The sequence below is a fragment of the Phascolarctos cinereus genome, unplaced genomic scaffold (assembly GCF_003287225.1).
Source record: "Phascolarctos cinereus isolate Bilbo 61053 unplaced genomic scaffold, phaCin_HiC Scaffold_1;HRSCAF=81, whole genome shotgun sequence".
NCBI lineage: Eukaryota > Metazoa > Chordata > Mammalia > Diprotodontia > Phascolarctidae > Phascolarctos > Phascolarctos cinereus.
In genome coordinates this window covers 262309716-262453894 of record NW_027555514.1, presented here as the reverse complement: position 1 = coordinate 262453894, position 144179 = coordinate 262309716, and the positions used below count along the sequence as shown (strand labels likewise).

The 144179-nt window shown below is 40.3% G+C and overlaps 2 protein-coding genes and 1 long non-coding RNA gene across 5 annotated transcripts; 1 reads left to right on the top strand and 2 right to left on the bottom strand.

Annotated features, from left to right (window-relative positions):
* Positions 1 to 29706: 29706 nt before the first annotated feature.
* On the bottom strand, positions 29707 to 41572 carry LOC110221752 (uncharacterized). 2 transcript variants are annotated; one of them, XR_013482901.1, is made up of 4 exons: positions 41402 to 41572; positions 35111 to 35214; positions 34891 to 34985; positions 29707 to 30855 (listed from the first exon to the last, which is right to left on the bottom strand). It is a non-coding gene; the product is annotated as an uncharacterized LOC110221752 (long non-coding RNA). The 2 variants fall into 2 exon arrangements; XR_002328227.2 differs by lacking the exon at positions 35111 to 35214.
* Positions 41573 to 41736: 164 nt separating this feature from the next.
* UBE2N (ubiquitin conjugating enzyme E2 N) lies at positions 41737 to 84186 on the top strand. Its single transcript, XM_021006431.2, has 4 exons — positions 41737 to 41855; positions 82410 to 82656; positions 82836 to 82976; positions 83497 to 84186. Exons 1-4 carry the CDS (start codon positions 41826 to 41828, stop codon positions 83535 to 83537), a joined length of 459 nt encoding a protein of 152 aa, XP_020862090.1. The 5' UTR covers positions 41737 to 41825; the 3' UTR covers positions 83538 to 84186.
* Positions 84187 to 99851: 15665 nt separating this feature from the next.
* On the bottom strand, positions 99852 to 127856 carry NUDT4 (nudix hydrolase 4). Of its 2 annotated transcripts, none has more exons than XM_021006427.2 (5): positions 127668 to 127856; positions 108932 to 109042; positions 107755 to 107799; positions 103937 to 104024; positions 99852 to 102899 (listed from the first exon to the last, which is right to left on the bottom strand). In XM_021006427.2, the coding sequence occupies exons 1-5, from the start codon at positions 127764 to 127766 to the stop codon at positions 102697 to 102699; spliced, it is 546 nt and encodes a 181-aa protein (XP_020862086.1). In that variant the 5' UTR covers positions 127767 to 127856; the 3' UTR covers positions 99852 to 102696. The 2 variants fall into 2 exon arrangements, with proteins under 2 accessions (XP_020862086.1, XP_020862087.1); XM_021006428.2 differs by having other exon boundaries at positions 103937 to 104021.
* Positions 127857 to 144179: the final 16323 nt, after the last annotated feature.

The window sequence follows — 144179 nt, the reverse complement described above, 5'->3', positions numbered from 1 at the left end:
CCTCAGTTCCTCATCTGTGAAATGAACTGGAGAAGGAAATGGCAGTACCTCTGCCAACCCCAAAATGGAATCACAAAGAGTCAGATGTGACTGAAACACAGAAAAAGGACTGAAATGAAACATAGAAAGGGTTCACTCACTACCCTGTTTCAGCCTCCCTTAACAAGAGGCTCTCTTTAGCCTCCAGGTCATCTAGCTGCAGCATTTAGGGCAGGGGTGGGGAACCCGCCTCTAGCACATAGCAGGTGCTGAATAAATACTTGACTGATTGACTGTCTTTGGATCTAGGAAGGGGTAGGTTCCAATGCTGCTTCTGACACGTGGTGGTGGTGTAACCTTAGGTAAGGTAGTAACTAGCTGAATTAGAACTGGAATCTAGCTCTTCTGACCCCAAATCCAGGGTTCTTGCCACCAGGGATCCTTGACCTGGGATCTATCAAACCAGTTTTTAAAACATTTTTGTAACTATTTCAATATTATCAATTCCACTTGTAATGCCATGTATTTTCTTTTATATATCTAAAAATCTTAAAGCGGCTAGATGGCTCAGTGGATACAGTGCAGGGCCTAGAGTCAGAAAGACCTGAGTTCAAATCCAGCCTCAGACACTTACTAGCTGTGTGACCCTGAGCAAATCATTTAACCTCTTTTTGCTTTAATCCATTGGAGAAGGAAATGGTAAACCACTCCAAGATCTTTGCCAAGAGACAGTATGGCATGCTATGGTCCATGGGGTCACAAAGAGTCAGACACAACTGAATGACTCAACAAAAAGTCTGATTTTGAGAAGGGGTCCATAGCCTCCCCCAGACCGCCCAAGGGGTCTAGAGACACGAGAAAATTTCAGACCCCCCCTGTACTGTCCCATAAGAATCTAGTCCAGGATGGGGAACCTGAGGCTCTCTAGGTCTTCAAGTGCAGTCCTTTGACTGAATCCAAACTTCACAGAACAAATCCCCTCAAGAAAAGGATTGGTTCTGTAAAACTTGAACTCAGTCAAAAGGCCACACCCAAGGACCTAGAGGGCCGCTTATGGCCTCCACCCCTGTAAATCTACTGATAGTATCTTGACAAGTAGCTTTACAGTCCCTGACAGAAGATCTCCAGTGATGGGGAGCCCACTACTTCCACCCCTTCACAGGCAGAGGCACACCGCCATTTTGAGAAAAGCTTCATTTGCCTTATATGGAGACGAGCTAGGACCCCCTATCATTTTATACTCAATGATCCTAATTCTACCCCCCAAAGCCAAGCAAAAAAGTCAAACCCTTCTCTTATCTGACGCCCCTTCAAACATTTGATCGCCACCCTCCTCTCTTCCTGGAGCAGTGTCTCATTCACATGAAACCTCTGGAATGTTTTCAGCTGCACAGCTGTTTCTATCCCAAGTCCCCACCTCCAGCCAGACCCCGGCTCGTCCGTGTCCCTTCTTGACATCGTGACTCCTTAAGCTGTATCCGCTAGACTGGCTGTGGTCTGAACAGAACTGAGACCCAAAGTGCTACCTCCTCCCTCCCTTTGGGCACAAGACTTCTCCCGTCAGCTTCTTTGGCCTCTACCTCACACTGCTGATTCATATTGAGCTGGCAACTTGGGAAAACCTTTTTCCCATAAACTACTTTCCAGCTCTGCTTCCCACATCCTGTACGTGTTCAATCAAAACTCAAATGCGGTTTATTTCTCCTATGTGCCATATTGTTACCTTCATTAAATAGCTCCAAGGAATATTCGGGGGTCTCAGTTCTGCCATCCAATACATTAGGTATCATTTCATGATAAATATGCTCTGTATTTTTTCCTCTATGGCATTGATAAGAATGCTGAAAAAAATCCCACCAAGGACGGAGCTCCGTGGCATTCCACTGGAGACCTCTTTTCCAGGCTGACACAATCCCATTAACCAATACTAGGAATCAGAGCTGGAAGGGACCCTAGAGGTCACCCAAACTCCCATTTTTATTGTTGTTGTTCAGTCATGTCTGACTCTTCATGATCCCACTTTGGGGTTTTCTTGGCAAAGATACTGGAGTGGTTTGCCATTTCCTGCTCTAGATCATTTTACAGATGAGGAAACTGAGGCAAACAGGGTGAAGTGACTTGCCCAGGGTCACTCAGCTAGTAAGTGTTGCCATTTCCTTCTCCAGCTCATTTTACAGATGAGGAAACTGAGGCAAACAGCGTGAGGTGACTACTGAGACCTAAGTACACTGAGCTCCCAAGGTCACAGGGGTAGTTAGTCAGTCATGATTTAAAACTTATTTTTCCAACCCAGTCCTTTTTCTACTACAACTGGTTACCACTCTTTGAGTCCAGCTGGGCAGCCATTCCAAACATACCTTAACTGCACTAACACCTAGTCTATACCTTCCCCCTTTCACCCACAAACATATATTGAAATAGTCAAATGCCTGGCTGAAGTCCAGATATAACACATCCATGACCTTCTCCCTTCTTGGGGAGAAAATCAACTCATCTGACTAAAAATAGCTAGAAGTTGACCCTGGGGCTTGAGGTTGAGGCAGAGAATTTTTAAAAACACAAGGGACTTAAAAGACATGGCAGACATAAAAAGTCTGTTGAGCTGAAACAGGGGGGTCTGTTGGGATGCCCTGGAAATGCCTGCATGAGGAATCTCGCTTTGCTTCTAGAGGCAATGTGGAGGCATCACAGCTGGAACTAATTCAAGATGACCAGGGCTTGGACTCAGGTGCTGAACATCTGTGGAGGACGGGGCACATTTCCTGCCTGCCCAGGACATCTTTGTGTGTCAGCAGGCCGGCTTCCTAGGTCACATTTGTGCCGGGCACCTAATCCCGTGTTACCTGCTCCCCCACAGCACCCTAGGGCTCCAAGGCTTTCACACGTCTTTTTTGGAGTCATTCTCCCACTGAGGTGGACTGCCTAAGTCCAGCTGCTTGGCCTGGATGCCCGTGAGATGTACGGGATGCCTGGGATCTATTTGGGGTCACTGGATTGGGAGGTGAGGAGGATGAACTCCCTCCTCCCCCCATAGTAGAACAAGGTCTCACGCCTCTCTCTTCACCTCCCTAGCAAAGGGCACTCACTGTCATACAAAGAGTACACACTCCATGTGCATCAGCGATAATGGTGGTCGCTGAGAGGCATTGTGGGACAGGGCAGAGAGACCCTGTCTCAGAATTGGGAAGACCTGGGTTGGAGTCCCACTCTGACTCTTCCTGGCTATGTGACCCTGGACAAGTAGAGGCAGCTAGATGGTGAAATGGATAGAGCAGCAGGCCTGAAGTCAAAAAGACCCGAGTTCAAAATGTTACCCTGAGCAATCTCAGCCTCTGTTTGCCTCAGTTTCCTCATGTGGAAAACGGGGATAATAACAGCCTTCCAGGGTTGTGAAATGATACAATGCCTGGCCCATGGTAGGCACCACTATACAAATGTTAGCTAATATTATTATTTCATCTCTCAGTACCCGGAGGCAACTCTCCTAGAAGCCAAATTGCAGAGCAAGTATTGATCTTTGTGAGAAAACGGTGAGTTGCTTAGACAGAGCTCCCTGTTCTGGTGAAACCAAAGGTCTGCTCGAAAACAAAATAAAGATTAAATAAATGATAGTGATTGATACATGGCCTGTCAAACAAAGCAATCACACACACACACACACACACACACACACACACACCCCCGCCCCGCACACACACCCTCTAGAAATCAACAGAGGGGATCCCTCCAGAATCAGGACCAACGGAAGCCCTTTCATTCTTTCTAATTCGAAAGTTGGAAGCATTTGGGCCCCTCAGTACTTGGTACTCCCCGTGGAGGGTGACTAAGTGATTCCTCCTGCTGCTCTAACCCTGTGATTCAGAACTGCTGCCTGCCTGGGCCAAGGCCCTTCCCTCTGCTGTCTTCCCAGCCTCATTCCTCCCCGTCCCAGCCCCATTCGTCTGGCTCCTACCCCCTTCCTGCAGTCCCTGTATCCCTCCGCCTTCCCTCACCGAGGTGCCCTCTGCAAACCCTTCTCTATTGTTAATAGGCTGATCTTTACCCTCTTCCTCTTGTGTTTCTTTTCATCTTCTGGTATTTGCTGAAACCTGGCTTTGGCCTAGAGAGACAACTTCTCTCAGCACCTTCCCCAAGTCTGGCTGCTCCTCTCTACCCCACCTGCCCCAAAAAGCCAGGAGGAGGAGGAGGCGACTCCTTGCTCCCTATGACCAATGTCCAGCCCTCCCTCCACACTCACCTCTCTTCCTTTAAGTTCCCTCTGGCTCACCCAGATCTTTACTGCTCTCATTTATGGACCTCCAGGTTACTTTCTCATCAAAAAGTTCACTACTTGTCTCACAGCCTTCTCACCTCAAACTCCCATGACCCCTGCCTCCAGGCAGGTCATGTACAGTTCAGTTCATTTGTTTCAATTATGTCCAACTCTTCATGACCCCATTTGGGGTTTTCTTGGCAAAAATACTGCAGCGGTTTGTCATTTCCTTCTCCAGCTCATTTTACAGATGAGGAAACTGAGGCAAGCAGGGTTAAGTGACTTGCCCAGGGTCACACAGCTAGTATCTCACACATAATTGTCGCCACCCCACAATCGTCACACCCTGTGTTGTTTTTTTTCCAGTCCAAAAATTGGTTTATAACCTTTCATCATTATAACCTAATCATCACACGATATAATTCTGTTCATCACGCCGCTTACAAGGTAAACAGAGCAGCAATACATTCACCAGTGGCATATGGATATGCATTTATCTCTCTAGCATTGTGAGCCAGGAGCCTAGAATTCTCAGTGTAGGGGCATTGTCAGTGTTTAGTTTTAACATATATTCATGAGTATTCTGTGCATCCTAATTTTGTACCAAAGATAGTTTAGTAATGAATGATTTTAAAGCAATACCAGCATCATTTTTAAAGCTTCATATAATGGTTGCACCTCATTTTTTGACACAAAAAAAAACTGGCATAAAATCTGTAACAATTATGTGGTGAAATTTGGTCTGAGGCCACATGTGAACTCAGACCTTCCTGACTCCAGGCCCAGGGCTCTACCCCCTGAGCCACTTAGCTGCTCATATATAATAGTGGTATTAAACTCAAATAGAAACTGAGCCATGAAACCAACCATACATAACATAAGGAACTTTGTAGGCCATATATCAACTAAGAAAACTGCATACTAACATTACCTATGTTCTATTGTATTTTTATTTATTTTGTTAAATATTTTCCAATTACATTTAAATTTTGTTCTAGCTGTTTACTCAGGAGTAGAGTGGGCCACAGTGCAGCCCACAGGTCATGTGTTTGATACCTCTGATGTGCAGGAGTGAAATTAGGACACACAACACACACACACTCACACAAACACACAAACCTGATCAAATTAATCCATCCCAAATGCTAAAATTCACAGTTACAGCCCCAGGGACACATAGGTTTCCAAGCATGGACAGCACAATAAAAGGGCAGTTTCAGGAAGACAAGGTTCAGTAGGGGCGACAGAATACTACTGAGAAAGGATAAACCTGGACTTGGGGGACCTGGGTTCAGATCTCAGCTGTGCCACCTTCATGACCTTAGATAAGGTCATGAGACAAGTCATAGCCTCTCTAGGCTCAGATCTGAAAGAGGAGGGAGCTGGACCAGATGAGCTCTTGGAATCTAAAATCTCCAATTCTATGATCCTATGACTAGTTCAATCAATGACCAGTAAACCTTTATTAAGCACCTACTATGTGCCATTGGATACAAAGCCAATGAATAAAACAATCCCTATTCACAAGCTGCTCGGGGGAAGGAGGGGGGAAGAGCAGAAGGAGAGACAAATGTGTATATACATATACATACACATACATATATATAAGTAAATATACATATGTATGTGTGTGCATATATATATATATATATTGCTTATATATGTCTATATCTTGTTTGCACAGACATATACAAACATATTGGAGCTGCTAAATGGGGCAGTGGATAGAGTGCTAGAGTCAGGAAGACCTGAATTCAAATCCAGCCTCAGACACTCACTAGCTGTATGACTGTGGGCAAGTCACTTCACCTTTGTCTAACTTAATCTACTGGAGAAAGAAATAGCAAACCACTCACGTATCTTTGCCAAGAAAACCCCATGAACGGTATTGGCATGCCATGGTCCATGGAGTCACAAAGAGTCGAATGTGACTAAATCACGGAACAATAACATACAAGTATTTTTGTATCCGTGTGCAGATACATTTGCATATGTATATACAGATTTGCCATATATACAGATAACTATAAAGAGGAGACATACAAAATAGTTTAACACAATGTCATTTAGGAGGGAGACACTAACAGCTGGGGACATCTGGAAAATACTTCACATAGAAGGTAGTGTTTGAGCTGAATCTTTATGGAAGAGAGGGATTCTCTGGCAGGAGAGACTGCACTCCAGGCAGGAGGGGTGGATAGTGCAAAGGCACTGAGGTGGGAGATGGGGTGGAACAGAGAGAAGACCAGTCTGGCAAAGTGTAGGAGAGCCTGGGATATATAATGAGGGTAGAAAGATAGATAGAGCCAGATTGTGGAGAACTTTAAAATCTAAACAGTCTATAATTTTTTCTATTTTTTTATATAATTTTTTCTAGAGGCAATATGGGGCCACTGCAGTTTACTAAGTATGGGAGTGAGATGGTCAGACGGGCACTTAAGGAAAGTCACTTTGATAGCAGCATGGAGGATAGACTGGAGTAGGGAGAGACTTGAGGCAGGAAGACCAATTATAATAATCTAACAGAGAGAGATGATGAGGGCCTGGAGGTACCTATGAGGTCACTTCTAGCTCTAGAGATCTATGACCCTAAGCATACTTAGGGTATACTTACACAGAAGTGTCCATAGGATGGATTGAAGGCTTGGAGAGACTGTGCCAAAGGACTGTCTGGCATAGAAGGCTATTCTGCTAATTTGAGAGATGTGAGTCATGAATACTTGAATTGTTGATGGAGGTACCGTACAAAGTAAAGGAGTTAATATTAGAAACATTTGGAGTGAGCCTCAATAGAATTTGGTGGCACTACATGTAAGAAACAAAGAAGAGTAAGGGATAAGTAAGTCAAAGATAACTCCAAGACTTCTGGGGCATGAGTGGCGCCATTGCTGAACCTGTTCTAGACTGAAAGAATGTCCCCCACGGCACTAGGTAAGAATGGCTTGCATTTTCTGGTTCACTACTGTTTGCTAGTGCTTTTCCTTTGTGTGTTATATGTCCCATCCGAGGCACCATGAAGCATAATGGGTAGAAAGCTGGCCTTTTGGTTAGGAAAACACAAGTTCATATCCTGCTTCTAACATGTTCTGGCTTTCTGACCCTGGGCAAGTCATTCCATTAGACTGTAAATGCCTTGAGGGCAAGGACTGTCTTTTGCCTCTCTTTGTATACCCAGGGCTTAGCACAGTGCCTAGCGCATAGCAGTCATTTATTAATGACTGCTTATTGAAAGAACGATTGAATTAATTTCACCTTCTAGTGCCCCAGAACATCTCTTTAAGACTATAAGTCACAGAAGAGTGGAGAAACCTTCTTGAGTGGAAGGGATTTCCACACTTGGAGGTCCCTACCTGGAACTCTTTCCCCTTTAATCTTACTGCATAGCTTCCCTGGCTTCTAACAACTAAAGTCCTAACTTCTGCAAGAAGCCTTTCCCTGGGGCAGCTAGGTGGCATAGTAGATAGAGCTACTGGGTAGATAGAGTCAGGAGGACCTGAGTTCAAATGTGGCATCAGACACCTGACACTAGCTGTGTGACCCCGGGCAAGTCACTTAATCCCGACAGCCTCACTAAAAAGCACCCCTTTAAAAAAAAACCCTTTCCCAGTCGTTAATGTTTGTGCCTTCCCTATCTGATTATCTATAATTTATGCTGTCTATATCTTGTATGTACATAGTTACTCATGTGTTGTCTCCCCAATTAGACTATGAGCCCCTTGAGAGCAGGGACTATACATATATATGTGTGTGTGTGCATCTATACATGTATGTAAGTGTATATATACATATATGTATATACACTTACATACATGTATATATTTCTTTGAATCTATATATCTGTATCTACCGCATTTCTGTGTACCCCTAGCACTTTTACATTGTACCTGGTGCACAGCAAATGCTTAATAAATGCTTGTTGACTTGACTATATCAATGAAATCATGTCTGAAACAAAAACATTTGCCATAATTTCAGAATTCCAGCTCTAGTTAAGCACCTAAAACTATTTTAGTTTTAAGTACATTTTATTTCATGTCTTTATGAATTCTCAGACTAATATTTTAAAGTCTCCTATAATTTAAAAGCAGTGAAAATAAAAAAAAAAGACCCACCATCTCCTTTATTATAAGTGAATAAAATGGTCGATCCAATGTGTCTGGCACTTGGGAAATGATCTCAAGTGACCTCACTGGAAATTGGCATTGGTGTCCTAAGTGTCCATTATAGCTTATTTTGAGCCATTTCTAAGGCAAATTAGAAATCAAAAGATTCCAGAGCCAGCTGGAATCCAGGGAGGAGTATATGATAAAACCAATACAAAATCTGGACTTCACTGAGTCCATTCATAGACCGTAAACTCCATCAATCATTTACATTAGTTAAGCGATAATCACAAAGACATTTAGTCCACCTTGTGCCTCAGCAGGAATCCATCTAGACCATGCCTGCCAAATGGCTGTCCAGCTGGTGTTTATTATAGGCTTCTAGTAAGGGGAGGCCTACTTCCTCTGGAACCAGCCCATTTCACTTTTGTACGGTTCTAGAGGCAGCTAGGTGGCTTGATGGATAGAGCACTGGGTCTGGTGTGAGGAAAATCTGAGTTCAAATCTAGTTCCAACACTTACTAGCTATGTGACCCTGGGCAAGTCACTTAAAATCTATTTGCCTCAGTTTCCTTATCAGTAATGTAAGGATAATTATACCACCTAGCTCCCAGGGTTGTTGTAAGGCCCAATAATTATAAAGTGCTTACCATAGTGCCTAGCAGAATAGTAGGTGATATATAAATGCTTGTCCCCTTCACTCTCCTTGCTCCTCATACACACCTGTGATTGACCTTTTCTTTTGCCATCTCCTTGTGTCTCTGTTCACAGCACGGGGGCATGGAACAACGTTGGGAGCCATCAGGTAGAAAGTGACCTTTCAGACAGACCTGTGATCCCTGGGATCTCCAGAGCATTGTCAGAAAGTCTCTCTCTTACTGGGAGCATAATCTCGAGCCCTTTGCCTGTTTCATGACTATGCTTCCAAGGGCAGATTTACTATAAACCTAAGCGTTCCGATCTGCTCCATCAGACCATGAGCCTAATCTGTTGACCCCCAGAGTTACACAGATGACAGTCTGTCACATTGCAATAGTGCCAGAAGAAAAATTGGGAGCCCATCCTCCAGAACGGTGGCTCCAAAAGGGGGTGCCATGCTGTATGCTACACACCATGTGTCCCAACCTTTCTCGCCAAGTGTGCCACAAATTGTGCCTGGGCCTCCTGACTCTCCTGCAGAGTGCCCTGATTCTTTGAGATAAGCAAAGATGTTGACAATCCTGGCCCCAGAGAATCTAGGCCTAGTTCCCCATGATATGAACAACTCCTGGGTCCTTGATACTCTAGTCTCCAGGACGGGGGAGTATGATGGGGGGGCAGGAAGTGCTTTCAAAAAAGGTGACTCTTCACCCCAAGAAATAATAATAAAGTTAGCTCCCTTCTAAGATACTCAATTCCATTTTCCTGATAGCAACCAAGGACTAAGGTTAGCATTTTAAACAAAAACATTTTTATTATATCCCCCCCCCAAAAGGCAAAGAAATACATGGGGGCTGATGCAAAGTGAAATGTATGGTGTACAAAGTAACAGCAATATTGTGAGAGGATCAGCTGTGAATGACTTAGTTATTCTCAGCAATACAATGATCCAAGATAATTCTGAAGGACTTATGATGAAAAATGCTATCCATCCCCAGAGAAAGAACTGATGGTGTCTGAATACAGATGGAAGCATATTTTTTTTAACTTTATTTTTCTTGAGGGTTTTTTGTTTTGGTCTTCTTTCACAACATGACTATTATGGAAATGTTTTGCATGACTACATTTGTATAACCTATATCAAATTGCTTGTCTTATCAATGAGGAGGGGGAGGGAGGAAGGGAGAGAATTTGCAACTCAAAGTTTTAAAAACAAATGTTAAAAATTGTTTTTATGTGTAACTGGGGAAAAATAAAATACTAAATAAATACAAGAAAGAAAGAAAGAAAGAAAGAAAGAAAGAAAGAAAGAAAGAAAGAAAGAAAGAAAGAAAGAAAGAAAGAAAGAAAGAAATACATGGGACTTAGATCTTTCCCAGAAATTACAAAGTTCCTGCAGTGTGACTGGGATTTGGAGTTGTACTAGAGACAGCTGGCAATAGACAGCTAATTGTTAAATTTTCTATGTGAGCATTTACACCTCAGAAATTAGCAAACTACAAATCAGGGCTTAATTTATTGTTTTGTCTAGACTTGAGAAAGTAATGGGGAAATGTTAGTAATGCAGGTTAAATTTAAAAGTGTGTCTGCATACATTCCCCCCCTCACCCACAGTGCCAGTTGTTAAACATTTACTAGCATGTCCCTGGCAGGTTTGAAGTTTTTAGGTGAAGCCTACAGCAGCAGCCCTTCTTGGCCCTGGTTCTCCCTGTTTCTTCTGGTTTCCCTTTGCAGTCTTACTTGGCTCAGTCTAAGATCTTAGAGAAATCAAGTAATTCCTCATCTTGTTCACTGGCTTATGTTCCCTTTCAGATAAATCTGGGAACACCAGAAATTAGATCCCTCAAAAAAAAATAGTAATAAAGTTCTTGTATAAATAAAACCAATGTGGCCAAGAATAGAAGGAATGCAGAAAAGTGGTGGTGGGGTGGGAAATTTTCATAGACAATATCTCAGATAGCATGTGATTGTATTGGAATATTACTGTAGTATAGGAAACCATGAGCTGGCTGATTTAGAAAAGCATGGAAGAACTTGGACTTATAAAGGAAGATGCTATCCACCTTCAGAGAAGGAGAAGACAGGTAGAAATATGCATAGTATGATCTTACATATATGTAATGAGTGTATGTGTGTATGTACATGTACGTTTATAAATATCTACATGTATGTACACATCTGTATCTACCTATATCTCCGCATTTAATTGTAACTTTCGGGGAGGGGGGGATAAAGCAAAGAGTGCACAGGAGAGAACAGAGGAAAACTTACAAGGAAGCAAAGAAAAGCTGGGTAGCTTTGAAAACAATGTGTATTTATTATATAGGTTTTCTTGAAATGGAAATGTATTGTTTTATACTGAATTCTATCATGTTCTGCTTTGTATGTGGCAATGTTTTTTCTTTTCTTGTTTTGTACTTAAATTTAAAATTAATGAAAATTTTTAAAAAATAATTTTTAAAAAAAGGTGAATCTTGACAGAGGCAGGACACTGTGATGTCACATGGTATTGGGACAGCAGAGCACTGGAAAGAACAGAGACTGGGCTAAAGGCCTGTTGAGGAGTGGAAGCATGAACACCAGTATCAACACCCCAGTTACAATTCTACTTATCTCCAGAAGATTGGCCACCAAGTGATGGATTATTTTTGGCTATAACAACTTATAATGACTATTTTGTAATGTGGAAGGAAGGAGAGAAGGAAGTGAGGGAGGGAGGGAAGGAAGGAAGGAAGAAAGGAAAGGAAAGGACAGGAAGGAAGGAAGGAAGGAAGGAAGGAAGGAAGGAAGGAAGGAAGGAAGGAAGGAAGTGAGTGGGATTGAGACCACTTACCCAAATAAAAATTCAGAGGTTTCTCTCAGTAGAAACAGAAGTTTTATTCTAGCAAGTCTCATGCGAGAATTGGGCATCACTTACCCAGGGTAGACTGGAGTAGGGAGGCAGGGTACAAGCAGCAAGCAAGCAGTTATATACCCCTAGACAAACAAATTCTAAGAAAACCCCACCCACCTTTTAACCTGAATCTCTTTATCCCCATTGGTTGAGGTAAGAGACCTTATAGTTTAGCTAGAAACTAAGACATACATTCTACCCAAAACAAGCTTGGTAGCTAGAAGATTGCCTTATATGGCAAAGATAAGGCTGGCGTGGTGGTTACAAAACAAGGGAGGGGGTGGGCAGCAGTGTATGACCAGATCACATGATTTACAGGAAAACAAAACTTAGGCCTGGCTAATGCTAAAGCCTTAACTAAATTTTGGGGGCATAGCTTCCATTTCACATAAGAAACTTTCACTTCTCCCACATGGTCCCCCCTCTCATTTCATAGTTGAAAGTTTCTCATGCCAAAACTGGTAAATTTCTGCAGCCTCCCTGTTTGCTATTTCATCAGGGTTTAACCTTCCCTCTTCTTCCTGACTGCCTGCCATTCATCCTTGATTCCCCGATGTCATTAGTCTTATGGACTCACTGACAGGCTCTCTTAATGTAATCATTCTAGAGAGTGTCCTTTGTACAGTGGTGGTAATTAACTGCACCATGCAAGGGACACACACTGGGAGTAGTATGACTCCACTCACTGCTATTAATAAGAACCATAAAACCTGCTTCCACCAAGTTCCCCCAAACCAGGACCACACCTTTAAGTAAATATGGGAAGGATTAATATAAGCATTGACAAATCAAAGGGGCAGCCTCTTCATAAATGTAGATACAGAGACTCAAAAGAAAACAATAATGCAATTGTCCCTTTAAGATTCAAAAACTCTTTTCTTATACAGCTGTCTGGCAGGGAACCCCATCAATGAAGTCCTCTGGTCCTTGGTATTTGTTCCCGCCATCTCTAGCATAGCATCTCAGCATCTTCTTCCTCTTGTCTTCTTGTAGGAACCAGCTTTCTGTCCATTTTCCTACAAAAGTGACCTTAGCACAATTTTAAATTACTATTTCTAGTCCTTATCACCCTGATCATTTTTACAAACTCAAAATTGGAACTATGGCCAATTGTCATGTTTAAGAAATTCACATCAGAACCCAGTGTCTTATACTTTACATTAATCTATTATGAGACTTCACTATGGAATTAATCACAGGCTTCAGTACATACATATCATTTTTTAACACAGTACATATAAAATCTTAAAATTTTAGTCATGCCTTGTTTCTTTGCTGGCATTTATGACATAAACCACAAGCCATTCTTCTTTTGACTTTATTAATCAATGGTAACAAAACTTTAGACAAGTATGATATTATCCAAATAACAAAATAACATTCCCACAAGCTCCTGATTATCTCCATACCATTACCAAGAATTAAAAGACCCCAACTCATACCAGAACACAGTCCCAGTTCTATAATAACCTTAGATGTTCCATAATCAATTATTTTAGTAACTTTGTTACTGTACTTATAAAACCGTCTGATTATAGAAATTAGCCACTAAGAGATTAGAATAAGGGAACAATATTTCCCTCAACTTCCTGTCAACTCCAGACAGAGTATTATATCAAATTGCAAACTGCATTGAGCCAGACTTAAAAGTCCGCCAGGTTTCAGTTAAGGACACCTGGAGTTAGACTCAGAAATAGTCAGTCATTAGTCCCGGCAAGTTCCAACAATCAGCTTAAGATATGACTATAATCTAATCCTTTTCTTATGTCTCATGCTGACTACCTGCTCGGATCATAGAAACTTACTATAGAAGGAAAAAGAGCAGGGACAGGTGATGTATCAAATATGACAGGATAAAACATCCTTAGTTTTGTTTAAATTCAGATAGAGTCGCAGTTCTCCAATAATGCAGTATCTGTTTCTCCTCAGTGCCAAACTCAGAATAGTCAGGTGGGAAACATTCCTTTCCAAAGGAACATAATAGGGAAACTGAGCCAGGAGGATCCCATCCCAGATTGAGACTAAGATTGTCCCCTCGGCTTTTTCCTAAATGAATTATGGTTCCACTAAATAGACCTCTACCTGTTCTTGTGGCATTTCTCTCAGATACTGATTTAATGCAGACAACTATACCCAAATTTAAACTCAAAATAAAATTAGTTATAGTCCCAAGAGCCTTTTGCCTCAAACAGCAAGTCTCGCTAATCACAGCTTAAAGCCAGATGCAGTTACTTTCACTCTCATGGAGTTGCAATAAGCAATATAGATTTACCAGGACTCATACCAAGAAATCTCACTTTACATCTTTCCTTCTCAAATTTAAACTTGCCCTGGTGTAAAAGCCAATCATCAGAAATTATTTCTATCTACTGTACATAAACTTGCAACTTCTCAGCAAGTCAAGTTCATTGTCTAGGAACTGCATAATCCTAACAAGTTCTTTTCTCAGGGCAGATGACCTTGCCCACACAGATGGTTTCCAGGGATCTTGGCAAGTTTACAAAATAAGGAGTAATTAGTTAATCCTTTTAGGTTTTAGCATTAAAACAGTAACCCCAAATAACTTAGTTAACAATCTCACAAATTTTCATAAATTATAACAAAACAATTTTAACTGAAAACTCCCTTTAAACACAGACAAAATTTGGAAATTCTATGCTTTCTTAAATTGCAATACTTAGAAGGAAATGTTACAAAACAGGATCATATAGAGTGCCCTAACATCCAGATTCATTCCTTTTTCTCTTTTCTCTGAAGGCACAATTAATTAAACATTCTAGATTATAAAAGAAATTGCCCTTCCAACAACATAACTAATACAATTGAAAATAGACCCGATAAAAAAATCTTTCTTTCTGGACCCCTTCATCAGTCTTTTGGGGGCCACTCCCACCCCTACAGACTGGCTTCTTTTTATCTATGCTAGCCCATCATTGTCTTTTACTGGCCTTAAATATAATTGCTTCATATTCGTTAACTTTATGTGGATTTTCTTTGATATGAAGCTTATGACAATGGTGATGAGATGAATGATTCTCTGTCATAAGGCAATTTGGGAACACATCTGATTAAAGTAAAGCCACCAGAGTGGTAATTAATTGGTTTTGGATTTAAAAGTTTAAATAGATAATAGTTGTTTATGGTATTGTTCTATTTTTAAAATTTTCTTTATTGTATAATTTGGTAAGCAACTGTATCATCTGTGTTGTCAGAAAAGCAATTTTTCTTATAATCTAAATGTTATTAGGTTCATTCTTCAGGCTAACAACTGGGTTTGTTGGGGGATGGGCAGTATGAGCCAGGCTCTTAAGTCAGGGACTAGTGGTCCTGGGGAAGTCTAGGTTTTGAAATACCTTGATTGGGAGTGGCATTGAGGTTAACTTATATCTTTTCCATAGCCAGTATCCATATTAGATCTAATAGAACCCACCCATGGATCTAGCCTGAAAGGTGGGTGGACATAATTCCTTCCATCTCTCCATAACTTCATCTATTGGTTTTTAAATTAGGCAAAAAAAAAAAAATTTTTTTCCCATCTTTCTACTTCAAACAGACCACTTCCTCACACCTTCTGAACTTACTTAAACTATCTAAAGCTATTCAGCTTTCTTTTTGCAAATCTAAAGGGAGATAATTGCTCTCCCTCCCCTTCTCTCTTCCCAAACTGCTTTTACAACTTTGCTGTGCACTCTAAACAATTCACTCGTCTTACACTATTTCCCCACTGTTCTTTAGTTTCTTTCAATTTACTTTAATAACGTTCAAATTATGAAAAGCCACTTGACATAACAATACAAAAGTTTACCAATTTGAAACAATACTAGATGTTTAAAACTTGAAATAAACACATTACCAACCAAGTGGCTCCAGTCCTGTTAAATGCATTTCCAACTGGTCACATCTAATTAAAGAATAGTTGTTAGCATTTTTAGCGTCTGCCCTCTGCTAGGCATTGTGTTAGGCACCTTCCAATCATGTGAAATAAACTGAGGTAACAAATATCAGATCCTTACATTTTCCCAATTTACCTTAGTGCCAAACAGTGTAACAAGCTCTGAAATTAAAAAACATTACATTTTTACCAATTTGAATGGGTTGGGGCTCGTGGAGAAACCTCATGGTCTTGGCAGCAGTCAAACCCAGTCATCCCCAACAAGCCGCAGCCCTCAGCACAGACCCCGGCTGCCCATAAATTACCTTTTGTTTATGTTCTGGTACACAAAAACTTTTCTCTTTTATGTAAGGCAGGGAATAGTTAAAAGCTTATTTAGCCTGCCTCCCTTTGATCTGACTTTTCTCTCTTTCTCTCTCCCATCCACCCACCCCTCTGAAGCTGTTGTTACCAGGGAGGAGGAGGGGGAAAGAAAGAAAGCGACATTCCAGAGTCCAGCTGCTGCCTTTTACTGTCTGGCTGCAAAAGATACACACGGACACTCACTCATACCACGCACAGACACAAACACACACACACAAAAAAGACATACAACAACCCTCCGCCCTGTAGCATCCTCAAATCATCTAATCACATTTAATCATTTTCTCTTTATCCTTTCCTTTATATTTTGATAGTTCATTCCAACTCTGCAATCGATTGCCTACAAGACTGTCTATAGGTACCTCACATTTGCGCTCCAACTGTGCAGATTTAGATTGTTCCTTTCCCATTCCTAGGGAATTTACGGGAGCTGTCACCAAACTCCCCGAGTCTAAAGATTCAGCCAAATCACCGAGGAGGGTTGCCCACTCCTCACTCATGAAGCTTTCTCAGCAGCATCCTTTTCATGAGGTATCTATTATGCACTTTGATTAGGCCCGGACTCTACCTAAACTACAGTCTGTCCTAAAGGGCCCTCACCCTATGCCAATTACCTCCAGACCCCTGAGTGCTTGCCTCCGGGTTGCACATGTACAACTTATCCAACTGCTCTCGCTCACCGGCTGTCCGGAATTTCTTAGTTTTGTTTTTAATCGTCGGAGCCCTAACAACCTTCTGTTTCTCCGAGTCCCCCTCTTCGGGTTTATTTCAATGACTGGGTGGTAATCTCCCTCCAGGACTCAAGACCTCTGAGAAATCCCAGATGCGAGCTCGGTCTTGAAATCGGTAGGGAAGCCCCCTCCTCAATCAAAGAAAATTCCAGACGATCCCCCAACTGAGTGGGATTAAGACCACTTACCCAAATAAAAATTCAGAGTTTCTCTCAGTAGAAACAGAAGTTTTATTCTAGCAAGTCTCATGCGAGAATTGGGCATCACCTACCCAGGGTAGACTGGAGTAGGGAGGCAGGGTACAAGCAGCAAGCAAGCAGTTATATACCCCTAGACAAACAAATTCTAAGAAAACCCCACCCTCCCACCTTTTAACCTGAATCTCTTCATCCCCATTGTTGAGGTAAGAGACCTTACATTTTACCTAGAAACTAAGAGATACATTTTACCCAAAACAAGCTTGGAAGCTAGAAGATTGCCTTATTTGGCAAAGATAAGGCTGGGGTGGTGGTTACAAAACAAGGGAGGGGGTGAGCAATAGATGTATCACCCGATCACATGATCTACAGGAAAATGAGACTTAGGCCTGGCTAATGCTAAAACCTCTAACTAAATTTTCGGAGTATAGCTTCCATTTCACATGAGAAACTTTCAGTTATCCCACACGGAAGGAAGGAAGGAAAGGAAAAGAATGAGAGGAAGGAAGGAAGGAAGGAAGGAAGGAAGGAAGGAAGGAAGGAAGGAAGGAAGGAAGGAAGGAAGGAAGGAAAGAAAAGAAACGAAGGAAGGGAAGAAGGGAGGGAGGAAGGAAGAGAAGAAGAAGGGACAAAAGAAGGAAGGAGGGAGGAAAAATGCTATTTGCCTCTAGAGGGAGAAGTGATGAACTCTGAGTGAAGATTAAAACATACTTTTTTTGCTTTCTTTATTTTTCTTGGGGTGTGTGTGTGTGTGTGTGTGTGTGTGTGTGTTTCTTTTGCAACATAGTCTAATAGGAAAATGTGTTTTGCATGACTTCACATGTATAACTGATATATTGTTTGCCTTCTCAAGGGCTGGGGGAGGGACAGGAAGGAGGGAGAGAATTTGGAGCTCAAATTTTCAAAAATGAATCTTAAAATTTCTTTTACATGCAATTGGGAAATATTTAATGAAATAAATAAAAATTAAAAATAATTTTTAAAAAAAGTCTAGCTCTTTAGGGAGTAGCTAGGTGGCACAGTGGATAGAGCTCTGGCCTTAGGAAGACCTAAGTTCAAATCTGGCCTCAGACACTCAACTAGCTGTGTGGCCCTGGGCAAGTCACTTAACTCCAATTGCCTCACGAAAAAGCAAAAAATAAAAGTCTAGCTCTTTAGGCATTTCATTGTTAGAAACTAGGTTCTTCTCTGAGACCTGTAGAAAGCTAGGGATTAGGAAAAGAATAAAAATTAAAATATCAAATCATGTTTTAATAGTTTCATATGCCAAACATATATCAGTGTATATATTCATATATATCTATCAGATGTATACATCTATATCTATCTATATCTATATACAAGGAGGCAACCACTTGTATTTGAAAGTCACTTGATAGAAAAACTTTTTTTTTTGGAACTTTGGGTGTTCTCTTTTAAAGGTGTTCAATGCACCTTATTAGCAGAAATATGCACTTAACCACAGTTGTAATTACATCAAAAGAAACTGGATGGAGACAGTGGATGGCAGCCAACCACAGTGATGCAAATTGCTAACAGTTCCAGGAAGGGAAGCTTCTCAGCTAAGTCTTTGAAGGATTCTCTTCCATTAAAATATACTGAGTGCCTCGAGCTTACAAACACTGTACTTTTCCTTCTAAGCCTTATTAAATGTCTCTGGGGGCCTACAAGCCCCCTTAGTGGTGGTGACAAATCCTGCACAGTGAGGCTGACTAGGTTAGGTGTGGGTGTAGGGAATTTGTCTACTCACTTAATATTTCTATGGGAGATGTGAAATTTTTAAAAAATGTATGAGAAATCAGGGAAGTGAGAGTCAGCTCAAACGGGAGCCAAACAATCCAAATGCATTTCAAGGTAGCTGATGGAGGGGGCTCACACTGGGGATTACTCAACTGATAAAATCAGCTGCTATTTATAGCTGTGGTATCCGGCCCATTGAGAGTGATGAGCCCAAGCCGTGCACAAACACAGCAGCCTATATTTAAACTGCGCATTCTTTCCTTTTCATTTCTCCTTTTCTATCTATCTCCACCAGACCCAAGTAAAGGCAAATTCTGGATTAGTTTATCGTTGGTATTGGATTCCTTGGCTTCAGCATATTTCAAGAATCAATGAACTCATCAGTGTGGGTTGTCCTGACACTGATGCAGTTTTCCATTCTCCTTTCCACCTTCAGGTCCCTGTATGAGGTGTCATTCCCTGTTAGAATCTCAGCTCTTTGAAGTGTCTTTGTAACCCTGATGTTTAACACAGTGCTTGACACAGAGGAAACACTTAAGATGCATTTACTGACCCCCTCCAGGATGGGATTGATGGTTTTTTAGAGTAGCTAGAGTCAAAACTTCTGTCAGTCAGGCAACAAACATTTATTTATTTATTTATTTATTCATTCGTTTATTTTTTTATTTATGTTTTTGGCGAGGCTATTGGGATTAAATGACTTGCCTAGGGTCACACAGCTAGTAAGTGTCAAGTGTCTAGTTTGAGACCAGGTTTGAACTCAGGTCCTCCTGACTCTAGGGCCAGTGTTCTATCTACTGCACCACCTAGCTGTCCCAACAAACATTTATTAATCACCCACAACATGCCAAGAATGATGGTCATGGAGTCAGGAAGACCTGAGTTCACACTTACTAGGTGTGTGACCTTGGGCAAGTCACTTATCCCTGTTTGCCTCAGTTTCTTCATCTATAAAATGAGCCGGAGAAGGAAATGGCAAATCACTCCAAGACAATCCCAAACAGGATCTTGAAGAGTTGAACGTAAATGAAATGACACCACCACCACCACCACCACCACCACCACCATCATCACCACCATCACCCCCATCATTACCACAACACTATGTGCCAGGCATGGTTCTAAGTACTGGGAACACAAATAAAGGCAAAGAATAGTTGCTGTTCTAAAGAACTCAGTCTAATGGGAAATAACATGTAAACAACTATGTAAAAAAAACTCAAAACACAGACGAAGTTGGAGATGATGGGGGCCAACCTGGTGATAAGCTCTCTGAATTTAGGCTGGCCCTTGGCAATAAGCTCAAAGTTCATCACCAGACCTATGCTTGAAGCCCTGTAGGCTTGGTAGGACCTTCCAGAACTTATCTTTCACTGGCCTAACCTTTACAAACTCAAGGTCATTTTGAGGATGTCTCTTCTACTCCCCAGACCTTAGTTTCCTCATCTGTAAAATGAGGGGTAGACCAGATGGCTTCTGAGCTCCCCCCAGTCCTCGGGCCAGGAGTCTATGGTTTCTCCATCTTGATGAAGTATTAACGGAGGATTTTGTTATTTTTAATGCTTTTTATTTCCATGTCATATTCATTTCCAAATATATCCTCCCCCACCCACTCCATCATTATACCTTCCCTTAATAGGTAATGGCTAATATTTACGTAGTGCTTTACTATCTGCAAAGTGTTTTCCACATATTACCTCCTTTAATAACGAGCAGGGAAAAGGATTGGGGTGTGGGTTACGAGGGAACATAACATCTGGGAGGAAAGTCACCAGCAGAACAGACATTCTGACTCAGAAGGGGGATAGAAAAGAAAAAAAAAAGAGCAGGGATCTGAAGCTGGCGGGTATTGGAGCTGGCCTCTTGGACCAAGAGTGGCTCGACAAATTGTAGCACGTGAACATAATGGAATATTATTGCACCGTTGTTGGTGTTTTAGGCGCATGTGACCCCGTGACCCTATTTGGGATTTTCTTAGCCGAGATACTAGAGCAGTTTGCCATTTCCTGCTTCAGCTCATTTTAGACGTGAGAAAACTAAGGCAAACAGGGTTAAGTGATTTGCCCAGGGTCAACACAGCTAGTAAGTATCTAAAGCCGGATTTGAAATCAGGTCTTCGTGACTCCAGGACCCAGACTCATCCACTGTACCATCTAGCTGCCAGTATTATACTGTAAGAAATGGCAAAAGACTTTTTTCTTCTTCTTCTTTTTTTTTTGGCTAGGCAATGGGGTTAAGTGACTTGCCCAGGGTCACACAGCTAGTAAGTGTTATGTGTCTGAGGCTGGATTTGAACTCAGGTCCTCCTGAATCCACTGCGCCACCTAGCTGCCCCAAGACGTGGCAAAAGAAACCATTTTAGAGAATCTTGGATAGTATGAACTGATGCAGAGTAAAGAGAGCAGAACCAGGAGAACAATTTATATAAAGATAGCAAAGAGAAATAATTTTGAATGCCTTAAGAACTCCTTGATCAATGCAATGACCGACCATCCTTTCAGGGGACCTATGATTAATCAAACATTGATTAAGCGCCTACTATGTGCCAGGCACTGTGCTAAGCTCTGGGGATATCAAAAGAGGCAAAAGATAACCCCTGCCTCCGAGGAGCTTACAGTCTAATGGGAGCTACAATAGGCAAACAACCATAGACAAACAAGACATATAGAGAATAAAGAGAAAAGAATTAATAGAGGTAAGGCATTAAAATTAAGACAGGTCAGGAGGGTGAATCCATTCCAATCCAATAAATATTTATTAAGGGCCTACTATGTGTTGGGTGCTGTGTTTAGCACTGGGGGTAACAATGAATAAACAGTCTTCATGGAGTTTACAACTGAATGGGGGGACAGATGGCATGCAGAAGGAGTCATGGGAAGGAGGTGGGATGGGGTGGAAAGGTGAGAGATGGGAACTGGACCCTGGGGGTGTGTGGTGTTGAAACCAGGCAGAACAGCAGATTCACAATGGAGTCCAGGTCTTTAAATGCCAGATTAGTTTAAATGCAATAACATGGCCATGGTGCGGTTGGACTCTGCTTATTTGTTACAAGGCTATGTTTTCCCCTCTTTTTATCTAACTATTTTTAATTGGAGAAGGGAGGTTGTGTGTTGTTAGAGTGTTAGGGATTGTGAAATAAAAAAAAAAGAGGTCTACTGCAAAGTTGTACGTTTGGTTTTTTAAAAATGTATAGGAAATAGCAGAAGGAAGGTTGGAAGGAAGCACAGACAAGCAGGACAGTTTAGAAAATAAGGGGTAGAATTTACTATATATGTATATATATATATATACACACACATATACATATATGTCTTTTTAAAATCAGAGTTTCACAGAGTATCCTCTTTTTGTATCTGCTACCTGTATTGAAATACTCTTTGAATAGTTAAGATCTTTTAAAATTTTAATTTTAAAAAAAAAGCATAAACACAAGACTTTTAAGTTAGAAGCCCGATGTTCCAGTCCCAGCATCACTACTTACTGGCTGTGGGACCTTGGGCCAGTCTTTTCACCTATCTGGGCCTCAGTGCCCTCATCTGTCAAATGAGGGAATTAGTCTCTATGGCCTCTAAAGTCTATGATCCTTTGACCCTCTCTGATGGTCACCTTCTCCATGGTTACAAAGAGGATAATGATATAAGCCCTACCTGTTTCACAAGATAGGTGAAGATCAAACGAGATCTGGCATGTAATATGTGCTTAATAAATAGATGTTGAAATCTATCCTGTCCTAAGGAAAATAGAAGAGGAAGGAGATAAGAGAAGGGTGGGGAAAGAGAAGGGAGGCAGTTAGGGGAAAGGGTATTCAGAATGCACATTGTCTTGGCGTTGGGGGAAGGACGAGATGGGGAGAAAATGTGGAACTCAGAATCTTGTGGATGTGAATGTTGAAAACTAAAAATAAATAAATTCATGAGAAAAAAAATTAAAATAAAATCCTTTTTGAGCTCTTCCAAAAAAAATTATATGTTTATTATTAGATAAGGTGCATGAAAGAGCTTTTTAAACTATAAGTCACTATACAAACCCGAGGTTATTATTACAATACTCTCTGCCAAATAGTTAAGGCACCCTAGAGCGTACTTTAAAAGTCCAAAAGGCCTAGAAGAAAAGTGCCATATCATATCAGAACCTGAGTATCTTTCACTCAGAAAGGCACAAAAGCAGAGCCATCCTTCCACTCAATCTTTCTCCAATAATATTTTGTTCTGCACCAGACAGAAGACAATCTGATCCATCTCATTCTGTAACATTCCTATTTCTGTCTCTGGGTTCTGAAGTAGGCCTGTGTGCTTAACTTCCAATGCATATTTATCCAAACATACCAATGAGGAATGCATGGCATTTCACAAAAGGCTTGGCTGGAAGAACTGGACCCAAGTGGGGCAGAAGGCAGGGGATGATGACAGAAGTGTATACTGTGGATCACCTGTCCACCCGGCCTTTTTTTTTTTTTTGGACCCTCTGCTTCCCCATGACCCATTTACCTCTGCATTCCCATTTAGTTTGAAATACAATAATAGAAGCCAGCATTTATATTGCACTTTAAGGTTTACAAGGCACTTTATGGCTATCATTTCATTTAATACTTACAACATTCCCTGAGGGGGTGCTATTATTATGCCCTTTTTACAGATGGGGAAACTGCAGCTGAGAGCATTTAAGTGACATGTTCAGGGCCACACAGCTAGTGAGTATCTGAGACAGGATTATAAAATCAGGTCTCTCCTTCTCCAAGGCCAATACTTTATCCACTGTGCCACCTAGAAGCTAGGTACTGTTGTAAGTAGAGATGCTGCTGTATCTGGGAGTCAGGTTAGTAGCAGTAATATGAGGGGGGTTGTGAAATGGTTCTAAGGGCCAGGATAGAACCAGGTTGCATTGTTCTAAGAACCTTTCACTATTTTGTTATGTTTCATGTACACATTTTATCTTCAATATGAGAGGCCATGCAGCATAATAAAAAGAGGTAGGATGATCTTCGTTTAAGGCCCACAATATTTGTAGTACTCCGAGGAAGTCGCTTATCTTCTCAATGTCCCAAACATCTGTCTAAGGGTCTGAATTGCAGAGACATGAGTTGTCAAATCTGCATTAGTGGAGGGAATTTTCACACAGGGAATTCCCTAAACCAGGGGTGGGGAACACGTGGCCTTCTAGATCCTCAAATGAGGCCCTTTGATTGAATCCAAACTTCACAGAACAAATGCCCTTCATAAAAGGATTTGTTCTGTAAAACTCAGTCGAAAGGCCACACCCGAGGACCTAAAAGGCCACATGAGGCCTCAAGGCCACCGGTTCCCCACCCCTGCAAACCTATTAAATCACAGATCTGGATGAAAAAATGCCATAAATTCCAAATAAATTCCAAGTTCTAACTCTGGGCAATGGGCTTACAATGATAATTTCCCAAATGCCACCTTGTAATCTCAGATATTTTACGATCCCCTATGAATTAGAAACAACTAAAATTATGCTGGAGAAAGAAATGGCGAACCACTCCAGTATGTTTGCCAAGAAAGCCCCAAATGGAGTCACAAAGTGTGGGACATGCCTGAAATGACTGAACAACAACAAAAGTTATGTTGCTGTTGCTGTTTTAATCTTACAACCCCCTTTATTCATAATAACAAATCAGATGCTGTATTAAGTGTTGGAAATGGTCAGGGCAGTTCTCACATTTCCAGATTCCAGCTTGTCCTCTCATCAAAAAAACAGCTTTAGAATCCATACAACAAGGACTCGGGTAGGAATTTCTTTCACTGGCACAGAAGGCCTACTCTGAGGCCTCATCATGGTATGGAGATGACCCTGGGTTCTTAGAGATCCAGCCCTCATGCTCTGACAGCTGAAAAGGCTTTTACATGTCAGTCTGGGAGCTAACTCTGTCTGCTGGTTCATGAGCCAGGGCAGAACAGCTTATCAGCTGATTGGCTAGGGATGAATTTTTCAACCACAGCAACTCTCTAAAATCATTTCACAGGTCGCTGACAGTGGGTCATGGGTCACAACTTGCACTGGCAAAGGGAGTACCCACAATGATAATTTTGCAGCTCTTTGAAGATGGTGTCCTAAAGAGGTTATATGAAATAGGAAAAACATAAAATAAAGACTCACGTTTTTCTAGCACCTCACGATGTACAAAGCACATTCCTCACGATAACCATAGGAAGTAAGTCAGAGGATCATAAGATTAAAAAATGAGAAGACCCTTAAAGATCAGGTAGTCCAACCTTTTCCTTTTTAGAAATAAGGAAACTGAGGCCCAAAGAGGGGAAATGTATATGGTGCTTAGCACAGAGTACGGCATGTAGTAAGTGCTTGGTACATGTTTATTGACTTACTGGTTGTGAATAACAAGATCTGGGAATCAAACATAGATCTTTTGAATTCATATCAAGCATTCTTCCCACTACACTTCACTCAGAATTGTCATTATTGCCAATTTTTCAAATGAAGAAATTTGTTTATTTTTTAAAAAAATTTATTTAGTATTACATTTTCCCCCAGGTGCATGTAAAAACAATTTTTAATATTCTTTTTTAAAACTTGGAGTTTCAAATTCTCTCCCTTCCTCTCTGCCTACCCCATCCCTCCTCACTGGGAAGGCAAGCAATCTGATATAGGTTATACACGTGTAGTCATGAAAAACATTTCCATAATAGTCATGTGTTGAAAGAAAACATGGACCAAAAAAAAAACCCCTCAAGAAAAATAAAGTAAAAGCAGTATGCCTCAATCTGTATTCAGACACCATCAGTTCTTTTTCGGGGGATGGAGAACACCAAATGAAGAATCTTGAGGCTCAGTAACTTGCCTACTGCCACACAGCTAGGAAGCATTGCATCTAAAACCCGAACTCCGATCTCCTGGCACCATGTTGGTGACACTCATCCCACCACGTTCCAGGGTGCTATAGCACAGAAGCAGGAAACAAATGGGCTGCAGTCTTGATTTCACAGAGCGGGTGAGTCTTTACCTGGGTCCTGAAGAATCTTCCTTGGGAACGCTCTGCCTCCATCACCTCAACCTCTTGGAATTTCCAGCTCCCTTTAAGACAGCTCAGATGGTGCCCCAGCCACAGTTTCTCTGATTTCCCCCAACTGCTAGTGCCATCTCCCAGAAACTGCTTTCTAGTCACTTAACCTCTGTCAGCCTCGGTCCCTCATCTGTGAAATAAAAGATACTAATAGCACCTCCCTTCCAGGTTTGGGGAGAGGATAACAATAGCCAGCATTTAGATGGCATTTGACATAGGTAATCTCATTTGATTCTTGGGACCACCTTAGGAGCTAGGTCAGAGTATCACCCCCATTTCAGACGGGAGGAAACTGAGGCGGAGTGACGTTTAAGTACAAAACAATACAATAAACACTTACTAAGTTATTAAGCCTGCTAAGCCCCAGGAATACTACTACTACTACTACTACTACTATTACTCCTCCTCTTTCTCCTCCTATCATACTATTACTACTATATTACTCCTATTCCTAGTATTATTATACTATTACTACTACTACTACTATTACTACTACTATTATTACCACTACTACTACTACTAACTAATAATAATACTCCTCCTCCTCCTCCTATTATTATACTACTACAACTATTACTCCTACTCCTATTATTACTATTATTACCACTACTATTACTACTACTACTACTTACTACTATTACTCTTCTTCCTCTTATTATGCTATCATTATTACTACTATTACTATTACTACTACAACTATTACTCCTACTCCTCCTACTATTATTACTATTATACTGTTACTACTACTACTATGACTACTGCAACTATTACTACTACTACTACCACCACTACTACAGCTCCTACTACTACAATTAACATTTATAAAGCATTTACTATGTGGGGACATAAATAAGAAAAAGAAAGACAGTCCCAGGCCTCAAGGAGCTTACAATCTAAGAGGGGAAAGCAATACACAAAAAGGAAGCTGAAAAGTGGAGGGGCGGGGGAAGGTATCTTATACATGGATATACTGATAATGGGGTTTAATGGAAGGAGCGAAGCTGGGGGAAATGAAGGGTTGGCTGGGTTTCTGGGGTGTTTATAGAGGACCGCTCCCCTGCTCCTGCCCTCCACTCCCTGGGGCAGAAACAACTGAGGGTACTGATGAAGGATGACTGTGACTTGGGGTTGTTACCACATGGTGATGGGCATGTTGATGGGGGAGTCAAAGCCAAGGACCGGCTGGTGGGAAATGAAGGTGACTACCATAATAAGTGACCCCAGACAGTAAATTCTAGGGGAGGGCACCAGGAAAGTCTTGGTGCGAGGTGATGTTCAAGCTGAGTTTTAAATAGAGTGAGGAATTTCAGGCGGCAGAGATGAAGAGGCCACACATGCCAGACACGGGAGATGGCCGGTCCAGGAGTGTAGCAACAGGCGGTGGCATGCACCGCCCAGAGAAGAGCTGAAAAGTCAGTTGGGCGGGAATGTATAGGGTGCACAAACATGAAATGAGCCTGGAAGGATGGGTGGGAGGCCGACTGAGAAGGCCTCTAAGTTTGTGCTTAGAGATGACAGGCAGCTTCCTGAGTAGGGCAGCCACACGTCCACGTTTCTGCTTCAGAGCTATTCATGAGGGCGCTGATGGATCAGGGAGGGCAGGGATTGGGAGGCCAAGGCAATAGCAGGCAGGAGGCGATGAGGGCCTGAAATAGGGTGGTGGCTGAGCTAACAGGGGTGCCAAGAAAAGTATCTAACAGAAGCAGCCTGGCAAAGCAGAGGGCTGCCCTAGATTTGGGAAAGACCTGGAGTTGTTCCTAAAAGCAAACCAACTTTATGATGTAAATCCAAAGGTAACCAGGGATATGTGTTATTTCTTCTTTGTCCTTTCATCCTTTCAGTTCGGTGTCGTGTAAAATGGGGCTAATAATAGCATCTACTTCCCAATGTGGTGGTGAGGATCAAAGGAGGTAATATTTACAAAATGCTTCGCGAAACCTTAAGGCACCATATACATGCTACCGATTATTATTATTACTTAGTTGGCATATAAGCTTTAATTTTATGGAGAAATTCTACTAAGAACTTGGGGCAGCTGGGTGGTGCAGAGGATAGAGCACTGGCCCTGGAGTTGGGAGGTCTTATCTTCAAGTCCAGCCTCATCCACTTACTAATTTTGTGACCCTGGGCGAGTCACTTAACCCTGTTTGCCTCAGTTTCCTCACCTGTCAAATGAGCTGGAGAAGGAAATGGCAAACCACTCCAGTGTCTTCACCAAGAAAACTCCTAGTAGGGTCACAGAGAATTGGTCACAACTGAAAAGCAACTGAACAACAACAACTAAGAACTGAACCTAAATTAAATTGATGTCTTTTGATACTTGGTGAATTCACTGCAGATGTGGACCTAGGTCCTTAGGATCACAACAAATGTTGGAAAACGTGTCAGCAAAAAATGAGATCAGTCAAAAGTCTATACACTGTATAAAAGATATAAACCTATCAATTATTAATACTCACTGCAGATGTGGACCTAGGTCCTTAGGATCACAACAAATGTTGGAAAACGTGTCAGCAAAAAATGAGATCAGTCAAAAGTCTATACACTGTATAAAAGATATAAACCTATCAATTATTAATACTCACTGCAGATGTGGACCTAGGTCCTTAGGATCACAACAAATGTTGGAAAACGTGTCACAAAAAATGAGATCAGTCAAAAGTCTATACACTGTATAAAAGATATAAACCTATCAATTATTAATACTTTGATAATCAGTTATCAATTATTAATACTCCCTTTAAGGAATGAATCAAGAGTTTATGACTATGTCAAGTACAAAATAACCTCACCAAAAATTAAATTGTTTATATTTTGACAGAAAAGAATCAATTGGTTACTAATCGAGGAATCACTTCTGAATAATCATTCTGGATACAATCAGAGCAACAATGAAGATCAAAACCCTAAATAAACTAGAAGGATAAGTTAAATTTGAAATATTTAAATAAGCAGTTGATGATAAAAAATGGGAAATGGATAAAGGAACTCACATTGACACAGATTCCTTTCATTTCTTAAGGAAGTCTAAGTGATATAAATCCATCTTCACAGTGGGAAGCCCAGAAGCCCAGAAGCTGCCTTAGCCAGAAAACCCTGAGTCTCTTTGCAAAACATCTCAGAGCAGCATTCTGATTTAGGATGTAGAGAGGTTTGTAAAATCTTATGGAGGAAATTGGTGGAAGAGTATGGGCATTATCATCTCACAAAACAGTAAGAAGCAAATAAGGGGAAAGCAATTTACAGAAAGCTTGGCAAGAGACCTAAGTAAGCAAAGTCATCTCACAAGCATTTTGGAATGAGACTAAAAGGAAGAGGACAGACAGAAATGGAAAAGATTAGTGAAGATTTTAATAACAAATTCTTTTCCCCATTGACTGTGGAATCATTACAGTTGGCCTCTGACATAACAGTTCCAGATGGGTTTCCAGACGCAGTGTAAATGACATTGCGAAAAACAGACACAGGAAGAAGAGCTGGACTGGACCGATCTTAAAAAGAGGAGGTTTGAGCTGGGCGAAGGTGGCACAATCTTAAGGCACTAAGGGATCATTGCTCAAGGTATTCTGAGAGAAGCGAGGATACTAACAGCTTAAAAAAAAAACAGCCAAACAACTCTATTCTTATTGTTCTCCCCAAAAGGCAGTCAGGAGAATTGTAATAACTAGCAACTATATTTCTATTTCCTTTCTCTCATGAATATGACAAAAACATACAAAATTGGGGCAGCTAGGTGGCACAGTGGATAGAGCACTGGCCCTGAAGTCAGGGGGACCTGAGTTCAAATCTGACCTCAGACCAAAACACTTACTAGCTGTGTGACCCTGGGCAAGTCACTTAACCCCAATTGCCTAAAAAAAAAAAGCATTCGAAATTCCTTGAAAGTTGTAACAACAAATAATTTTGTTTAATGAGCATATGATTATTAATATCAAATAAGCACGAAATAGGGAGGTAGATGTTCAAAGGTGTCGGTGTGACCATGGACAAGGTGAGCAGATACTGTCCTTAATGTAGTTCCAATGGAAGAGGGGTTCCCCATCAACGGTGAGATCATTCAAGTGTTCCTGTTTCTGGTGGCATTGTGTTGATTCTGTCAAGCCCCGGAACATTGCGGGGGCTCCTACATCAGATCCAGCATCCCTCCAAAAAGTTAGACCTAACTATTGCTGCAAGTAAAATTCAACAAAGGTAAACTGAAGCATGCTTTGTCCGAGCAAGTTAACATTTTATTAACAGGGATGCTACCTGCCAACAGAATGGGTCAATGGCTTTCCTCAATGTAGCCAAAGACCCCAGGATAAAGACTACTCATTTTTGTAAGGTTAGAACAGAACAGGTGACGTCATGAGTTTGAGAGCAACATAACTGGATATAGCTGAGGTCTTGGGAACAATATGACTGGCTGGAAGCTGGGAATGAAGGGCTAGCAACAACTCCCTCCTTCCCTCCTGTAACTAAGGAATGTTCATTGTTTAAGCCAACCTGCGAGATCAGATTTCTTTGGACGGCAAACCAGACATCCTCAAAGAATAGCTTGGTGGTGTAAAGACACTAGACCAGACACTCTGTTGTCTACCCTCATCCCCCAAGGATAACAGAATTCCTTGAGGCAAGAATAGAACAGTGGGGTAGCTAGGTGGCGCAGTGCATAGAGCACCAGCCCTGAAATCAGGAGGACCTGAGTTCAAATCCAGCCTCAGACCAAACACTTGACACTTACTAGCTGTGTGACCCTGGGCAAGTCACTTAACCCCAATTGCCTAGTTAAAAAAAAAAAGACTAGAACAGTGATAAACAGGAAAACTGCGTGTCTACATTTAACTCATTACAGACCAGCTGAATTTCTGCACTAAGCTCAGAGACAATGAACTATAACCTAGGCCGCTACAGAAACAATTTTAATTTTCTCACTATCCATGCAGGAAAATCCAAGCTGATGAATCGTCCAAGCTATCATTCAATGCAGTTGGATGGATGGCCCGTAGAAGCTCTTCTTGGGCAGACATTGTGAAAATGAGCTGGGCCTGGGATTGAACAAGAAGGAAGAACAGGCTGAATTGTTTTGGGGAAATTTCACAGTGCCTTTAATGGTCACAGCTTCTTCTTGGATAAAAGATCCAGATTTTTAACAACAATAATCCTCTGGAGATGCTGTATGACTACAAGTCACAGAAAGCCATAGTTTCCAAAGAATTCAAATTGAAGGTCACCAAAAGGTGCCAGTGAAGAACTGAGTATGAAAAGAGGCATAAAGGATAGCGTCAGAGAGGTGTACAACTAGAAAAGATGGTGGACTAGTGATGTGGTGAGAGGAAGGGAAAACAAACTGATGGACAGCCCATGTGGTGTCCATGCAACATCAAGAAATCTAAAGCATGGGTTCTTAATTTTTTTTTTGTATATTAAATCCCTTTGGCAGTCTGGTGAAGTTTATTGGTTTTTCTCAGAACACTTTTTAAATGTATAAAATAAAATACATGGGATTACAAAACAAAATAATTATTAAAATAAAAATGTAAATTTTTTCCCTGTTTAAGATCAGGGACCCCCTGAAAACTAAACATAGACCCCCTTGGGAGTGATGGACCTCATGTTAAGAACCTCTGGTCTACAGGAAGGTCCCCAGCATGTTTAGTGGACCCCTTTGGAAGACTTATGGAAAGACAAAAATGAGAGTCACATGGGAGGGGTGGGTTGTGATTTGCATGTCTGAGATCCCAGACCCATCAAAATATTAATAGAGCACTTGAACACAAGGAGGTGACAAAGCCTGGCTGCTGAATGAGGACAGGAAAGCAACAAAGGTATGGTTAAGGTACAAAGTTAAAAGTGGTCCCTCTTCTTCCTATTTTTGGACTGACCAAAAAGCACAGAATAACTCCTGTCACAGAGTATTTTGCAAGGAGTGAAAGCCCAGGCTGCCCAAGATTGCATGCTGTTTTTTTTACTTGTGAGAGAACCCCATACTGGGAGGACACATGATGACTAACTGAAGGACAATTCTTCAGTGTGAGAAACTGGTGTGAATTGAGAAACACTGACTTATGTGGGTGCAGACAGTGAAGATGGGAATGTCCAGATAAGGAGCTGAGGTGGAACATGTGAAGTGGGAGGGAAGGGAAGGACAGATCTGAGTGGGTAGACTATGTCCCTAATCACAAGGGAGGGAGGGAGGGGGGATAAATGGACAGGATGGACCTCAGGAAGTGAAATGTAAACAATAGGCCCCCTCTTCCCACTTTGAGCCTAGACGTAAGAACCTGACAGAAGGGAAAGAATCCCCTTCCCAGATTTCCTGTTATAGTTAGCCACATGGCCAGATGTCTTGAATCATCACCATCTCAGTCAATAAGTATTTATCAAGCACCTACTATGTGCCAGGCACAATGCTGGATATAAAGAAAGGCAAAAACAATCCACTCCCTGCTCTCAAGAAGCTCATGGTCTGATGGGGAAGACAACATGCAAATGAGCGTGCAGGAACAAGACAGACACAGGATAAACTGGAGAGAATCAATCAGAGAGAAGAGACTAGTTAGGCAGGGTGGAGAAAGGCTTCCCATAGATGGTACAATCTAAGCTGGAACTTGAAGGAAGCCAGGACGTGGAGAGGAGGAGGAAGCCACATTCTCACAAGTGTTGTTTGTCCTTTGTTCTCCAAGAGGACCATGACATCAGGGAAGTGATGCCATGACATGCAATTGACTCTGATGCGAGGGAGGGAGGGCTGTGCAAAGTCACCAGTCTCATTCTCTCCTCTGGAGCCTTCTGAGTCCAGGGGCCAGATATCAATCAGGATGACTGGAGATGGCCCTAGATACAGAGGTCTTACTATTGGCAAGGGAAGAAGGGGAAAAATGTGGGCACATATGCACCAAAGTGACTCCCAGAGAAAAGTGATACAACTAAGTGAAGTACAGTAATGATAAATGACTTTACAAAGCAGTTTCTGTATATGATCTCATTGGAGCTTTCCACAGTGGATAGGTAACTGGCTTCAATAGGAAGGGCTAGGTTCAACTCCTGTCTCTGACACACATTGGCTAAGTGGCTCTGGGAAAATCTTAATCACTCAGTGCTTCAGGCACCAGGAGCCAGGACAAGTCATACTCACAGGTTCCTGTTGCTTTAGTAACAGCAGGCAGGTTACACTATGATTGTGGATATATGGGGGCCTTGGATGTTTCTAAAAATATTATTCAGAATATTGGCCAGTGCTACTACCTCTGACAGTTGTAATGAAGAATGCTTTCGCTCAGAGTAAGATGTTTAGTTTGGGTGGCACCAGTTGATAGATGATGGTGGTGCTATGTGTGATAGCCTGGTAGATGGCTTCAATGAGCTGAGTCTGAAGGGCCCTGACCCCACCTGAGTGGATCGCTTAATGCTCTTAGGTGATCAAGAAGCCACATCAACATGGCCAGAGCCCATGAGGACATGAGCAGCTTGAGCCATGGCGCCCTAAGCCAATCAAGACTCTGGGGCTTTGTCATCTTTTAGGGAAAAACTAGGCTAACCCATGTTGTGGGGGAAAGGGAAAACCCTAGCAGATATTGTTTCTATCTCAAAAGAGATCGTGGGAGCATAACTGCAGAGCTGGAAAGAACCTTAAAGGCTATCCAGTCTAACTCCTTCATGCTACAGATGTGGAAACTGAGGACCAATAAGGTAAACTGACTTGCTCATGGCAATGTTAAAGGTACCAAACACATCAGTGAATCTTGGGAAATGCTGCTGCATGGAATCTGGCACCTAGGTCCGCTCTCCTTCACCTAGGATTGTTTTGTTTAATCCAGAGCACATTGGGAGTCTTGTGTTCAGGTCCAGGGGCCATATTTTTCTTTTCTTCAGCTTCTTAATCTATCATTTTTTTTTAAATCAATAAGAATCCTTCTTCTTGCCATCTCCCCAAATGAGAATGAAGGAAAAACAAAACCCATTACAAACATGTGGAGTCAATCAAAACAAATGTTCACATTTGGCCCAGGAACCATATTGTGAGAAGGACAATGATAAGCTGACAAGTGTCCAGAGGGAGGGTGGCCGGGATGACCCTCAAGAACATGGCATGTGAGGATTATTTAAAGGGACTGGGAATGTTCTGACTGGTCAAGAGAAGACTTGGTGGGGACATGATGGGTGTCTTCATCTATTTGTCATGAATGGGGAAAAGAAGGAGCTGTTTTGCTTAAAGCAATGGAACCCTGGAGAAAGGCTGTATTAGGCTTGACATATTGGGAAAAGCTTCTAACAACTGAGCTACCCCCAAATGGAATGAGATCCCTCTCAATGGAAGTTATTGGCCTGAGCAAGGATTGAGACCTAAAAGGAGCCTCAGAGGCCATATGTGCTGTTTTACTCATCTTCCTGAGTTCAAATCCAGCCTCAGACACTTACTCCCTATGTCACCCTGGGCAAGTCGCTTCCCCCTGTTTGCCTCAGTTTCCTGATCTGTAAAATGAGCGGGAGAAGGACATGACAAACCACATCCAGTATCACCACCAAGAAAATCTTAAACAGGGTCACGATGAAAAAAAACATTCAGGTAATAAGTGGCAGAGGTGGAATTTGAACCCAGCTCCTCTTGACTCCAGACTCAGGGCTCTCTCCACTGTGCCACATTTGTTGATCATCAAACAGAGATGGGATGAGCACTTTTGGCATCCACTGTAGAGGAGATTCTCTGGCAAATGGGACTGGAAGGCCTCTGAGTTCCCGGTCGCTTCACAGAGTCTGTGACTCTACAATCTGGTGCCCCTATAGCTTGTATTGTTATTATCGATTCATGCCATTGATTTCTTTCCACTGAGGTTGAGGAAAGAATGATACATACCACTGGAGGTGATACCTTTATACATAATCTAAGTTCTAGGGGCAGTTAGGTGGTTCAGTGGATAGAGCACCTGCCAAGGACTCAGGAGGACCTGAGTTCAAATCTGGTCTCGGATATTTGAAACTTACTGTGTGACCCTGGCCAAGTCATTTAACCCCATTGCCTAGCCAAAAAAGAAAAAAATTCCAAGTTCTAGAGTATCTAAGGTACTATGGATGTCACTTACCTTGGGATGGAAACTTTCCATTCAATGTTTTGGGTGAGTAGGACACTCAGGCACATTTCTAAGTTGGGACTCAGCTTCGTGCCAACTCTGGTATTCTGGTAAACAGAACATATCCTGTTTAGCAGGATTTACATCAATCATCATTGCAAATTGTTTTTCAGTGACTGTGCTTAAAAGATACAGGGGAGACTCAGTACAGAGTGACAGATGGAAAACTAACCTTAGTGCTGGGAAGACCCAGGGTCAGTCCCTCCTCTAACATGGGTTGTATGACTGTAAGCATGTCCTTTAACCTCTCAGTTCTCTGCTCCATCTCTCCTCTCTCTGTAGATATAGGTGTACAATTACATATATACATGGGTGAGTGTATATGAAGGCTACCCCACAATTCTTAGATCAGCTTTAAGCATTAATAACTTAAAACTAAATTAAGACTTTTGGGACACTGTATGTATGTGTGTGTGTGTGTGTGTGTGTGTGTGTGTGTGTGTGTGTGTGTGAGAGAGAGAGAGAGAGAGAGAGAGAGAGAGAGAGACAGAAAGACAGAGACAGAAAAATTTACATTTATGTCTATATATCTATACACATATGTATATTCAAATGCTAAATATACAATATATTATATATTTACACACATGTATTATTATTTGTATATGTATAGATATATATATATGTCTATTTATACACATACACATATATACATACACACATATCTATCTCTATCTCTCTCTCTATCCATTGTAATTTACCAGCACAGATTCATTGAACTTTACTGGAAGAAACAGCAGTAAGGGATCTAAAAACCAAACATGCAGCACTTCTGTCTGCCTTCTATATTTAAGAACAAGAGTTCAACTTTTTTTTTTGGGGGGGGCAAGGCAATTAGGGTTGAGTGGCTTGCCCACACAGCTAGTATCATGTGTCTGAGGTAAGATTTGAACTCAGGTCCTCCTGACTCCAGGGCCGGTGTGCTATCCACTGTGCCAACTAGCTGCCCCAAGAGTTCAAATTTCTATAGTATTTTAAGGTTTCTAAAGTACCTTCCTACCAACAACTCCCTGAAATATGTAGGGCACATGAGCATCCCCATTTTATACAAGAGGACTCTGCTCTTGGCATTATGGTATAGTGCACAGCATGCTGGGTTTAGATCCAGGAAAGTTTTTCGAATATTAGCTGTGTGACCATGGATAAGTCACATAACTTCTCTGGGGCTCAGTTTCCTCATCTGAAAAATGGGGGTGAGGGGTTGGACTGAATGGCTTTTAAGTTCAAGATGGATGACTATTTTTGTTGGGTGTAAGAGGCAGATAGATGGCTGAGCGGATAGAGTGCCCAGTCTGGAGTTAGGAAGACTCATCTTCCTGAGTTCAAATCTGGCCTCAGACACTTCCTAGCTGTGTGACCCTGGGCAAGTCACTTCACCCTGTTTGCCCCAGTTTCCTCATCTGTAAAACGAACTGGAGAAAGAAATGGCAAATCATTCTACTCTCTTTGCCAAGAAAACCCCAAAGGGGGGTCATGAAGAGTTGGACATGACTGAACAACAAAATTCGTGAGAGGATTCTCAGTAGTGTTGGGTTATATAATCTCTGAGGTCTATTCTGGTTTGGAGATTCTGTAATATACTTACAGGCTAGGGTCAATCAGTCAACAAGCATTTATTAAGCACCTACTGTATAGCATAAGCCAGGCACTGTGCTAAGTGCCCAGAATACAAAGAAAGTTAAAAGAGAGTCCCTGTTCTCCAGAAGTTCAGTCTAACAGGGGAGACAACGTGCAAAACAACTCTGTAGGTCAAACAAGGTACAGACAGCTAGGAAGCATAAGATGTGAGTTTTGAACTCAGCTCCTTTGACTCCAGAGCTAGTGTTCTTCCCACTGTACCAGGCTGCATATTACACTTGGTACTGTTAGTATTAAACCAGAAAATCTGTTTCTTCCCACTGTAGAATGGCCAATTCTGTGCACATTCTCTCCAACCTTAAAAGTGTTATCCACAATAGCCAACCTTCATATATCACTTTAGGGGTTGCAAAGCATTTTGCAAAGTACATCTATTATCTTATTTGATGCTCACAACAACCAAGTAAGGTAGATGCCATTCTTGCCCCCATTTGACAGATATGGAAATATCTGTATAGAAACATCTCCACATCTGCAAAGTGACTGAGAAGGGTTCAGTGACCAGCCTAGGGTCTCACAGCTAGTAACAGTCTGAGGCAGGATTCAAACATCAGGCCTTCCTAATCCCAAAGTCCAGCAGCCTATCCACAATGTGGTTTCTAAACGAAACCTTCCTGCCGGGGTGTTGCTATAGGAAGCTTTTCACTGATCTCGTTGGATAACTTTGGGAAGATGAAGTAACACTGCTCCACCGAGCTACTCTCTGAAGAGTAGTAATTCCTTGCTGTTAGGGAAGCATCTCTCCACTAATCTTTTCAGGTAGCCAGCCCCATAATCCTCTTTGAGTGACCAGCTCTCTTTTGGTAATTCCCCTTTTAATGATTACAGTTAGCTCTGAAATCTCCTTCCCTTTACTGATTTAGGCAGGTTATCCATGTAAAACTTTAGAATCCTCTCTAATTTAATTATAGCATTCCTTTTCCAGAGAAGCAGCATAATGTAGTGTATATAGAGCTAGCCTCAAAGCCAGGAGGACCTGAGTTCAAGATCTGCCTCTGATATGTACTGGCCCCCAAAAAGTCATTTTACCTCTTAGTACCCTAGGCAATTCATGAATGAACGAATGCAACATTTATTAAGTATGCAAAGGAATGTGCAGAGAACTGATGATAGAAAAAAAGAAAGACATTCTCTGTTTTCAAGGGGTTCATATTCTAAGGGGGGAGGGTAAGACAAAACATTTGGAAGGTTGCAGCTGCAAGTCAGATGTAAAAATCCACTAGTTTTTGGGGTGTGATGGCCAAACAGATGGTAATACTTTTTTTTTTTTTGATGAGCAATCAGGGTTAAGTGACTTGCCCAGGGTCACACAGCTAGTGAGCATCATGTATCTGAGGCCGGATTTGAACTTAGGTCCTCCTGATTCCAAGGCCAGAGCTCTATCCACTGCACCACCTAGCTGCCTCAATACCTTTTCTTTAATGTTATTTCCACTAATAAAATCACGCCAGTTTCTAGGGTCAGCAAGGTAGCATAATGGATAGAGCACTAGTCCTGGAGTCAGGAGGACCCGAGTTCAAATCTAGCTTCAGACTAGCTGGGCAACCCTAGACAAGTCACTTAACTCTGACTGCCTCAAAAAAAAAATCACCATTCTAGGCCAGCTATGGAATATGTCCTGGGACAAACTACAAAATTCTCCTGTCAGGCTTTCTTTTGAATGACCACAATAGAGAAGCGTATCTCGGCTTTCTAATTGAGTAGAGAAACACCTACTTCATATAAGTCAATGACAGTGATGATGGTGGCGATTTACATAGTTTTAAGGTTTGCAAAATCGAGTCAACAAGCCTTTATTAAGTGTGCCAGGCACTGTGCTGAGCACTGGGGATTCAAAGAAAGGCAAAAGACAGTCCCTGCCCTCAAGGAGCTCCCAGTCTAATGGAGAAGTCAACATGTAAACAACTGTATACAAACTGGATCTATCCAAGATAAACTGGAGATAACGTGCAAAATGCTTTACATATGAATTTCTCAATTCTCAACACTCACTGGCACTCCTATTTTTATAGATGAGGAAATTGAAGGTAGGTGACTTTCTGGGTCATTCAGCTTCTAAGAATCAGTAGAATATAAAGATACAGTTATCCATAGGCCCTACCCTGCAAAAGCTTGAAAATCACTGGGGGAAATAAGTCATGAATATAGTTAGCCACAGTAATACTAAGAAATCATTTTATCTCCTCTACTAGACCATAACCTTCTTGTATCTTAACCTATCTGATCCCATTTCCATCTCCTTAAGATGTGAGAGGGTTGGGATAGAGACAGACCATGGGTTCTATCTTTGAGATGCAGACCCCTTAGGCAGTGTCTGTAAAGCTTTTGGACCCTTGCTCTGAATAATGTTTTCAGATGCAGAAAATAAAATATATAAGAGAAAGGAAACCAATTATATTGAAATATCGTTATCAAAAATATATTTTAAAACAAGTTCACTGATGCCCAGGTTATGAACTCCTATAATAGATGGTCTGTAAGATACCCTCTATTCCTGTGAAATCTTAGTTCTTGTCTATTTTCTGGCTTAACGAAACATTTCCCTAAAGAGGGGTTCAAAACTAGAACTGGTTATCTTGGGAACAGTAATTATTACTCATCATTGCGGGGTCTTTTTTATGATGGGTCCCCAGTAGAACATAAACTTGAATCAAGGGAGCTTTTCATTTTGTTTTCTGTTACTCCAGTACTAACACATGGTGCCTGGCATACACAGTAAGATGTAGCCAGGTGGCAAAGTGGATAGAGCCCTGGGCCTGGAGTCAGGAAGATCTGAGCTCAGATCCTGCCTCAGACCTTTCTTAGCTATCTGGCAAATCACTTAATCTCTGTTGGCCTCAGTTTCCTCATCTACAAAATGGGGATCATAATGGCACCTACCTCCCAGGGTTGTTGTGAGGATCAAGTAAGATAATTTTAAAGTGCTTAGGACCATGCTTGGCAATATCTATGTGTGTGTGCGTATATATATATATATCTACATCTATCTATATATCTATCTATCTATATATATATATATATATCTACATCTATCTATATATCTATCTATCTATCTATATATATATATATATCTACATCTATCTATATATCTATCTATACAGTTATATAAATGTTAGCTGCTGTTATTCTTTTCTCTGCTGCTGTGCCTCCCTCACCCCAAATTACCTTACATTTACCATCTATGTATTTAGTATTTACTTATCTGTACACGTATTGCTTCCTCTACAGAATATAAGTCAAGGTAAGGCATTCTTTTTTTTTCTCTCCATGTGGTCAGTGCTACTGAGCAGGGGTTAATGGTTTTTTTTGCTTGACTTTTGGATTCCAGTGTTTAGCATAGTACCTGGCACACAGTAAGTGCTTAATAAATGCTTATCAATTGATTGGATTCATTTAGCTAAATGAGCACTTGTGAGAGATATTGCAGACAGAATTCACCATGTGGATTGGGGTTGGACTAGATGATCATTGTATAATGGAATGATCCCTGGATTTGCGATTGGAGGTCCTGGGTTCAAGTTCAGATGACAGGTGGACACTGGAAAGAGTGCTGAACATGGAGTTAGAGGACCCAAGTTCTAATCCTGCCTCCACCATTTATCATCAATATGGCCTAAAGCAAGTCACCTTTCCTGCCTCATCTGGACAAATGGAGTCAGACTAGATGATATTTAATGTCCCTTTCAGATCTAAACCCATGATCCTACGTTACTTAACTTCTATGGAACCTCGGTTTCCCCATCTATCAAATGAGGGGGTTGGATTAAGTGACCTCTAAGGTCCCTTCCAATTCTCTCAATATATGTTAACCAGATGCTGGTCCTCCAACCCTAACTACCTGTGTAACCTGGATCAGTCACTTCCGCCTCTCTAAGCTTATCTCCTCATCTGCAAAATGAGGAAACTGGACCCTATGACCCCCAGGGTCACTTCTAGCTCTAGATCTGTGATCTTGGCTTTCTCTTCTCTGGGCCTTAGTTTCCTCATCTATAAAATGAGAGGGTTGAACTAGGTGGCCTGTGAACCCACATGACTTTATAAATGAATGAATGAATGGAGGGATGGATGGATGGGTGAATGAAGGGAGGAAGGGAGGGATAGAGGGAAGAGGGATGGGTGAATGGATGGATGGATGGTGGAAGGGATGAACAGATGAACCAATGGAAGGAGAGAGGAAAGGACAGATGGAGGGAGGGAGAGAAAGAATGATGGATAAATGCATGGATGGAAGGATGGATGAATAGATGGAGAGATGATTGGATGATGGATGAATGGAGGGAAAGATGAATGGGAAATATGGGCTAATGGATGGATGGAGGGAGAGATGAATGGATGGATAGATTGATGGAGGGTCAGGGGAAGGATGAATGAATAGATGAGTAGAGGGAAGAAGGGATGCATGAATGAATAGAGGAAGAAATGATGGATAAATGGACAGATGGAAGGATGGATGAATAAATGAATGAACGACTGGATGGATGGATGATGGAGGTAAGGATGAATGGATGGATGGATGAGGAGATGGATAGACTGCTGTAGGGATCGTGGGAAAGATGGATGAATAGACATGGAGGGAGGGAGGGAATGATAGATAACTGGATGGATGGAAGGATGAATGAATAGACGAATGAATGGATGGATAGATAGATGAATGGAGGGAGGGAAGGATGAATGGATGGATGGATTGATGGATAGATCGATGGAGGTATAGAGGGAAAGATGGACGAATAGAGATGGATGGATGGAAGGAATGATGGATAACTGGATGGATGAAAAGATGAATGAATGGATGCAAGGAAAGATGAATGGAGGGAGGGAGGGATACCTGAATGAGTGGACGGCTGCTACGGCCGTCCTCCCCTCCAGCCATCCCACGGAACAGGGTTGGGGGCAGCCAGTTCCCAAAGGTCGGACCCACCTCGCTGTCACCAGGGCGGGGTCTGGAAAGACGGGGGAGAGGAGAGGAGGGAGACGACGGGCCCCCCCTCTCCTTCCCGTCCCGCCAGGCTTGCGTCATTTCCGCCTCCTTCTCTTGGCCGGGAGGCGGAGGGAGGGGCGGGGGCTAAGGGAAGGGGCCTTCGCCTACAGCTCGGGCCGGCCGGGACTACATTTCCCGTGGGGCCCGGCGGCAGCGGCGGTGACGGCGTCGCAGTGGCGTCGCCCGGAAGTGAAGCCCGGGACTTCCACTCGTGCGTGAGGCGAGCGGAGCCGGAGACGAGACCCCGAGGCTGAATTCCGGATCAGACAAGATGGCCGGGCTGCCCCGCAGGATTATTAAGGTAACTGCCGCGGCCGTCCCCCTCCGCCCCCCTGCAGGATCTCCGTCTCCGCCGCGGCTCCTCCCCTCAGCCCCGCGGGGCCGGCGGCGGCAGCCCGAGCCCGGGGCCTGGCCGGAGCCGGGAGGGGTTTGGCCAGAGCCCGTCGGGGCAGCGCGCGGGAGGCGCCGGAGACTTCCGGCGGGGTGCGGCGGGCCGAGCGGTGGGGTCGGGCCCCGGCTCGGGCTCCTCGAGGGGGGCCGCATCGGGCCTGCACGCGCGCGCCCGCGTCCGCGTGCCCCCGCCGCCTCGCCTGCGCGCCCCCGGCGGGCCCCGGGCTGGCGGGCGGGAGGGAGCACGCTGCTGGCGGCGGCCGTGGCGGCGAATGAATGGGCGCGGGTGGGGCGTCCGCGCGGGGCCTCCCGCTCACCCGCCGAGATCGGCCCGGCCCCGGCGCCCTCGTGGCGCGGGCGGGGAAACTGAGGCCCGAGGCGGGGACTAGCAAAGGTCCGAGGGCGAATTCGAACCCAGCTCCCTCCAGGCGCCCGCACTCTGCCGCCGGGGTGTTTAACGCCCCGACGAATGGGAGGGGTCCAGCTCCTCCCCTCCCACCCCCCACTTCCTCCCCGGTACTTCGTGGACAGACACGCGAGTCCCTCGTCCGCTCGATTTGATGGTTCCCGCCAAGCAGCCCGCCGCGGCCGTTTCTGTAGACACGAAATCTCGGGAAGAGCCTGGGCTTGGGCCTCTCCCCGCGCCCAGCCGGGCCTGGCACCCAGTAGGCGCTTTATGCGCGCCGATTGTCCTGCATTGATGGAATCACATCCCCAGCGCGAGGGTGGGAGAGGTCGGGGCTGGGGTCTAACGGCCTGCCTTAATGGTGGAAACCCTTGCTGGATGCAAGGCACTGGCAAAGCTCAGGGGTGCAGCACAAGGAGGCCAGAGACGGCCCCTGCCTTCCAGGAGCTTGCACTCTAACGGGGGAGGCAAGGCGCAGACATAGACAAGGAAAGCTGTGCGCGCAGAAATAGAAAATAGTGGAAAGATATCGCCAAAGATCAGGGAGGGGCAGTGGAAAGAGCTGAAGCTGAAACTCCACCACCCACTGATGCTGTCCCTCCACTGGCTAGGTGGTCCGATGGTTAGGGCACAGAACTTGTCCTGGGAAACCTCAGACACATCTTAGCTGCCTGGCTGGGACGCTTCCGTTCTCTCTGCCTTAGTTTCCTCCTTTGTAAAATGGGGGGGTTGAACTCCTTGGCCTCTGAAGTCCCTTCCAGCTCTATCTCTGCGATCCTTTGCTCTCACAATTACTTGAACTCTGGGATGAGTCAGCAAGCATTTATTAAGCGCTTACCGTGTGCTAGGTGCCAGGTGAGGTGATGGAGGAAGCCCAGGATCCCCTTGCTACTTGGCTGTAGAGCGGTCTTTTGGTGGAAATAGAATAGTATTAAAACTTTTAAAATTTAGCACATGGGGTTTTAGTACACCAATTCTATTAGAAATGCAGTTTTTCTTCTTGATGGATGTATTAAAATAAGACATTTCTTTCCGTCCAAAGTTTCTGCCGTTTTCAATGATTGCCATTTGTTTCCATTACTGTCACTCCTGACCACTTTTTTTAGGACCTTGTTGCTTTTCTTTGTATCCTCAGCGCCTAGTACAGTGCCTGGTGCATAGTAAGGGCTTTACTGAGCTCAGAGTTCATCTAGTCATGTATAGGTGTGGAGTCAGAAGGGCAGTAGAGACTATAGAGTCCAGCTCCCTTCCTTTACAGAATCAAGACCCAGAGAGGGGAAAGGACTTGCCCACAGTCAGCTAGTAAGACGCTTGGTCTGAGACAGAATATGAAGGTTTGTTCATATTTAGGACTCCCAAAACCAGTGCCCTCTTTAGATTTTTAAAAAAAGATCTTTTTAATATTACGTTTTATCATATAAATTTGCAATTTCCCCCGTTGACCTCATAAAATAAAAATTGACCTTTTAGCTCTGAATATCACCATCTTGATGCCATTTGAGCTGGCTCCAAATGTGATCCAAGGCAAAATTATTTCGCTCCCTTCTCAGCTTATTTCACTTGTAGGAGTGAGGTATGTGAAAGGTATGATCTCAGAGACTGCTTTACTCATCAGTAATGTGACTAAATCAGGAGTGTTTCCTTTGATTGGACCTGGTGAATGAATGCTTGTAATCTGATCAGTAATAGGCCTTTTGATTTATAGGAACTGGGAACAAATTACAAAATAAAAGCCAATTAGGGATAACTAAATATTAGCTAATAGCAAGTACTTAATGAGGGCCTTAATGTATTTGTCCCCTGATTTTATACACAGGCACACATAGGTAATGCTGTTTTATATTTAATCAACACTGAGAATGTATCAGGTGCTAATTCAGTTATTTAAAACCAAAATGTTAAGGTCACAGTTTTGACACTTATCAAGGGCACAAAATTTATTGTAATATAAATTTGTCTTGGGTCTAGTCCAGGGCCATTTAGTTGCCAGAAACCCGGAGAGGTTTTTGTACTGTGGTCTCACCTGTAAAGCTGTCACATAGCATGGACCTAAATGAACATCTTACGTTTGATTTCAGTTAGATTGGAAACCAAATGAGGGGGAAATGACAGGTGAGAGAACGGCGTACCTCATCCTCTAGAATTCTCATTTACTCTTACTACGGCGCTTTACTACAGATGGAAGACAATTCTGAAAAATGCAACTAATTGGTTTAAGATTATACATAAATTACGTCTGCCCAAGTTGTGGTTTCTAAAGCTGTACTGTGAGTGATATGAAGGCATCTGAGGGAAAGATTTCATGCTTTAAAGTGTAGATAAAATGAAGCTGTAGACTTTTTTATTGGGGGAGAGAGGGAGATTTGTCCTTTTTATTATATTGCCGTGGCCTACCCATGAGCAACTGATATTTCTCCAATTGCTTGTTTCTTATTTATTTTTAGTTGTCAGTATTGACTTTAATAAGATTTTGAGTTCCAAATCCCCCCCCCCCAAGTCGGCATGCAATCTGATAAAGGCTATACATGTATACATATTAAACATATTTCCACATTAGTGTAGACCTTTAATTATAAATTGATGTTTACGGGTTTAAGTCCTTGTAGTTTTAATGGACCTTGGATACTCTTATTTAATTTTACAGTAAATATTTACACTTTTTGCATAAACTTGGATGGTAACCCATTGGAACTGTAGAATTTGAAAATATTAAATGTCCCTCAGCTTTCCTTTGTCATAAAAAATGCCATTCTGTTTTGTCTGTTCTTTGAAAAAGATGACTTGGTGCTTATATTAAACCAGTATAGTTTAGGGGAGGAATTTTAGTATTGCAGACCTGCTAGCAATATAATTTTTCTCCTTGTGGGTATGTATTAAAATAAGATGATGTCATTGTTTGATTTTGACTATTATTAACATAATGTTGCCTATCTCACAATTTCTGTTAGGATCAAAAGCTCGTGAAAAGTTTTAACTGTAACATGCTATGGGAACAAGTATTGTTTATTCAAGTGAGTTGAGCCCTTCAGAAGAAAAGTTATGATGGAATGATTGGGCGTAGTGTGTAAGTAACATTAGACATTATCTAGTGGACTTAAAAATTTGAATCTCAATTAGGTTAGAGTAATTGGAAGTTTATAAGTAAATTTATCTCTCTTATTGGACCCCTCCCTCCAAAATAAAATTCCTTCTTGATGGGCCTGAGTAACCTTGAGTTGGTCACTTAAGATCCGTAGGCCTCAGTTTTCTGATTTGTAAAATGAGTGGGTTGGACTATATTGCCTCTGAGGTCCTTTTGGCTGTAGATCAATAATCTCATGTTCTCTATTTTCTGGAATTTTTCAGCTTTATACCTGCTTCCATCTAAAACTTTGTTGCAGGCCCATTTTGCCTCGGGCCCTAGTTTTCTCATACGGTACTTGACAAGAACAGGTGGAGTGAGCAGTATAATGTTACATGCACACTAGCCTGCAGTTTCTCTGCATTTTATCTAGCTGATGGGGCCATTTGCAGATTGACATGCTTTATTTGCCAAATGCATGCACCAGATTGTGAACTGATTTTAGTGGCCTCAAAGGAGTGAGTGACCAGGCAGCCATACGTTTTTTAGAGTTCTGATGAAACTCAGTTTTGCAAAGACTTCACTAATTTAGATGTTGCAGCTTTTTAAAAAGAGTTTTGTGGCCCAGTCCTTTTTATGCAACAAATATGAGGAAGGGCCAGGTGTTCTGACTGCTGCTTAACCGTACTTTAAATAAATGAAATTATACATTACTAAGAAGAATCAAAAAAAATTCCTTTAAGTTGGAATTGTTTCATTGGCATAGCAAAATGACTCGTCTTCCCCAAAGTAGTCTTAGTTAAAACAACATCCAGTTGTGATCATTGACAGAAGCAGCACTACTGCTGGAGAGAAGTGATTTTTGTGATGTGGTAGGGAAAATTTGAGAGAGCAGCCAGCCCACCACAGTTACGGTTTCATGTTTATTCAAAAAGTGAGCCCCTCTTTAGCTTCTAGAGCAGTAGTTCATCCTCCCCCCGCCCCCCATTTGACAGATGAGGAGGCCTGGAGACCTTTGGGCAGTGCCTAAGGTCACCTAAATAAGTGGCAAAGCAGGGATTCAAACTTTGTCTAGTACTTTTTCCACTGCAGGCTGTCTCATTTAGTGTATTGGTTCTAGTTTCAGGCCCTTTTATGATGTTTTTGATTTGATTAACTTTTGCATTAATTGGGTTTGGGTTTGCTTTTTATTTTGATTGTAAGGAACTCTTTAGGAAATAAGTTTTAAGTTTTTGCTTGTGAGGATGAAGGAGCTATTCTTGCTATTAAAAATTCTGTCTACTTAATTTAATTGGTTTGCTTAGTGAGAAGAAAGCTATTTGTAAAGATTCAGCTGAAAGCCTTTCTGGCTTATTTTTAAATTGTTACTATTTTTTTTAAAAAAAAGGTGTGAAAAGAATGACTAATATAGTAATTGGAGCTAATACTCTTACTAGAGTTTGACATTATTTTTAAACCAATTTATTCTTTTCTCATAGGCATCCTCTTTTTGGTATTTTCTATCTTAAAGGATTCGATTATCTGTTTAGTAGATATTTACCTATAATAATAGCTAGCATTTACATAGTACTTTAAGGTTTGCAAAGTGCTCTGTCTGTATTATTTAATTTTATCCTTAATAACCTTAGAAGGCAGGTGCTGTCAATACCCCGTCTTACACAAGGCATTCAGGTCAAATGACTTACCCAAAGTAACATAAGCTAGTATGTCTGTGTCTGAGGCAAGATTTGAACTCAGATCTTCTCGACCCCATCCTATATACACTGTGCTTAGCTGTCCTACTCAGGAGTATACTGCTGTGTGACCCTGGACAAGTCACTCAACTTTTGTTTGCCTCTTTTACCTCATCTGTAAAATGGGGATCTTAATAGCGCTGACCTCCAGAAGTTGATGTGAGAATCAAATGAAATAATAATTGTAAAGTGCTTAGCACAGTGCCTGGCACATAGTAAGCACTATGTAAATATATTAACTATTATTGTTGTTATTATTATTGAGTAGTATTAACCTTTTGAGGGGGGCAGGCAATGGGGTTAAGTGACTTGCCCAAGGTCACACAGCTAGTGTCAAGTGTCTGAGGTCATATTTGAACTCAGGTCTTCCTAACTTCAGGTCCAGTGCTCTATCCACTGCGCCATCTAGCTGCCCCGAGAGTAATATTTATTGAGGGCATCAAGGAAGGCTTGTGGAAGAGATAGTATTTGAGTTGGGCTTTGAACAATAAATGGTAGCTGACAACAATATGGGTTTTTTTAAGTCTTATAAATATACAGTAGTCTTGTTATCTTCCTGAACTATTTTTTTTCATGCCCTTAAACTGGGACTAGTTTGTTTCCTAAAAACGATAGTCAAAGTTTCTGCACAGTGCTGTTTGTCACTCCCCAAATTGCATGTACAGGGCTTGCAGAAGCGAAGAATAATTTTGAGTTGCTTTACACAAGTTTGCATACTATGCTAACATTATTAATTCTCTTCCTCCAAGGATGTACAGAAGAAATTTTAGTTTTGGGGGTTTTTTTAATAGCAGATTAACATGCTACTCTAAGTGCTTTGACAGTGGATTATAAGGGCAAGAGTGGACATAGGTGATCTTTCAGAGAGGCTCTTGAGTAGCCTAGGCAGGGGATGAGGCTCTGCACTGGGCTGGTGGCAGTTGGAATCGAGAGGAAGGCATGAATGAGAGTAACTGATGATATGGAATGAACAGGACCTGGTAACTGATGGAGCGTCTTCTCTTCTCAGCTCACATCCCACAGTGTCCCCCAAGTTTCAAGCCTGGGAGCCTGGATAAATAGTGATAGCACCAATAGAAATGATGCCAGCAGCATGATGAGCCAGTTCGGTGGAAAAGATAACCAACGTCCATTTTGGACAAGTGTTTGCGTTTGAGGTGCCTGTAGATTTCCCAGTTGTTAGTAATGCTTCCTGTGTGCCAGGGGACTAGCTAAGTACTGGGGATGTAAAGAAAGGCAAAAAGAGGCTGCCCTCAAGGAGCTCACAGTCTGAAGGAGGAGACAGGCATGAAAGTAACTGTACATACCAGATGTATGGAGGAAGGGGAGCGAATCAGTGTTTATATAGCCCCTGCTATGTGCCAGGCACTGTGCTAAGTACTTGACAAATATTATCTCATCTGATCTTCACAACAAGCTGTAAGTGCTATTGTTATCATTCCCATTTTACAGATGAAGAAACTGGGGTAGATGGAATGAAGTGACTTGTTTAGGGTCACATAGCTAATAAGTAAGTGTCTGAGGCCAGATTTGCACTCAGGTCTTCCTTGGCTGTCGGCCCAGTGTACTCTATCCACTGTACTGAGAGTCGTCTTCGTATACACTTATATTAAGTGGATAGAAAGTGATCGCTTAAGGGTAGGTATTAACAGTTGGGAAGGCTGAGAGCGGCCCCTGGTAGATGATGAGATTTGAGTTGCATCTTAAAGGAAGTCAGGGAAACTGAGAGGCGGAGGTAAGAGAGCAGAGCATTCGAGGCATTGAGAGACAGCCAACGCGAAGACATGGAGATGGGCGATGTAGTGCCACTTTAAGGGACACGTTAGTCAGTATTGCTGAAGCTTCAGCTCTGAAGTAGAGGAACGTGTAAGAAGACTGGGAAGGTGGGAAGGACCCAGATGCTGAGCTTTACAAACCTCACCAAGGACTTTCTGTTGTATCCTTCGGAGATGAGGGAACCACTGGCACCAGTTGAGAAGGGAGGATGAAGGTCAGAGCTCTGCTCTGGAGAAATCACCGTGGTAGCTGAGTGGAGGGTAGACTGGAGGCAGGGAGCCCAGCTAGAAGAAGGCAGCGGTCCAGGGGAGAGTTGGTGAGGATCACAACTAGAGCTGTTGCTGTGTTGGGTTGTAGAGGAGTCAAATAGGAGGGATGTAGTTGAGGCAGCGAGTGAGAGACGTGGAAGCTGACACCAAAGGTGGCAGGATGGCAATGCCCTCAGCAGGCTGTGGATGTGTGGAGTCATTATAGGCCTGCTATTGCGCCAGGAGCTGTGCTAAATATGAGACATACAAAAAAGACAGGCAGAAGACAGGCCCTGTGCTTAGTGGAGGAGAGAGACAACGTGCAAACAGCTGTGGACTGGATGATTAGCAGACAGGTGACTAGCAGGAAAGGGGATTGGGAAAGGCTTCGTTGTAGAAGGTGGGAGGCAGAGGTGCGGAGGCAGAACATTGCATGCATGGGGGACGGCCGCTGAAGTGTCTGGAGTTAGTAGATGGACCTTCTTGCTTAAGGGATGGCAAGGACAGTTGTACTGAACTGAAGAGTGTGAAGTGGGGAGGGAAAGGGCATCAGGCACAAGAAGACTGGGAAGGTGGGAGAGGGGCCGCTTTATAAGCTAAACAGAGGATTTCATGTTTGATTCTGGAGTTTTGTATAAGAAGGTGACGTGGTCAGGACTGAACTTTAGAAAGATCGCTCTGACACCTGAGTGCAGGGTGGACCTTATTGGGGGAAAACGCGAGGCAAAGACACCTGCAATAATACGGGCGTGAAGTGATGAACGCCCGTACCAGAGGGGCGGCAATGTCGGAGGAGAGAGTTTTTACAAAGCCAGAACTGATAGGATTTGGCAACTAGTTGGATGTGGTAGATGAGAGAGAGTTGAGGGTGATACCTAGGTTGTGATCCTAGGAGGACGATGAGGACCTTGATAGTATTAGGGAAGTTGGGAAGAGGGGAGGCATTGAAGTGAAAAATGGTGAGTTTAGGGTATGGGATATGTAGTTCCAAGTATCTAATAGGGAGTAGATGAAGTTTAATTCATGGAAGCTGATGGGATCACCAAATGAAGTAGGGTAAAAGAAGAAGAGGGCCCAGGACAGAACCTTGGGGGACATTCATGTTTAGGCCTGACCTGGATGGAGATCCAGCAGAGGAGACTGAGAAGGAGTGGTTAGAGAGGTAGAAGGAGAACCAGAAGAGAAACCCTGCAGAGAAGAGAGAGTATCAAGGAGAAGAAGGTGACGGACAGTTTCCAAGGCTGTTGACAGGTCAAGAACGATGAGGGTTGAAAAGAGGACATTAGCTTTAGCAATTAAGAGATTGTTGGTAACTTTTAGAGAAAGTAGTTTCAATTGAATGAAGGGATCAGAGTTAGGAGAGCGTGAGGAGACTTGAGTCAGCCCTGTTTTGAGAAGTAAATTCTTGTGTGACTTCTCCTAGTTATATACCTGTTTTTTTCTTTTTGTTTATTCGTAAAAGTCAATCTGTTTCATAGCTAGAGAAGATGATTTATAATGTTAAAGTATTTTAGATATTGCCAAGCTCTCCTCTTATGGAATATCTCTTCTCAACACACCCTCCCCCCATGGGCTTTTTCTTAACCAAGACAGAGGATCGAATTAAAGAAATAACAAGTAACCCCTAGCTGCTGGATGAAAGGAAGATGGGGTCGAACCCTCTCTCCCTTCCACTGTGTAGAAAGTAGAAAAGTAGAGTAGTTGCTGTAGCTGAGCATCTGACACACTACTGCGTCTCTAGCTGTGACAAATGGAAGGGTCAAAGACGATCAAATACCGTCACAGTTCTGACCATAAAGGATGTCAACCAGCGATCCCTCAGATCCAGCTTCTCATGACTGGCCAGTTAGCTTCTTCCCAGAAGAACCTAAGTCTTTGATTCACGAGAGAAAGCCAAATGACCATCTTTTTATTAATTATTTGCTACTCATAATTAATAAAGTGATTACCAAAGAAGCTATGTCTCTTGAACCATTCATATATCACACAGCCCTATGAAAGATTCTGGAGTTGGGCTTAACATAAGCTTACCAGCCTTGAATGGAAGAAATGCTTAAATGTAAATACTGTATTTCAATCATTTCACAAATTACTTCTTGTTCTACTCTCTTCCTTTTCACAGCCAAACTCTTAGAAAAAGCTGTTTATACTCATTGCTTACATTTTCTCGACTCCCACTCACTCCTAAACCCCTTTCAGTCTGCCTCCCATCTCTTACTACTTGTCTGAAACTGCTCCCCAAGGTTACCAGTGATTTTTGCTGATTAAATCAAATGGCCCTCTCTGTCCTTATCCTTGTTGACCTTTTTAAGACATTTGATTGTGATGACTAACCTTACTCCTTTTTATTTTTATTTATTTATTTTTGCTTTTTGGTGAGGCATTTGGGGTTAAATAACTTGCCCGTGGTCACACAGCTAGCAACCTTACTCCTTCTGAGTATTCTTTCCGCCTTGAATTTCATTACTCTGCTTTCAGTTGTTTTCCTTCCCATTAGGTTAATCTTTCCCCTCTATCTCTTTTGCAGATTCTCTAACCTGCTTCTGTGTACAGATGTTTCCCACAGGTCTGCCCTGTGCCCGCTCTTTCTATACTCTATCTCTGATCTCATCTATTTGTAGATTCAGTTATGCAGATGACTCCCATATCTATGTGTTTTATGTCCAGCCCTCCTTCTGCTGAACTCTCACTCCCGCATCTCTGGTTGCCTGCCTGACATCTCCATCTGGATGTCCCAGTAAACATTCAGAGTCAATATATCCTGTAACAGAACTCATCTTTCACTCCAAATTCAGCTGTCCTATTTCTGTTTCTGTTGAGGGCAACATTTTGGTTTTCCAGGTTCACAGCCTGGCAATGATTTTCTACTGTTTAGCCTCACACTACATTTTTTTCATCTGTTCCTTGTCACACACCACAAATGCCTTAGGCCAGGACCTGGACTATTGATAGTAGCTTCCTAATTGGTCCGTTGTATCCAGTATATCTCATGCTCAAGATGGAGCTTCATTGGCTCCTCTTGGCTTTTAGGATAAAATACAAACTCTTCTTTTTAGTCTGGATCCAGACAGTGAAGAGATTTAAATGCTAAACCAGTCCGGTTGCTGTCTTCTGTGTCTGGAGTGTTCTTTTTCTTCATTTCTGGCCCTTGGACCCTCTTGCCTCCTGAAGAGCTCTTATCTAATACCTGAGTTAGTGTAGTGCCCGCCCCCCCCAGTCACCTCGTATTTATTTTGTATGTTGCTTGTATTATTTGTAAACATAATTTCTCCCCCTTCTTCCCCACCTCCACCCTTTCCCATTAGGATGTAAGGTCCTTAAACTGGTTTTCATTATATTTTTCTCAGTTGCCTGAGTTAATGAATTGCTTGTAAGCCGTTGTAATCTTCTGATCTTCCCTCCCTTATCTCACTCCTATCTAACTGACTGACTTGTCTTAAGTGGGATCCTCTTTGTAACTATTCACTTTTAAAATTCTGAGCAGTGAACTTTATTATTTTTTTTAAGGAATGAGAGGAATTACTGAAGCAAGAGAGAATTTTAGGAGATAATCAAATGTGGTTATGAGGAATAAAATAGACTCTTTTTTTAATCCATTAGAATTATGTGGCTAATAGAGCTTTGTCTTTATCAAAGTAGTCACCTCATGCAATTGTGTACTTTAGGATCTTCTTCCCCCTCCAAGGGACTGAATCTCCTCTCTCCTTTCTACCTTGCTGCCAGTTTGCAAATTCTGTGTTTGGAACTGCCTTTAGAGCTTTTGGCACTTTCACCTAAATAGCTTTTGATGTTTGGAAATGACAGTCATTTATAACCAGGTCTGTGGAATATATTGGGGGGAGGGGGAGCTAGGAGACAAGATCTGATCTCAGGCATTAGGAAGCTACACCTGTATGGTCATCAGCAAGCATTTATTAAGTTCCTACTATAGGAAACCATTGCTAGTCACCAGGGGTTCACATTTTTAATGGGTAGAGAAGTACATACATAAATATACACACAAATATGAAGTGAATAAATAACCAACACAAACTAGTTAATATCAGCAGTTGGGATGTGCTTGATCTGTGTCGTCAAGGAAGAGAAGGACTTTGAGGATATAGGAAGGAGGAAGCTAATTCCAGTCCAAGTACATGGGTACACGGAAAGTGTAAAGGCGTGGTGGTGGGAAGTAGAGATCACATATGAGGAGCAGCGAAGACTAGGCGTATGCTTCATTTCCTCTGTGTGTATTTTGTAGTCTCAGAGGGCAGTCAACCAGTCTGTCAGTAAACAGTTATTAAGTGTCTGTTGTGTGCTAAACACTGTACTAAGTGCTGGGAAAGCACTAACAGCTAGGATTACCTGGAAGACCTGCAGAAGGGAAGTGGAGCATAGACTTGAAGCCAGGGAGCAAGTCACTTATCTTTGGGCCTTAGTTAATCTCGTGCGTGCCCCCCCCCCCCCCCCCCCCCCCCCGCCCCTGCCTTCTAGCTCAAAAATTCCAGGAGTCAGTGCATTTGTGACTGAGCTGGGTTTTGGTCAACAGCCTCCAAACCTCACTGACAATAAGATATTAAGTCTGATTTTCTTGAATGGCTTATAAACTACCTTTGACCCTTTTAAAAAAAGGACCTTCAAAAATGCTTTGAGGGATGGCATCATGGAATGAGAATACCTGTATGGAAAGCGAACTTTGCTGGCTACTTTAGAGGATATATCTAACACCAGAATTTGTTTAGGTGGGTGTCTAAAAGCAGTACCATTGTTTTATTGTCACATATGGCAGGTTTCAATCAACCTTCATATTGATTACTATCTACCTTTGGATGGGTTGCTTTTATTTAGTAAATGGTTAGTGAGAATCCAAAAGTTTGTTCTTTATGGCTATTGACCAAGACTCAGTATATTCATAAACAGCTTGATGGTACTTTACCACAGCAGAGCATAAGCTCTTTTACTCTTTAGAGTGAAAATATTAGGATGACAGGCAAAATTATATAAAAAGTAAATAAAACTTCACTCTGAAGAATATGCTTATTTTTAAAAAGACATCGATAGGACTACTGAAGAAACATTGTCATTTTGTATTTAATATTGTTATAAATATTCCCTGGAGATTGAATGTGTTAATTAGTCTTTTCCTCTACAGGTTAAAGAGAGAAATAAGAGTCTAAATATTATCTCGTTTATCCGTAAGTGTCATTATCAGCCCTAAGCATGTTGGGTACAGTTATTTGGTTATAGCAGAAAGTACATTTGGACACTGCCAAGAGACATTGGTTTGATTCATACCATTTTCTGCTTGTGATCTTGTGCATACCCCTGAACAAATCTGACAAAACTGTCTACACTTTGAGGGGGTTGGGTTAGATGAGCTCTGAGGTCCCTTATAGTTCTTCAGTTAATGATTGTTAGTTGTCAGGCATAGGATGAAAGAGGGAGGAGGGAAAAACAGAGGACCCAGTGGGGAAGAGATTAAGAAAAGAGGAAGGAGAAAAGTAAAGTTATAGAATAGACAGTGGTTGCAGTCTGACAGCTATAACAGTTTTTTTTAAAAAATGTATTAGTTCTCTAGAATGTGTCTAAGATATATATTTTTCCAAAGATTTGAACTACCACCTCTTAATCTTGGTCAGTTTCTATAAACATTGGAGGACAAATAATTTTTAAGAACTGTGCCAAGCCAATGAAGCTTTACTACTTGTCATACAAACCAGTGATGTCAGACTCAAATAGAAATTGGGCCCCTAGACTGTACCTAGAGATCCCTGTAGCTGCATATTGACTTAGAAAATCATATTATTATTATCTGTGTTTTATTGTATCTTTACTTATTTTGTCAGATATTTTCCCATCGTACTTTAATCTGGTTGGGCAGCACTCATGGGTAGGACTGCATGTTTTGCCATACCTGATATAGCTGTCTTTTGACCAAATTCTCTCCTTCCAGATTTTTTCTTACTGTTTAAGATAAAAAGAATATTTTGGGTAAGTAGCTAGTCGGAGATATAGATCAAAGCTGAGATAGTTTTTCTGTCTCATTAATTGTTGCTGGTGATGGGGACACAATGCAGGATAGGCTTTTTCTGCCTTAGGATGCAACCTTTTGCCTGTTGTCTGTGGTAGCAGATATCCCCATTCTTAAGGTCAGTGGATATGCCCTCAGCTTCCCTTTAGGTGTGCCATTTCATTTAGAAGTTAACCAATATGTCCTTAAATGAAAAGAGTAGGAAACTGAGCACTAGCTTATCTTTACCACTGCTGTCTGTGATGTGGAATCTTGAATATTTTTTTTTAAGGCAGTAGGGGTTAAGTGACTTGCCCAGGGTCACACAGCTAGTAAGTGTCAAGTGTTTGGTCTGAGATCAGATTTGAACTCAGGTCCTCCTGACTTCAGGCCCAGTGCTCCATCCACTGCACCACCTAGCTGTCCCCGCCTGAATTTTTTTTAATAGTATGGTAACTCATACTTTATTGTTTCATAGTGATGCATAAAAATATCACCACAGTGTCATAGTTTGACATTTTCAAAGTGCTTTTATTTAATGTTTTTTCTTTTGATCCTTAATTATCCTGTAAGATTAGACAGTTGAGGTATTATCTGTATTTTAGGGATGAAAATCAGGTCCATAGTGATTGTCTGGCCTTGCTCAAGGTTATGAGACTGATAAGGGGCACTAAAACCCAAGTCTTCTCTTAGTTCTCTCTACTACCAGCCTCATTATTTTTTTTTAAATTTTAAATTGCATTACATTTTAATAATTTATAGGTTGGAGAAGCAAGGCAAGGCCAAATCTTGGAAGGTTTGAAAAGGTAGAAGAGTGAGAGCTATTGAAGGTTTAAGATTAGGAGAGTGACATGAAAGAATATTTACCTGTCTGAGGTAAGCAGATTCCTGGAGTTCAGAAGAATTGTAGTTAGGATAGTCTCAGTGAGGAAGATAGTAATGGGAACAGAGAAGGAATAGATATGAGAAACAGTTCAAAGGAAAAATTAAACTCTGTGATGTGATAACTACTTGGACACAGAACGTGAAGGAAAAAGATGAGTTGGATATTTGCCAAAGTTTCAAGCCTGGGAGATTAAAAACACTAGGATTTTTTTTAAATTTTCTTTTAAATATTTATTTATTTTTAGTTTTCAGCATTCACTCTTATAAGATTTTGAGTTCTAAATATCTCCCCCCTCCCCAAGACAACAAGGAATCTGGTATAGGCTATACAGGTATGATCATATAAACGTATTTTCACATTAGTCATGTTGTGAAAGAAAAATCAGAACAAAAGGGAAAAACCATGAGAAAGCAGAAATAAAAACAACAACAAAAAAGAGAAAACAGTATGCTTCGATCTGCATTAGACTGCATAGTTGTTTCTTTGGATGTGGATAGTATTTTCCATCATAAGTCTTTTGGGATTGTCTTAGATCATTGCATTGCTCAGCAGAGCTAAGTCTAATGAAGTCAGTCATCACACAGTTTCACTGTTACTGTGTACAGTGTTCTGGTTCTGCTCACTTTACTTAGTATAAGTTCATGCAGGTTTTCCAGGTTTTTCTGAAGTCTACCTGCTCACCATTTCTTACGGAAGAGTAATATTCTGTTACATTAATATACCACAACTTGTTCAGCCATTCCCCAATTGATGGGGTATCCCCTCAATTTCCAGTTCTTTGCTGCCGCAAAAAGAGCTATCAGCTTCATTCTAGTTTAACTTTATCAGGCCAAGAAAATTGTAACTAAAATTGTTGATAGAAGACAAAGTCAACCTTAGATTTTTTTTAAATGTTGTAATTTTTATTCTTCATGTGTAACATAAAATCGTCTCATAATTGGAAGAGACCTTGAGGTGGCATCTCGTCAAACCAATACTTTTGATCTGTAATACCTTACTAACAAAGCCTCGCTCAAACAGTTTCAGTGACAAAGGCAGCCCATTCTATTTTTTTGTCAGTTCTAATTATTAAGGAGTTCTTCCTTATTTTGAAATGAAATTTGCTTCCTTATAACATCTCCCCATTAGTCCTAGCTTTGGCCTCCAGTCCTACACTAAATAAATCTTACCTTTTCATTGAATAGCCTTTCAGATAGCTAATATTTAGGGATGGGGACTGGTCGTCTGATTTAATTGGATTTGGAAACTCACTGGTGTGAGGAAATCACTTCTTCTATTGCAGGTTTACACCTTTGCCACTTAGAGTCTTAGAGAAATGGCTGGAATTGTGTGGACACTGGGACATTTAAGTGCCCCCAGAGCCATTGGTCATACTGTCCACTATGCTTCAGAGGCAGGACTTGAACTCTTTGAAAATGGCTCTCTGACCACTATGTCATGTTGCTTCTCTATTAATATTTATGTATATTAATGCAGTATTTCCTTAATGTCTCTTGTGTTTAAAAAACAACAACAACAGAATATCGTCTTTTCTGTGAATGAGCCATCCATAGCAAAATCTAAAGTCTCGGGCCTTTTCTCCTTCCTGTCAGAATTATCCTGGAATTCATCGCGCACTGCCATTAGTAGTTGTGGTTAGGGAACAGTTTAATTTAGAGTATTCAAAGTATTAGGGAGGAAGGGTTGGGGGCATTTACAGATTACTTCGGTATTCATCTAAGTAAAACAGGAGTTTAGGGGAGTAAAAGTCATCCATTAATATATTCAAAAGGTAAAAATGTATGTATATATTTAGTTATCTCGTTGTTAATTATCCATTTCAGAGTAAGAGATAATGGAGTTAACAAAATAGTGCCCAGTATCTGAAATGGTGGATGACATGTATCTTAACAATGACTTAGGAGCATTGAGTGTCATATATACTGCTCAATATTAATGAAGTCTTCTAATTCTGATACATTTCAGTTAAAAGTGTGTGAGGAGATAAAGATTTGAGATAATTTTATATTTCCAATAAATACACATAATGAGAGTATCTCCTTTCATGCCCTTCTCAACCTTTAGATTTTGCAGATTAGCTTCTCTCCTCCATTTAAAACACTTAAAGATGTAAATTGTTATTAGCACAGGTAAATCTAAGGTTAAGTAGTGATTTTTTATGCATTTGCCTAATTGCTTTCATATGCACTTGAAACCTGCAGTGAAATATGTAGTCCTGTGTCTCTAAATCTGGGGACTTTGGGGGACACCAGAGGTAGGTTGGTTGGCTAAGGTAAGATGACTGTAGTAGAGACCTGTGAAGTGTGAAACATGCTGACTTTTCTCTTAAAGCCTGAATTCAGCGTGAAGAGATCCAGTAATTATCTCATCTTTGCTTGAAGATTTACACTGAAGAGGAACCTGCTACCTCCTGGGGCAGCCCATTCCACTTTTGGATAGCTCTTAAGAAGTTTATCCTTAAATCAAGCCTAAGCTTATCTCTTTGCTACTTCCATCCATTGTTCCATATTATTTGCCTCAGTTGTCCAGAAGAATGGGATATTTGATTGGGAAGATTGATAATTTTGTGGGGTTTAGCTAGATTTTTCCTATTTTAAAATTTCTTTAAAATTTTTTTTATTGCTATTTTTTTGCCAGCAAAAATCCACCTTGTCTTTCTCCTACTTCAGTTTCCTCAATTGAGAATCAAAGAAAAACAAAAGCTCTTTTATAAATATGTGCAGTCAAGCAGTTTCATCATTGGACATTAAAACACTATGTCTCATTGTCCACTCTGATCCTTCACCTCTCTGTCAGGAGGTGGGTAGCATTGTTCATCATTTAGAACTGTACTTGGTCATTACACTGATCAGATTTGTTGGTCTTTACCATGTCATTGTCACTGTCTGAATGGTTCTCCCAGACCTGGTTCCCTTCACTTTGCATCAGTTCACATAAGTCTTCCCAGGTTTTTGTGAAACTGTCCCCATCATCATTTCTTACAGCACAAATAGTATTCTCTCACATACATGTACCATAATTTGTTCAGCCATTCCCCAGCTGATGGGTATCCCCCATCCCCCCCCTTTTCTGTGGATATGGGGAATTAGAATACTTCAGAAGCAAGTTGCTGTTCACTTATTTCAGTCGTGTCTGACTCTTCTGTGGTGCCATTTGAGGTTTTTCTGGCAGAGATAGAGTGGTTTGCCATTTTCTTCTCCAATTCATTTTACAGATAAGAAAATTGAGGCAAACAGTTAAATGACTTGCCTAGTAAGTATCTGAGGCCAGATTTGAACTCAGGAAGATAAGTCTTCTTGACTCCAGGCCTGCTACTATCAGCAGAGCCACCCAGATTCCCTCAGAAGCAAATAATAATAATATAATAGCTAACATTTATATAGCACTTACTCTGTGCCAGTCATTGTGCTAAGTATTTTACAATTATTACCTCATTTGATCCTCACAGTATCCCTGGGGGATAGGTGCTATTATTATTATTCCTATTTTAGCTGAGGAAACAAGAGGCGACAGAGGTTAAGTGACTTGCTTACTTAACAGAGCTAGAAAGAGTCTGAGGCTGGATTTGAACTCTAGTCTTTCTAACTCCAGGTCTAGCACTCTATCTACTGCACCACCTGACTGCCCCAGCTTGCTTTAAAAAGGAAGTTTTTAAAAGTCATATTGTTGACTTTTTCGGTTATAACTAAAGTTCTATAATGTTGTTAGATGTTTATTTAGCTCATGTTAACGTGGAATAAAACTTAGTTATACAGTAAATCTCAGATATATTCCTGAGAAATTTTGTCCAAAATGGATTTCTTAAGATGAATACTTCAAATAAATTCCACTCATATAATTATATACAATCAGCATGAGCAGAAAAGAAGGTGGGTTGTTCATGTGATAATTGCAAGGCAACTAAAAGCCCATGTCCTCTCTTGATTTCCACGAAACATTAAAATAACTAAAGAATGGCCCTTAGTGTGTTGGGTGGACTCTCTGAAGAATTTATAGGAGTATACAGACACTTTTTGCGTGTTTAGCTGTTAAATATGAATTCACAGTAGTGTTTGTGTTGCTGTAGGAAGTAGCCATATTAGTGAGGTAAATCTGGAGTTTTAAAAGTACCTGCTATTATTTGCTAGGCATTAGGATTTACAAAGACAAAAATGAAACTGTCCCTAATCTCAGCATGCTTGCATGCTGTTGGGAAGACAACATATGTATATAAAGAATTAGTACAGTCTAGTTTAGTAGAGGGGACAGTAACAGTTGAGGGAATCCTAGATCTGGGAAAATGTATAGTTCAGTTGAGTAAATGGTTGCTTAGTAACTTCAGGGGCGTGGGGGAGGCTATGAGAGAATAAATTGGTGGGCTGTTGATTAAAGCCTTTTGTGAATGTGTAGTGACAACACTTTCAGTCATTCTGCAAGTATGGATTAAGTGATGAGGATACAAAGAAGCAAAACCAGTCTTTTCCCCCCAAGGAGCCCACATTCTAAGAAGGGAGACAAACAAAAGTAATTAGGTGCAAGATATATAGCAAGCACCTGGATGGCAGTCTCAGAAGGGAAGGCATTGGTAGCTGGGGAGGACCAAGAAGAACTCCTTACAGAAGGTGGATTGGATTTGAGTCTGGATTGAAGCCAGGGAAGCTAAAAAGGCCAAGGGGACTATTTGAGACCTGAGGGAAAGCCAGTGCAAAAGTATGGCGATGGGAACTGGAGTGTCATCTGTTTCTGGATCTGAGAGTCTGTGGGGTATGGTAAAGTGTAAGGAGATCAGAAAGGGGCCAGCATGTGAAGAGCTTTTAGTACCAGAGAACCAGAGCCGCTCTGGTTTATTGAATAAGAGGAGGGTGACAGACCTCTACTGCAGGAAAATCCCTTTGGCCCCTGAGTGGAGGCTGAACAGAGAAGGCTGTTGGGATAGTTCAGGCAAGAGCTGATGAGGGGCTTGAGCCAGGGATGTGGCTGTGTGAGTGGACAGAAGGTTAGGTGAGAGATGTTAAGGTAGAGGTGACATTTGGCAGTGAGTTGATTGACTAGGTCCTGAGGACTTGAGGATAACACCAAGGTAGCAGTCTTGTTCATGGCTTTTCATCTGTTGTTCATGGAAAAGTGAGGGGCTCCAGGAAGGAGATGGTTCAAAATTAGTATAAACTTGAAGGGAAATGGTATAGTTTAAAATTTTTTAATTCTAGTGGATTCTGTCGTGGAAACCAAAACTTTGTGAATATCTTACAACCCAGAGCCTTCCTTTTCAGAATCACTGTTTTGGGGGATCAGTGTTTCAAAATGAAATAGTTGGTAAATCCTTTCCTAGTTGATTTGTTTTACAGGACTCAAGGAATTTTAGTTTTTTCAAGTTTAAAAAGCTTAGGAGGGATGTGACCGCTGAAGGTAGCAGTAGCCACTGAAGTTCTTTCCCCATTCACCTCTTTCGCTAGTGCATTTTCACTAGATAGCCAATCAAAGATAGCTGTTTCCATCTTGGTTCAAATATCTGGACTGTTGTTTCCTCTAACCATATTTTTGGTTTCTGCCCCCACAGAGTTGGGGCTTGTTTGTTCTTGGATTATCAGTCTGTTGGGGTCATGCATTGGCTTTTCAGGTGATAGGCTGCCTCCAATACTCCTGAAGTTCCTGACCATCTAAGACAGGTTTTCTTATCCTGTGTCTACAAACCCCTTAGTTTCAGTGGATAGATTTCAGGGAGTCCATGAAGTTGGATGGGACACACAGAGGCCAGCAGACAACAAAGAAAAAGTTTAGAAACTCGGAAATGAATAAAATCTATGTATAGTATTGTATAATATCAACGTATTTTAACTTTTGGTGCCATAATAGTTCAGACTTCACTGGCTTGAAGGGAAGGCCAAAACATTTTACAGTGACTTTTCTGTATTGCAGGGGTGCTGTGCTGCAGCCCCTGCCCCTGACCCCAAGATGTGGAAGGGTTTCATATTTCCTTAGATAGTAGTGAAACCTACGGGTAATTGCTGCTCATCTTCAGTTGGGGAGGAGGGCAAGAGGAGCTAATTTAGAGAGAGGAAACGTTGACGAAACTAATGAGGAGGGAGCCTGATTTATAGCCCTGGAGCCCTCCTCTTGTTTGTTGTATTGGGTTGGAACATGTTTTAGTTTTCATTTCTGCAGTTACTAGAGTTGTTCTTTTTCAAGTTTCCTTTTATGTCCTTCACTTTTTTCTGAGTGGAGGACATCAGCAGCTATTTTAGTGAGTTCCCTTTTCATTTTAGTTCAGGGAAAGAATTTCCGTTACTGTGCTACAGTTTGAGCATCTTGAGCATTAAAGGAGGTGGCTTAGTTGTTATCAGCTCTTTTAAATAAATGGTGTCTAAGTTTTAAGAATTTGTTTTCTTTTATTGAGGCAAGATAACTTGTTAATAGGATTGTTTATTTTCCTGAATGTTAATATTGAAATACCTTGGTGTGAAATAGGGAATCTGTGTCCAGATTTCCTAAGGTCATAACATTCATGTGATCCTGAAGAAACATGTATATTCTCCTTCACTTATATAGCTCTGGATAGTCTGATACCTTATATCTACATAGTATTGGGCACATAGTCATCTTTTAGTGATTGGTTTAGATTGCTTAAAGCATGTGTAGTATTTTCCTCATTCTTTAGGGACCTTGGCTACCTACCTTTATGAAGTAGGTGGTATTATTTTTATTTAATCTTTTTTTTATTCTTGAATGTAAAAAAGACCAATAAAATGGGTGTTTCCATGTAATTGGTAGAACAGGAAAAAAGATTATAAATAAAACTCTAGATCTGCTGTGTTTGGCTGCATATATATACGTGGCTACACACATACACATATATTCCAACATGTAACTTTCACAGTTGTTCTGCCTATCTGTATTTCTGGACCTCTTTTCTATACATTTCTTAAACAGGCTTCTGTGGACCTCTTTTGGGGGGGGGGAGTAAGGGGAGGGTTTCCTACCTCTACCCTGCCCCTTGCATATTGACAAGAAAATGAAAAATAAAGCTCTTGTAGTGAATATGCGTAGTCAGGAAAGATGAATTCTCATAATATCTGTACCTGAAAATGTATGTCCTGTTCTGCAGCTTGAGCAATAGATCTTATTAAGCAGATTAAGCAGTTAGATGTGATACAGTATGAGAGACAGCATGAGGTAGTAGTGGGTAGACAGCTTGCTTTCATCAGGAAGATCTGAGTCCACATTCTACATGGATTCATACTGACTGTGTGATAATGGGCAAGTTACTTATCCCTTCCATACCTAAGGTAATTAACTCTTACACTTGAAGGTACCAATATGTGTTGATGGAGAAAGTTCCTTACTGGGAGCTTTAGACATGGAGAATATGAAAAGCCTGGCCTTTTTTTTTAAGGGCAGTTATATGTGTTCTAGTATTTTGTGTGGGTCAGATTTTTATTTAAGGCACTGGTCTACAACAAATAGGTCACATGTACTAGGAAACTACTTAAATTTAATGTATAATACATTTTCAGTATCTGGATTGTTGGGGCCAAGTGTGCTCAAATTTTATAAAAATATGGAGTTGTGAGATAGCAAATTTTGTAGACTATATAACAGTACCATGCCTGCTTCTTAGAGTTATTCTGATTCAGTACTGTTGCTTATATATAAACACACTTATTGTGGGAAGGGGGTCGAGAGCTATGCGAAATATTCAAAATAGTTTTGAGGGAAAAATCACAAATCTAGATAGGCAGTCACAGTAATTGAGTTTGTCCTGACTTAGTATTTCCAAATTCATAATATATTACTTTTTGATATTTGGGAAGAAGAAATCTAAATTCCTGAGGAATTCCTGGAATCTTAAGTTATTCTGTATTTTTCATAATGCTTTATTTACATGTTTCTAAACAATGAGTGTTCATAATAATAAAAAGCAAATCATTTTTTTCTGTAATAGGATTATATTAAAAGTTTCTGAAGTTTTTCTCGTTAAAATATAATAATAAAGTCCTGATTTATTATTATTATGACCCAACATATTATAATGTTTTGAAATATCTGGCAATGAGCTGTTACTGATTCCTTTGTTTTTCTTAAAATACTTCTAATATTCTTCACATTCTTTACTCATTGTTATGGATATGTTCAGAAATTTTATTTAATAAATAAAAAATGTTAAGTATAATAGGTTTTACCAAGAACTATACCGTATAGGGAATATTCAAACCCTGGAAAACTTGCCCACAACCATTGCTGGTGTAGTATTTGAATTATGCAACAAGTAGGTTAACAGCGCTACGTGGAGTCATGTTTTGATTCCAAAACATGAATTTAAGGACTTATTTTACTTCTAAAAACTTGTTATTTCTTGAAACATCATTCATAGGATATAACCTTAGTAATATTTATTTTATTTGCAAGAATGACTTAGCAGCAGACAGAGCTGTGAACATACTTCTGGCAATAGTTATGTGTAAGACTTGACTGCTTTATGACAGCTTATCTCCTTCTACCTTCTCCTGTCCAGGTTCTGGAGATATTAACCTTCAGTCCTGTGTCATCACTTTCTGCTCTTACTTTTGACTTGTCATCATCAGTAGATTCTTTCAAATCAGTAACATCCCTGTGTTTGATTGTTAACCTTTAATTCCCAAAGGAAAATCATGATACTTTTCTCCCTAACTTCTCAACGGATTTTTCTCAGTATTGAGAAAAATGTAAAAATTTTCTGAGAAATTCTGGGAAGGAATTCCTTCATTTAAGCACTACCCTAACAAATGTTTGCCTTCTGAACATCTCAGAGACCTAGATTTTCTCTCTCAGGCTCAGGGCACAGCATAGCATGTCCTCTGGAGCCATAGAATGGAGAAAATCTAGGTGGGTTCCTTATACTGGCAAGGGTTATTGGTTCAGTTAGACAAATCAAGAAAATTTGAACCTTACTTTGGCAGGCTGACCAAGTATAGTATCATTCCCTCACCACATTCCCCCCAACAAAAATGCTCCTCTTTCCCTTCAGACGAACAGAGGAGTCTCATTAGGAGAGCCATTCTTGAGTCCAGGTAAATATGGAAGTGCAGTGGTATAGGATGTCACTCTAGGAAAACCAGCCTACATTCTGGTAGCCAGCTGGTAGCCAGTGGATGTGAGAAGAGGGGAAAAAGCACAGATTCCTCTTGTAAAGGGACTTTTGAAGCCTGCCATTGCTATAAATACTGGTGTTGCAGACCATCACCTATTCCTATGATATGATATGAAGCCAGATCTGGGCTCTGGTCTTCAAAAAACAAGGTGAGGGAGGAGTGGCTGGGGGGAAGCAGAGAGGCAGAAGCAAACTCAAAAGGTTGTGCACAGGGAAGTAAGGCCTGACTGTAAAAACATAACCAACTCTGGATTGAGGAGTTGTCTGAAAAAGGAGGAAGAGACTAGCTGAGGCCTGAACCTGCAGTGGGTCTCCCAGGACTGGGACAGAATCGTTTGTGTGGCAAAAGGTGGTACGTAGTCCCAACCATCCTATCTGGATAGACAAGGGAGACTTGAATAGTTCATAGGACCAAACAGGCCTGATTCTTCCAGGAGGGCCAGAAGGGCCTGTTCCAAGCACCCAATTCCAAACCAAAAACAGACTGAAAATGTATACACAGAAGAAAACATTTAACACAGTTAAATACATAAGAGTAACTGCTTAACAATTATAGTCAGAGCTGCGTGGAAAGAAAATGGCTTAGCCACAAGGACTGACTACAAGAGTGAGTGGAAGAAATGAAGAGATTTTGGGAGGAAAAAATAAAAGAAATATCTTAGAACAGAATATGGAAAGGCTTACCCAAGGGGTGGACTTTATGAAAAAAACGAAATGGAGCAAACAATTCATTGTTTCCTTGGAACAACAGGACATATTGGGATAAAGTCAGGAGACGAGAATAAAAATAGTGGATCTGGAAAATAAGGCAAGGAGAGATAGTATAAGAACCATTGGATTCCATTAAAACCATGACTAAACAAACCTGTACAGCGTTTTTCAAGAAATCATTAAAAGAGGACTGCCTGTGTTTACTAGAAACAGACCAAGTAAAAATAAAAGGAACTTTCTTACCATGTGTTGAAAGAAACACCAAACTGAAAGTACCCAGGAATGTTAAAGAAAAAAAAAATTTCCTAATTCTTCAAGTACCTAGGAACCATAGTTAGAATCATAGAAGACGACTTCTCTACAGAAGAAGAAATCTTGGAATATGGTAATCCAAAAGGTAAAAAATAATGACATAAAACCAACAATAACTTAGCAGAAAAACTGAATATAATTCTAAAGGGAGGAAAATGGGCTTCAGTAGAATAGAAGACTTTAAAGCATTCCTGATAAAAAGACCAGAACTGAGCAGAAATTTTAAAATGCAGGCAAAGGAGTCAAAGGTAATCTACAAAGGTAAATTCACCCAAGTGAATGATAACGAAGTGCTTATATCCTAATGGGGAGAAGAAACAAGTGTCCCTTAAGAATCTTAATGTGATTTTTCAAGTAACCAAAAAAAAATCTGTCCTTTCCATTTGCCTTTTCTCTCATTGAGCAAATCAACACACACTCACACCTGCCCCCACATATCTACATAGACTAGCAAAATAAATTCGCATATTAGTCATATCAGAAGATGTCTCTCTACATTTTGAGTTCATCACCTCTGTCAGGAAGTGAGTGGAACATTGCATTTTCATTCTTTTGGACTTGTGTTTTATAATTATGCTAATTCAGGTTTTAAATTCTTCCAAAATTTTTCATTATCATCACTGTGTGAATTGTTTTCCTAGTTTTCTTTGCTTTACATCAGTTCATAAAGGTCTTCCCAGTTTCATCTGTGATTGTCTGTTTCATCATTTCTTATGGCACAGTATTCCATTACATTCATATAACACAATTTGTTTAGCCATTCCCCAATGGGATAGCATACGTATGCTTTCAGTTCTCAGAAAAGTTCTTTAGTCTCAGTAGTGGCGTAACTGGGTCAGAAGATATGTCCAGTGTGGTAACTTTCTGGGCATACTTCCAAATAACTTTCAAGAATGGTTGGACCATAGACAATATAAAATACTTATAAGTCTACCTGCCAAGAAAAACCCAGGAACTATATGAACACATTATAAAAACACTTTTCACACAAATAAAGTCAGATTGCCCCTGAGTAGGCTAAGCCAATATAATAAAAATGACAATTCTGCCTAAATTGATTTACTTATTCAGTGCCATACAATTGAATTACCAAAAAATTATTTATAGAGCTAGAAAAAATAATAGCAAGGTTCATCTGGAAGAACAAAGGTCAAGAATATCAAGGGGATTAATGAAAAACAAAGATGGAAGAAGATAACCTAGCTGTTGGCATGTCGGTTTTCGGCCATGCCCAACTTTTCATGACCCCAGTTGTGGTTTTCTTGGCAAAGATACTGAAGTGATTTGCCATTTCCTTCTCTAGCTCATTTTACAGATAAGAATATTGAGGCCAACAAGGTTAAGTGACTTGCCCAGGATCACACAGCTAGTAAGTGTCTGAGGCCAAATTTGAACTCTGGAAGATGAACCTTCCTGACTTCAGGCCACCCACTCAAACCATTGTACCGCCTAGCTGCTAGTGGTACCCGATCGTAAACTGTATTATATTATATTTTTATTTTTTTAGGCAGTTGGGGTTAAGTGACTTGCCCAGGGTCACACAGCTAGTAAGTGTCAAGTGGTCGGAGGCCAGATTTGAACTCAGATCCTCCTGACTTCAGGGCTGGTACTCTGTCCACTGCACCACCTAGCTGCCCATAAACTGTATTATATAAAGCCATAATCATCAACACTATCTGATACTGGCTAAGAAATAGAGTGGAGGCTCAGTGGAATAGATTAGGTACACAATACACAGTAGTAAATGACCATAGTAATCTAGTGTTTGATAAACCCAAAGATCCAAACTTTTGGGACAGGAATTTACTACCTGACAAAAACTGTTGGGAAAACTTGAAAACAATTTAGGTAGAAATTAGGTATAGACATCTCATGTATACTAAGGTCAGGTCAAAACGAGTCTATGATTCAGACATAAAGGGTGATACAATAAGCAAATTAGAGGAGCATGGAATAGTCTACTTGTCAGATCAATGGCTAAGGGAAGAATGTATGACCAAACAAGATATAGAGAACATTATGAAATGTAAAATAGGTGATTTTTATTACATTGAAATAAAAAGATTTACACAACAAAACCAGTGCAGCCAAATTAGAAGGAAAGCAGAAAACGGGGGACACTTTACAGCAAGTCTCTGATGAAGCTCTCATTTTTCCAATATATGGAGAACTGAGTCATATTTATAAGAATACAGATCATTCCCCAATTGATAAGTGGTCAGAGGATGTGAACGGGCAGTTTTCAGAAGAAGAAATCAAAGCTATCTGTAGTCATATGAAAAAAAATGCTCCAAATCACTATTGATTAGAGAAATGCAAATAACTCTGAGGTACCACCTCACACCTATCAGATTGGCTAGTATGGCAGAAAAGGGAAATGACAAATGCTGGAGGGGATGTGGGGAAATTGGGACACTGATGCACTGTTGGTGGAATTGTGAACTGATCTAACCATTTTGGAGAGCAGTTTGGAAGTGTGTCCAAATCTGTATATACCCTTTGACCCAGCAAGTACCAGTACTAGGTCTGTATCCCAAAGAGATTTTTTTTTTAGTGAAAAGGACCTGTTTTTAGAATATTTATGACAGCTCTTTTTGTGGTGGCAAAGAATTGGAAATTGAGGGGTTGTCGATCAATTGAGGAATAGCTGAACAAGTTGTGGTATATGATTATAATGGAATACTGTTATGTTTTAAGAAATCATGAGTAGGATGCTTTCAGAAAAACCTGGAGAGAGAACATTGTACACAGTGACAGCAATATTATATGGTGATCAACTATGAATGATTTAGCTATTTTCAACCATACGAAGATCCAAGACAGTTCCAAGGTACTCATGAAAAATGCTATCTACTTCCAGAGAAAGAACTGATGTAATTTGAATGCAGATAGGACCATACTGTTTTTCACATTAATTTTTTTCAAGTTTTTTTTTGTCTGTTTTCCTTCACAACATGACTAATATGGAAATATGTTTTTCATGAGTACACATATATAACCTGTATCAAATTGCTTGTCATCTCAGGGACGAGGGAGAGAGGAGGAAAGGAATGCGAGAATTCAGAACTCAAAATTTTTAAAAAATGTTAAAAATTGTTTTTACATGTAATTGGGGGAGAAACGTCATTCAGTAATAAAAAAAAAATGGTGGGACTAGTTGTACCTGTTTTTCCCATAGCCCCTCCAACATTTGTTATTTTCCTCATTTGTCTTTTTTGCCAGTCTGATAGGTATGAGGCAGAACCTCAGATTTGCTTTAACTTGCATCTCTTTAATTACTATTGATTTAGAGCATTTCCCTCCTGATTACTGATAGGTGGCATTTCCTTTAACCATTCATCTATTGTGGCAGAATCTTAAATGTCTTTTAAAGGTTCACAGAGGGAGTTAAATAAGACAGATATTGAGTCTGGGTGCAATTTTTATTCTGTTTTGTTGGTTTTAAAAGATGCAAGAAGAGTGAGGAGAAAGGAATATGCTGGAGAAGAAATGAGGATGCAGGGAGAGGAATTTACTGTTTTTTCACAAATGAGGTTCATGAGAAGATTCTATAAACATTGATGAAGGAGTCAAGGAAATAATCATCTCATGACCATGCTTTTATCTGAACTCAATAGAAAAGGATTGAACACTTCCTACTCCTTCCCTGTGTCCACCTCCACCTTCTACAAAGAATTTGATGCAGAAATACATTTCATCCAGTAGGGATACTGGTAGTGACAGGAAAGGAGAGACAGCATGAGTGCACTAGAGTTGGGGAGAAATGTCACAACTAAACAACTTCCACCTTCAGAGAGTTGATCATAAAGGGTGAGTAAAAAGAGAAAGAAAATGTAAGAAACAAATCATGGTCTGGACTTGGTGAAAAAAAAGGAGGGGCAGAAGAATAGGAATGGACCATTTCAATTATAGAATACTAGTCTTATCAGATTCCTCCATTCTTCAACTCTTGTAGAAATGGGGCTGAAAAGATAAAAATAAAAAGTATAAGAAGATCTAGTAGAGAGAAATGTACAATTAATTCATAAAAGTGAACGTGAATGGGATGAACTCACCCATAGCACAGAGGAGAAAGGCAGAACAGATTAGAAAGTAGAATCTAACAGTGTGATGGTTTTAAAGAAACACATATAGCAAAGATTCCCATAACAATGGAGAAGGATTTACAATGCTTCCAGCAGATTCAGAAAATCCAGAGGAATAATGTGATCTCACACAAGGTGTCAGTAAAAGTGGACTTGTTAAAGCAGAAGCCTAGGACCCCAGGGGGGGAGTTGAAAGTGTTAGGAGGGGAAGACTGGAGTAGAGGAGTAGAACAGCATGAAGATGGGATGCCTCTGGGCCCAGGCTACCTATGACAAATACTTACCAAGCAATCAGAAACTCAGGGTCCCAGGTCTCAGCCATTGGAGTGGTATGAAAAGAAAATGCTTCAATAAAAGAAAAAAATAAGATACAGTGATGGATGCTGTCAGCTGTGTCTGGTCCATCAACAAGTATCTGTGAAGCACCTGGTAGATGCCAGGTATTGTAGATGCTGAGGCTACAAAGAGAAAAGTCAAACAGTCCTCTCAAGATGCTTATGTTCTGGAAAAATATGTACAATCAAACAGGTCTAAGTTATTCCATCTTATTTCAAGCTAAGCATTGAGGGTTTTAGGGGGAAGTATTGTATGTTTGCATTGTGCAGTTCATAAATTGCTACACTTCATGTGTACTATCAAATATATTATAAACAAATAATTTGACGATATGGTATAGTGAGAAGAATACTTAGTTAAGAGTCAGGAGGCCTGGATTTGGATCATGAGTGCCATTTATTGTTGCCTGTTCAGGCTTGTGGAAGTAACTTGACCTTTTTGAGCTGGAGTTTCTTCATATGTGAAACTAAAGGGATTGAATTAGGTAATATATAATATTCCCCTCTCAACTCTTAAGTTCAGTGATCCTTCTTCAGAATTCTTAATTCTTAAATGGATCTGTCAACTAACTAATTTGGGAGTTCCTTCCAATGAAGCATTTCTCAACCCATCCACGTCTGCCTGTTTTGTGCAACTCTCCTGCATGTGGCCACGGAGAGTCCCCCCCCAGTCTGTTGGAGGCTTTCTTGATTTCTTCTGTCATTGAGAAAGGTACTTAGTGGAGCACTTTGGTTGTCCACTTGTTATCCATCATTCTTGCCAAGGGGTCAGCTTTTCTTCCTATCATGTCATTCTTTCAATAATTCCTTTTATTCTTATTTGAAGTTGTTCTTTGTTTATGTGTTGAAGCCTACTCGCATTCACACCTTTCCATTGTCCTTTGTGTGATAACTCATTTCTAGGGCTTTGGAGGTAGTTGTAGTCCACGTCTTGCTGCCATATAGCAACTCTGTCAGAATGTAAGTATTGAAAAGTTGGGGGTTTTTGCTTTTATGGTAAGATTGAGTAGGTAAAAGGGCTTTATCTGCTTGGTCTTGTTCTCTGTGGATGGACAGACTCAGTGCCTTGATGGTCATGGGTTGTTTTTTTTTTTTTTTTGGTGAGGCAGTTAAGTGACTTGCCTAGGGTCACATAGCTAGTAAGTGTCAAGTGTCTGAGGTTGCATTTGAACTCAGGTCCTCCTGACTCCAGGCCCAGTGCTGTATCCACTGCACCACATAGCTGCCCCTTGATCACGGATTTCTTTCTGGAGGCTCTGCAATGTTGTGGGGCTTGATGCGATCAGCACAGTATGACCCACGAACTAGAGCCTCAGGAGGACGTCACCATTTAGAGGGAATACCTCTTGAACTTGGACCCTGCTCTGGCGTTCCTTCATCATAGTGGCAAATGTGTCTTCCTTTTCTAACACCTGGTCTGATGTTTGTTATCACAGAAGATCATTGAACCGGCCTACTTCTTGTCGATCTTCTAGAGAATCCTGAATGATCTTGATGTGGGGGAGACACCTTGTAAAACAGCCTGTGTAGTGGTGTTACTGTCTCATCAAGTGCTTTTTTTGTAATCAACAGACGAGCACAGTGGGAATGTATATTCTCTGTATCTTTTAGCTAATTGTGAAATTGTAAAGATGTGGTCTTTTGTAGAAAATGGCTTGAGAAAACCTGTGTTGTTCAGTCGATTTTCAGTTGTGTCTGACTCTTCATGGCCCCATTTGGGGTTTTCTTAGCAAAGATACTGGAGTAGTTTGCCATTTCCTTCCCCAGCTCATTTTACAGTTGAGGAAACTGAAGCAAACTGGAGGGTTGAATGACTTGCCCAGGGTCACATAGCTAGTGAGTCTCTGAGGCTAGATTTGAATTCAGGTGTTCCGGACTCCAGGCCTGGCACTCCATCCACTGCATCAGCTAGCTGCCTTTATGAAAACTTAGTTCCCTACTACTACTACCTATTTGAAGGATCTTCTATTGATAATAGGGGGGTATAGATGGGTAGTTAGTGTTTTCTTGGTTCTTTGAGGCCCCTTAATCCCCACCTCACCCCCACCTACCTTTTATATTGGCCTTTTAACACCTTTACAACTGTGTCACCACCAGCATAGATCTCTGCTGCATTATACATTTAGTTCAATTTGGCTTCATAAAATTGTTGGTAGTAGAACGTCCGTAAGATATTCAGAGCCTATGATGAGCAGCCTCTCGGTAGCGAATTTTTTCTCTTTTCTCTTGGTTACTGATGGGAATGATGTAGTAGAACCTCATTGGCTGGAGGATTTTGAAAGCTGGTAGCTGAAGAAAGAATCTAGTGTGTTGATATGCCAGGCTTTGTATAATTAGCTAGCTGAATAAATTTGGCCAAGTGGTTTTTGTTTCAATGAACTACATGTCTAATGAGTAATTTTTTTTCCTCTCTGAGACAGCTTTGCAGAAGCTGTGAAAAGGTTGTATAAGACTTTGTAAGGATTTCTTTATGTTGTCCTCATTTCTATTGTTATGAATCTCTTATCAAAATACATTTTATTTCATAACTTATATAGATTCAGGGAGGAGTGTGTAACTCAGGGAGGGAAGAGGATTTACTGCATTCATTCTGAATGAAAAGTGGGAAAATAAGAAAACAGAGAGTGCCTGTTTGTGTATGGTGAGCACTGACATCTTGAGCACAGAAAGAACTGGCAAGGACATGTGCACTTTCAAAAAGTCTCTTAATTTTTTTATTTTGTGAAATATTTGGGTCCAGATCTATTTGGAGTTCACTTTTTTGTCTGTAGTTTTAACTGATCATTTAGACTTAAATTCATTTTAAAGGTTTTTTTTTTCTTTTTTTACATTTTATCTTAATCATTTTCAGAATTCTCTTTGGTCTTATAAGTAAAAAGACTTATTGACCTGGGTTAAATATCCCATGTGTTTATACTTATGTTCAAGGAATAGTAGGGACTTATCCATTTATGAGATATATTAGTTCACATTTGATTATTCAGGGTCTTGAATTTCAGGAGGCACATAAGTACTGGTAACTTCAGGCATTTATTAAATGATTATTACTCTGTGCCAGGCAGTCACTGTGCTAGGTGCTGGAAATATAAACATAAGCAGCTAGAGAGAGTCCTTGCCCCCAAGGAGCTCACATTCTTACGGGAAAACAACATATTAAAGGAAGCTGGAGAGGGTGAGAGTGGGTGGGACACAAAGGTGGGGAAAAGTCTGAGTTAGAATGTGAACTGACTGGCTTGGGTACCCGCCTTAAATAGAGGTTCTGGGCAGAGTCATCCAGTCAGAGGAAGAGGCTGTGGGGGCAGAGGCTACTTAGAATCTGTGAGTGCCAGTGCAAGAGTGAGCTTCCAGGATGAAGAGGTTTCTGGGACACGGTGGAGGAATTCTGGAGGGCAGCCTGGAAAGGAACCAAGGAGGAAACATCAACTGAACCTCACTGCTGAGGCCCTTCACATCCTTTTACATCTCCCTAATCCACCCACTGTCCCACTCACAACCTTGGTTTTTCCAAACCTTTTCATTCCCCCTGAAATCTCCCATGGCTCCTCCTTCCTCCACCCTCTAGTCTGAGATTTTTGCTTCATATTTCACTGAAAAAAAAAATGAAGCCATACACAAGAGCTTCCTCCTCTTCCCTCCTCCTCAATTCATGTCTCCCAGATGACTGCCACTATCTCCACTTTCCTTGGCAAACCCCTCTATATGCACAAGTAGTCCCATTCCATCCCATTTCCAGCAGATTGCCCTTTCCATTATCCATCCCCCCTCTTACTTCAGTCTCTCCTTGTCTACTGGGTACAAACTACTGCCTACAAACATTTGTATGTCTCTCCCATCCTCAAAAAACCTCTCATTTTATCCATCCATCCTCATTAGCTACTGTCTCCATATCATTCCTTTGTTTTGTAGCTAAACTCTTGAGAAGGCCATTTACAGTAGGTGCTTCCAGTTACTTTCTTCTTGCTCTCTTAACTTTCTACAGTCTAGCTTTGGACCTCATCATTTAACCAAAAATGTGTCTCCAAAAGTACTCACAGTCTCCTAAATCTAATGGCTTTTTCTCAGTCTGCGTCTTTTTTGATGTCTCTGCGGTATTTGACATGATTGATCACCCTTTTCTCCTTAATATTCCCTTTTGTAGGTTTGTAGAACATTTTTTTCTCCTGGTTTTTAGTCTTCTTTCCAAGATGTGAATCCAGTTCTTGACCGATAACCTTGGGTATCCCTGAAGGCTCTTCTCCATCCACATATACACTTTTTTTTTTTGTAATTGGGGTTAAGTGACTTGCCCAAGGTCACACAGCTAGTACATGTCAGGTGTTTGCTCTAAGGTCAGATTTGAATTCAGGTCCTCCTGACTTCAGGGCTGGTGCTCTGTCCTGCGCGACCTAGCTGCCCTTGGCCATCCACACTATTTTATTGACCTCATCAGCTCTTCAGTTAGTTAGCTCTGTGCAGATCTCTTTGCCCCACCCTAACTTTTCAGCTGATCTTCTGGTCTTGCATCTCCAACTGCCTGTTGGACATTTAAAACTGGATATCCCCAAAGACATCTTAAATCCAAATGTCCAAAAATGAACTTATTATATTACCCCCAAAACCCTTTTCCTGACTTCCCTATTATCCTTGAAGGCCCTACCTCCCAATCACCCAGGCCAAAATCTAGGTGTTACCCTCCTCTCTTTACTCCCTCCCAATCTAATCATTGCCAAATCCTGTCATTTCTACTTTTGTAACAGTCAGTAAACATTTATTCCCATCATTTCTTTATGCCCTCTTCTGACCTCTGACACCACCACTGCCCTGGTTCAGGCCTTCACCTTCTCACACTTGGACTTTTTCAGTAGCCTGTTGATTGGTCTGCCTGCCACAAGCCTGTGCCTGTCCATCTTCCACTCAGCTAAACAAGTGTTCTTCCAAAGTGCAGGTCTGACCATATCATCTCTTACTCAGTAAACTCCGGTGGTCTTCCCTCGTTTCAGGGATCAAATAAATATAAAAACTTTCTTGAGCATTCAAAGCCATTCATAACCTGTATGCCTCTCCCCCCAGATTTTCCAGCCTTCTTACACCTTACATTCATTCCTCTTCCCCACCCTCAAGGGCTTTTGAATGTAATATTCTCCAGTAGATTATGTATCATCACACATGGAGGTGATGGAGAGAGGACAAAAAAAAAATACAAGATCCCATTGCATTTATTACTTGCTGGCTATTTTTAAAAAAGCATTTGCTTGGTTAAAGCAAGATGCTACTACAGGTTTTCTTCCATTTTCTTCCAACAAGGTATCTTCCATCTATACTTCAAAATTATTTGAGTGTTTAAAAGATAACATAGCAATAATCTTCTGATGATAAATACACCAGGTAAGATGTGAAATGGGTTTTCACTACCTTGATGGAAGGAGGCTCTTAAGCGCAGAGTCCAAAGATTTTGTGTTAGATTGTGATGACTCTCCAGAAGCTGTTGTTTGTGAAAGACATTGGCCGATTGCCTCAAGCTCTGCAACATTGTAGACCCTCCTGGCTATCCATATGGGTGATGAATATCAGTTCATATTATGACATACGTAAGTAGATGGACAGCAGATTGGGCCCATGGTTAAATAGGAGAATCGCAAGCTGGATTGTCTTCTGTAAAAGCCCGTGTTGTCAGTGCCAAAATTCTTCAACTATTATGTGGCTGTGAGTCATAGAAGACTTCAGACTGCAAAAAATTCAAAATGCTAACACAAAGGAGGGGTAGGTGGGAGCAGGTTGCAGCTTATGAAAAATAAGGAAATTAAAAAGCAAATAGGTTGTCACATTGCAAGAATAGAGTATAGCTGGTAGACAGCCCTGTGTTCTCTACAGGCATCTTTGGGATGTCAGGAAAGTACAGAAGACTCCATCCCCCATGAGGGCACTTGGACAAGACTTGTACAGGATGAGTAGGCATGAATGGGTTGATATCTACATTGTTGGAAGGAACATCTAAATTTGTGTGTGTGTGTGTGTGTATCAGGTATATTTGAGCATTTTTCAGTATATTCCATCTTTTTTCTTTCAATAGATTTCGTTTTGGGAGTTGCAGTCTGCATTTGGAGCAGCCAACTGATATGCAAGTTTCACTGGGAAACTGCATGGTACAATGGAAGAATACTAGACTGAATTAAAATTTCTATTTGTTATCTTTAGCTTTATCCCCCTGGACACACATTTTACTTTTTAGCCTCAGTTTCATTTTCTCTAAAATGAAATGCTTAGACTATGTAATAACTTTGTCTTCCCCACTTATACTAATGCCCTGGTCCACCAGAGTTGATATGATTTTTTAATAGTCATTACTCATATGAAAGTTAAAATTTTACTCTTGTTTGATGTTTATTCATAATATCTAATCATTCCCACCATTAAATCACACTATTTTCTGATTTTGATGTTTGCATAATGTCCACTAGGGGGTAGTGTGAAAATACGAAAATGAAATTAGTCCCTAGTAAAAAAAGTAAACTTCCTTAGATTTACTGTTAAACCTAGTTTGAATTCTGAATTGTGTCCCAGTTACTCATTTCCTAAAGTTTTCTTTCCCATCAAGTTCAGCTGTTTTATGTTCTAAATTGTGCTCACTGCTAACTGTAGGAGGTTTGAAAAGTTACACAAGGTCTGTTAAGTCCTCAGATTAGAACGCTTGCTACTTCTGTAACTGTTGGATTCGTTTTCACTCCTGTGGTACTTCTTGACGCACTTCTCCAATTTTACTTCTCTCCTGGTACTCTCACCCTTTTGTCTGTACCTAGTATTTAGGTATCTGCTTAATCCAGATGCTCAGGGTCATTGCACCAGCTACTGTTTGGTATATCATAGAGAGAGTATAAAATTGGATCATTTTGGAGCCCTGAGGTGGTTTCATAGTTAAACCAAAACCAGAAAAACAAATATAAGGACTTCCAAGTGCCACACAGGTATAGTGAGGATGATAGACGTCTTATTTATAGCAAACATACAGGTTCTGAAGAGCGAAATTTTCCAAGCAGATGAGATTTTAGCTTTTATAATGGGAAAGTTCCTGAAATGTTATGTACTTTATAGCTGTCTTAAATAGAGTATATACTAAATATGATTTGTAGTCGTTTCTTGGCAGCACAGTCGTGATGAACAAGTCATTTTGTTGTGCTGTGTCATATAATGGGCCCCATGGGCCTACAAGGTAACTATGACTGTGCTTTTTGAACGCTTGGTCTGATTTTTAACAGATTTTTCTGTGTCTTTGGCTCCTTGTTGTTACTTGTCATTTTCTGTTGCTGGCTTCTAAGCCTTTCTTCTTTCTCCTTTCTTCCCTCCTCTTCCACATTTCAGCCGAACTGGATTTCATAGTGTCCTTCATATACAGCATGTTGTTTTCTATCACTGTGCCTTTGCAGGGCTGCATCCCATGTGCTCTCTCCCTACCTTTGCTTCTGGGAAGTCTTGGCTTTCTTCCAGTTTCTGTTTATGTGTCACTTTCTATAAGGCTTTTCCTGATTTTTTTCCCTTGGTTGTTAGTACCAGCTGTCTCCCTCACGTCCCCCCCATTACCTTGAATTCACTTTGCATTTCCTCATGTTGTTCCCCCATGCTTCATGGGATGTAATGACTCATTTTTTGTCTTCCTATAGCAGTTTCTGGTACAAAGTAGGTACTTAATAGTTGTTAACTAGAGGTAGCACCATGTTAGAATTGGGTTTGGACCTCACTGACGTTATCCTTGGAAACACAGACAATTGACTTAACTTGTAGCCATTTCTTCTTCTGTAAAAAGGGGACGGTAGATAGCTCCTTCAAAATTTTCTTGACAATAATCTTTTGTTAAGAGCTTACTATGAAAAAAAAAATGAAAAAAAGCTTACTGTGTACTAAGAGTAGCACCAGTAAGGAAGATCGATTGTGAAAGACATAGCTACTCTGATCAAGACACTCTTAAACACATTCCCTCCTGACTTCTCTTACAAAATGTCTTCACTTCCATCTCCATTCTCTCTCATCTTCACATCTTCAATTTCTCCCTGTCTGCTCACTGTATGTGTGACCCTGGGCAAGTCACTTAACCTCAGTCTGCCTAAACTGTAAAATGTGGATAATAACAGCACCTGCTGCCAAAGGTGATTGTATCAAATGATGTGATATTTGTAAAGCACTCAGCACAGAGCCTGCAGCATTAATAAGTGCTTAATACTCATTCGTTCCCTTCCAGTTGGCTTCTTCCCTGATGCCTGCAAACCTGCCCACATCCCCCCATCTGTAAAATATCCATCCCTCAAATATGGTGCCCATTCTTGCCCTTTGTTTTGTCCAAACTCCTAAAGATATCTGCATTTAGTGCTTGCACTCTGTTTTCTTACTCTCTTCCACACCCTCTTAAATCTGACTTAGAACCTTAACATTCAACCAAAACAGTCCTCTTCTAAGTTTCTAATTATCTATTATTCCAAATCTAATGATCTTTTTCCCCCTTCTCAGTTCAATTTTTTTTAATCTCTTTGTAGCCCCGAGTTCAGCACATAGTGAAGCCCTTAACTCATTGCTCACTAACTACCCTCTCTTCTTTACTCTCATGCCTCTTAAAGAGGAAGACTATAGTGAAAGGAAGTATGATATTGGCTATGCTACACCACCCTTCTTTTTCCTCTTGCCCAAATCCCATTTACTAGTTCTTAACCTTTGTTTTTTCCCTTATTCATCCATACTTTACAGTTGAGATTTGTTTTGAGTCTGTTCCTCACTTTTAAAACTCCTGTCCCTGCCTGTTTTCGTGAAATCAGTCATCAGTTACTTAAGTGCCTTCTGTGTAACTGGCACTGTGTTCAGTGCGGAGATTACAAGTACAAAGGATGAAATGATCTGAACTCAAAATGGGCAACTGTTTTCAGTTCTCCTTTGCTTCATGCAGATTATAGTGAGGTGTTCAATACTTTTCTTTTCTCATCTTCTGGGTTTGTATATTCTCATAGTCTGATTCTGAGAAATAGTAAGTTATGTGCCCCTTCATTTTCTTCTGTAATGTGTCTTCTTCCCTTTCCTTCCTTATAGCCATCAAAATACAATAGATCTAAGGCCACGTCCTTCGTTTGTCTTGTTTAATTCCTTCTGTGACCCTTGAAGACATTAGGGTTCTGCACAAAGGCTATCTCCTGCCCCCCATTTATCTAGTTCTAGTTCTCTACAGCACCTTATTTTGCAAAGATAACAAATATTATTGGTAAATATTGAGCCCTGAGATGGATGTGACTAGCCATTGTGACCCATTGTTACCCAATATCCTTCTTCTTTTTTTTTTTTGGTTTCATTTTGTTTCCTATGTTGCTTTAGTATGACAGTAGAATCTGAGTGTTTTCCTAGTTAAGTGATTCCTGCCCCCAAAAGATGTTTAACCTTACCTGCATGATGGTAGAAAGAAAAATAAACTTGTAAACCTGCTACTCCTTTTCTTCAGCTTTCTTCTTTCAAAGGAAGAAATAGTTGGCCAGTAGTGAAAGGAAGCAGGAAGGTGGCACGGTGGATAGAGTGCTGGGCCTGGAGTAAGGAAGACTTTCCTTCCACAGTTCAAATTGGGCCTCAGACACTTATTAGCTGTGTGACCAAGTCACTTAACCCTGTTTGTCTCATCTGACCAGTGAGCTGGAGAAAAGAAATAGCAAACCACTCCAGGATCTTTGTAACAGAGAAAACCCCGAATGAGGACATGAAGGTTTGGACAAGACTGAAAAATGATTGAATAACAATAGGCAGAGGAAGGAGGAGAAACGTCTAGTGGCAGGAGCCCGGTTCCCTATTCACTTTGTATATGCTCTTTCTTCCCATCTCCCCTTTTAGTGTGGGTTCCTTATGGGAAGTAGTAGCAGTAAATGTTGCCCCCACTGTCTGCATTATGCGGATTCTAGAGCTGTATAGCAGCTAAAATATCTAATCTAAAGTGACAGAGTCCTTGACTACTGAAAGCTTATGATTGACTGGCCCAGGGGATTCCTTCAGTGAATCAACAAACATCTAGTTTGTTGTGCAAAGCACTGTGTAAATGAAAAAGTATAGCACTGTCCTAGACACTGGGGGGAGAAAAAGATTAAAATGAGAAGCCATCCTAGCTGTCTGCCAGTCTGATGGGCAACATGACACATACAGGATGAGGACACGGGGGCAGGGGAAGCTGTGTTATATGAGGAGGCCTTTATGGAAGAGGCCTCATTTGAACGAAGTTTCAGAGGGTAAGCAGCATTGTAGAATGGTCTGTGTCAGGGTAGGACACTTGGAGTCTAAAGGAGCAATTTGAACAAAATGCACAAAGGCATATGGTATGGTTAGAGTCCAGTTTGCATCGAGGAAGTGGGAGCTTGGAAGGCTAGAAAAGAGTCAGAACCCTCATATAGTAAGGTCGTAGGAAGTAATTGAAGGGGTTTTGAGCAGAGAAATGAAAAGAACTGATCTTTGTATAAACTTAATTTGGTCACTTTGTAAAGGATGGATTGGAACATAGTGAAGTGGGAAGACTTCTGATAAAAGAGCTCGACATCCCTCAATATCAACTGTGCACACTAACTGTTTGACCTTGGGCAAGTCACTTCTCTGGGTGTTGGTTTTCCTAATCTATAAAATGGGGGAAATGGTATTTATTAGGGAATTGGAGAACTAATTGTAATACAGGAATGTAATGGATTATTATTGTACTTTAAAATGACAAACATTATGAATTATGAGAAATATGAGTGGGTGGGAAAGCTTGCATGAATTGATGAAGAACCAAGATAACAATAAAATCTTAGTCTCAGAAAGCAGATAAATGGACCACATTTCCCTAGGTAGACAGGTGAGCAACTGCAGGTATAGAATGTAACATTTACAAACTCTTTTCATATTTTTTGTGTTTCAGATTCTTTCCTTCCCCACCCACTGAGAAACCTTTTATATGTTATATATGTGAAATCATGCAAAACATTCCCATATTAGCCATGTTGTTGAAAAGAAAAATAAAGCAATAAAATTATACTACAATTTGTACTTAGAGTTCATCCGTTCCCTCTCTGGAGGTAGATGGCATTTTTCATCGTGCATTCTTTGGAACTGTCTTGGAGCATTGTCTTGATCAGAGTGGCTAAGGCTTTCACAGGCCATCATTACAGTATTGCTATTACTGTGTACAGTGTTCTCCTGGTTCTTTGAATCTGTTCATATAGTTCTTCCCAGGTTTTTCTGACCACCCCCCCATTTCTTATAGCACAACAATATTCCATCATAATCATATACCATATCTTGTTCAGTTCACAACTGTCATATTAGCCAATCTGATAGGTGTGAGGTGGTACCTCAGAGTTGTAATCAGTATTGATTGAGAGCATTTTTTCACATGACTATAGATCTTTGATTTCTTTTTCAGCTTTGTTTTTAAGGGAAACTGTGAACTGCTTTTTAAAACAAAAATACTTGCTCTGTCAGTGTATTGGTTTTGGTGTGGCCAAGCTCCTTTGGACATTCAACAATCATTCCTGTACGGTGGCCTTTGTGACTTATTTTCCTATTGACTATTAGCTTTTTGCATATGTGTGTTAAGTTTAGCTGGTATAATTTTTTCAAACAGGTTAAGACATCTCTGTGGTCCCATCCAGAGTCTCTTACAATATAGCTGTTTAATTTTGTTGTTGCATTCCAATATTTAGGAAATCCAACTTGTGAACTTTATGTTTTGTACCTAGATAACAGCACTTTTCCTAAATTGCCTTCACATGATATTCTGTAGAAAAGAATTTGATTATTTTTTTGAGCCTGATGAAATGACATTTATTACACATTTTTTGTGTGTTTTTTCTTTCTTAGGAAACCCAGCGCTTGCTGGCAGAACCAGTTCCTGGGATAAAAGCAGAACCAGATGAAAGCAACGCACGTTATTTTCATGTGGTCATTGCAGGCCCACAGGATTCCCCCTTTGAGGGAGGGACTTTTAAACTTGAACTATTTCTTCCAGAAGAATACCCAATGGCAGCTCCTAAAGTACGTTTCATGACCAAAATTTATCACCCTAATGTAGACAAGTTGGGAAGAATATGTTTAGATATTTTGAAAGGTAAGTGCCATCCTTATCCTAGTATTGACTTCCTCCTTTCCTCTTCAGTGTGGCATATTTAGAACCCTCTTGAACAATTTTAGCTTGATTTCATTTATGTTAGATCTGTGAGAGGAAAGCACATGAACTCTTGGGGTGGCTCTGGCGTTCTATAATAGTCTGAACTGCTGTCTCCTTAGATAAATGGTCTCCAGCGTTGCAGATCCGTACAGTGCTACTCTCAATCCAAGCTTTGTTAAGTGCTCCCAATCCAGACGATCCATTAGCAAATGATGTAGCCGAGCAGTGGAAGACCAATGAAGCCCAAGCCATAGAAACAGGTAATGGCTGTGGGATGTTGTATTAGGGCAGATGTTCTGGCGTCCCTTGAGCATGGATCAGATCTCATCGCACCAAAAGAGACAATCCAGCAACCTCCTAACCAGATTTGTCGGCCTGCTTCTTTCACACATTTGGCGCAGAAACACTCTAAAACAACTAAATAATTGTTTCCTTAAAGAAAGCTTACTTTCAAATGCATTTGGCCTCTAGATTCAGTGCAATTCAACAAGCAGCCTGAGTGCCGACCATTTATGTAGTGTGGTAAGTGGAACAGAATTTGGCATTTTGTAGCCATCGTGGTTGTAGAATTTCATTGAAGTTTTTAGGACCGAGACATGCCAATCTTAAGACCCTGTTCAGCCTATGGAAAATATTCATGTATTTCTGAAATGTTGCTTGTGTTTAAATATTGATTTCAGATTTTTTATTTTGTTAAATTACCTCTGCTATTTAATATGTTTGGAAAAGAATCTGTTGAACTAAGTAATCTATGATTGCGTGTTTGTTCTTTCTTCACAGCCAGAGCATGGACTAGGCTGTACGCCATGAATAACGTTTAAATTCAATCTCAACATCAAGTGTGCGTCACTTCTCCTGTTCTGCGAAGACCTCTTCCTTTTTTGTTTGCATTTAATGGACACAGTCTTAGAAACATTGCAGAATAAAAACCCAGACCATCTCCAGTCCTTCGGTGATTAAATGCACATTAGCAAATCTCTGTCTTGTCCTGATTCACTGTTGTAACGCATGAGCAGAGGCTAGAAGTACCATCTGGACTGTTGTGAAATTGTTTAAAAGCAGTGGCCCAGCTCTGCTTTTATTCATTTCTCCCATCATGGTTTAAGTATCAGCACTGTGAATGAAAGTAGTTGTCGGTCAGCTGCGGGGGTGTGTCTTTTTTTTCTTCCAGTTTTGTGGGCTCCTTTTCCCTTTTTATGGTGATGCTAATTACATTGGTTAAAGCAGCTAACCAGTTGTACTTTAGAATATGCCCTCTAGCCAAGTCTAACTCCTTAGACGCTGTAGATGGACAAGCTTGCTTGTTTGAACAAAAATGGGAACATTAAACATCACAGCCCTCACTAATGTTGTGATTCTGCTGTCAAGGGTAGAAACCTCCCTTCGAGAAAAGCTTGTGACCATTTTGTATGGCTTGTCTGGAAACTTCTGTAAATCTTATGTTTTAGTAAAATATTTTTTGTTATTCTACTTTGCCTTTGTACAGTTTATTTTGCTGTGTTTATTTCGTTTCCCTAATGTGACAATCATATTTGAAGATTAAAACTAGTCTAGAACATTTTATGTTTTGGGTCTTCGCCATCTGACATTTAATAGTAAGACGTGGACTTTGCCAATTTCTTTTCATTGATGCAGATATGCGATAAAATGCTGCTAAATGAATACTCATAAATTGATCCCAAGAATACAGCAGTCCCTTCAGTGACTGACATGTTAATTGAAATAAACTTAAAGTGTACAGATTTATCACTGTCTGATCAGTTAGGTGACGATTGCTATCTGGACCTAGAATGTTAGATGATTACTGTCCAGGGAAAGACTGACAGCAAGCAGCAGTTGTGATTGGCAAATGTGTAAAACTTCTTTTGTACCACATCATGTCTGGCATTGATATGGACATTATAATTTTGTTTCTTCCCAGTTTGTCTGAATTTAATACATGACCTTTTGTATTTTATAGGACAATAATAGATTTGCTAATTATTCAGTATTTGCTAAGCCATTTATTACAATCTTATCTACAGACCAGATGAACAAATTTTGACCAGCTAAATTGAATTATTAGAAAGCTTTCTTCATTTGAAAGTCCCCAATTTTTAGTGTAATATAATCAGTCTTTAAAGTTCCTGCATAATCATTTCTTGGTGATCCCTCTAGGTATTCCTTAAAGGAGCCCCCCTCCTGCCTTTTTTTTTCCTTCTTTAATTTTATTTCCCATGATTTCTTTCAGTTGTCCTTTTTTTCTCTGCTCTTTTCTCACTCTGCATATTTGATTTCTTTTTTTTTTTTTAAGCCAATCATATGGCCAGTCAGTCTGAGTTATGTTCGTGTTAATTTGCAGGTGGAACCTTTGTCTCTTGCAGTTCAAGGTGATGGTTATGTAGCCCATCCAAATTTTCCCCACTTTTATCTCGTATCATCTGGAGTTTCTTCAGAATGTGGTGTATTTTATTGTGCTCCTATGTAAGATGAAGAATTATCAATTAAAATTACATTTTCAACATAACCAATGCTTTTGATGACTGGTAACTGCTATACCTCACAATGCCTTGCATGCTGACAAGTGTTAGAACTCTACTCCATATTTAGTTTCTGTGACCCTTCTATAAACAAATATTGGAATTAGGACAACCTGTGCCAGCTAGAACTGGCAATTATCCAAGAGAAAACAGGTACGTACCACACAGGCATATGATCGTATTTCACATTTGTAGTCTTTACGGAGCCAGGTAACTTTCAGAGTATTACAATTTAAATGGATCTACAGAAGACCTGTCTCAAGGAATTGCCACCTTTACAATGCCAGAAATGATCAGATAAGTGAAGTCACAACTCAGCAAGCTCAGTGGGGCGTTAATTTTTCCATTGTTATTTGAATAGCATTTTCTACAGTAAATGGGAATGAAACAGCAGGTGTTGTATATCTCCCAAGGAGCCACGGGTTGATGGGTAAACTCAGGTCTAGAATAAAGGGAAATCAATTTATAGCACTAAAGTAGAGTTTTCACCTGGCAGGTTTTTAGTTTTTGAGCAAAGATGGGGCATGTAAACCCTTCTGCTTTTTGCCAGCCCTGAGGCAGGTCATCTGGCGCATAATTCCTGGCATCCTGTACAACTCACATCTGAGCTCATTCCAAGGATTAGTTTGGCTAGAAACAAGTTCAGTCCAGAATTTCAAAATAAATGGCAGGTTAAATTGGATCAATTATGTATACATCTGAAAAAGTGATTTTGTACTTTTCATTGTCTAAGATGGAGGGGAAAGAAAATGCGCTACTTTGGGTTGTTCAGAAACCTGCTGTAGATTTGCATTTGGCTTCCACTTCTCACTGCTCCATTTTGAAAACAACGTGGATTGAGCTCTAGATTTTGGACTGTGCTCACCACGGGGCTTCTTCCATTTTAGCTTCCGCTTGCTCGGACCTTTCAGTAATATTGACGTCTCTTCTCTTGGGGAGGAACAAAAAATCTTTGTGAAGAAGGGGCCTCAAGTGGGTAGCCAAGTGGACCTCATTTGGAATCCAGGTTACCTGGGCTCGGTCCCAGTTCTAGCAGTTAGCTGATTTTGCAACTTAACTGTAAAGGAAGGTGAGGGGATCAGGAAGGCATGGTTTCAAGTCCTGTCTCTGTTTCCTAGTAGTCCTTCAGGCTGCTCTGGCTGTAAATTTTAGAAGACAGTCTGGATCGGGGGAAAGAGGGCCCCTTATCAAAGAAATATTTCATGGAATACATAAACCTTATAAACCTTAAAGCACTCTTTGAAACAGAAGATTGAAAACTTTTTTTCCATTGTAACAGTCCGTTAATGTACCATCCTGTAGGAGCCACATCAATACCTGTTGGTTGTTAACTTCCTCACCAATGTCAAGTTGACAGTTTGCTCCCAGAGTTGGCTCTCTGAATGCAGAGTTTTCTTCTTGTCAATTTGAAATGGACTGAATGGCTTCAAAGTTGGTACAATTCCATTTTAGACTTTCCCAATCTGAACTTTTTTTCTACCTGTGGGAGCAAGTTGTATGGAAGAGTTGCTGGTATGAAAATGGTTGTGATTTTAGCATTTTTTTTGCCATTTCATCTTTTTGATGCCTAAATAGGTCTTATTTACATATATGATAGGCACTTTTAAAGCAGTGGCCCACGACATGTATGTGATGGCAATAAGAAATGCCATTTCAGTTGGCAAAGAAACATAAGCCTTGGATTCTTGGATTCTTCACTACTCTGCAACAGTCCCTTCTATCAGCAGCTGCTGAAGAAAATGCCTGCTGAAGTGTCAGGTTTCTTGTTTTGGGGGAAAAAGAAACCTTTGGGTTTCAGCTAGGTATCTGCCTCTTAATTACTCCCGTGGGCATCAATTGATTGTATCTGACAACACTTCCCCAGGTTTTAAAATATGCCAAGTCTGCAGTCCAAACTCAATAAAATCATAGTATCCCAGTGAGTTGGAAAAGTCTTTTGGGTTTTTTACCTATGGAAAAGCTTTTAAAATCATATTGCTGGGGGGAGCTTGGTAGTACAGTGGATAGAGCTCCAGCCTTGGTGTCAGGAGGACCTGAGTTCAAATATGGCCTCAGACACTTGACACTAGCTGTGTGACCCTGGGCAAGTCACTTAACCCTGATTGCCTCACCGAAAAGCAAAAAAAAATTTTATCATTGCTACAAGCAACATACAGCCTCTCCTATACAGCTCTCTTGGTTCCACTTGATCATATGCTGAATTATTTTCATTTCCCTGATTTTTAAAATTAGCGTCACCTGCCTTTTATTCCTATTCCCAGTAATAGCTGTCAGTTTAAATTTGTCTTGTTGACATGCTGTTAAAGGGTCAGCTGTTTGAGAGCAGTGATGCTTTTGGACTAGACTGAGAAAGACATCTGCAATATGCTGAGTTCCTCAGGGATCAACTTTGTTGTAAAGAGATCAGCTGCCTATTAATGTGTTAATCAGACTGGCTAGGATTTTATTGGAGTACCTTCTGATAGTTTTTGTTGTACTGTGATAGGTTTTCGTCTGTATGAGATCATAAGAAGCCTTTGGCTGAAGGGATAGGTTGAGTAAAAATTAGGAATGCTCAGGAGCTTAGTATGTGCCTCTTAATGGTATGTTCAGTTACCTTCAGGCCACCTCCATTTACAGTAGAGGAAAAGCTATTCAACATGTGAAGAGAAATTAAAGCAGGTTTCTGAATTCTATGCATGTGTGTGCACACATGCATACATAGAGTATCTGGCACAGGGAGCTTTCATGACAAGTTGACTCATGACGAGTCCGATTGGGGATTTGCTTTTTTAAATTCACTGTATTGATGCAGATATCACCTCAGTGCTTGGGACTTTGCTCTAACTTGATTTATAAATTAGAGAAAATGTTTACTTCAGAAGGATTTTCAGGATCCCTACTAGCATGCTGTTACAGGAAGGTACCTGAGCTAGTGCGTTTCTGTGGTAACTAGTGGACAGGGTTTGGTTTTGTTTTGCATATCCAAAAGTGCTATGCACTTTTCTTATTTTACAGCTGAGAAGGAACAGACAGACATGCAATTACTCCCCAGCAGTGGGGAAAAGACTAACAGCGTGACAAGTCAGGAAGCCCAGGCCCTAGCAAAGGTTCTTTAGGGTCTCTTTGGATTTGCTTTTTTTTTTTTTGTAAACACCTGTAAGTTCTTTTGTTTAGGGGGGGGGCAGGGGTGGTAATCAGGGTTAAGTGACATGCCCAAGGTCATACAGCTAGTGTCTGAGGCTGGATTTGAACTTGAGTGCATTGTACCACCTAGCTGCTTCTTTATAACTGTATTTCAAGTTTTATGTCTTTATAAAGCATTACTTTGAGAAAGAAGGCCATAAGCTTCACTGGACTGCCAGAGGGGTCCATGACACCACAAAGGATAAGTATGTATTTTCAGTTATTTGATTCCTCCAGTGCTAACAGAGTGAATGGGATGCTTCCATTTTTGCTTACTGCCATCCCATATGACCTTGGCTTCAATACCTTTTGCCTAATAATTAGACCTCATCAGGGTATGGGGTGAATCAGGCATGTGCTAAAAAACACCATGCTTGTCAATCTGTGATTGCATCCATCCACTGGGACAGATTGGAGCACCTTCCATGGCCCTGTTTACTTTTGCAATTCTTGTCCATGTCTTTTTGCGGGGGGGGGGGCACTTCTTAGTTCTCTTTGTATTTCCTGGTTGCTTTTGTCTGTTATTGTTACTCCAAAGTATTCTAGCCCATTTCCTTTTCCAGGCATGTGTGCCTTGGTTTACATTTCTTGGGCATGTTGTCATTATTAATATGCTGCAGGACTGCCCTGAGCCCACCATGGCTTTCTGTCACTCTTTAGGTTACTTTGGACTTTTGTAAGGTCATCATGAGTCCATTATAAAACATTGTGGGGGAAAAGATGGTCATTTGTGACAGTAAGCAGTTTGCGATCTTTGAAAGCATCACAGTTTCCAAAATGTTATCCAGCCTGGTCTCTTCCCATTCAAATGTGGTCTCTGTTCATTGTCTGTCTGTGGTGCCTGTCCAAGGTAATCTATACTGACGGGTCAACTCACTGAGCTGCAAGTTGTAATCTGAGAAATAAGCATTTTTCAATCACTTTTTTTCCATTGTGGATGGCCAGGCCAGTCAGTGAGATGACACTGGATCTCGCTGAAGAGGCTTTGGAACTGGGTAGAATTAGTACATTGTCATCTGTGAAAGGGAGCATTTGGAGAATTAAATTCAGTAAGCATTTATTAAGTACCTGCTGTGTGAAAGACGTTGCTAGGTAGCTGGATTTTGCAAAGGAAAAATTATTCTCATCCAGGAGTTTGCATTCTACTGTGGGGATGCAAACAAATAATCTGGTAAGCAAATACAAGATGAATTGAGATAAAGCACGCTGATTAGTGGGAGCCAGGGAGAAAAGTCTCCCTGGATGAAGTGGTACTGGAGCTTACATTTGAAAGAAGGTAGGAATTCTAAGAGGGAGAGAAGTGCCTTCATTACAAGTGTGTGGACAGAGTATGGAGGCAGGAGAGGGAATGTCCACTTTGGGGTCAGTTTGGCAGAAACAGGGAAAGGGAATGAAGCAAAGTACAATTAGACAATCTAGACAGATTGTGATGAATGCCTCATGATTTCGGTGTAGCACATTGGGCTATTTGTCTTTGGTTTATATTTTGCTTCATGTCAATACTCAGTGCATTATTGATTCACATTTAACAGATTCTAGTGTAACATGTAGCAGCCCCTTCCTTGGGTGTTCTGTGGAGCCCCCATTCCTTCCAGAACAAAATACAAATTCTGTCATTTAAAGCCCTCTGTTCCTGGCTCCAACCCATCTTTCAGCCTTGTTATACATTCCAGCCAAACTGGGTCTCACACGTAACGCTCCACCTCATCTCTGTGCCTTGTAATATTGGCCCCCATGTTTGCAATGCTCTCCCTCCTACACCTCTCTGGATCTCTAAATTCCTTGGCTTAGTGCCCCTTCCTATGCCAAACTTCCTAGTTCCTCCCAGCTCTCACTACACACACATGGAATTTGCTTGTGTACCTAGTGTTGCTTGATGGAATGGTGCCATTTTTGAGGGCATGAGGTATTTCTCTGTCTACGTAGATACTTAGCACATAGGTGCTTGGTACAAAATAGGCACTTGATAAACGTTTCTTTGAAATTAAACGTGAAGGGGGCAGCTAGGTGGTGCAGTGGATAGAGCACCGGCACTGAAGTCAGGAGGACCTGAGTTCAGATGCAGCCTCAGACCCAACACTTGACACTTAACTAGCTGTGTGACCCTGAGCAAGTCACTGAACTCCAATTGCCTAAAAAAAAAATTAAACATGAAACACATCTACCAAGATGGGGTTTTCTGTTATTACCTGCCCCTTTCTCATTTTTGTGAGAAAGGAGGCACTTGGATTGGTCATTGCTAACGTTTTGCTTTTTTTTTCTCTTTCATTCTGATCTCTCTCCATTCTTTCAGAATCTCCCTGTCATGAAGACCTTGAAAACTGATCCCACAGTGTTTTTTAAACTGGATTGCCCCCAGCATGGTTTTCTGCGTGTATTTGGTGAGGTCGGGGCATTTTTCATCTTGGTAGGACCCTGAAGTGGTAGATGTATTGGTTCTGTCAGTATTGATGAGAAAGGATTGCTGTAGAAATCGCTGGAAGGAATCTTAGTCATTTAGTCCAACCTCTTCTTTTATTGTTAAGGAAACTGAGGTACAATCTGTCACCATAATTAGTATATAGTTCTTAGTATATAGTATAGAGTTATATATATGAGAATGGGCATTCTCATTTAATCTTGAAAATTTTTCAAATATTATAAATAGGATAACACATTTTATCTTCCTACTTTTCCCTCCCCAATCCTTATGCATGCTCAAAAGAAATAAATTGTCTATGTCCATAAATATATCTCATTCTGCACCTTGAGTCCATCACATCACCTCTCTTCAGGAGGAAGTAGCATGTTTTATCATCAATCCTCTGCAGTTCTTTGTCATTGCATCATTATGTTGTTCAAAGTTTCCTGTCATTACAATGTTGCTATTGTATGAATTGTTCTGCTCACTTCACTCTGCATCAGTTCATATAGGTCTTTATAAGGTTTCTCCAAAACCATCTTTTCATCATTTCTTATGGCACAATTTATATTTATACACCATAATTTGTTCATTAATTCTCCAGTGGATGAGCACCCTTTTAGTTTACAATTCTTTGCTAGAACAAAGAGAACTATGATAAATATTTTTATGCATATGGGTCCTTTTCCTCTTTGATCTCTTTGGGGGTAAAATTCTTGTGTAATATTCACAAAAACCCTGTGAGGTAAGTACTACAGGTATTATCTATGATTTATAGATGAGGAAATAGGCCCAGTGATGCTAAAGGGATTTATTCATGGTCACACAAGTAGGAATTAGGTTTGACCCATTTCTCTAGCTTTCAAGTCTGCTCTTCCTTTGGCTTTTCCCATTTATTTAATACTGTTGCTTTTCCTATTCTCATTATTTTGCAGATGAGCTTGTACTCTAACCCAGTGTCCTCCTGGTAGAAATGTCTTATTTAAACTTCCATAGGAAGCACTGAAAGTCAACATTTCTTTTGTCCATTTCTGATTTTTTTGGAGTTGGTTTTAGGTAATTAGGTGTCTGCTATGTGTCAGGTACTGTTCTAAGCTCTGGGGAAACAAAAGTAGGCAAAAGAAGGTATGAACTTTTTGTTCAGTCTTAATGATAATTAACAAAGGGGAGACACTAGAATTAAGAGGGATTGAGAACTTCCTGTAGAGATGGGATTTTAGCTTGAAGAGGAGGTTCGGGAGGGGTGGGGATGAGGACGAACATTCCAGGCATGGGGGACAATCAGAAAAAAATACCCCGAGAGAGATGGAGCATCTTGTTAGAACAGTGAACAGGCCAGTGTTGCTGGATCAGATAGGTGTGAGAAGACTGGAAGGGGTGGCAGTAGATTGTGAAGGGCTTTGAAGGTTAAATGACTGTTTGATCCTGGGGTGACAGGGAGGTACTGGAGTCAGTACGGGGGGGGGCATGATCAGACTAACACTTAAGGTAATTATTTTGGTAGCTGAATGGAGAATATGATAAGCATACCAGCTGGCAGGCTATCGCCATAGTTTGGATGCATGCGAGGAGACGAGGGCCTGGGCTAGAGTGGTGTTAGTTATCAGAGGAGAGAAGGGGGTGTATTTGAAAGGTGAAATCGATAAGCTTGACAACACGTTAGATACGGGGGAGGAGGGTTAACCATAATGAGAAGTTGTAGATGACACCCAGGTTTGGAGGTTTGCCCTGGGAAGAAGGTGGTGCTTTTGGAAGAAGGGAGGGCTTAAGGGGAAAGATAAAGCTGTTGGAGATTGGAGGTCAGCAAAGCGATTAGAGCTAAAGCCATGGGAGCTGATGAGATCACCTAGTGAAGTACTACAGAGGGAAAGAGAAGCACAGCCCAGGCCAGAATTCTGGGGGACTTACATGGGTGAGGAATACAAATGCTGCTTTTTTTTTTGCTAATTTTGACAATTCTAAACAGGCACAGACCTGACTGTTCATAGTCGATTCTGAAATGTGATGCTGGTAACATCTTCCTGTTGAGGTCATACATTTCCATTTTGATCGGTGCTTTCCAAGCCTTATTGACAGGCCTGACAATTCCAAGGACGTTCCGTCTTAAGCCACTGACTTCTTCATAAGTTCCATTTGCCATCCTCACCTTTTTGTTGAAGCTTCTTTATCTTTAATAGAAATTTTGATACATAAAACTAACCATACTAATAAAATGTCAACTGTGACAATATTTTTCTCTTTCAAAGAAACGTACTCCTTCTGTACCATCTGTCCATCAGTTCTGTCAGGAAGCAGGTAACCAGTTTCATTCTTGGTCCCCCAGAATCCTGGTTGGCCACTGAGTTGACCAGACTTCCCAGGTCTTTCAGAGTGAGTTGTCTTTACCAAGTTTACCATCATTTGGTCTTCTGGTCCTACTCATTGCCCTAGCAGAACTAGGGTTTGAATCCAGGCCGTCTATAGCAACCCACATGACTTTGTCGTCCTTTCTGATGTTCCCATGATACATCATCACCACTGCCTGCTGTAGGAAGTTCCTGCATTCAGGTTTGATGGTGGACAGAGGGAGAGGCTATGGAGCTTCTCCCCATTCATCCCCCACATCAAGCATGAGGCTTGGAAATAAATTTCTTGGTTAGGTGACATCTCAGTGAAGTCAGCCCCCATTTTCTCTTCTGACCTTCCCAGCTGTAGGTCTTGTCTTTAAATTTTCCTTGAGCACTTCAGATCTCTCCTTTTTACTGTACTTTTACTGTTATACTCTGGGTTGTACACTAAACTCTCTGAGCCCAGGGACCATTTAATCTTTATTTCCAATGCTGGGTTGGTTGCCATGGCAAAAGAATTCATCATCAACTGATCAACAGGTGAATAGCTTCTCTTAAGTTCATCTAGCAGTCTGTTGCTGCTGGGACTATAAACCAGCAGTTCTTAACCATTGTGTTTGTCATGTTCCTGGTGAAGCCTTTGCACTCATTCTCAAAATCACTTTTTGAAAAAAAAAACAAAACACAAAGGCTAGCGAAATTAGCAAAATGCATGGCACTATTTATTGGCTGATTAAAAATAAAGATGTAGTTTTTTTGCTGGTCCACGTTCACACATACCCTCCCCCCCCACAATCTATCTATGGACACCTTGAGGATTCACCGACCCTTGGTTTAAGTATGGAGTGAAGGGTGCCACCAAACTGAAAAAGATGGGCCTGAGATAGATGGGGAGCTAGGTAAACCTAACACACTGCCCACGTGCTAAGGCACCCAGCACTTTGAGACTCCTTGTGGGTAACTGAAGAGCCCATAGGTCAGTCACCAGATGAATACAGATTGGTTGTACCACTGGAGGAAATGCCTATTTCTGTTGGGCTCTCAAAACGGATGTTCTTAACTTGGGCCATGAGTAGATTGAAATGTGTCTGGGAACTGGGGTAGGGAGACAGATGGCACAACTTATCCCAAAATGAGATGTGGCATTTCTTTGAATTAACTGATTCTCAGAAGGGATCCATAAATTTCACCAGGCTGCCAAAGGCACAAAATACTGTGCCTGATTGAAATGTATCAATCTGTCCATCCCTTTATGATTTCAGCATGACTTAACTTTCTAGTCAGCATTTGAGTGTTAGCAATTCAGCCTACTTCACAACGGAAAAATGATGTAACACTCCGATGCTTCATGAAGGCTTCATTAGTTGTTTGGGAAGCAGAAATGTATGGTTGTTGCAACTAGTGCTACCTATAATATAGGTGTGTATATGTATATATGTGTGTGTGTGTGTGTGTGTATCTGTTAGCTTCTGATGAGTTTTTGTGCTGGCTTCCTGTTTTCAATTTTAAAATTCGGCTATTCTGTCCAAGAGCAAATGGTACATTTAAAAATAAGACATTTTGCTTTAAAGTTCTATTCCCCACCCTCATCTAAGTGAATGTTCTTTAAGACTAAGGAATACAGAAAACCAATAACGATGATTCAAATGTTTCCTATGTGTCAGGATTGTTTTAGGCCATCTGTTCATAAATGGAGGTGCCACAAATCTAATAATTGTAGATGAGGAGTCAAAGTAGAGTTATGCCTTTTTGAAGCTATTTGATGGAATGTCCAGTTCAAATGCTTAGCTGTTAGTGACAACGAATTGCAAAGTATACAATTCCAATAAAAATAGAATGCTGTGTTTGATAGTGTAGGTGGTGTCTAACTTAAAAGAAACTCCCATTTATTTCTGTAAATTCATCATTGCAACAGTTAGCTTATGTTAAACATGAGAGATTTCATTGATACTGTATCTTAAGTGATGCATTATTGGAAAAGAGAAGGAAGGCACTTTTTATTCATTCCATACATTGAGCTCAGCTGGAATGACACTGGTCCCTTTCATGGTATTCCAATGCGTTTGCTTAAGTTATTGTAAGTACCATCTTTTATGTGCAAAATGTAAAAACAAATAAACTTTGGCATTTCAGTGTTGCATTTCTCCATACTTTTGTCATTTCGGGTAAAAGGCGCTAGTGATTTTCTAGAATTTTGATGCACCAAAATCAGAGAATTTGTGATTTTTACAGAGTATTTTATCCTGTATTAGTATTTTTTGAGTAGCAATAATTTTAATGTATCTAAAAATAGAAATCAGTGAGGATCACTTTGTGAAGTGCCCACTATGTGCTAAATACTCGAAATCTTACAATCTGCTGAGGGTGGTTGGAGGATAAATACAACAGAATTGCATGTAAATAAGTGTGGATGAGAATGTCAAGCACTTGTAATGAGATTTGGAAAAGGGAGAGTTGGATAAAAAATGCCCAACACATAGAAGCATTTTTGGACAAGGCCAATGTGCTTGATGGCATTTGTCAGGATTTCCTTTTTTTGTGGTCAGTTCCATTGGGGAGGGGAAATGAACCTGGAAAAGTGAACTGAAGCCAGAATGGTTGGGGGTGAGGATGCAGTCATTAAGAATCGTTCTCTAATCAGTTTATTCATATCCTTTGACTACTTTTCTCAAAGGCATTGAAGCCACGAACCAACCTGAGGACTAGCTTACATACCTCCAGCAAATTATAACAGAAGACCAAACAGGGAACTTATTTCTACCAAATATATTCAAAGGAGCATAAGAGTTGGAACTAGGCCCTTAGAAGTCAGTCATCACATGAAAGCCCAGAGTTTAGTTAAAGGGCTTGCCCAACATCCCATAGGTAGTAGCATGCTTGAAGCCCAGACCTCTCCCATGTCTAGTACTCCACCCAACCACTCAAAAGCAGCTTTTATAGTAGCAAAGAACTGGAAACCAACTATGTGCCCACAGGTTAGGGAATAAATGCCTGGAGTATTATTACTTCTCTTTGAGGAATGTGAACCAGAGAATATAGAATTATACTCACAACTAGGAATTAAAAGGACATTAAATAGCAACAAAGGTCAAACTAATCAGGCAAAACAAATTGGGATAGGAAAATAATTGGTCTGTCAGACCACTGGTGAATAAGAAATTCTGAGAACTGTGGAAATAAAGTGGAACCAAAAAAATATGCATGACTACGGTAATGTAAACAGAAATTACTAAAAAGGGCAGCTGAATTCCTTGTTTACCATGAACAATGGTGGTTCATGAGGGCATAACATGTCAAGCTGAAGGACTATGGCTGCAGAGTGCAGTATACTCCAGCCATGTAGAACTGGTTTTCTTTGTCAGAAGTTTCAAAATGGTACCTCCTCCCTTTAAAGGTGGGGAGCTATGGCTCATGCAATTGATCAGACACAATGTTTTTGGTTTTGCTGGACTTTTAAAAATCTTTCCTACAAGGAAAAGGCTTGCTGTATAAGAAAAGTAGCATTACATTCAGAAGTGAATCTAATACTGTAGACCAGGATAATGACACATATGTAATAGGTCCCATTACAACCAAAATTAGAGAAGTGAGGAAATGATCTTCTAGACTGATTGGAGTTCACAAACAAAAAGAAATAAAGGATCACAGTAAACCCCTCTTTCTCTCCTAACACTGCCAGAACCATGGGACAGAAGCTCATCACTCCACACACTAATTACTGCCAAAGTCTCTCTTCTCTTCTGCTCCAGTCCATTCACCACTCAGCTGTCAAACTGTCTTCCAAAAAGCCCAGGCCTGACCATGTTACATCTCTACTCAATACACTTTGAGGACCAAATATAAGACAAGATTACATACAATTTAAAAGGTTTTTGTGTAAGTGAAACTGGAAAAAAAAATCTTGGCAATTTTTCTGGTCTCATCTCATTTCCAAACAAATAAGAATCAGACTCAAATTTAGGATAAGAGCCATTCCCAATTAATAAATGGTCAGAGGAAGAAATTCGAGCTTCCAATAGCCAGATGAAATAATTGCTCCAAATCACTTTTCCCCCATCAAGAAGCATTTATTAATAAGCATTCACTGTGTGCCAGATGCTGGGGTTACAAAGACAAAAAATAAATCACTTTCTTGACAACAATGACAAATATCAGAGGGGCTGTGGGTACAGGCACATTAATGACTATGGACAGAGCTATGAATTAAGTCACGCAATTTAGACTATGCCTAAAAGGTTGCTTAACAAGGCATATCCCGCTGTAACTTAGCAACATCACTACGAAGACTATTGGACAGAGATCTAAAGAGGAGGAACGGTTCTCACATGGTTTTTGTAGTGGGGAAAAAACCCACAAACTAAAGAAATGTTAATCAGTTGGGAAATGTCCTAACAAAATATGACATATGGAGTGGAAATGTTATTGTGCTATAACAGACTGTTTCAGAGAAACCTGGGAAAAAGTGCATGATCTGATGCAGAGTAAAATGAAGAACTCTGTCTCATCAACGCAATGTGACCACTGTGCTGCCAAGGAGATGTTATTCTCCCTACTCTGGACAGAGAGGTAATGCTCAGAATCCAGAATAAAACATAAATGGCCAAACTGGGATTTTATTTGGCTACTGTGGAGAAAGTTTTGTCTTCCTTCTCCCCAGTTGGGGGAAGAGATCGAGAGGAAAATGCTGGTTATGTAAAAATACTTTAATTTAAAATTTTAGTTTAAAAAAGTAAAATGTAATATAAAAGCAAAAACTTTTGAGAAATACAACGGAGGGTTAGGAAACCAAATTAAAAATATTTAATTGGGAAATTTTTAAAAAAACTGCTACTCAGGGAGGTCAATGTACAGTTTCCTTTTCTATTTGGGTTTGATACCAATGGGTTAGAGTGCTAAGAGTACATTAGAAAATGACTGTTTTAAAGGCAAAAATAAAAGTGGGGGGAGGAGAGGGAGTAATCATTGGATAAGCCAAGACATACCTGCCCTTTCAATAAAGCCAAAGTGAGAGGCTGTATGTCTTTTTTTTTTTTTTTTTGCAAGGCAGTTGGGGTTGAGTTGCCCAGGGTCACACAGCTGTTGAGTATCATGTGTCTGAGACTGGATTTGAACTCAGGTCCTCCTGACTACAGGGTTGGCGCTCTATCCACTGTGCCACCTAACTGCCCCTCGCATGTTCTTTCAATGATCACTTTTATAGTATGTTGCTTAAGTTTTCAGGCGTTGTGGGAGAATCAAGTTAGCAAGTAGGCTATCACAAAATTTATCAATAAAAATTGAGGGAATGGGACACTGTGATCTCTAAAATTCTTTGAATGATCTTGTATTAAATAATTCCAATTTTTTAACCTCTACAAGCATGCCTAATTATTGTTCTCCCTATGTTTGCCACATACTGAGCCATAAGGTTCCAACAGAATTTGTATGCTAAGGAAAAAATACCCTCAGAAGCACTAATTTTTTTTTAAAAGGTATTGGCATGTTTCCAGGTTATTGTGAATAGAAGCATTATGATACTTGCAAATCAAAAGATCTTTTCTTGTAGTAAGGGATTATATCTGTACTATTCCAAAGCAAGTTAACTTCTCCCTAGGTGACGTCTTCAAACTAACATGAAATAAGTCAGTGCCTCCACAGGGCTTTACTGTTCCCCAGGGAGACAAGTCTGAGGCAGCCACAAATCACTTCTTCTCCTTGCCCCTCAGACAGCTTGTGTCACTGCCATAAGTTTTGGTTTCAAGCAAAGTGGTTTATCTCTATTTGATGGTATTTTATCTATTTAACTAACAAAAGGATTGGGAGAGAAGTTATTTTTGTAATTCTTCATTCCCATACACAGCCAACTAATGAGCTTTTCCACACACCCCCATCTGTAAAAAAATTATTTTTAAATAAAATTCCTTTTGTTGTAGTTTAAAAAAAAGGGCAAGTTAAGAACGTGTACAGAATAACTTTGGCTCAATCTCTGAGATCTTTGAAAGAAAAAAACATACCATAGATTAAAAGCACATGCTGATTAGGGAGGTGACTGATTTTCTTAGGGGAGGTGACAGCCAACATTAATTCAAAGCCAAATTACATCAAAATTTTCTCCTCTGGTACAAAGAAGAATAGGTGAAATGAAAATGGGAACCTTTGCTACCAGTGTTCCACATTCTGATATCCCCAAATCTTTCTTATTTAGAAATATAAATTTACTCAGAGATGGGGAGATCCACTAGTTCATCTTGCCCATTTTGTGGATGAAGAAGCTGACTGCAGTCACACCATCCACTACTGGGAGAGCTAAGCTAGCCTTTAAATACTTTCTTTGGTCTTTTTACTCCTTGGCAAAGTGATTCAGTCATTCCCCTCCAAGAAGAACAGCAAATGTCTTCCCTTTCACAAAAGAAGGCTGGGATAGTTAAATGAAAGGTTACACTCTTAAAAATACCCTAATGTCTGTTAGCCTAATTTTATTTACAAACTCAGGGCAAAGATACATTTACTGTATCTTTTTACTTACATGAATATGCTTGCCCCTCTCCCCCTCCATACTGCCATACCAAATACTGCCCAAAAAATCTGTTTTCAGTTATTTTCATAATGAAACACTGATTTAGGGTAAACATGTTTAGAATCAAATTATCAGAGCTGTATGATTAGCCAAAAGACAATAAGCATCAAAGAGGAATTGACTGTATCTATAAGATTTTAAATTTTCAAGTACCTCAGTCACACAACTTTTATTTAATTTTTATTCTGATATTTTCTCAAATATAAAAAGTCAAAATTCTTACACCAATCTTCAAAAGAAAACCATGCAGAACAATTAAAAATGTTTACAGCCTTTTGTTTCCTTAGTTTGCTTCTTTATGCTAGGTTGTTGTCAACAGAACAGACTTTTCTTGAAAATTCCACATTGTTAGGTCAACCCCGGTCATGGTCCATCTAGATGGCCCCAAGATGACTGCCTTAGTGGGCTCAGCCTCCAAGTTCTTAAGTGTTAACAAGTATGGCACTTACCCAGCTGGGAAACTTCAACTGTAGTTTACAAAAGGGGCAGAAAACATCTTTCTCCTAATGTCAACAAGTCAAAATTACTAATGGTTTTGTTCTATAAGTTACCTTTGTTTCTAATCATAAGTAGGCATCCTGCCCACTCCAAGATAATTTAGGGGACCAGAGATCAAAGTCACTTGTGAACCTTTAAGGAAGAGGACCACAAGTAATGTACCAATGAGTAACTGGCCTACTATCTGATGACAATGTTTAGAAAATAGGATTTAGGTTGACGGTATCTTCAGTCTCCTTTCTACACAGAAAAAGCTATCTCTTCTTAGGGTTTTAAATATATAATTCTGTTAGACTGGTCTGAACTATTTAGCAAAAAGCCAACCCTGTGGCAATACATTGTTTACTTTGAAATATGACAACTGTGAAATGTTCTGTTAAATTATACAAAGAGAAGCATTAGGAATCAAAACTAATTAAGGGAATTTTGCAAGTTGCATAGAGACTAAAGAAATCTGTACACTGAAGGGCACTAAGGAATCCTGATGTGGCACTACTAAGCCCAAATGTTCTGACCAAAAAATTATACAACAAAATATTTATAGGCTAACAACTCTTAGGAGTTGGTTAACATCAATACTGTACATTTTTACATTTTTATCCAATACGTAGTTTGAGTTACAAAATAAGATCATGCATTATTTACCTCTAAGAATACCATGTACAAGTTTTTTTTTAAATCCCCAGTGTTACAATGTTAAGTGGGAGTAGTTTTATGTACAAACATTGAGTCCATAAAACAAAAATCCAGTTTCTTTTGGCTGTTCGCTATTCAAAGAAACTTCTCAAATGACTAAGTTAGTCTGAGAAACATCTAGCCCATGAGATTTTTCTAAGTCAGTTTATGTGGGACTGAAAGAGTTTGCCCAGAATGTTTTTTTTTTTTTAAAAAGATGATGTTTAACTTCCTGTACAAGGAGAAATAACATTTCTCAATCAAGTTACATAATTTAGAATAGGAAATTCTCCAAATGTTCATTTTCTACTTTCTTCATTTCTTTTGGTTAGTAGTAATATGTTTCCAAAACCTATTTTCATGTGAGTTAGAACTTGTACTTAAGATCTGGTGTGTTTGAATGGCACAATATCTCATTTCAAACTGTGGCACCAATAATTCCTAAAAGTGTAACAGCACTCAATTTTCATTTATAGCAGCATTTTACACAATTGTGTTTTAAAAGTAGGTTAACGATTTGTGTACTGAATAACAAAGTGTTTAAATTACATGTACGTTCCACTTTACACTAACTATTTACCATTTAGAATATTTACAAATGTTTATAGAATGATTTTTAACTCCACATCTCTTCAAAATGCTAAAGGTTTTTACACTTAAACCTCAGTTCTGACCTGATTAAGGAAGAGGTATCTGCATTTTAGATGGGATTCTTGGTTTTAGGTGTCTTAGAAACTTTAAGAGTGAAAAGAACTTAAAAACCTCAGTCACAATCTTTTTCCAAATGAGATGTGGAAGTGTCTCACTCCTGAGTTTTCACTGGGAGTGAAATTTGAGGGTTTTGTAGAACATTTAAATGGTTCTAAAACCAGGTAAGCTCCCCATCATATACCTGGATATTTTAAATTCTGCTGGCTGTTTGCCAGGAAAGAAAACGAAGAGGCTCCCAGGGACTAAAAGGAATGGCAGAAACTGCATGTTGTTGAGCTCGATTTGATGCCTGTGTGCTATTTGGAGCAGTGGATTAATGAAACAAACCAACTAAAAAGGCAGTCCATGGTGAAAACGACTAATAACTTATGCTTTTCCTAGGTCATTCTGCACAAAAGGATGATAAAACAAAGGCAGGCTGGAGGTAAATCTTAATGCTGTTTTTCATGAGCCATTTTGTATATTTCCAAGGTGTATGTATTATGATAGTGGCATCTCATCCTGAAATGTCATCCATACTCAGCACTGGAAAAACACTTCTGTGTTTAAACATTGAGGGAAAAGATACCACATGTATAGAAAACAATATCCTCTAATAGTAGAGAAATGGTGCTTAATACACATCTATTCTCTCTAAATCCCAAGAAATCATGAGGGCTACAATGTATCTGAAACCAAGCGGCACTAAAGATTCTGACCTTTTGAAATGGCTCTGAAAACTAAAAAGACCCCTACAGAAGGCTTGCTTGCAACGGGTCAGGACTTCAGGAAAAGTACCTAATCTCTCCCCTTGACTTCCTTTAAGAAAAAAGCAAAACCTCCAGACAGCCACACCAGGTAAGCTGGTGTGAGAAGCAGAGTGCAGAGCAGTCTGAAAACAAAAATCAAAGCCTATGTGGGGGAAGGGAGAGGGCACACAGGTAAGGCATCTTAAAAAAAAATCCATATGGCTTTGGTTTACTGAGATATCTTTCCACTGTTAAAGAAAAAGGGAAATACTTCAAAGAAAGCATGTGAAAATAAGAGAACTGCCTGAAGACATAGGGTATGACAATTCAGACAGTTTAAACATGTGGATCAAACACAGAAGCCTTCTCCCTGTGAAACTGTGTATGGTCACCTAGATGTTTATCTTACAGAAGATGGCAACCCTGAAGTCTGTGCAGAAGTCACATACAAAGAATTGTTGTCTGGAAGGGCGGGAACCACGGAATTTCCATTGGTTGGGGAGCAGCCCAACTTCAGTTTTTCCAAATACTCGGCATGCACAGGTTTATGACACTGAAGAACTTTAATGGCATCTTCAACCTTAAACCACTCTCTCTTCCTCCCTAAGGGGGAAAAAAAAAGTAATATCACAGTAATTATGAAAAAAAAAAACATTTTAAAGGCAGCTGATCCCTTACCACCCCTAACTCCCATCAAGTCATTAAATATTTTAAGAGTTCAATGTCTCCCAATGGATCAACAGGACTAATTCCTCAGAATTTAAATAAGATGTCAAATGTCAGGTTAATATGAAGACTGTATAAATGATTGCTGGACCAAGGAATAATTTCAAAACTATACATTTGTCTGGCAGTAAACTGTAATATAAAAGTAGGAGTCTGTCATAATAAACTGTTTAACGCTAGGTCATTTCATATCATGCAAAATACCTAAATGAAGGTGAAGTGAAGATGACAAGAACATGACTGTCAAAGGCATAAGGTAGGGCCCAAAGATACATCCATTGGCAAAGTGCTTAATTTGCCAAAACTGCAATATACCTTCCCCCCCCCTTTTAGTGAGGTAATCAGGATTAAGTGACTTGCCCAAGGTCACACAGCTACTAAGTGTCAAGTGTCTGAGGCTGGATTGGAACTCAGATCATCCTGACTCCAAGGCCATAGCTCTATCCACTGCGCCACCTACCTACCCTACTGCAATATGCTTTTACTCAGCATGATATTACATGGCTAAAGTCAGGATGCCAGCTAATATTAAAATAATTTATAGTATTCCCATACTTTCAGCAAAATGCAGCATGTGAAGTCAACTTGCTTATTAAAACAAAGAGTCTCTCTTAAATATATGGATGAGTTTGAGTCAGCCAGATGCTCGACCAAGGCAGCTCCCAATATTAAATGACATGCATTTTGGGAACATAGATGTGAGAGATGAAGAACTAAAAAAAAAAAAAATGAGAGCAGTTCAGATATATTCATTTACTACCTTTAATTTTCCCAAAAATGTGTCTATGCATCATGAATTTAGTCATACTAATTTCTGGAACTAGTTCATGGGTATATCAGTGTATAGTCAATTCTATTTCTTTCTTTAAAAATCTTTTATAAAGGAGATTATAAAACAATTTAAAAACATTTACCTATGTTAACAGAATCCTCCCAGTCTTCCAATATTTCAGTGACAGTAAGAACATAAACATAAGTGCGATGCTTACGGTCTTGATTCTGCTTGAATATGAAAAAGATGACATTTTAATCTACAGGCTCATGGTTTAAGAATTCAACAATATCTACCAATAGTAATGTTACAAAGAAAAGGCATTAAAATTAAGTATATTCACACCTTTATAAACAGGTATACTTACTTTCTGACAGTCTTGATGAGAGAAATGTCATTGTCAGTATAAATAATCAGGAAACTGAAGCCCACCCATGAGCTGGAATAAGGACAAGGCCAACTATCTTTCTACTATTGGACCTAATCCGTACAGGCCACTCACAGAGACTTTTAAATAAGTCACCACTATATCAAGTTAGAAATCTACTAATGTATCAAAAATAGGTGTCAACTGGGCATATAAAAGCAAGAGTTGAGCCAACATTATCTCACTGTGCACTTTCTCCAGGTGAAAAAAAAGGTAACATGTAAAAAATTCAGATTTCAAACCAAAAAACACTCTATGTAGTAATAAACTTTGTAAAGTAGTATATAATAACGATTTATGGCATATGAACATAATGGAATACTACTGTCCTATAAGAAATAAGGGGATGGATTAAGAAAAACTGGGGGAAATCGTATGAACCAATGCAGTGAAGTGAGCAGAACCAGGAGCACAATCTATGCAATCATAAAAGACAAACTTTGACAGTGATGAATGATAAATCACATTTCCGTGACTCCTGACAGGACTAGGGTGGATGAACTCAGGTTGAAGACAGACATTTTTTTGGACATGGCCAATGCAGGAATTTTTTTCTTTTTTGTTATGACTATGCATATTTGTTATAAGTGTTTTGTCTTTCTTTTTAAATGTGGCAGGGATGGTTTGGGATAAGCTACCTTTAAAATGGATTTTTAGCAGTTACTGCTCTAATACTTTTTAGGAAGGAAAACAGACTGGTTCAAGGTAGAAGATTCCATTAAAGTTCTTCAGTGTCATAAACCTGTGGGAAAACTGAAGTTTAGCTGCTCACCAAACAAGAGAAATTTTATTTAACTGAGGAAATATTAAGGCCATCACTACATCTACAGTTTCATCAAAAAAGAACTACTCTGGTTCTTGTCCATGCATTAACTTAGAAAAGGAAAGAGAATGACTAAATTTATTTGCATTAGAGACAAGAAAACTAAACCAAAAGTTTTTGCCATCCCATTCTTATTCACCTCAAATAATCCAAGGAAAAATCACATTTTCTTAACTACTCCCCAAAGCAACAGGAGCTTAAAAGTGTGCATGTGCTGTGTATGCATGTTGGAGGGTGGAATGGGAAGAAAGGAAAGATGGTTATAGGTAACAAAGACCTTTCCCTCCCCAAACTGGGCTCAAAACATTCCTATTCACTTAGTAGTCAAGGCTACGTTTCAACAACCTCTACGTCCTGTGAGTCCTAGGGTTCTTGTTCATGGCAATGGAGTGCGAGTGATAGAAAGCCATCTGAGGACCCAGTGACAAATTCTTTGGCCACGATAAAACTGATTACAATCTGTGTCAGTGGGAGCAAACCACAATGACAAAATCATAGATGCTCAGTATTTGAAGGGTTCAATAAAATGTCATTATAGTACAACTTGGATGTCCTGGAGTTTGTTAAAAAGGGATTTTGTCTATAGCAACTTTCTGTGAAAGGAGATGTGGAATTATTTCTATTTCTAATTTAGCAAAGTTAGGCACCATTGAGTAAGTACCACAAAGTAACTGAATCTATAACGCTAAAAACAACAAAGTAAAAAAAAAATTACTAGTACTGACCAAAATTACTAAAGGCTGTTAAATCACACTGTAACACTATCCTGAATTGAACTGTTAAGTTTCAATGTATCAAAAAGAAAGTCAACTTCCATTGTTCACCTGAAGATGGAGCTATTTCATTATTCAACTATCAGCATCTCAGGACAGCAGCTACGGGGCAGCTATTTAAGTCCTCAAGAACAAATGAAAAGGTCCTCAGAGAAAAGAATGCTACCTTCAAGTCTTACTCTAGGAGAGGCTCTTCTCTTAGGACCGTTAAATGTTTTCAGTATTCTGAGATGCCATTGTATATTTTTAGAGCAGCAGCCAAAAATTAACATTCTAAAATCCAAAAGCAGGATCAAATGCCACATGGATTCATTCTGATGTGAAGAACAGTCCAGGGAGGCTTGATGAAAAATCTGGAGCTAGGTCTCAAAAGATGAGTGAGACATAATTAGGTAGAGAAAGGCAGGCACTCGGGGAGTGGAGCAGAACTCTGAGAGGGTCCCCAAGTTCAGATCCAGCGATGGAGCCTATGTCTCATTAAAGTACAGTCTTCCCAGAATGAGGCTGGAAACACGACTGGTTTCTCTGATGTACAGAAAAGCAGTCAGAGACTGGCACATGAACAGCAGATCCTTTGGGCCAATAAGTGAATACTAAGAGAACACTTGTAAAAGTAAAAAACTTGAAGAGCTAACTAGAAAAAGAAGGGCTAACTAGAGAGCTAGGAAGAATGCAACCATTTTGATTCTTAAGATTATGGCATAAACCCATTCCCAACAACATAAGGAGTGTAATTTTATTCAGGCAACCAAGACTTATTTTCAATTTTGTCTGGGAAAAGTGTTATGGATTAATAAACAGCTATGAGAAGTTCCCTGCTTGCTTGGTTTTAAATTACCAATATTTAAAAAGACCAATTATCCAGGTGTGAACCTTAGGAAGATTCAAGGCTTAAAGGTTCTTTTAGCAAACTGAGTTAACTTTCTTTAAAAAAACAAACAAACAAACAAACACGATTCTCAGCTTCTCTTAACTCTCCCATCCTGAAATACTACTTGTAAATGCACTCAGCTCAGTGCCTGGCACATAACAGGTGCTACATAATAAATGTTTATTCTCCCTGTTGCTCCTTTCCTACCATCAAACACTAGGATTACAACAGGCCTGGACATGGTTTAGTTCCATGGCCCAAAGCACCCATAAGACCAAAATCTGTGTATTTACAAGGTTGCTATGTGGCTGACCATCCTACCTGAAAGATTCCCTAATCTCTGCCTCCAGGACACAAAGAGGTTCTGTTTCTAGGGTTGTTTGCCGATGTCCCCTATTCAGGCAGCCATCTTCATCAGAAAATAACAAAGAACACGTTTCTAACGAGGGTTGTAGCTACAGATGCTCTTTCCTCTTCTTTTGACATGTTTTAGCAACTTAAGTGTTCCAGGGTGCATGTGGCTACAGTCAACTTGGGATCCCTCTCTCACAGTTGGCTGCTCCTCACAAAGCGACCTGGTGTATTTGCTGTCCATCCTTGAAGCCCTTCTAGCTTGGCTAGGACCTGCCAGTGTTTAGGACTTTGTTGGCGCAGTCTCACCCTGAACACCAGAAAGCCTACTATCAGGATGCAGCTTAATTTTTGGTGACAAAAATAACTTTCCGGTTCCTAAGGCATGCAAATATGCTTCTTCTAGCTATGAGTCTTTAGTCTATCTTTGCTGGAGAACAGCCCATGCTGTCGGTTATCCAATGTGAATTTTCAAAACCCACAAGGGGTTATAGCTGGGGTACAGCACTCCCTCTCTCCAGGTCCTTAATATGCTTATATTTAGTACTTTGGAAAGAACATCAGGCTGCAAACTGGAAACAACCTCTTCAAAGCTGGCAACGTGGCAGCCTCTTGGCTACTGGGGCTGAAGAAGAAACTCTTGATTTGTATCTGCTAGGAAAATAGCAATTCAAACAACATTAAGCAGCTGAACAGTGATATTTTTAGAACTCACCTCAAATATCCCCAGAAGTCTGCCTAATTTTCCTCTGACACCAGCCTATAAATAAATAATAAGTTAGCTTCTTCGAAATATCAGAACTTTGCATCAAAGTTTTTCACTCCAGTATTTTGTAGCTTTATTTCTTCCTGAAATTGTTTTAATTAATACAATGAATGTGAAATATTTTAACTAAGTCAATACCAGTTCTCTGGGAGAGAGTGAAATGTCACAGACTATGTCATTCACAATGTAAACGTTATGAAATGAAATAGGCTCAATTATCCCTTCACTTATGATGTATCCTGAGATACTCTGCGTTCAACATTTCACTGGGCTTTGTCTCGTGAGTCTAATACACACGCCTAAATATAGCTGTTACTTGTTTGCTTTTAAAAAATCCCAATGGTTTATTTCATTCATTCATAAACATTTAAGTGTTTGCTACATTTCAGAGTTACTAGCTTTGATTCTCTTGCAAATCTGATTGGTTCAACTTGTTAGCACCATTCAAGGAAAAGTCTAAAATCATATCCTCTGACTGAGCAGGACTAACTGAACAGTTCTCCACATAGGAAATCTCTCTGTAGCCTTGGTAAATGCAGCACTCCCTTTCTTTAGATATGACATCATCGGCTCCTATGAGATGATGGAAGGGACCTTTCTCTTCCTGCCAGCCTTCTTGATGGTATCTAACAGGGTCGGTCTTTTTAGCTGTAGCACATAGTGATATCTACACTCATCCTCTAGGTTCTTGTTCCCCAGAGAATTACTGAAAGCTCAGAACTTATTTTCAACTATAACCAGAATTCTCTTTATATGCTTTAATATTCATGGCAATCATTACTTCCCCAGAAAACACTGGTTTTTTAAGGATGTGCCCCTTCAGATCTTCCCTAAATTCTATAATTTCAGTTAAACTTGTTACATAGTCATACTCTGACTGCTTATAGAACCCTTAGGGAATTTACTATTTTTCAAACACTTTAAAAGCTTGTAAAGTGTTTCCCACACCAACAACGTGATACCTGCAAGGGTGACTATTACCCCCTTTTTCCCTGACTGTGTTGACTTGTCCCCCACCCCAACCTGCGCTCTTAACCCAAACTTTTCTGGAGGGACAGAAATACCTCCACATAAAAAATTTTTTAAAAACGGTATTTTAAGCCCCCAGGTTTTTCCATGGTCTCACCTCCTCGTATACTTCTCTTACTGCAGCTCCACCTGGCTCTTCCTCAGGCTCCATTCCTCCACCAGGAACAATCCATTGATCTGGATACCGACTGCTACTCACCAACAGCACCTGACAGAAAATAAAATATAGCTTTAGTTAAAACTCAGACACATAACACTCACTAGCTGTGTGACTCTGGGCAAGTCACTTAAACCCCAACTGCCTCACCAAAAACAAAACAAAGCAAAACAAACAAAAACAAGCAGGATTTGAACTCACACCTGTTCTTCCCCCTTTCTTCCCCAAGAGGTCCTATTAGGGTTACAGTGTCATCTTGGGGCCAGCTGTGAATGGAGAGTAAGGTCTTTTCAAAGAGGACCAAAGACATCAAGACAAGACAATGACTTGCTCGTGAACTGAATTTCAATGATTCTTTCACAGTCTGGTGGCAAGCCAAGTGAAGATGCAGTAAATGACCTTGTACGTCTGACCAAGCTCTAACTGCTCTACAGAGCCTGTTACCTGTTATTTTCATCCATCCATTCCACTGGGGGAAGTGTTCACAATCTCCTGAGTCACTGTTGGTTACCCTCATCCTGGTTTAGCCTAACTGATGGTTTTTCTGGGGTGTGGCCACTCTACACGCTACAGCTTTTTGGGAGCCACACATGAGAGTTGGGTGAAGATGGACCCCAAAAGTGAATAAGAAGCCCTGAAAAGGGCTTAGAAGCTCTCATACCAGAGGTGCTTGTATTCCCTCAACACCCCATACTACCCCTCAGTTACAATGAGGTACAATTAATAGGATTTGGAAACTGCCAATATGGGAGAAAGGGAGGGAAGAAAAGGTTATGAACCTGGGTGATCAGGAAAATGGAAGCATTTATAGTGCAAATTATATCCTGCATGGACTATGCTAACTATTAATACTATATGACCTTTGCTTTCCTTCCTCCAAGAAAGTGCCTGGACAGTATAAGAATATAAAGCTGGTAATGATCTGTCTGAAATGAAAGTTACTGCTACCACATCCTGGAAATTACTGCCAAAAATTAAGAAATAAAAAAGGCTAAACTTTTGACAATTCTTTTTAAACTTCACTTTATACACGGGGCAGTTAAAGGTCAGTTGTGCCACAAGTGACCACATGTCTTCCATGATTCTGTATTACCAAATGAAAACTCTAAAACTGTACAACTAGCATTTGAGGTGCTGTGATTTGTGCAGGCACAACCAGCAGCCCTTTTCCTGGAATGTACTCCTTCCTCACTTGCCCTCAGGATTCTTCCAAGGAGATCAGGTTCACAGCTGGTTGAAAGCAATCTTCCTGTGTCGTCTGCTTTTTATTCCCAAGCTGATCACAACAGCTGCACCAGTAGCACTCATAGCCTTTGGCCCTAAGCCAGAACTCAGGACAAGACATACTAGATAGGTTAGAAGCAGATCACCTTGAGACATGTTTCAGAATGTGCCTAGCTGTTAAGATACTGAAAGAAGCAGATTTCCTTAGTTTGACCCTAGCCTTTAATTACCAAATGAGAGTTATCATGATACAATGGAAGAAATGCTGCACTTCTACCCAAGACTTCTGATTCCAAGCCCTCACACTTACAACCTGTGTTGACTATGGGATAAGGTCACTTACCCCCTTGAGGATCAGTTCCCTTTATCTATAAAAACAGGGATTGGCTAATGAGATTACCCACCTTCACAGGAGTGCAAAGTGCTCTGAAGGCACCATATAACTAACTATAAACTATTTGAAAGTTTCTGTAAGCTCAGCTTTCCAGGACACCCTACACCCAGATTCTGCTGGTAAGCTAAAGTAAGGTGACCACTGAATAACTTCCAATTAATGTCAGAATCAGCCCAATGAGATCTTTTAGGTGACTGATGTCCTACTTTAGTACATTTCCATAATTCTTATTTCAAAAGCAAAGAATTCAAAGTAGTTTTTACTTCTGACTCAACTTTGTAGTTAAGTAAAGCAAGTTAGTAAGTTTCTAATGTATTTTTGAAAGTTACACCTGTTGTGAAAGCATGTTTACACTTCCTTTTCTAAGTTTTAAAATGTTTGGTCACTTTTTACGAGGGGTTGGTACATTTTAAAGAAATGTGATTTAGCCATCTTATCAACCAACTTAAGAGTCATATGGAAGATATAAGGTCTGGATACTAGTGTAACATATGGGTTATCTAATTTTCATTCCCACAATTAGAGCACCTCTTTTTGTACATATGCTTAAAAATCTTTCATGCCTTTTCAAATTAAGATCTTCAAATTAAGATCTTCTTCCATAATACGCTGAAACCTACTTATATCCACCAGGCCTCCGTCTGCTTTCTTTTGAAGTTGCCTACAATTCTGTTCTTGTAAATGAAGTTATCAATAATTCGCACTTATTTAGCATAGCCATGTCAGCTTTTGTGGCAGTGATCCACACTGATCCAGCTTGAAAATTTCCTAAATGCAATCTAGCTTGCTGGATAAATCTAATCGATTTGTCTATTGGTACTACCTGTTTCAAAACTATGTGTACTGATGGATTAATTCTCTTAATCTAGGGTATTATTTATTCTTCATCTCCCTGTTGGTTTCTGAATTGATTGGCATTAAAAAAAAAATCATGGTTCATGTCACGGCATCTATCCTGTAGCAGCTTTTCAGAGAATAATGTCATGAATGTCATCTGTCTAAGGTAACCAACAGGATATCCTGTGACAATGGTGAATAACTGTGCTGAGTAAGTATCTGTTACCTACATTTGCTTGGTACTAAACAGACAAAATAGTTTTGATCAACAATCCTATATCTTAATCTTGGCATAAAGATGGAGATATCTTGATGAAATTCCTTTCAGGCACCTTGCCAAAGCCAATCTTTTGTTTTCATTAAGGATACTCACAAATGCAAATACAGACCAATTTCAAAGACCTGAGAGAATAGAATAGACACATGATTCAATAGCTGCTAATGTTTTCTGAAAAACCTTTTTGGCCACTCAGTGCCGTCTCTTCTATCCCCTTTTGTGAGATATTTCAGAAAAAACAAAGCATTACCTGAGTATCCTTAACATTGCCTTGCTTCTATAGCATAAATTTCTTTTAAATGTCAGAACCAACCCTTTTTCTACACTTTCTAAAGTGCTGGGCATTAGGTAGAAGTGACAGAATCCCTAATCTGCTGGTTCCACTGTTATTAATAAAACTAGATTCTTGCCAATCTGTTCTATTTCAAATCTATTTGTAATCCTTTCAGTTGTCTATAAATCACAGAATAACCTGGATTAACTAGAAATAAAGCCAAGTTTTGTGCTGTTTTGTTCTACATTTTCCCTGTGTTGTAAGAAAATATTTTTCAAAGTCTTCCACCCTCTTCTCCTCTAACATTTTGTAAATGATATCACTGTATTCTAAACATGTCTGTCCCTGGCTATCAATGAGCTCTTTACCAGACAAGAAATAAGTGTGACAGGTTTTTTTTTTTGGGGTGAGGCATTCAGGGTTAAGCGCCTTGCCCAGGGTCACACAGCTAGCTAGTGTCAAGTGTCTGGATTTGAACTCAAGTCCTCCTGACTCCAAGGCTGGTGCTCTATCCAATGTGCCACCTAGCTGCCTCAACATCTTTTTTCCCCCTCATCCTTCTGTTAACTCATTTAACAGAAGTTCAAAGAAACGTTAATGTCTTTACTTCCTTTACTTTTATCTATGTTCCACTTCTTCAGAGTCAGCTTTAAGTGGGTCAAGTTGATCCTCAGTAACTACATTCTCTTGTCTTTATCCTGGATACTAATTTGGACCTTTGCTAACAAGGCAATGACCAGACTCTACCAGTTTGCTGTTGCTTTGTTGAGTTGTTTTTCAGTCATGTGATCACATTTGGGGTTTTCCTTGGCAAAGTTACTGGAGTGGTTTGCCATTTTGTTCTCCAGTTCACTTTACAGGGTTAAGTGACTTGTCCAAGGTTACCCAGCTAGTAAGTTATCTGAGGGTGGAGCTGACTCCAGGCCTGGCCCTTTATCCATGGCGCCACCTAACTGCCCAACTGTACGCACCTGATCCTAAAATGACTTACTTCTATGTTTGTAACTAAGTCATTTCTTATCTGCTAACATAGTCAATTTCATGTTTTGTTTTCTGATGTTTGGTGCCTGCCATTCAGGACAGCCTGCTACCAAGTTACAGAGTAGTTAATATAATGATGTGTTCTGATGTCTTAATACCAAATCAACATTGTTCACTGTCCTCTCCCAACTGTGACCAATGATGTTTGCCCTGAAATTACTTAGCATCCAGGTATGTATATAGACTTAGTCTGGAGGATGTGATGTTCATAATAGCTCTCACGGACTGGTCCTTTCTCTATGCTCACACAGCAGCCTGATGGGTGCCCCCTCTCCAGGCCATCCTACATCCTGAAGCAGCATTCACAGATCCTTTCTTAATTAGCTCCAGTGACTCCCTAATGTTCTTGGATCAACATCAGCTTTTACGTTTACTTTTTAGAGCCCTTTACCTCTAAGTCCCAACCTATAATTCCAGCATCATTTTACTATGATCTAGCTAAATTGGCCTTCTCTCTGTTGCCTTCATGCTGGTTGCTTCTCCCCACATGCCTGGAATACTCTCCACCCCTCACCTTCCACTTCACAGAATCCCCCTCCCTCTTCCTTCAAAGCAAAGTTGAAGTATGAAACCTTTGAGGATCCCCTTGACTGGTTGTGCCCAATGTCTCAGACTATCTTGAATGAACTATTTTGTTTTTAGTCTGTATGTGATTATATAAGTGGTCACTAGGTGGTATAGCAGGTAGAGAGCTGAACCCAGAGTCAGGAAAACCTATCTTTATGAGTTCAAATCTGACCTCAGACACTTACTAGCTAGGTGACCCTTGGCAAGTCACTTAACTCTTTTTGCGTTAGTTTCCTCATCTGTCAAATGAGCTGGAGAAGGAAATGGAAAAAGGTTCCAGTATCTTTGTCAAGAAATTCCCAAAAGGGGTTCCACAGTCAGACATGACTGAAATGAGTGAACATGCTTATATATAAGTATTTCTGTACATTATGCAAGTAGGCAAATTTTCATTTGTGTTCCCAGTGCCTATTACAAAGTAAATACCTGTTGATTCTCTACTATTTATCAGTTTGAGGAACTAAATTTTAAGAACGACATTTGCAAAAAAGTACAACCAGTATGCTAGGAGAACTGAGCCATGGATCTCCAAAGATGGGATGAAGGAAATAGAGAAATGAAGACTTTGGGGGCAGCACAGTGCAATGGGCAGCATGTGGTTAACAAGGTTACTGACTTCATCTATTTGAAGGGTTCTCAGGTGGAGATATTAAACTGTGTCAGAAAGAAAATAATGGGTATAAGTTGCCAAGATTTAAGTAAAACTTTCCTACAAATAGAAATACAAATAATACAAATAGGAAGTGATATGGGTTGTCCACTTACGAAAAGTCTTTACCTAGATGCTGGTTGATCACTTCTTTGGAAGTTATAGAGGGGATTTCCATTTCAGTACAGATTATTCTGAAGTCCCTCAAATGCTGAGCTTCTATGATTAAATCATTAACCCGTGCTCGACTACTTAACTCATTATACCTGCCCTGCCTTCCTCAAAGGGGCTGTTAGAACAGCTAATTAAGTTCTGAGACATTTATAGATGGCAGGACTCTAGACAAAACAAATAACTGTATCACTGGTTTGAATTTCAACTTACTCTGGCCAACTAATGGCATTGCACTCTCCAGGATGAAGTATAGAGTAAAGCATCAGGTTTAACAGATTTCATTCATATAAAAGAGGTCAGACAACCTAGTATAGGCCCTCAAAATGGATATATTATTTGACTTGCACACTGCCCCCCCCCCCATAACCACACTCCTATACCCACAGGAAAGAGTCTGAATTCTTGAATTCCCTCTAACTGTAGGGACTAGTATTTTAAATGTGTATTGCATAGGACCAAGACTTTAAAGTATCAGTGTAAATAAGAGTTGATCCTAGCTTTTAGAAGAGGTAGAATTAGAGATGAATGCAATATTCACTTATGATATCTGACATTTGATTAACCAACTACAATGATAAAAACCTGATAGAAAAATGGTTACATTTTTCACTTATACTTTCAGTTTTTTTATGCTTTTCCCCAAAACAAAACCTACCAAGTTCAAATTACGATTTTCTTACAATTTACTAACGTCCTTTAAGACTGGGGAATCTGGGCTGCAGTCTCATTTATATGGCATAAACAAACACACTCATTTAGAAATTATTCACAAACCACACAGTTGTACTCCTGTTTAGTAGTGTCAAGTATGGTCCCTACTTCAGCCCTAACACGCAAGCTTCTAGAATCTTGTAGCAAAAACTGACATCTGTGTAAACAAGCATAGAATAATTCAAGGGCTGAACATCAGTGTCTTTCCAGATTAGGAAAAGGAATCCTGAGGTAGTGAAATTGTTACTGTCCCCTTTTGTAGACAAAGGTTTTTGGGAAAGCATGTTAAGTCTCGTACAAATTCACTTTATTTTCTGAATAAAAATTTTTAAACCTTAGTTATATCTTTACTAGATATCCTGAGGCTCCTGCAGGAGTAAGTTTACATTTTATTTAAGGTGTATCTCTACCAGAGCCAAACTGCTCTGTGCAGCAGATATCTGAGAAATGTTCAAAGTAATTTCAAGTTTGTCCTACTTCTCAACAACTAGATATTTCAACCCTTTAAAACAAGTATTATTTTACTATGTATTTAGCACAGAAGTAGCATGCTACTAAAATACTAATTAAGCTACATGTCCATCAGAAGAGCATCCTTCTTACAGGGGTAATCCCTTCTACATATAGACCTTTTTGCTTCCAGCCACTCAGAGATCTTGCTCTATTATTCTCTCCTAACTAGCTCCTTTCTCCTAGTCTACGAATTTGCTCAAGTTTTTCTTATGCTAAACAAAAACAGGAAAACTTGAAGTGACTCCTGCTAAGCCTTCAAAAGTATTCTTTTCTGTTTCTCTTCACTATTAAATTTTCCTGCTTCCATTTTACTACCCAGTGTTGTTGCATTCCTTCCCCACTACTCTACTAAAATCTTTCCAGGATTACTTTGTTCTTTCCTTCTTGGACTTCTCTGCAGCATCTCACTATTTACCAACCTTCTTTTTGACAACTTTCTTCTCTCAAGCATTCCATGAGACTCATGAGTGGGCCCTCCGCCTTCTTAAATGTTCTTCATTCTCCTTTTGGACCTTAAAGCATGGGTGACACTTATAGTTCTGTCCACACCTTATACCTTGGCCATCTCCAGGGTCTAAAAGAGGATCTTACTGAATAGTGCCAGCAGCCCTAAGCTTTATTCTTAAAACCTAAATTGAGCAGAAATTGGGTTTTCTGCAAAATTTTCAGATATAAGGTAACTATATAATTAGTTCTGTGATATTTGCAGAAATACTAAAATCAAAAGACATTTAAATATTAAGATAATGTGAATTCATGCTTATAGTATCAATTTTTCTTAATATAGAAAATTATTCTGAACAGCAGTTAGGTTTTCTGCATATAGTTTTCAGACACGTAGGTTCTGTGATATCTGCAGGTATCCCAAAGTGGCATTAAAATATTAAGATAATGTGAACTTATGTTTATCTTATCAAATTTTTTTAATATAGAAAATTATCCTTTCAAGACACTGCCAAACTCTAGGAGTCTTTTTTTTTAAAACAGAATCAGAGCTGGAAGGGACTTCACAGGCCATCTAGTCTAACCTTCTAATTTTACAGATGAGGAAACTGAGGCCCAGGGAGGTAAAGTGGCTTGTTTGACCTCTTTAGAGGATTGTTTAAACCAGGCACAGATTCATCCAGAGACTGATAGTGAAAATGGCAAATCACAACCTATATGCTATGCCTAACAGCTAATATACAGGATATCTGTGCTTTGTGACATTCAAAGTTTTAATGCTGGCAGAGTGGCTGACAGACAAGACTTGTATGCTATGGTTGGTTAAATAATGCGGCCTTTAAAGACACTGCCTAGTTCTTTCTGGGGCAGCTAGATGGCACCATAGTGCATACAGTGCCAGGCCCAGAGTTAGAAGACTCATCTTCCTGAGATCAAATCCAGCCTCAGACACTTACTAGCTGGGCAAGTCACTTAACCCTGATTGCCTCAGTTTCCTCATCTGTCAAATGATCTGGAGAAGGAAATGGCAAACTATTTTGATGTCTGCCAAGAAAACCTCAAATGGGGTCACAGACAGCTGGACACAAAAAGCAACTGAACAAAGTTCTATTACCAGAATGCTAGATACTAAATTTGAAATATTCAGAGTAAGGTGAAAAATCTTAAAAAAAAAAAACCTTTACCTAAAACTATTATACAGACCCCTCACTTTTTTCTTTACTAAAAAGGTAAGTTTCTAGAGGAAAGGGAAGAGACAGAGGGGATTTATTGGAAGGCAGCATGATATAAGTGACATACCCCTGAATTTAGAGTCAGAGAACCTAGGTTCAAATCATGGCTCTAACAATTGCTACCTATGTGACCTTGTACAAGCAACTTTACCTCCCAGCGCCTCAGTTTCCTCATCTGTAAAAGGTTAGACTAGATGGCCTGTGAGGTCCCTTCCAACTCTATGATCCTAAAAAGAAAAGAAAGGCTGCTAGAATTCTGAACTGTCTTGAAAGGATAATTTTCTATATTAAAAAAATTTAATATAAACATAAGCTCACATTATCTTAACATTTAATGCCACTTTGGGAGCCCTGAAAATATCACAGAACTTACATGTCTGAAAACTATATGCGGAAAACCTAACTGCTGTTCAATTTAGGTTCTAAGAATAAAGTTTAGGAATATCAGCACTGTTCAGTAAAATCATTTTGGCCTATATTAAAGCAGGGCACATCTATATTCAACTTTGAAATAAAAATCACAGTGCGGAGAATTAGACTTCATAGTGTTTACTCAATCAGCAGAATAAGCTGGTATCTTGCTTAAAAGAAAATCAATGTTTTAACTAGGGAACTAGCATGTTTTCACGACTTTATCAATCCCCCTCCTCCCTGCCAACTGTCCCATCCTAGAAATCCCAGAGAGTCTATTTATTTTCTCTGCAGATGGTACTTTGTCAAGGAATGTTGAATATTTTTTTTATCCCAAACCAACTCATGGTGCAGTTCTAAAAGACAAAAGCAAAAAATTCAAATCACCGCAAACTGAACCATAGGTCTTAGAAAGGGTCCTTTCCAAAATTCCTGTATGTCCACAGAGGTGGTCACTGTATACAAGTAAAATAATCTCAATTTAAATGGGCTAAAAATTTGTAACCTACTTAGGGTTTTAAAAACAAATGAATACTCAAAGTTCCAGTTCTTAGAATTTCTGAAGCCACTTTAAGCCTGTGATTAATTTTTAATATTTAGTTACCACATAAAAGCTCCCATCTAAAGTGCTTTAATGTTTATAATTTTTTTCCTAAGAACCCTGAGGTAGTAAAGGTATTAGCCCCATTTTAGCTGGGTACAGAGACTCAGAGGCTATGGCTATCCAGCCACAAAGTAGGAGCTGGAAAAAGAATCCAGATACTCCATCAACCCTAAATCTAGTGCTCCTGACCCAGAGTCCTTTATAGTTGGAAGAGACCTTAAAAAGTCAAACTTCTAGCCAGATATATGAATCCCACTCTGTAACAATCTTCGGCAAATGGTGACATACCATTTGTTTACCTTTTGCCAATAATGGGAATTTCAGTACCTTACAAAACTGTCTGCTGTTTATGGAAAAAAATGGTACCAGAACTGAACAGAATAACATGACCAACTCTTCATTCCCAGTTTCCTAATAGAAAAATTGAGCAGTGGATATAAAATTTAGTCTCCATCTGTAATATTTCACAAGGCCAGATGAAATAATATCCAACAATCATTTCCTTGTTCATGTTTTTGTTCATCTGTACACAACACTGGAAAATCCTTTCTTTTTAGAAAGACATCTTACGAGACCCTTTAAAACCATGGTTGCAAAAGTGTGTGCTAAAGCAGTTTCAACTAAGTTGGTGATGAACTGTACACACTAATGGTAACATACATGATTCTCTGTAATGTGCTGAGATTTTTCACAACCAAAATACTGCGCCATGAGCAAAAAAAAAAAAAGGAAAAAAAGGAAAAAAAAAAGGCATGATAATCACTGCCTGAACTGGCATCCATTAAATAGTGCAAGAACCAGAGGTAAGCTTCTAGGAAACTGGGTAGATTTTCTGTGACAGAGGAAGATATAGTATAAGAACTGTACAAAATGAAACTATAGAAATGGATTGGATCCATGAAAAAGGAATACCCACAGACTGCATCATGAATCCACTTCAGTATATTAAGCTGGGACCTTTAAGGGCCATAAGATTGGACCAGTATGCTTATTCAAGAGAAATCTTGCACAAAACAAAGCCAAAGTGTTTTCAAATCTGATCACCTGACAATTAGGGCAAATGTTTTTCCAGTCAAGGTATCATTTATAGCTTAAGTCGATTATTTGCGGTTAAGAAATCTGGTCATAATTTAATTAGCAAGTTATATGCATTTTATTGAATTACTAGCTCGAGTTTCTTGGGTCAAACTTAAAATTTTAAATAATTTGCCTACTCACATAAAAGTTTTAGATGTAAATGTTTTCTCGGCACACTTTAAGAATTATAAAGGCTGATGGAGCCCTGGATGCTGCCATTTCCCAGAAAATAACTAGAATGGTCTTCTACATCTTTTAAAAGCATGTATACTGGGGCAGCTAGGTGATAATGGATAGGGGGGCAATGGATAGAGCCCAGGCCCCAGAGTCAGGAAGACCTGAGTTCAAATCTGGCCTCAGACACTTGACACTTACTAGCTGTGTGACCCTGGCCAAGTTACTTAACTCCATTGCCCAACAAAACAAACAAACAAGAAGCACGTATACAGTTTGAGGATTTGCCTTTTCCCCTTCTCTCCTCTCCACCTCAAAACTGTCATAAGAATTTTAAGAAATAAATTAATTTTGTGATTTGAGATGTTAGGAAGTACACCAAGATATTCCAAGATCAGGATTGGTAGTATGTGGCATTTGGACCACAGGTCATCCTCTAACACATGTGAATAGCCTCTGTAAAAGAGGCTTAACATCTGTTCAAGTTTCTTTTGAAAAAAGAAAATGACTTTTATAAAAAACATTTAACAGTTACTGACAGCAAGTCCCAGAGAGACTATTATATAGACTATATATAAAAAATACATACTACTCTAAGAGTTCAAAAACAATCTGGGTTCAGTCAGCTACTTGCTAATAACCATTATGACCTTGACCAAGCCGTTCTGAGTTCATTCTCATCTGTAAATTGGTGATAGTGACTTACCTGCCTTCTTCAAAGGGTTTCTGGAATAAATGAAAATGTGAAAAAGCCTTGAAAACTAACAGAAATTAGAAACAGAAAACCAATAGAAAATAGAAATAGAATAGACATAGAAATTGTTTCAAGACTGTAAATTCCTCATCTAGAGTCAATGATTATGAGGCGATGGTTAGAACAACCAGAAGTTGAGAGACAAAATAAGAGTAAAGTTGTATTCCAGTAACTATGAATCATTTTATAATTATGGAAATAGTAAAACAGAACACTTGCTTTAATCTGCCCCACGGCATTGCTTCACTAGAAAAATTCAATCTAACTTTCTGGATTTATTTTCCTGCTCATTCCCAATGTCCCTGAGAGACAAAGCTGATAATCTTAATAGTTTATTTACTTGTATAAACACCATTAGTGGTCAGTTTTTTGGTAACTAGTTTTTATACTTGATCAAAACAATTACCTTTAAAGTAATGAGCAGATATTCAGGTTCAAGGTAATCAGAATCTGTTTATTAAAGTATCGTATGGTGTTGATATAAAATGCCAAATGGCTACAATAGTAGGTTCATCTTCCGACTTTCTAAAGGCGGTCATAAAACATGCCAGGATCATTCAAACATACAGTTGACAGCCTAATCCTACACAAACTCTCAACTCTACAACTATTCAAGCCAACTGAAACAATGAATTATTTACTGTAGTTACAGTGTTAATTTTGGTACTCCGAATTTCTATATCTTTCTACAAGAGTTCCAATTCATTTTAGAGAATCAAGTATCTAGGCACCTATCAGTTGAACAGTTGCTACACTGTTTCTTAAATGACCTTTCAGAACACTGGATGAACAAAGTCATGAATTTTCATTAGCAGTGAAAAGTTCAGAGACAGACATTCCCAACTTCAATAGGTATTTTCTATTAAATAAAACTCATCAAATTGGAGACAAAAAGTAAAATTATAATAGTTTAAGAAAGAAAACTTTTCTCTCATTTCCTTGAATCTAAGCCCCTCTCTTTAACTATGAGAATGTTTCTTCTATCCTGTCCCCCACTACATACAACTAGGCATAGGGCATTAAAGATAACTATATATATAAACATCAGGAAAAAGCACTAAGTATGCAGTTGGGAAGCCATGGCTATGAATCATATAAAGAGGAACCAGAGTCTAACTTGAACACTGAGTTCTAAAAGCTAATAGATTATTTAAACAAACAAACAAACCCTAAGAAATGAAAATGCCACTCAATTAATTTCAAAGGAAAAGGTAATTTCAGGTTTAGAATGTATCTTATGATTACATGAAAATAAGACATAGTATTTGTTTTCTTAGGCCACTCCAAGAGGCTATGTGGTATAATGGAAAAGAGCTCTGGTTCCTTCTGGGGGGGAGAAAAGAAAAAGAAAAAAAATCATTTAACTAGTTGGTTCCTCAGTGTTCTCATTTGTGTGTAAGCTATAAGGAAGGATTAAATGTGCATGGAAGCACTTAGCACGCTATATATAGAAGGTAGTGTATCTCTGGTACCTGCACTCCATTTTGTCTGAAACTAAGAGGCAGATTTTTCTTCTCACACATGCACATTTACGTATTAGTAGTGGTTTGACAAAGAAGTCTTGAAAACATCTGACAACTTTACTGCTATAGCTCAACTCCATTTTAGCTCTTGTGGGCTTCCCATCCACATATGGCACAGAAGGTGTACAAAGTCACAAATTTTTTGACATGGTCACTGTACTGTGACTAAACTTATTGATTCTAAGATCTTAGTAGGGAAGTGATGAAAAAAAGCTACTGAAACTTTTTTAAATGCACAGAAAAGAAATTCAGAAGGAAGCACAATTTTCAAAGTATGTATGAATGTAATTTATTATACTTTAAAAAGGCAGGCAGTATGAAATAAGAGTAGGAAAGAGATCCAGTGTTTCATATATAATCCTCTTTATGTTCTGCTCTACGTGGAAATCTCTTTTAAAGTTCAGAATGAAAAATAAAATTTTTCAAAAGAGAATGGACAGAGCAGTGGTAAGGATGCTGCCTGCCAGCTGTAAATGTACGGCACCCAAGGATCCAGTGTACCAGGCAATCTAAGATAACCATTCCAGAATATCCTTTAATAGGTCGAGATCTGAGTTTTAAGAATTGAGGTTCTAAATGAGCTGTCTTCCCTTTTATTTTCCTTGAAAAGATGAAAAATATGTTTAATTTCTAAATGTTCAGGTTGTCTCCACATCCAAAGTACACTTGTCAAGCAGCAGTGGCAAAAGTCCAGACATTTCAGGCATCTGGGGCAGGGTCATTTCACCCTGGTGGACTCTAGCTCTTCCCTCGAAAAATAAGAGGACTGGACTGGGCAACCTCTAAGTATGTGCTCCTATAAGCCTCGTCAGGAGGCAGGATAAGACAAGGTATGCTGGTGTCAGTAAGGCCCGGTTCAAACCCCTCCAAAGACATTACCCCTGAGCTGTGCACAAGTTAATGAACCTCTCCGAGCCTCAAATCTAATTGAAGGGATGAATTATCAGGAGCACTAACCTGGCTGCATTGCGTGACAATCAAAAGGAGAATGTTGGTGCTGTATAAATGCTGAATAGATGCCAAACATCATGGGATACTTATTAGCTTGAATGCTTTAACCAAGAGACTGGTTACAAAAAATTGGCCATTAAAGACTACTACAAGTTACACAAGTATTCTGTTTAAAAAGAGTTGATGTTATATTTCTTAAAAACAAGAATGCTATATATAAAACAGTCAAAATGTCATTGTACTTCTAGAAAATATTTTACATCATACCCACAGTAACATACTAAGACTTTGCTGGCTTGTAACTTTCAATCTAGGAAATGAAGACAGAAGCTGATGGAAAATGTGTCAGCCCTCATCAAGACCAATGAATCTGTGTCTTCATGAACAATTTGGTAGGAACCACATGAATGATTTGAGCTAGTTTCTAGAAGGACTGATTGGTAGCCAAAATCAGATTTTAGGAGTCATACTCAAAGACCAAAGGAAAAGAAGAGTATAGTAAGGAAGGGAAGAAATTTAATCCTAACTAGAAAAACAATTATTATAACAAGCAGTTCCAGCAGTTCAAACATATTTAGATGTAAGATTACTCCCCAAAACCCTTTTAACTGCTTCACTTAAGAGCTAAGGATTTGAAAAACATCCAAAAATGTTTCACATGAAGAAATTTTCTCCTATAAAACACCCAATGTCATTTTTTTAATGGAAATCCTTTTGAAGTGTGCCCCCCAACACATTTTAAAAAATAGTATAATAAACACAATTTATCATTTTATTGTTGACTCTGAGTCATCAGCTGTAATGTTTAAGACTGAGTTATATGGGACTTTTTATCCCTATAGGAAACGGATCAGAATTAGGTCTAATACCTGCCTTTTTACAGTTTATACTTCCCTCAGTTGCTTTTCTACCCAATTTTTTCTGATCTGTATAACCCCAAACTGCCAGAATTACATAAAGTACAACCAGGCCAATCAAATATAAGCACTATATATAACATGAGACCTTCTGAAGTCTAGCTTGCCTTCTCAGGTTTCCTTTGCTTAATTTTTGATTATATCCTGAGTAAGTGAAAGCTTATTGACTAGGTAAAGTTGTGGTATTCACTTCAATAACTTTCACTCTAATTATATCCATGAAATGTTAGTAGGAAGTTATGATGAAAGACAAAAACAAATTCCAAGTCCTAAGTGAAATTATCTGCATTATTGTTTTATTGTGGCACAGGATTTAGTCTGAGTTATTTGTTAAAAGTTCTGGTAGTTTCCAAATCAAACTGGACAGATAGGCCCAATGACAAAGTCAGTTATTAGACAACCAGTCTAGATAATTTGAGAATTTTTAGGCCAATGCTCAAAGACTAAGTTTGGGAAATTATTTAATTGGCATGGGGTGAGGGAGTGCCAGCAGTTATAAAATCATGGATTCTTATAGTTTCAATTAACACAGCCATTTACAAAAAAAACTTACAGGTTAACCGTCTTTCTGTTCTCCACAGGATTATGGTTTCCAATAATTAACTTTTATGTATAAATCAGGATAGCATAAGCAAAGAGTGTATGAAATTGAAACTGTCAGCATGATAGGGGAAAAAAATGAATGGAACCTGCTATGAGCTGAGCAGGGAGTTAGGTGCCGTTATCTTCTACAACTGAGGGAAAGTGTGGAACATCATAAGCAAAAGCATAGTAAAAAAAAAAACATTAAGATTAATGTTAAATATAAGAATTCTGCATGGTAAAGATAACCCAAAGTAACAATGATTTTTTGCTCTTGTTTTCTGCAAGTTAGAGAATTCACCAAAATGAATGCGTAACAGGCTTTTTTCAGATCTCAGTAAGCTAAGTCACTATGACCAAAAATCCCCATATCTTCTACCTGTTGTCCAGTCATGTCTGATTCTTCATGATCCCATTTGGGGCTTTCTTGCCATTTCCTTCTCCAGCTCATTTGACAGACAAGAAAACTGAGGCAGACACAGTTCAGTGACTTCCCCAGGGGTGGTCACACACAGCCAGTTTCTGAGGCCAGATCTGCACTCAAAGTTGAGTCTTCCTGACTCCAGCCAGGTACTCTACCCACTAGCTGCCTCATTTTTTACATATAAATGGTCAACTGCACACTTCCCCTCGCCCTAACCCAACCCCCCCATACCACCCCCCCTCCAAGGACTTGCTCTGCATAGCAACCAAGTCTTCCTGAGCCACTGGTACCACCTGCTGGCTGCCACTGAGAACTGATTCTACCAACCCTTCCAAGACCTACCCCCCCCCCAGTTCATAACTTTCTTCCCCTGTTTACAACTCTGTTAGTTCCACCTTGGGAAACTTCTCACAGGGAATTTCAGGGAAGTTCCTTCTATGGGCCAAATAGGCAAGCCTAATCAGTCATCTCCCAACTAGTATTACTAGCTTACTTTTACACAGCCCCTAAGATTTACACAGCACATTACCTTCAAAATAAATAATAAAACTGAGAGTGAAGTTTAATTAGCAATAGCACGACGTTATGAGTACTATAGATTTTCGTGGGTCAGGTCAGACAAGTCTTTCAATAAGGAAACATTCTGTAAACATAATCGAAACAAATGAAAAATTAACTTTTGGAGTAAACAGAGGACACTTCCTGCACCTGATTATGTACTCTACACACAGGGAGGTTACAGGAGATTTTTTTAAAAAGCTACAGATGATGTAATGATAGAGAAATTGCATTTATCTGCTATCTTTCCCTACCTCTACGAACATCCCATCCCACACAAGTGCACAAATTCAGACTCCTTATAAGGTGTTCTTGGACACCTTATACAGTCCCCTACTAGGTTCAGGATTTTTTCCACTTGCCAATTAACTACACTCTGTTTCATCAACTTGTCAGAGATTGAGAATGTTCTTTAGTGTCTAAAATTGTACTGCAATGTCAGCCTGGATGTCATGATTAAGATGTGATTTTACCTGTAAACAGTTAACATCTCACACAAAGATTACAGAATTCACCTTCAACTACCTAGCACACAACACAGAAGTAGGAAAGCGGCAAAGGCCTTAGAATATCTGAAATAGATGTCAACTCAAAACCTTCTATCCTGGCTCCCTGGTCTGCAAACCTACCACATATTAGAAACTCTGCCTCCTTCCAAGTTCTTCCCCCACCCCAACTCTGGTTCTCAGTTTGTAGCTTAGAGTCTAACTAAGAACTTTGACAACACCAAGAAATGCTAATCCCTGACACTGAAGGAGATGAAAGAAAAGAACTCAAAACGGCAGAACCGTCTTGGGCCTCTTATTATTGAGATAAAGAGCCCTACGAAATTTAATTGCTTTCGAAAATACATATATAAACATATGTTTAAAATGTTTGCTTCTTAAGAATAATCCTCATTTATCTGGAAAACTCTTGGGGCTGAAGAAATGAAAGGCTTTTCTTATTACGATTTTTACTCTTTTCTAAGTAAGCACTTTTACTCTTAGCAGTATTTTAAATAATTAGAATTCATCAAAATCTTCTATAATGTAGAAGTTTCTTAACACTGGAGTAGAGCCTTTGAAAAATTTATTGTAACAATTTTAACCACCTGAGAGTTTATGTTCTAAGTTGCATTGAGATGCATTTCTAAAGCTCTTTTTTGGGCTAAAAGGTATAGTTAACATCTCTCTTTTTAAACCAGACATTAAGGAAAGCAGAAATCTTTCCTCTCAGAATACTACTTCATAACTTTTGTACCTAGGATTACAGAAATTTCCATCAGGCTTTCTATAGACTAAAGTTTTAGCAAAACTTAGTTTTTCTAGTAATCTTTTCCCACACAAATTATTTTATCTCTAGAATCCTTTAGCACACTGAGAACATTGTTCTTCTTGAAAAGGACAACCAATAAAATCTCAGGTATTTCTGAAAATAAAATAAACTCTACAAAAATAAACTCACTAATTCTTAGGTGTTTCTGAAACGAAACTCAGGTAATAGACTCACTCAAGTACCACCATAGAGTAACGTGGTTACTATAGCAAAGGCAATAACTACCATAATCGTGCACTTAGTATGACTCCTTATTGTGGCACTCTGGATAAAACGGCTAGTAAAAAACCCCAAACCCTAAGAATCCAGAGGCTTAAGCGAATTTGTATCACTACAAACCAGAATAAGTGTTCATGATTTTTAGGTTTCTCAAAACAGTTGTTCTCGGCTCCTGACAGTACGGAACAGTGTGGCATTTTAAACTGGAAAGAAACGTCGGTTCGCAAGAGCCAGCACCATCTCCCCAGCCCAACAAACACCCATACAAAACATTTAGGGCGCTATCTGGCAGCTCCCCTCCCCCCTGTCCTCTATCCACCTTGCGATTACAGTCTTTCAGCACTCATCTTCCCCACCAAATCACAAATGGTCGCGATCAAATGGGAAGGAAGTTGCTCGTGGGAGGCGGTGCACGACGTTTGTCAAAACTATAATCGACAATTAAAAAAAATAAAAGCAGCCCCCCGCCGCCTGGTGAGCGCCCCCAACGAGCTAATTTCACTGTGTCCATAACCTAGAACTGGAGGCATCTCGGAAAGGGAACGCGCGGGGTGGGGGCGGGGGCGTGGGGAAGACAAAGGACGCGGCTCACACACCTCCACGGAGCCCATTTACACATAAAATGCGGACAACGCCATGCACCGCCCGCGCGCACGCGGCTCGGCGGTGGGGGGGGGGTCTGTCCCCGGAGTTGGGGGATGAGGCCGGGATTTCCGCCAGCCCCGGGAGGGTCGGCGGGGTGCAGGGCGACCCTTCCTAACGGGTCCCTTTGTTCCCTCCCCCCGCACGAGGCCCGGGCCGCCCGGCGGGGGACGGGGGCGCGCCCACCTCGTCCTCCTGCTCGCTGCGGAAGCACAGGCAGGCCGCCCGCTTCTTGAAGCCCTCGCGGTCGTAGGTCCTCGTCTGGTTCGGCTTGAACTTCATCATAGAGGCGGATTCCTCCTCCTTCTCCTCCCGCCGGGGCTCGGCCGCCGCCAACCCGTCCGAAGGCGCGGGGAAGGATGCGAGGGAAAGAGGGAGGAGGGAGGAAGGAAGAGATGGAGGGAAGAGGGGGGAAGGAGCGAGCGTCCGAGGGCCGGAGCCGAGGCCGGGGCCGAGGGGACGAGCGAGCGAGAGGCTGCTCCGGAGGCACTAGAGCCCGCGGGCCGGGGAGGCTGCGCCGCTGCTGCCGGAGAAGCCGCGCCTCGCCATGGAGCCCGCCCGCCGGCCGCCTCGTCTCTCCGTCCCACCGGCCGTCCGACGCTCGCCGCTCGCCGCCTCCAGGCACTCGAGTCAGGCGCCTCGTGACCACCGCGGACGGTTGGCAGCTCGCGCCGCGGCTCCTCCCTCGCGGCGGCGGCGGCGGCGGCGCTGGCACTGCGGGCGGACGGCTCGCGCTCGCTCTTTCCCTGCGCTCGCGCCTCGCTCTCGCTCTCGCGCTGGCTCCTCCGCCGAGGCTTCTCGCGCTCGTTCACTCTCCCTCTGCCTCCGCCCCGCCCCCTTACGCCCGCCGCCACGCCCCTGCCTTCCCGTCTCGGGCGCGAGACTCCTCCTCGCGTGCACGGGATTGGCCCGGATGCCGAAACCGCGCTCCTCCCCCCTCCTAAACCGAACCTCGCCTTCCCTAGGCGCGAGGCGACCTAACTAGGTCCCGCCTTCTCCCCCCCCTTTTTTTATTGAACTTGGCCAGAAGCCTGCGTGCTGCACTTGCGCCTGCGCCCTAAAGCGATTGGAAGAGGGGAAGGCGGGGCTAGACGCAGCTGGGCTGAGGAGGCGGGTCCTGGAATGGACAGCCCGCGGCGAGCGCGCGCATATCTGCTCTTGGGGGACGGCTGGCGGGCTGTGGAGGGGGCGCGGGGTCTGACCTGAAGAGAGCCGTGGAAAAAGCTAGCTCCGTGTGCCTATGGTGGGCCTAGCCCTGGAGAAAAGCATGACAATCTTTGCCCTCTAGCGGCTCACATGTTAGTCAGGTCAAGGCACGTTTATAAAGTGCCTACTACGTGCAAGAGAAACACTATGCCTTAATGGAGAGACAGCTAGGCCTCCAGGAGGTCAAGTGCCTACTGTGTGCAAGCGTGCTTTCCTGGAAAGAGAGCTAGGTCTCAAGCAAGTCAACCAGTATTTATTTAAAAGCACCCAACACGTGCCAGGCAATGTAACAGCTAAGGATACAAAGAAAGGCAATAAAAAAATGCCATTACTCTCCAATGAGGGTAAGCTGCACTCTCCTCAGTTCTGGAAATTATGTTTAATTTCAACTCAATTGGTGCAGTATTTATTAAGCACTTATCTGCAAGAGAAGCAGAGAATCTTAGTGAGGTAAGAGCTAGGCTTCGGTGAAGTCAACAAGCGTTTAAGGACCTACTTTGTGTTGGCATTGTCAGTGTTGGGGGGACAAAGAAAGGCCCCCCCAAAATGATTGTGCCCTCGAGGAGCTAGCTGTCTAGTGGGGGTAAGCAATTTTTTACTTATTTTTGTAAATTGTGTTTTATTTCAACTCAATTTGTGGAGCATTTGTTAAGTACCTACTAAGTACAAGACAGGCAGTGTGTCTGTAAAAAGAGCTAGGCCTCAGTTAAGTCAACAAGCATTTATTAAGTGCCTACTATGTACCAGGCACACACATTGTGTGCTAAGTGCTAGAAATGCAAGGAAAGGCCAAAACAAACCTCGGTAGCCTTTAGATCATATAAACATACAGACACCTAACTCAGTCGACCAAAGAGCATTAATTACAGGCATACTATGTGCCAGGTAAGGGCAGCTAGGTGGCAAAATGGAGAGAGTGCCAGCCCTGGAATCAGGAAGACCTGAATTCAAATCCAGCCTCAGATTCTTACTAGCTGTGTGACCCTGGGCAAGTCACTTAACCCTGCTTGCCTCAGTTTCCTTGTCTGTTAAATGAGCTGGAGAAGGAAATGGCAACACCAAAAACAACAATGCACCAGGTACGGCGAATACTAGAGCCCTTCTCCAAACATCAAATATCTGACTTTCCAATAGCAAACCTAAAAATGCCATCTTTCTAGGGATGCCCACCACTGAATAAGCTCTCTGGAAGTTAGATACAAGTAGGGAAATGCTAGGAGGTTGAATCCCATCCCTCCCCCATTACACTGCCTCAGTCGAGTCCAAATACCAAGTCATTTATGTAGGGGAAGTTGATGAGCAAGGCTTAAGGGAAGGAGCTGAAGTATGGCTGGGACCTTTGCAATGCCAACCTTGAAATATGTATTACTGGTGTAGTTTGAAAAAAGTGGAAGCAAAGGCAAATTCAATTGAATTTGACAAGCATTTGTCAAGTGCTATATACCAAGCCCTGTATTTGCTTCTGAAGATACAAAAACAAAAACAAAAAGCCCCTGCCCTTAAGAAGCTTACATTCTACTCAGGATAATTATAGTTTCTAATGAAAGCGATTTTAAGCAAGGAATATAAGCTTCATGAAGGCTCTGCTACCTATGCTACTTTGAGCAAGCCTTGGTTAATAGTAATACTGGTTCACTCATTTCAGTTGTATCTGATTCTTCATGACCCCATTTGAGGTTTTCTTGGCAAAGATACTGGAGTGGTTTGCCATTTCCTTCTCCAGCTTATTTGACAGATGAGGAAACTGAGGCAGAGTTAAGTGACTTGCCCAGGGTCACCCAACTAGTAAGTGTCGAAGGCTGGATTTGAACTCTGGACTTTCAGACTACAGGCCCAGTGCCCTAATAATAATAATAACATAATAATAATAATCATAAGTACAATAGCTAATAGGTATATAGTCCTTACTATGTACCAGGTACTGTGTACTTTACAATTATTATTTCATTTGATCCTCACAGCAACCCTGAGAGATAGGTGCTACTATTCCCATTTTACAGATGAGGAAACTGAGGCAAATGAGTTAAGCAGTTAGCCCCAGGGTCTTGGGAGGCTGGACTTAAACTTGACCCTTTATCTATTGCAGCACCTTGCTGCCCCAGTTTCTCTGGGCCTGTAAAACTGAAGGGTTTGAATTCGGTGGTCTTTTACAGCTCTCGATCCTTGGGGTTATTATTAGGGTTGTGAGTTACGAGGAGACTTCATGTTCCTCCCCAGACTAGCATGGCAGCAAGTGGAGAAATAGTTGTTTAATGAATGGGCATTTCCAGTGTTAAAAATGTGGGGTGTACCTATCTAATTAGAGACTCTGTGCTCATTTACTCACCTAACCTGGCATTTCTAGAGGATAGGTACCAACTGATTAAAGACTGATTTTGTAAGATAATTAATCTGATTAATTATAGGATCATGCAGTGAAGGTGAAAGGGAACTTAGAATTCCAGCAAGCTCTTACCCTCCCTTTTCATTGATGAAGCTACCCTTTGATAGGGTAACTGACTTGCCCAAGATCACACAGAATAGGATTTTTAAAGTGTTTAAACATTTTAAAGAAAAATAACAAGTATTTTATTAATCTGTCACTCCCACTATGCCCTCCTCCCCCCAACCTTGAGGAATTTATTTTTAATTCCTCCATATGTATTTATATAATCTGACAAAACCAAATCCCCACATTAGCCATATCTGAAAATGTATGTATATTTCTGCATTTTTACTTCATCACCTCTCTGTCAAGAAGTGAGGAGGCAATTTCATCTTTGTTCTTTTGGACTCCTGCTTTGTCATCCCATTGAATAGAGTTTTAAAGTCTTCCAAACTTCTTTTTCACGGAACAAGGATTAGAATCTGGCTCCTCCAATGAACACCAAATTCAAGGCCTTCCCAAGGACATCACAAGATTAAACTATCTTTTTATGAATAGCAGCAGCATTTCTGCTATTTTTCAGACAATACTTTTGTGACTTCATAATTCTGATAAAGAAGAGCAATTATTTTTATCACATGCCTCCTGAAAAAAAAATCTACTTTTGGCATCTATAAACACCCCTGCTTTGCATAGTGAAATATTCCCTAAAAGTCAGGTTCAAAAAAAAATTGCTCATTCCACATGCCTTTATAATGTCTAGACCACAGTAGACACTTAATAGATGCTTATTGGTGGTGGATTGCTTAATCGCTACCTCATTTGAATTATAATGGCAGAGGTATTATGGACGTTCCTTATTGAGTTTTTGTTTTTGTTTTTGTTTTTCACTAGTAATGGCTTCTAACACTAGTTTAAGCTTCCCTGATACCTTTCCTTGCCAATCTTTCAATGACATAGTTTAATGATTTAGAAACAAACACATACATGAGGAAATACTTGTATCAAAGCTTCTGACACTTCATGGTATGTATAGGGATACGGTTGGTGGATTGAATGGGAAATAAAGGAATGATTGAGTTCTCCCCTCACTTAAGCAAGCAGCAAGCATGTATTAAATGCCCACTATGTGTCATAAACTGTGCTAGGCACTAGGGATAAAAATATGAAACTCAGATAGATGATCCCTACCCTGGTGAACCTTATATCATTTTAGGGGGAATATAACATTTAGGGAATGGTGGCTGGGGAAAGGAATTTGGGTCCGAGCAGTCACAGGGATGGTTGGGGGAGCCACAGCTTAATAGATTGCCGTGTCCTTTGCCATGGCGATGATAATATTGATTTGATTGTTGTTCTCTGAGCAAGAGGTGGGAGAGGAGGTGGAACCAATGTGGGTAGGGAAGTGTGGGCAGATAGTCCGAAGCCTGTATCTGTAAGTAGGCATCCTGGTGGATGGCTGCTGGATGGGGTGGAAGATGGTACGAGTCAGTCCCCAGCTGGGTTTGCCATATGGATGACATACAGCATGAGTGTGTGAACGTAGGGGACAAATGCAGACATTACGCCCCTTCTCTCTCCCTGGATTCCAGTTTTTTTCAGTGAAATATTCTTGGGGAATGCTGTCATTTCCCTCCCCATTGTACTTCCAAGCTGAGAAAAGCAACCAGGGTACTCTGTGCATGTGAAATAATAATAGCTGATATTGCCATAACTCTGTTAAGGTTTGCATGACACTTTCCATACATTATCACTTTTAAATTTCATCACCACCCTGTAAAGTCTATTATAGGTATTATTATCCCTGGTTTTAGGTATTTGGGTGACAGACCTTATCCACCATGCCATAGTGCCTAAATGGAAAATTGGGGAGATTTAGATGTGGGATGACCCAGCTGATGTAGGTTTGTGGTATGGCAAAAAGCATTTGGAGTCGGAGGACCTCAGTTTACATCCTCATTCTGTTCTCACCTGTGTGACCTTAAGCAAATCGCTTAACCTCTCTGAGCCTCAGTTCTTCATCTGTAAAATGATAGGATCAGATCAGATAGATGGCCGCTTTTTAGCTCTAGACCCATGATCCTGTAATTAATTGTTTTGTAAAATAATCGATACTTTTATAATATGAATAATCACCCCCTAATTTATTGGTTTCATGAGTTAGGATTTTTGCATGTCGAGTTTTCTGAAAATGGGTCACACTTTAAACGGGAAAAAAAAATCTGTTAAAGGAAAAGAGGTTTGCCTGACTCAATCAAGAGGATAGAGTCTTGTTTGCTGGGTTTGTGTGTGTGTGTGTGTGTGTGTGTGTGTGTGTGTGTGTTGTGTATTTTGTGACTTTGATTCTTCTAACATCCCAACAACAACAGAAGGTCCCTGCCTAGTATCATTTAACACTTATCAGACCTCTTTAATATGCTAGTATTGCTCCCAGTAGGCCCTATCCAGTGACATTCCCAATTTAAACAGACACAGGCTTGTTTTTCCTCCTTAGAACCAGAAGGGACTGGGCTATACAGGCTTGATCCTTTCAAGATCAGAGTCCAATTTCAGATTGACCTGACATTAGTCCCTTAACTCCTGTATTAAGAACTTAGAGCACAAGGAAATTTATTATAATATTTTAAAGCAGTTTAAAATTTCAGAGAAGGAAAAGGCTATACACTAAGTATGTCTTAGAGAAGCTTGTTGCTCAAGATTTTAAAAGGCAACATAATTATATATTTGAGGCAGCATGGTCTGGATAGAGGAGACTTAAGTACTGTTGGGAGTGACTCACTCACCAGAAGCAAGACTCTTAAGTTTCTCTGTATCTTAATTTACTTTATTGTAAAACTGTGATTCTGCTAAATGTTCCTTTCCAATTCCAGGGATGCTGTGCAGATGAATAATAACCACTCCCATTTACAGAGTCCTTTCTTGTGGGAAAGATATATGAGTATTGTTATTCCCATTTTACAGATGAGAAAATGAAAAGATTATGAAGGGAAAAAGTGACTTTCCCAGGGTTTCAGAACTAGTCTCAGAAAATCTGTGCTAGCACTTTTTGCAGCCGGCACAAAACTCACTCTCAATTCACTTGGGAGCCTGGGGTGCCATGAGGTTGCCACTGACCAGGCTGCCCCAAATGGTGGAGAAGTAGGGCATTGACAGCCCAAGGAAGAGGCTGACGCGGAGTAATGAGGAAGCTGACATCTGGTAATTTCCAATTTTAACTGGTTACTCTTGCTAATGTGGTTCAGTTGACAGAGAGCTGGCCTTGGAGCCAGAAAGACCGAGGTTCAAGTCTTGCCTTTGATACATAACTGGCAGTGTTTCCTTGGACAAATCAATTAACCTCTTAATGCACTAGGAAACTCTCCAAGAATCAAAGTTATAAAGCAAGTGTTAACCTCTACTGGTAGAGGAAGTTTCCCCATTCTGAGTTCCCTAAACCAATGCTTTCACAGGTACAGTCCCCTATTCTTGTTAACTAGTTGCAAAGGCCAGCTGTTTCTATACTGAACTGGAAAATGCTGTCATAGTGGAAAGGGCTTGAAGTCACTGATTTCATCCTGGGTCAAAGCCCTGCTTACCTAGCCCTAGTTACAGTTTACAGCTCTGAGTGTCAGAACCAGAACTCAAACTGGATCAGGCATGAATAACTTTAAAGCTAATGCCCTTTGGAATCCAATATCTTGCCTTTTCAAGTTGAATTTGTGTTGTTATAACCCAAGTAAAATAATAATGCTAATTGCATAAACAACAATGGAATTTATCTCAAATTCGAAATAACACAGAAGAGCTTTTTCTTGAGAGAGAAAAACATCTCTTCAGGTGGTACAACTGGTAATAATTACAAGAAGTCAAAATGTGAATTGAAATTAGCTTGTACTTTGAACATAATAGGCATTTTACATATCACTTTATATAATATGTCTCGACTGATCCTCACAATAGCCCTGTGAGGTAGATAAAATGATTCCCATTTTACAGATGAGAAAATAGGCTTAGAGAAACTTGGGAGGCTTTCTCCTCATTAGACAGCCAAGTTGGTATCTGAGGAAGGATTCTAACCCATATCTTCCTGATATCCGATGAATTATTCTCTAAGCTTACACTTCCTCTCATTTATATCTTTCAATGTTCAGAGACTAGATGAGGGTGAATAAAAGTTCAGAAAATCTTGATAGCCATACATGCTGCATGCAGCCAGCTTTTTTCAAACATTATTAAAATCTTATTTTCATTGATATCTTTTGTTTTTACATCACGTTCATTTCTGAATCCCCTCCCCTCCAACTCAGTGAGACTTCCTTGTTATACAAATATCAACAAGGAAAGAGGGAAAAAAGCAGTTTCCCCGCCATCAGTACATTGACTGTGTCTGGCAGTGTGTGTGCTATCTCTCACCCATAGTGCCCCACCTCTGCACTGAAGGGAGGAAAGTCTTGGTAAACTTTTAAAACAACTTTGTTATGGTTCAGTTTTGTACAAGTTGTTCTTCCATAAGAAATAGCTTACCAATTCACAGCCTTTCATTTTTTATTTCCTCGAATCACATTTATGGCAGGACTTGTTTCAGGCCAAAAAAAAAGCCCCAACAAAACTCTTGAATTAAATGTATATGTGGTTCACTGTAGCCAATCAACACGTCTTTGTGGAAATATGCTCCCTCCTTTCCTGCTCTATCTTGGCAGAAAGGTATACACTCCAGTGGTTATCACTTCTTAAAAGCTGTGACTCAACATTTGGCTTGTCTCTTCAGACCTTGGTATTTTGGATAACTCTTTGATTCTCAGGGTTTGTTCTGCTAAAAGCAATTCTGCATTTATGTTCAAAGGGAGGAGAACATTGATTAAGAATGCATGTTTGGTAAGAAATATAATTCAAATGGCCATGCAGTGAGTCATAGGACTATAAAAATATTAAATGTGCAGTCATAATAACATTAAGCTCTGGGTGATCAGAGGAACTAAAAATATATTTTATGAAGCATACACTATAATGCTTTCCAAATTGTGAAGTCAAATGCAAAAAAATTGCTCACCTATGCACATTAGATTAAAATAAAGTCTTAGTTGAAGTGATACCATGCTGTCAGAGGATCAGAGTTAGAAGGGATGTCAGAAGACATCTAGCCCACCCTCCCCTTTTAGAGTTGAGGAAACTAGGGATCAAGGGAGATTAAATGACTAACTTAAGGTAAAACAGGTAGATATAGGTAGGATTTGGGGCCACGTCCTTTGACTCTGGAGTCTGTGTGCCTTCCATTGTAGAATGTTGTTGGTCAAATGAATGAATAAATTTGCCTCCTGCTCAGATCCAAAGGGAGTTAGTTACTCATTGCCAGGTATGAAAATTGTCCTGATATTTGTGTTATCTAGCCCTTTGGGTACACACACACATATTCACACATATACCTATGTACATGTATGTATGATGTGGTTTAGGGGGTGCAGGGACCCCAAAATACCAAGCGTTCCCTTCAGGTTTAACCATATATATGGATGTATGGATGTATATATTGATGTACATGTTTATAAACATATACATGTATATGTATGTGTATGCATACACATACAGACATATAGGGTTAAAACCAGAAATATCACCAGAGTCAAAGCTGGGATCAGATGGACCAAGCTAGGTGCAGTGTTCAAGATGAGGAAATCTCAGTGTGAGTTAGGTGAAAAATAGATTAAATAGAATGTAGAGCTGAGCATGTAGGCAAAAACTCCCAAGACCAGGACATGGGAACACAAGTACAGATTCAACAAATACTTATTGAATTAAACATTACTTATATTTATATGGCGTTTAAAAGTTTACAAAGCATTTTAAAAAATGATAATATCTCTTCTGCCCCCACTAAGGGAATAGCTAGTTGAGGGGCTCCATTTTTTTACATGACAAAACTGAGCCATAGAGAGGTTAAGTGTCTAGCTTGTGACCATTCTCCTTTTGAATTTGGGAAGGAGACAAGGTATCAAATCCAGATTTCTTTCCCAACTCTGAAGCTAGTTCCTTCTCTACCCTATCATGTTGCCTTTGGATTCAGTCAATCAATCCATAAACGTGTAATAAGTGGAATTATCTGTAAAATACTGTTCTAAGGAGCTAAGGACACAAAGAGAAAAACAAATGGTCCCTGGCCTCGAGGAGGTTACATTCTATCTGGGGGAACAACATTACACACCTAAGCAGATACAAATATTTACAAAGTAATTAAATTTGGCCTCATGCTTGGCCAGGTTTCAGAAGGCAGACTAGTCCTCCAGGAACAGCTGGTGTGTTTGGGTCTCCCGGGTTATCTAGGCCACACAGGCTGACTCAGAGCCTTTGGCTAAGTGGTCAGCCGCACCCTGAGGATAATAGGTAAAAAGGCCCAAGAACTTGGGCCCTTGCTTTCTATTAGTTATCTGATCATTTTGCCCTGGGGGGGAGGGGTGAGAGGTGGGCTAATTGTCACCCAGCTTTTTTTTTTTGATTTGCTGATTGTCTGGAGTTCTGTAGAGGTGGCTTTTATTTCTTTGTTCCTTGCTGACTCCTTTTACAGAAATCTTTATCTCTCTCTAAAGCCTCTGGGTGTAAGCAACATTTATTTGAACATTTCCACTCCACAGTTGGTGGTCATAAAAATGTGCACATTTTCCTGCATGATAATGTATGCTGATCTGCATTTATGGAGAAGTTTCCTTACCTGGGAGTTCCCTATACTAAGGAAGTCACAGGTCAAGTGCTTATGGTAATGGTATTAATAGCTGGCATTTATATGGACCCAAAGGTTTTCAAAATACTTTACAAATATTTTATTATTTTATCCTCACAATAACCCTGGGAGGTAGATAGTATTATTTCCCCCATTTTACAGGTGAGGAAAATGAAGCAAACAGGTACAATAATTTGCCCAGGATCACACAGCTGAGAAGTATCTGAGGTTGGATTTGAACTCAAGTCTTCCCAAAGAGGTACATCACTCTATCTACTATGACCTCCTAGTTGTCTCTTTAGGTAACATTCATACCGTGCCTTCAGGTTTGCAAAGCACTTTAATATGCTAACTCACTTGATCTAATTTAATAATAATTATGTGTGTGTATATATATGTGTGTGTATGCATACGAACATCTATTCAATCTTGCTTGTTCAAATATGGTTCGTTACTGGGTCAGCAGAGCTCAATAGATAGCTCAACAGAGCTGGCATTTATATAGATAACACTTTAAGGTTTGCAGATCACTTTAAATATGTAATCTCATTTGAGCCTCACAACAACTCTGGGAGGCAGGTACTATTATTACCCACATTTTACAGATGAGAAAATTGAGGCCCAGAAAGGTTAAGTTACTTACCTGTTTATCACATGGTTTGTGTCTGAGGCAAAATTTGCACTCAGGTGTTCTTAACTCCAAGTCCTGCACTCTACCATGCCACCTAGCTATCTACAAGGCAATGACATCCATTTTTATATTCCTCCAAATAAGAAAAACAAAAGCCCAGCATTAGTAATCAATAAGTTTTTCCAGCATTGTGGAATAAGCTAATTTTAATTTCATTCAACAGATATTTGAATTAGATAGTAAACCCCTTGAGTGCATGGAGTACCCTTTGCCTCTTTTTGTATCCCCAGGACTTCGCACAGTGCCTGTCACATTTGTTGTTGTTGTTTTGTCTATTAGACATGTCTGACTCTTTGTGACCCCATTTGGGGTTTTCTTGGTGAAGATACTAGAGTGGTTTTCCATTTCCTTCTCCAGCTCCTTTGACAGATGAGGAAACTGAGGCAAACAGGGTTAAGTGACTTGCCCAGAGTCACCCAGCTAGTAAGTGTCTGCGGCTGGATTTGAACTCAGGTCCTCCTGACACCAGACCTAGCACTCTATTCACTGTACCACCTAGCTACCCTTACCTGGCACACAGTATGTGCTCAAAAATGTTTATTGATTGATTATTATTTAGGGACAGGATCAGGACCTGTGATTTCAGGATACTGGGGAAGGCTGTCATCTTCTGCCTTAGAGAGATGCCTTGGGCATTGAGAGGTTAAGCCTCTCATGCCATGACTTACCCAGGGTCACACAGCTAGTAAGTGTCAGACTGAGGACTAGACTCAAGTTTTCTGGGTTCTGAGGCCGGTTCTCTATGCCATGCTGCTGCTGCCATTTATTAAGAACCTAGATTAATGATAATAATAATAATAACAACTGACATTTCTGTGATACTTTAGGTTTGCAAAAAACTTTACATATTCTATTTCTTTTGATCCTTGTAATGAGACTGATAGGTAACTACAGCTTTTTGCAGATGAGGAAACTGATCCTTAGAGAGCTTAAGTCAGGGTTGGACAACTATTAAGTGTCTGAGGTTTGATTTGAACCCAGGATTTCCTGATTCCAAGTGATTCTATATGTGTCGCACTGTGCCTAGTATTTTGGTAGAGATCGTGTCTTCAAGCATCTTACAACCTTTTTGGGAAGCAAGATTTGCACATAAGAAAATATAGCCTTCACACTTGCAGCTAGGACAGGACAGACTAGAACTTTGCTCCTGAGCACTGATGGTGAGGGGGAGCATTTCCAAGCAGGAGGTTTGGACAGTTTCCTTCCACTGCAGCCTGGAGGCCACCATCCCCATGCCTCACATGTCTTACAGTCTCTGGTTGGATTATTCACTGGCCCACTCATATCTCAGGTCAAAGAATTGGAAAGTATGATACATTTATAGTCAGGAGTTGTAGGTTCAAATCTCAGTTCTACTCTTTACTACCTATAAGGCCTTGGGCAAGTTACAATTTCTCTGAACTTCAATTCTTTACCTATAAAATAAAAGGGTAGGTCTAGATCACCAAGGTCCCTTTAACCTATGAATCTTTTGACTTTTCCTTCTTTTGTAGAAAATGACTATGGCAACTCAGTCTACTCTGCAGCTACTCCCTCAGTGTCATGACTACACTCTTTGTTCGACTTGAACCACTCAGTTTTGGAACCAGAGACCTGGGACTATGGTGTCCTGATTGGTGAGTCAACCATTGCAACCTCACATGGCCCACTGTATCTTGCCATTCCATGTTCCATATTGTGCTTCACATCTTGTCCAGCAGTCTTAGGAATTAGGGTTAGAATTGGCATCTTCCTTGTCCTAGTAAGTATGACTCCTTTCTATTGTCCCCTCCAGCCTTGTTGTGGAAACAGGAATTAAATCAATCCTTCAGTAGCTTCTGGAAAAGGCTTTAGAATGGATGTCCCTATGGTTCCCATCCCCATTAAAACTTGCCAGACCAAAAACCCTGTTTGGTAGTTGATACTTCCTTATCTGTGTTGTCCCTTTTTATCAGACTGCCAGTTCCTGGAGAGTAGAAGTCTTTTGTTTCTGTGTTTATATCCCTAGTACTAAGCAAACAGGGTTTGGCACTTACTAAGTGGCCAATAAATACTTTGCATTCATTCCTTAGTTCATTCTTGGTCATTTTGTCAATTATCTATACAAATGAAGAAGCATTTTCTTTGGCCTTGGACTTTCTTTGTTTGTCTGAAACTGAGCCTTTTAAATTTATTTTTATAGCATATCACAAGATAGGAAAATGTAGGGTACCTTCATGTAGCTCACAGAGGCAAATAACACTGGGAAATAATAATTTTTTAAAATTTATGAATTTTTTTCTGCATCAAAGAGACAGACATAGTATAGAAGACTTTGCTCATTTACTTCTCTATTAAAAAGCCCCAGTGAAAGTGTTACCTTAAAGTCATTATTTTGAAACATTTTGATTCAGGATTTTTCTTACTTCCCTTAAATAGTTCACAAACAGCTTGTGAAAACCCCTTTCAGCTCGTATTAGAATGTAGGGTAACCAAAATAAGAAATACTCAAGAGATCTGCTTTGGGTAGATATTTGCAAATGCTTAGGATTTGAGCCTCCATCCTAATTGGTGATACAGGCTATTTCTGTGTCAGGTTTGAACTTGAAATATGAAGTTGTTCTGAATAATGTGAAGACCAACCCCTCTTCCTCCTTCTTCTTTCTCCTAGACCCTTTCCCCATCCCCTACAGATTGCTATTATAACTCAGACTGATACCATTCATTTCACTTAACACTGTCTGGTCAGAAGAGCACTAGACAAAGACTGTAGACCTGAATTGTCTTTGTGGTTCTGCCACTACTTGGAATGCTGACTTTGACCAAGTCACAACCTCTCTGTGGCTCATCTATAAAGTGATGCCAGCCCCATCTATCTCACAGGGTCCTTTCAAGGCTCAACTGAGAGAAAAGAGATGTTAGGACCTTGGGAGAAAAAACTACACACATTCGGGGTTTTACTGAAATGTTTTAGAGGAGAAAGCTCCTTTGGGTTCAAAGCAAATGAAAATATATTATCATGAGGAAGGATCCCCTTTTCCCCTCATCCTCAGAAAATCAGGCAAATGAATGGAAATGGGATTTGGGGATGATTCCAATGGCATACTGCCCTGAGCAGGAACATCTCTATTTTAGTGCTTCCAAGGTTATGTCAGTCACGTGTATAAAATGCCTCTGTTCAGAGTCAGCTGGTAGTACTGAGTTAAGAGGCAGGGGCTGCTTTTGGAATCAGGAAGACTTGCATTTGAATCCCACTTCAGACACTTAGGAGCTATGAGATTAAAAAAAAAAAGGAAAAAAAAGAAGCTATGAGATCCAGGACAAGTCTCTAACCTCTCTGAGCCTCAGTTTCCTTAGCAATAAAATGGGAATAATAATAAAAGCACCTATTTCATTCATTATGTTGTTGTGGGGATCAAATGAGATAATGTCTGTGAAATGTCCCTCGTGCCTGGAATTCTCTCCCTCCTGCACTCCCACTATGGACCTCTTTGACTTCCTTGAGGTCTCAATTAAAATCCCACCTTCTACAGAAAGCTTTTCCCAACCCCCCTTAATTCTAGTGCCTTCCCTCTTCTGGTTGTTTCCTATTTATTCTGTATAGAGCTTGCTTTGTATATATTGACTTGCTTGTCATCTTCCTCATTAGGGAGCTCCTTGAAGTCAGGGATTGCCTTTTGCCTTTTTTTTTGTATCCTCAGCTCTTAGCACAGTGCCTGGCACACAGTAGGTACTAAATAAATGTTTACTGATTGATTAAATAGAAATGTTTTTGCAAACTTTGAAGTGCTATATAAATGTTACCTATTATTTCTTTTATTAGGAACATAGCTTACTTCAGCAAAAATTTGACTTAAATTTTTTTTATGGTATTCAATTTTATTTTAAATTCTTTTGTTTGTTTTTTTTTAGGCAATTGGGGTTAAGTAACTTGCCGAGGGTCACATAGCTAATAAGCGTTAAGTGTTTGGTCTGAGACTGGATTTGAACTCAGGTCCTCCTGACTTCAGGTCCAGTACTCTATCCACTGTGCCACCTAGCTGCCCCATTGACTTAAATTTTTTAAAAAATTGGACTTAAAAGTCAAAAGTAGGGAGAAAATACATCCCCTGGGATGAAATGGGGGATAGTGGAGTGAAGAAGCTTGGGTTTGAATCTCAGTTTTGTCAATGACCAGATAGGAGACCTTAGGAAACTCACTCTACTTGTGTGAGGCTCTTTTTCCTTCCTTGTAAAAAAGGGATAATATCTTGAAGCACAGCCCACAAAGGCTAATGAGGCACAAATGAAATAACATATATAAAATGGCTTAAAAAATTTAAAGTGCCTTATAAACACTAGTTATTAGAGGCCTAGGACTTCCATGGTGCATGGAACCCCAGGTGAGGAAACTCCCTCTCCCAATGCAGATTGATGACTGTTTTGCTGTGTATAGTCTTAGATAACTGCCAGGGACCCTGAAAAATGAAGGGACTTGTCCAAGGTCACACAGTCAAAAACCACACTAGAGACCATCAATCTTGCTCTGGTCATTATTCTAGCTGCTGCTTAAGGGCAGCTTAAGGACATTCTTAAGAGCAGTATTAGTTGGGGAAGAAACAGGACAGGTTGCAAATGATAGTCAAAGTCTTGGATTATTAAAGGGGTCTGTGGAGGGGTTCAGAAGGCAGGCACAGTTTATCAGAAGTCCAGCATCCCTTCAGTACTCATAAGAGATGGTCCCTGACAGAGCTTGGAGGACAACAATTTCTTTCTTCTTCATTGAAACAATTGGCCAGATGCAGCTTTCTCTCCTCCCAGGACTTATTCTGTTCATTTATAGACTGTTCATCTATTTAGAGAATTCTTCTGTGATGTCAGGTCATTTCCCTTAATCTAACAAGCATTTCTTAGCCATTTGTGAGCCAGACATAATGCTAAGCACCAGGATGCAAAGATATTTAAAATGCTTGCTTCAGTGGGTTTTACCTAAATTCTCAGTATGGCCGTGACCAAGGCCACCTAATAATTAAAAGACTAACTTTTCTTCCTAGCTAACTCAAACCAAACCGACAAGTATTTATTAAATGCCTATCATGTACCAGAAATTGTGTTATGAATTAGGGACAGAAAGACAAAAAGCAACCAGGCCTTGCCTTGAAGGAGCTTATGTCTGCATTGAGTGTGATTAATTTATGCATTCCCCAAACTGGATCAAAATCTGTATGGTCATTTTGTTTTAGTAGAGTGCATGTGACATTATTTATTCTAAGTAGTTATCTTCCTGAGGGGCAGCAAGGCATTGTCAATTGTAGTCCAGGAAGACCTGGGTTCAAATCCTGCTCCTGATGCATGCTGGCTGTGTGACCCCAGCAAGTCACCTAACCTGTTAGTATTCCCAGGCAACTCTTCAAGACTAAAAATTTCAGACCAATTGCAGGCCACTCTAGTAGAGGAAGTTTTTCCTTAGCTTCTTTATCGTCAGTGTTTCATGCTTCCTTTCCCCCAAAATATCATGCTTGTTTCCAGGTAATCTGCATGTACCCTTCAGCAGAACTGAACCTCCTCAAGGGTGGGCGCTGGGTCTTTTGTTCTGTTTATATCTCTAGCCTGACTCCCTCCTACCTTTCCAGTCTTCTTATGCTTTACTTGGTCCTTCTACTCTGATGACATTTGCAATCATACACAAAACTCTCCCAAACCTACACCTTTACACTGGCTGTCTCCCAAGCCTGGAATGTCCTTCCTTCTCACTTCCATTTCTCGGAATCCTTTATTTCCTTCATGACTCACTTCCTTCTTCATGAA

Bases quoted from the DNA above. Each gene is read 5' to 3' on its own strand.
- UBE2N (XM_021006431.2), top strand. From the start codon at position 41,826: ATGGCCGGGCTGCCCCGCAGGATTATTAAG. The intron at 82,657-82,835 runs GTAAGTGCCATC...CTGTCTCCTTAG, and splicing joins ATGTTTAGATATTTTGAAAG to ATAAATGGTCTCCAGCGTTG. The intron at 82,977-83,496 runs GTAATGGCTGTG...CTTTCTTCACAG, and splicing joins AGCCCAAGCCATAGAAACAG to CCAGAGCATGGACTAGGCTG.
- NUDT4 (XM_021006427.2), bottom strand. From the start codon at position 127,766: ATGATGAAGTTCAAGCCGAACCAGACGAGGACCTACGACCGCGAGGGC. The intron at 104,025-107,754 runs GTGAGTTCTAAA...TTCATATTCAAG, and splicing joins GACTTCTGGGGATATTTGAG to CAGAATCAAGACCGTAAGCA. The intron at 102,900-103,936 runs GTAAATGTTTTT...TTTCCCCCTTAG, and splicing joins GGAGGATTCTGTTAACATAG to GGAGGAAGAGAGAGTGGTTT.